Below are 115,023 nucleotides of genomic sequence, written 5' to 3' on the forward strand. Positions count from 1 at the left end.
ACTGTATAACATGGATGGCCATCATTCCTCCAAATGTTCTTCCTATAAAATGTCGTTTTCCTGAATGTCCATGTTTATCTCTAGGCAGCCAAGCCAACCGATGATTATTTCACCCCTGATACAGCTGGAATTGTCTGGATCCAGTTTATTCATCTGGTGTCTATAAGAAGCCCTTAATGTGTAAGTGGATGGTGCCACTCCTGTGCCACCCAGCGCTGCAGTTCAGTGGCTGGTGCCCACCACCACACCAATTCTTGATCTCGCCCCTTCAGCCCTGCACACACGTGTCTCTCCCAGGGACACACTGTCCACATGCACCTGAACAGGTGCATCTCTCGTCTCTTGCTGTGTCACAAGGACCTTCCTAGTCTTGTTATGTGATGTGACCGCAGATCCTCCAACAGTTTCTGCTTACGTCTGCAGTTTTGCTAAATATTATAACAAAAATCGATGAGAAAATCCAGCTCTTATAAACAACAGGAAATACTTTATTTATGATGTGGTAAAAACATTCCAATCCTCATACGCAAGAGACAATTTACGCATTTCGGACCCTCATGTTTCGGTCCTTAATCATGACATTGTCATGTCATGTCATGATTAAGGACTGAAACATGAGGGTTCGAAACGCGTAGATTGTCTCTTGCGTATGAGGATTGCAAAGTTTTTACCGCATCATAAATAATTTCCTGTTGTTTAAAAGAGCTGGATTTTCTCATTGATTTTTACAAGTTCAAAGAAACAGCCGTGTCCAGGCTGACGTCCGTGCTCACAACAAGTGCAACAGGTGAGAGCTGCAATTTTGCCCTTTTTTTTTTTTAAACAAAACTTGTATGTAGATATTCAAGGGACCTCCGTCTATTATAAGAATTGTCTGTTTAAAACAAAAATAAAATAAAAAAAATAACATTTTTACCTATGGTATAAGGAAATTCTAAGTTAAATATAGTGGCATCCCTTATTTTGGAAACAGTGGAAAGGTGCTCCGCTCCCAGACTGGATCGATATTTATAACATTAAAAAAAGCGGACGTCTGCTCTTAAAAAACTAAACCTGGCAGACCCAATTATAAATCAGTTCATTGTGTCCATATCTGGCATAGATGTCGTGGCTCATCCCCAAGCCATGACGCTACTTTAACCAGAGTGTTAAATATTTTAGGTAGGTCATCAATATCAGAGTGGGAGGGGCCCCACAGCCCCACCAATCAGCCGTTACCTTCTAGCTTCAGAACCAGAACTCCACAGCTCCGTCCACTGTGAAGTGGACAGAGCTGGTAACTGCAGCTCTGGTCCCATTGAAGCGAATGGGAGCAGCACTGCAGTTATCTGTCCACTGCACAATAGATGCAGCTGTTTAGCTCTGGAGCCGATCTGGAGCTACAGGGTAACAGGTGATCGGTGGGGGTGCATGGTTTCGGACCCCTGACGATCTGATGTTGATGGCCTCTCCTCGGGATTGGCTATCGATGTCAAAATCCTTGAAACCCCTTTAAGCTACGCTGCTGTTGTGCCTTTGGACGGAAAAAAGTGAACGTCATATAAAAGCATATTTTGTCATTGATACAAATTATATAGACGATGCCTTCAATTACCTTGACTTATCAGAGTCCAGCAAAAGCAGAAATGTATGAACCTTTATAAATCTTTCATGACCAATGAAATCCAGAAATGGAGATAAAGAGGAAGCCTTGTGTTACATGGCGGTTTTACTCTAAAACCTAGATCTGTTAAAAAATGCATAAAATAGAATAAAACCTACAAAAGCAACACAATTTTCACAAAAACCTAACAAAAAACATTGAAAAATCAACAATTGTAGCTGAACCTGTGAATGTTTTAGAAAGTATTAAAGCATTTATCCAGGATTAAAATATTGAGGACCTACAGTGGGTGTCCGACTCTCAACCCCCGCCAATCAGCTGAATGAAGAGATCATGGTGCTTGATGCAGTACCAGGACCAACCACTATGAGAAGTATAGTGCAATGCCTGGTAAATAATCAAGGGGACTCGGTTCTTGCTACAGCACTGCAGCCCCATCAATCAGCTGAATGGTGGGGGTGACAGGAGTCGGACCCCCATTACCTAAGGCTAGGCCATCAATAATCTAGTCCTGGAAAAACTGTTTAACCCACAGGAGTCCACACACGCAGATCCATCGTATGACTGTGTGCATGATGATACTATATCATGGTTTACAATATTTCATAGGGCTTAAATTTGCACAGGATTAGAAAAAAAATGGATGGTTTCTTCCAAAAACAGTGCCACACAAGTCCACAGGTTCTGTGTGGTATTGCACCTCAGCCTCATTCACTTCAATTGAGTCAAGCTGCAATACCAGACACAACCCATGGACAGGTGTGGAGCTGTTTTTGGAAAAAAACAGCCATTTTTTTCTGATCCTGGAAATCTTTAAGGAATCATTCACTTTTGCACAATGCAGATTAATTGAAGTTCCTATCAGTAGAACCACATTTTTTTTGCAATTCTGGGGTCACACTCATGGAAACTTGTTCTGCAACCCATTCACCTCCATTATGTTGTGAGGCTGCACTACTGCACAGCAATCTTTAGTCGCACAACTATTTTTGTGGCCTAACTCTGCTGCATTAATTCATACAAATGCAAATTAGTGGATCTTAAAGTATTTTACGTCATGTGCAATCTGTACTGATAGGCAGACATCTGTATGTAGCAAATAGAGATGTTTATAGCCTTAGCCTATTCCCCCAGCCCAGAGCACATAGTATGACATCAAATATGTCATAAAGCACTGACCCATGTCATGAAATACTGCACTGTCCTGCTATTGAACATACAGCTGAAGTTCCTGCTGACTCCACACAATATCTAAGACGGACTGATCTTTGACTGAGAAGCATGGCAAAACAGCAAGTAGGCGTAATCAGTACGGGAAAAAGCGCCTACTCCGGCAGAGGAAAATCAATTGGCCAATGAGGTCTAAGCTCACTCTGCTTTACTCCTGAAAATGTGGTAAATGTAGTAAGGATGTGTTTCTTTATTGCACATTGACATATTAGGCTGAGTATGTGCCATCTCTAAGGAGCCGTCTATTGTCAGAAGAGAAAGAACTGGATGGAGACCTCGCTCGCTGCCCAAAGTGCAAATGCACCTCAATTTTCTAAACTACGGTGTATCGCTTCACAACATGACTGGCTGAGATTAAAAAAATAATTCTCAGTCTGTGCTGCACCGTATCAAAAAAGTTAAAAATAAGCGTGCAAAGTGATGATACAGCACTGGGAAGAGAAGTCGTCAAAAGAGCCAGAGACGATGGGTTGCAGAAATCCTAACTTTGCTTGGCAGGAAATGAGGGCAATGGCCAATATTTGTCTCAGAAGAGAGGTCCGCTCGTCAACAGATTAGAGCAAAGATAATAGACAGTGGTGGTCTTCAATCTCAAGTACCAAAAGCTTGGGTATTAGAACCTTTGTATGCCGCAGGATGGCTTGACTCAAGAGACTTTTACATAGAGCCTATAGTCCCATTGGGTACCACAGACTTGGGTACTACTGGAAAATGTTCTTATGCCACAGGATGGCTTGTCATAACAGACTTTTACACCTGGCATATAGTCCTATTGGGTACCACAGACTTGGGTACTACTAGAGAACCTTCTTATACCATATGATGGCTTGACCCACAAGACTTTTACACAAGGCCTATAGTTCCATTGGGTCCCACAGACTTGGGTACTACTGGAGAACCTTCTTATACCATAGGATGGCTTGACTCATCATACTTTCATATGGGGCCTATTGTCCCATTGGGTATCAAAGACTTGGGTACTACTGGAGAACTTTCTTTTGCTACAAGGGCTCTCAGGGATTACTCTGCAGCTTGTGTCATAACCTACTAATTTTTCTCAGGCTCCACCCAGGTGGGACATGCATCCACGCATACAGTGTCTGCTCCTCACACTTGGCGGTACCCCTCCCGATATGGTGACTTTAGGCATCTCAGTTCTCACTACATGTTCAGCTGCATCAAACCAACCCTGGGACCACCACCAGCAGCGTTACAATAAAAATAGCAATAATGCCACAAACTGGCAACAAAAATAAAACAAATATGGTATATATCTGTGGCGAAACCAACCTCGCCACTGGGTTTTGGAGAGGCCTGTTTACCAGCCTCTTGCCCTACGACTATGGCCCCGGGACATATTACCCTTCAAGAACAGTGTAACAGAACTATGCCGCATGTCTGGACTGTTAATAGGACCGAACGCGGTCAGCGGTGTATACTAAAGATTCTGTGGAACTAAAATCGGATGCGCAAATACACGAACACCGCTGACCCTTACCTTCTTCCATACGGAACTTTCAGCTCCAGAGACTGTCCCGTTCGAAGATGGGACTTAGTCGTTTTTCTGCATGAAATTGACCGACAGCACAGCCCAAATCTATGGAACTGTTTTGGGCAGGAAATTGTGCTTGCGGTCGGTCATAAAGGACTTCCACTTAACTTTTGATCCGCTGGAGGGATTTGTGTGATTTTTGGAAGTGGTTATATTTGATGTATGCTGAGTTTAAATATGTAATTTTTATGGAGATGGAATGTATGGTTTTAAAGTTATAGAGTATGTTTAAAAACTGTATTTTTACTGTCTGTGATAGTCATGTTAATCCATAATTATATCACAGACAGAAGGGAGGATTTTGTGTGTTTGGGTGGGGATTCCTGTCCTGTTGTTCCCACATGTGTATTGGCGATTTCCCTTTGTCCTGAGAGATAATTGGATTACTCCCTGATTGTCTCCAGGACAGAGAGGAGGAAACCATGATGCATTGTGGGGATGTGTTGTGTCTGTATCCTGAATTGCTACATATCTGTCCTGTGTCGTAGTCTCCCTTCTGGTCCCCTAGGGGCGTGAACGATTGGTTGCTGTACTTACATTGTATGTGTTGTAATATATTGATTGGTTGTATTTCAAAACCCTGTGGGCAGTACTATGTTTTTGGTTTGTAAATAAAAGAGGCTGTACGTGAAGTACAGTCAGTTCCTGTTTTATACCTTCATGAAGTCTTAGCTCATGTTTGGCTCATGGGATAACTACACTCTTGGGGATTGCTATATCATAATACTCCCCTGAGTATAAGCTCTTGTAAGAGCTTGCTCCTGGTTCCTGTCTCTGGATTTAGGAGAGGTTCACCCACTGGAGCCTGGAGCCTTGTCGTAGGTCCAGGGTGGGTAGGAGACGGCGAGACCTCCACCAAGCTTCGGCGGTTCGTGGGGTCTGCAGTGCTGACGGTGTCGAGTGGAGTGCTTGGAGTCCTCTGGAAGCACTAGGAGCATCCATCGACGGAGGTACCCGGTCGGGGTGCTAGGCGTTCCGTTACAATATCATACACTGTTTAGGGAGAGGAAGCTCCTCCACATCCCTCCGAATGCTCCACTAAGGTGTTTGGCATCAGCAGCTGTTGGTTTTTCTTGGATCATGCAGCTATTTTAAATTTTATTTGCTGTCGTGAGGTTGAACTTTTTTCAGCTTTTTTTTTTTTTTTGCTTTTTTTCAGTAACTCAGAACACTGTGTAACATGTATTTTAGAGACATTGTTTGCTTAAATATACCTCAGGATACCTTCCATATATAGAAATAAACAAGTGAGCTCCTGGCCTTAAAATATAATTCTTCAATGTGGTTTACCGACCCATGAAAGCCAATAATAAGCGAGCCATTCACACGTGCGCCAAGTGAAAAAAACATTAAATTATTGTTATCTTCAAAGTATTCTGCTTTTAGTGTTGCTTTTTTTCTTCTGATGAAAGAAGCCGTACTGTATAACATAAAATAAAGGTATTGGTGCACATATGGCAAATGCAGTTTGTATTGAACAATGCTTGAAAAATACAGAAGATGCACGTGAACTTGGCAGAGGTACTACTACACTGGCCAAAAAGACATTTGTGGAGGACACAGACAAGTGCAATTGTAATATACAAAATTATGTATGTTCCACAAACGGGGACAAGTTCCAAGGATGGAAAACTGGGAAATTGTCAAGGGTCCCCCTTTTAAGAGGGGAGCCCCTAGGACTGGGCACCTTGGAGCAACCTGAGAAACAAGCATGTAAATCTTCAATGCAATTCAAAGTGCAAAGGTGGCGGTGATGTCTTTCCATAAGAGGGACACTTGGGATGTGAGGGTAAAGGGGCTTCATAAGTGTAACAGAAACGTTGCTGTAGCATTTAAATCCAGCAGAAGGCACCAGATCCGTCATCAGGAAAGGTGATTCAGCGAGGAAGTGGATCGAGAATACTGCACCAGTGTGCAGCCACAGTGCTGCTGGAGACAACAGACAAGCCACATTGTCGGGATAGACATCCCTGGAAAAAAACATGTGGCATGTGCAAAAGATAAGGACAATATTGTCCTGAAGTTGTCCTCAGCTCAGAGCAATTCTGAGACTGTTCCTGGCATTATATTATCCTGATTACAGTGGTGTGCCGTATAAAGTCTGTTCTATTCATATATACAAGTTACATCTAACCTGTCACAGTTTACATTTGTTTACACCCCTCCACCTCTTGGCAGGATGGATGTACTGTAAATATGGCTACTGAAGGAGCAACATCATCCTCCAGCCCAGCACATCTGATGGTACCTGTGGCAGCTGAACCATCTACTAAAGTACAATTTGACATCATTTGATGTTAGGGGACTGAAGAGAGTGATTGGAGGGGGCAGCCTGGTCGTATAAAATCCCACCTAAAGCCACAACATGTTGGAGACAAGAAGGACAATGCCGTTACAACTAAGACCTACAGTCTTTGAGCATCCTGGAGGACTTAATAGAGATGCATCATATGAAGGCATGCAGCAAAAGAGATTTTTTTGCCCGGCCTTAGACACTCCTGGCATTTGATACCCGGTATCAGGAGGAGACACTGCCCAGTATGTGAATGGCCTATAAGAATTAATGGCAATGCAACAATTGAATCAAGAACAAAGGTCCTTCACCAATGCCAAAGTTGTGGGACCAATCTGTGCTAGATCCCAGAAATCAGCCATTGTGGTGAGTCCTGCAGGCAAATATCAAACGGGAACCTGAATAGACTATACATTAGGTGCTGAAGGAAGCAATCACCTTAAATGAGGAACAAGTTGGGGTTGGGATTGGGACGGTCCCTGTGGCCCAGCAAGCAGAACTGGTGTCAGATACAGACTAAAGCATGGAAGCCCAAATGGTTTTTCTGGAGAGGATGATGAAACCGGTGTCCCATAAATCAAACCCAGAAAGATGTCAAGCTACTTGACAACAAGCTGTAGCAAGTAGCCAGCCAGATAGATCAAGATGCTGGGAGTCTGGTCAAGGACATCTGGCCTGGGACTGCCCATACCATCCTGTGACTGCCAGCCATAATACTTTAAAGTAGACAAGTCTGCAGTTGTGCAGCAAACTGCAGATGAAGGTGCCAAGTTTGTGAGTAGAGCTGTCCTGTCTAGTAGGCATCTGATCCAAAATAACAACCATGGCCAAGCCAGTCTTTTAAACTCACTTTCCCTTCTTGTTATATGAAGAAAGTGCCACCTCGGTACACCTCAAGGCGGCTAACAGTCCATCTCCATTGTGGGTATGATTCAAATGGACATTTTGGTCTGGGACAAGAACTGAACAAGAAATAAGTAGAGAAGGTGAAGCTTGTGATGGACTCAAGCCCTCCGATAATACTTGGGATGAATGTATTGTGAGACCAAATAGGCTTTGGCATTAGCATCATTAGAGGCTTGCAGAAGGGCAAACAGCAAGCCTTGCTAGGCAATATCCAGACGGTCTTTCCCCAGCAGCTGGTGTTGATGGATTACCTTATGGTCGAAGAATCCCTGCAAGGTAAGAAAAGCATTTACTGTGGACCACTTTACCAAGTCAGCAGCACAAGCCCTGTGGAAGAATTTTATCCTGCCGTATGGTTGCCCTGCCCTAAGAGGCCAGTTTTAAAGATGGGGGATTGAAGAGCTGTGCTGACTCTAACAAATAAAGAAATGAGTGGAAGAATCTGGAAGACTAGAAAAAGAGGTAGCGAAACTACACCCCTGAACTGGTACAATAACACAATGCATTCTCCCATGGGATACTCCGAGGGTTGAGCGGACCCGTGAATGTTCGGGTTCGCAGGGTTCGGCTCACCTTCGGGTCAAAGTTCGGGTTCGGACCCGAACTTGACCAGAAATCGAACCCGAACCCCATTGAAGTCAATGGGGACCCGAAATTTGGTGCACTAAAATGGCTGTAAAATAGTCATAGTAAGGGCTAGAGGGCTGCAAAAGAAAGCAAAATGGGGGTAAGAGCAGGACAATTGCCCTGCTAACAAATGTGGATAGGGAAATGACTTAAAATAACATAGAATATAAAAAAAAAAATCTTGAACTAGGAGGCGGAGGTCAAAGTGGAGTAGGAGGTTGAGGAGGCGGTGGAGGAGGAAGAGGTAGCCAAAACTGTTTTTGTTGTTTTTTTATTTATTTTTTTATAAATTTGGGATGACCCCAAAACATTGGGAAATAGAAAAGAGAATGCAAAGAGAAAGTGCGCAGGAGTATACCAATGGCTGGGTGCGGCCAGTATACTTGTCTATTCTGCACAAGGTACGGACAAGTCCTGAGGGATCCATGCCTGGTTCATTTTAATGAACGTGAGCTTGTCCACGTTGGCTGTGGACAGGCGGCTGCGCTTGTCTGTGATCACCCCCCCTGCCATGCTGAACACAATTTCGGACAATACCCTGGATACGTCGCATATAAGGCGGTGAGCGGGAAGGCCAAAGTTACGCTGCAGCGCAGACAGGCGAGCAGCAGCAGGGTCAGAATGCCGAAAGAGCGCACAGACGGCCCACACTTTCTGCAGCTGCTCTGACATATCAGGGTAATTTTTCAGGAATCTCTGCACCACCAAATTCAGCACATGCGCCAGGCAAGGGATGTGTGTCAAACCGGCTAGTCCCAGAGCTGCTATGAGATTCCGCCCGTTATCGCACACCACCAGGCCGGGCTTGAGGCTCAGTGGCACCAACCACTCATCGGTCTGTTGTTCAAGGCCCGTCCACAGCTCCTGCGCGGTGTGTGGTTTTTCCCCCAAACAAATGAGTTTCAAAGCAGCCTGCTGTCGTTTCCCCCTGGCTGTGCTGAAGTTGGTGGTGCAGGTGTTACACTGACCAGATGAGGAGGCGGTAGAGGAGGAGGAAGCGGAGCAGGAGGAGGAGGCAAGAGGAGGCAACGAGAAATGTCCTGCAATCCTCGGTGGAGGAAGGACATGCTCCAAACTGCTATCCGCCTCAGGCCCAGCCATCACTGCATTTACCCAGTGTGCAGTTAGGGAGATATATAACGTCCCTACCCGTGCTTACTGGTCCCCGTATCAGTGGTTATGTGGACCTTGCCACAGATGACTTTGCGCAGTGCACACCTGATTTTGTCTGCCACTTGGTTGTGCAGGGCAGGGATGGCTCACCTGGAAAAGTAGTGACGGCTGGGCACGATGTACTGTGTGACAGCCACCGCCATAAGGTTTTTAAAAGTCTCTGTCTCCACCAGACGGAATGACAGCATTTCAAAGGCCAGGAATTTTGAAATGCTGGCATTCAGGACCAGGGATCGCTGGTGGTAGGGGGGTACGTCCTCTTTTTCTCCAGTGTTTGGGAGATGGACAGCTGAATGCTTCCATGAGACAGTGTGGACATGCTGGGTGACGGTGGTGGAGGTGGTGGTGTTTGCTCCACATCCTCTGTTGCCACTGTCACTCCAGAGGGGGAGGAAGAGGCCGAGACTGCAGCAGAAGAGGGAGCAATAGGAGCCTAAGATATTTCGTGGTTTTTGAGGTGTCTACTCCACTGCAGCTCGGGCTTTGCATTTAGATGCCTGGTCATGCAGGTGGTGCTCAGTTTTAGAACATTTATGCCTCTCTTCAGGCTCCGATTGCACAGCGTGCAAACCACTCGCGTCTTGTCGTCAGCACATTGTCTGAAGAACTGCCACGCCAGGAAACTCCTTGGAGCTGGCTTTGGTGTGCTCAGTCCCTGGGTGCAGTGGGCAGTAGCAGGCATACTGGCTAGGAGACGGCTGCTCTGCTTTTGCACACTGCTCCCTCTTTTGCTGTGCGGCTGGAGCTGTGTGACCAACACCTCTTCCTCCGAACTGCACAAGTCACTCGCATGACTTTGATTCTACGTGGGGTCGAGGACCTCATCGTCCTCCACATCATCTTCCACCCAGTCTTCACCCCTGCCCTCCTTGCCGGTCTGCACACTGCAGAAAGCCACAGCAGTTGGCACCTGTGTTTCGTCATAATCATGATGTGGACATGGGTGGTCCTCCCATGTCCACATCATGAAACATAAGTGGTTGGGCATCAGTGCACTCAATCTCTTCCATTTTTGGGGCAGGGCTAGGTGGATGGCCCACGGAAACCCTGTTAGCAGAGTCATCAAAAAGCATAAGAGATTGCTGCATGACTGCTTTCCTGATTTGCAAGGGGGTGAGGTGAAAGACAGATGCCCATGGGCTGCAGGTGCCAGCTCTGCGCTTTCAGCAGGGGACCGTGTGGGAGACAATGTGAAGGAACTGGAGGCACTGCCAGCCATCCAATCTACTATCACCTCTACTTGTTCTGGCCTCCCACAAACAGTGGGTGTATGTCACCCACCGAACTAACAGACGGATTAACTATATTAATTTCCCTGTCACGTATGCAGTGCAGTTGTACCTCACATCAAAAAAGGGTATATGTCACCCACCGAACTAACAGACAGATTAACTATTATATTTTTGTGTCAGGGGTACAAAGATGGTGTATTACACCCACAAAAAAATCACTATAGGTCACCCACAGAATAAAAAGCCTGATGAGATTCCTACAACACTCTCCCTCACTTCAGCTGCTTCCTGTCCCTGCACTACTGAGAGCTGATGGGGGGTGCTACACGTGATCCAGCTTTTATAGAGGCTGGGTCACATGATGCACCGGCCAATCACAGCCATGCCATTAGTAGGCATGGCTGTGATGGCTTCTAAGTGCCCACAGCTTAAAAGCTTGTTGATTAGCTGCCCTGCAGCCTTTCAACAAGCTTTATTAAATGCCCGAACACCGAACTCGAACTTTTGCTAAAAAGTTCGGGTTCGGGTCCGGGTCCCCGAACTCACAAAGTTCGGTACGGACCCGAACTTTGCAGTTCGGGTTCGCTCAACACTAGTTACTCCCTCTCCTTGCTCAGGAGGGATGGTCAGTGTCCTCTCAAGGGCATGACACCGGACAGTAGTCAGAAGGAAGAATAGACGCAGACCCGGATGGAGGAGCATTGAAGTAAGGTGCAGGAGTTGTAAGGCTTAGTGGCCCAGCAACTAGGTCTTCATGCTCTTACATACAACAGGAAACTAAAAGAATTACCCCTACAGGTGGGAAACAAAGCCACTGAGCACAACGGAGGCTTCTGAAGGGCGTGAAAGCTGCAGTGGATGTGGGACCTATCCTATCTAAGCACCTGAGGGCTTGTATTGATAGAACATAGAAACAAGTGGAGATCTTGGACATTTGTGACTCATGTGCCACGAACCAATGTGGTTAGCATCCCTACAGCAAAGCTAACACATGTGGATGAAGACTGGTGGGCACCACCCCAAAAAGAACCAATGCCTGGACCTTGAGAGAAAAGAGGGGTAGACTAAGATCCTGAAGAAGACAACCATTCTGAGATATGGCTCCCACAATAGCCTAATTCTGGTAGGTTACCCTTCAGATTTGAAGACTATACAACGTTAGCCCAGCTTTCTGAGACAACAAGTGATAAACTGGGGGTTGCTGCTGTAATATCTAATTCTAGAAATGGATGCCAAAGACTTGTTCAGGACAGCCAGGGAAAACAATTAGGGCATACTGCTCCAGTGTGTGCACATGTGTGCAGACTGCAGAGACCAGGTGTGTCACAGTTTAAGTCTGTTTTTGGTGAAGAAAGAGTTAATCACAACACATTTTTTTGCCGCCTACCTCAATGTGAGTTTCCCACTAGTCCACTCCGGTGATTATACAGTAGGTGCAGCTCCCGCCCTTGGGACCATCAGGTATCAGGAGAACAGTGGTCTCATGACCCCTGTTCACTGATTGACTCCTGTTCTACCCATTGTTTCTGGGCCCCAATGTAAAGTCTGTATCAGACACCACCTACATACCATGAGCCATACTGCTGTGTTTTTATGTGCCAGAGGTGCCTTTGTGGCCTAACGTTACACTGTTAGTCTCACCTGTAATCAGTGTAACGTCGGTGAACCCTTGTAACAAAAAACAAAACAAAAAAAAAGTACAAACTGGACAACCCCTTTAATAAAGTGCAAATGAAATGCATAAAATATGGAACAGCTTCGGTTTGTACATAAGACGTTGGATCCAGCATTTTGCTCGACGGCTACAATTACATTTCTTAATAAACATATGTTCAGCTCACTTTAAAGAGGGAAAGCTCTGGGAGGGGTGTTAATGATTTGATGCCACGTTCATTAACCTCAGTTGTTATGGGAATAGCAATTAAATGAGATCCAGGAGCTACAAAGACAAAATGTGAAAGCCGGATTCTCAGTGCAACGCACATTTATATTATGATCTATGACATATTCATTTCACACCACGGAGCCAGAATTTCTGCCGCTCCTATTCAAGTAGCCATGTACCTCACTCTTCTCCAGACTCTACCGGGACATCAAACCAAAGAACTGCACCCTATAGTCTCAGCAGGCGTCTGTGCCCAGGTCGTAGCTCCGACAATAACATTTCACACTGTGAATCTATTCAAAATATTCCTTAATTCTATCATCAATTATTTTTGCATAAGTCAGTAATAAATATTAGTACATTCGTTTATTAGGGTAAACTGTTAATTTCCTCTCGTCCCGTTAGCTTGCATTCCCCTTTTCCTGGAGAAGGGGGGTGCAGTTGCAGTAACTTTCTACTGTGTGCTGTGAGAGGGGAGATGGAGGAGGCTCAAGTCACAGTCATAATTTCGCATTGTAATTATTAAATAAAAAGTATTACAGAATCCTTATGAAGGGACATTTTGCTGTTTTCCTCAATATGTTACCGCCTGGTAACAGAAAACCCTGCCAGTTAGCAGGGTGAGGGTGACAAGATAGATCCTAATGGAGAAAATTAAAAGGCCCTTCACTGTACATTAAAAATGTGGGAAGAATTGTTTAACCCTTCCCTGGACCTCCGCCATACATGTACTGTATTACTCCGGTCTTTAAAAATGGCGCCTGCCCAGAAGCTATAGCTGCTGGGTTTCTACTGTTTTAAACAGCAGACACCTGGGGCTAATGACAACTGACCACGGCATCTGATGCAGATTTCCCTGGGAACTGTGCACTTCTGGGGTCTGAATGGCTCCCCCGCACAGCAATCAGGGGGAGTTGTTGGTTGTCTGTGAAAGCCCGGGTCTCTTGGGAAAAAAACAGGGCCTTTAGAACTGTAGTTCCTATGGAGCCCTGCAGGTGGCAGAGCTCCATAAGAACATGGCAAATCTGCAATGACTTGCAATAGCAATTCAATGCAATGTATTATACAAGCAATCTAATGATTGCTTTTTATAGTCATCTAGGGTGATTTATAAAAGTTAAAAAAAAAGTTAAAGTTTTTAAAAATAAAAAGATCTCCCCTCTTTCCCCAGAATAAAAATAAAAATAAACAAACAATAAAAAATAAACATCATAGGCATTGCCATGTCCGAAAATGCCCAAACTAATAAGTAAAAATGGTATCTAGAAAAACTACAGATGGTCTTGAAAAAAAAGTAGCCCCCACACAGCTTCATTAACCTAAGGCCTCCTGCACACGACCGTTGTGTGCACCCGTGGCCGTTGTCCCGTTTAACGTGTTTTTCTGCGGTCCCATTGACTTTCAATGGGTCCGTTGAAAACTCGGCTACTGCACCATTTTGTCACCCGCGCCCGTGACCCGTGTTTTCTGCCCATCAAAAAAATATAACCTGTCCTATTTTTTTCACGGTCAACGGTTCGCGGACCCATTCAAGTCAATGGGTCCGTGAAAAATCACGGATGCACACAAGATAGTCATCCGCGTCCGTGTCCGTTTTTCCTATCATTTTCAATGCAAACTTGACTTAGTTTTTTTTTTCACTTTTCATGTCCGTGGATCCTCCAAAGATCAAGGAAGACCCACGGAGAAAAAACGGGCACAGATCACGGTACAACGGAACCACGTTTTGCGGGACGTTAAAAAATACTGTCGTGTTATGGAGGGTCAGAATATGGCCATGAAAAGAAAAAATCTTTTTTTTTTTCAGTATTAAAACACAAAAAAAAAAAACTATATAAGGCCTCATGCACACGACAGTGTTTTTTCACTGTCAGTGATTTGGCTTCAGTGGTCCGTGTCCGATTTTGCTTCAGTTGTGTTTCCTTGTGTCTTCCTTTTTTTTTGTCTGACGGGGAAAAAAAAGGAAGGTTAATGAAAAGTGTAATTTTATTGCACCAAGGTCTTGTAGAAAAAAACGGACGCGGACGACATACCAGTTGTGCATCCGTTTTTTTGACGGACCCATTGACTTGAATAGGTCCGTCCTCCGTTTTCCACTGACAAGAATAGGACAGGTTATATTTTTTTGACGGACTGGAATCACGGATCACGGACGCTGAGAAAAAACGGAGGACTATCAGTTTTCTTTTACAGCTCCATAGAAATGACCTCCGCTAAACTGTGAAAACGGTCGTGTGCATGAGGCCTAAATGTTGTATCATTGTAATTGTACTAACCCAGAGAATGAAGAGCACGGGTCAGTTTTACCACGTAGGGAAACCGTAAAAACAAAACCCATAAAACGATGGAGGAATTGCATTTTTTCTCATTTCCACCCCATTTGGAATTTTTTTTCCCCAGCTTCCCACTACATGATATGCAATATTAAAAGTAAGTACAACTTGTCCCACAAAAAAAAAAACAAGCCCTGATATGGCTATGTGAACAGAAAAAAAATAAAAATAAGTTAAGGCTCTGGGAAGGCATGGAGTAAAAACCAAAAATGCAAAAATAGAAAATTGCAGTTTGCTGAAGGGGTTAATATTTTTGGCAGGCCCCAGTCCTCTGTGCTTGGATCCTGAGTCATACTCTGCTCTGCGTTGGTGCCCAAGTGTGAAGAAGACTTCACGAATGAGCTATTTAGTCAGGACGCGGTGCCCGGGAGACTCGCCAGCTCTTCCAGGAGTTCGGAAGGTCGACGCTTTACACTGGGATCCTCCTGGATATTCCCAGGAGTGTTTGGACAAGTATAATCTATTCAGCAAATATAAAGTCTTGTGATGTCAGATTATACTGTATAACTCCACCCATCAGAGCCGATGTAAGTAAATGATTGCAAATGTAGTCCGATGGCAGCATCTCTACTTCTCTGAAAATGGATCCTCAGTGCGTAAAAATAGAAGTTTATTGGCATAGAGCGCTGCGCTGCATGGGCTCCGGTGCACCGAGGCGTCTGAACAGCTCAGCATGGGTTAATGCAGAGAACAATGTGTTACAGAATTTGGCTGGCAGGGTGATAATACATGCGCCATCGCTTAAATAATTATTCCTTCTTTAGAGTTAAATTGATGCATTGTGAAAGCAGGTGTGATATGGTCTCCCCGCGCGCTTTCATTTCTTCTAGAGATCTCAAGGATTATCTAGTATAGAGCTGCCTCCTTTTCTTAAAGGATGTGGAATCATTTGTACTGGTGTCTTTTATTGTTGATTTGCTTCCTAAATGCAAAATTAAAGGGGTTGTCCATCCCCCAAGGAAAAAATGAACTAAGAACTGGAATGCATTTAACCCCTTAAGGACTCAGCCCTATTTCACCTTAAGCACTTGGCCATTTTTTGAAAATCTGACCAGTGTCACTTTAAGTGCTGATAACTTTAAAACTCTTTGACTTACCCAGGCCGTTCTGAGATTGTTTTTTCGTCACATATTGTACTTCATGGGTCAAAAAAATTCATTTTTATTTATAAATACCAAATTTACCAGATATTTGTAAAAAATGGCAAATTTCCAAGTTTCAATTTCTCTACTTCTATAATATATAGTAATCCCTCCAAATATAGTTATTACTTTACATTCCCCATATGTCTACTTCATGTTTGGATCATTTTGGGAATGATATTTTATTTTTTGGGGATGTTACAAGGCTTAGAAGTTTAGAAGCAAATATTGAAATCTTTCTGAAATTTTCAAAAACCCAATTTTTAGGGACCAGTTCAGGTCTGAAGTCACTTTGCGAGGCTTACATAATAGAAAGCACCCATTCTAGAAACTACACCCCTCAAGGTATTCAAAACTGATTTTACAAACGTCGTTAACCCTTTTTTCAATATTTATGACCCTGATTCTGTAGTTTACAGAAACACCCCATATGTGGTCGTAAACAGTTGTACCGGCACACGGCAGGGCGCAGAAGGAAAGGAATGCCATACGGTTTTTGAAAGGCAGATTTTGCTGGACTGTTTTTTTTGACACTATGTCCCATTTGAAGCCCCCCTGATGCAACCCTAGAGTAGAAACTCCAAAAAAGTGGCCCCATTTTAGAAACTACGGGATAGGGTGGCAGTATTGTTGGTGCTAGTTTAGGGTACATATGATTTTTGGTTGCTCTATATTACACTTTTTGTGAGGCAAGGTAACAAGAAATAGCTTTTTTGGCACCGTTTTTATTTTTTGTTATTTACAACATTCATCTGACAGGTTAGATCATGTGATATCACGGATGCGGCGATACATAAATAAAAAAAAAGTATACATATTAGGTAAGTTTCACACAATGATTTCTTTTTTGAAGCAAAAAAAATCATGTTTTAGTGTTTCCATAGTCTGAGAGCCATAATTATTTCAGTTTTTGGGTGATTACCTTGGATAGGGTATGATTTTTGCGGGATGAGATGACGGTTTTATTTGCACTAATTTGGGGTGCGTGTGACTTTTTGATCGCTTGCTATTACACTTTTTGTGATGTAAGGTGACAAAAAATTGTATATTTAGCATAGTTTTTTTTTTTTTTTTTTTTACGGTGTTCATCTGAGGGGTTAGGTCATGTGATATTTTTATAAAGCCGGTCGATACGGACGCGGCGATACCTAATATGTATACTTTTTTTAATTTATGTAAGTTTTACACAATAATATAATTTTTGAAACAAAAAAAAAATCATGTTTTAGTGTCTCCATATTCTGAGAGCCATAGTTTTTTCAGTTTTTGGGCGATTATCTTAGGTAGGGTCTCATTTTTTGCGGGATGAGACGACGGTTTGAATGGTACTATTTTGGTGTACATACGACTTTTTTGATCACTTTTATTACCTTTTTTTGGAAGTAAGGTGAGCAAAATTTAAATTTCATCATAGTTTTTATTTTTTTATTTTTATGGCGTTCACTGTGCAGGAAATGTAACATAACCGTTTTATAGATCGAGTCGTTACGGACGCGGTGATATATAACATGTGTAGGGAATTTTATGTTATTAATTTTTAATCAGGGATAAATGTGTTTTTTTTATTTTTACATTTTTTTCACTTTTTTTTTACCCAGACCCACTTGGTTCTTGAAGATCCAGTGGGTCTGATGTCTGTATAATACAGTACAGTACACTATATAGTGTACTGCACTGTATTTCACTCACACTTTGTCTGAACAGATCTATGCCTTTAGCACAGATCTGATCAGCACCATGGACAGCAGGATGCCTGAGAAGGCGTCCTGTTGCCATGGGAACCTTCCCCGTCTGCGACAACTGAGCAGACGGGGAAGGGGAGGGAGGAGGGCTCCCTCCCTCTGTCACCCCATTCTGTCCGGGGGCTGCAAAGGCACAGCAGCCCCCCGATGGGAGAGGGAGGGAGCTCCCTCCCTCTTCACCTCTTCCATACAGCGGTCCCTACGGACCGCGGCATGGAAGGGATTAAAACGGCGGACATCTGCACAGATGTCTGCCGTTTGAATCAGAGTGTCAGCAATGAGCTGACACTCTGACTCAACCTCTCGGCCATCCTGAAAATAAACGGGGGGTGGAAGATCGCGCACCCGCCCCCCACACTGCCGCCCGCCTCCCGCACCGCCCGCAATCCTCCCCCCCCGCTGCGCCTGCAGGCACAAAATCACAGAGGGCTGCAGGGGGGGGTTAACTTTCAAAAATATGGGCACTTTGAGGTTTTTGATCCCTGCAGTCACGGACCGCAGGGATCAGAAGCTTGCATAAGCGCTAAAAACCGCAGGTCTGAATTGACCTGCGGTTTGTAGCGATCGGCAATGGGGGGGTCACAGGACCCCCCTAGGCATTGTCACAGGGTGCCTGCTGAATGATTTCAACAGGCACCCTGTTCCGATCACTGCCGGCCGTGCGGCAGTGATCAAAACTACACAGGACGTACCGGTACGCCCTGGGTCCTTAAGTGGTTAAAGGGGTTGCCTCACCTCAGACATTGGAAGTATATTGCTAGGATATGCCCCCAATGTCTGACAGGTGTCTGACAGGGTGCGGGTCCCACCTCTGGGACCTGCACCTATCTTAAGAACAGAGCACGTAAAGTGAAGCAGGGAGAACCGCGCATGCGCTGCCGCCCTTCACTCATTCCTATGGGAGTGCTGGCTCGGCTATTTCCGCCAGTCCCTTAGAAGTAAGAGGAGTGGTGGCCACGCTTGCGCGGTGTACTTCCCATTTATTTCAATGGGACTATCTTGGCAATCTTTGGTGCTCCCGTAGGAACGAATAGAAAACGGAAGCACATGCGCGGTTTTCCCTGCTTCACTTTGCCTTGTATCATCTCAGACACAGCGATATGCTCCCAATGTCTGAGATGATACAACCCCTTTAATGTATCCATTCAGAGAACGACCTTTGTAAAGTATTGCCTCATTTCCCCACCATGTAAGGAATGGCTCTGCTGTCATTATAATATAAATTAGCCTAAAGTGAATGCCCACCTATTAACACCAAGATATTTTTCAGGTCATCATTAGGCGTTTATTAATTTCTTAATATATCTTTATAGAGGTCAGAATTTTGTTTTTCCCCCAACTTGGCTAATAGACAAGAATTACCAGGTTACCTGCAGCCACCACTAGGGGGAGCTTAGGAGCTATAATGTACTGTGTTATTATGGAGGCCAATGTATATACATTATGCAGTAAACTCCTTAGCTCCCTCCAGTGGTAGCAGCAAAAATAAGTTATGTATGTATGTACACAGTGACTACACCAGAGAAATAGTGAGTGCAAGTCTGGAGTATAATACAGGATGTAACTCAGGATCAGTACAGGATAAGTAATGTAATATATGTGCACATTGACTGCACCAGCAGAACAGTGAGTGCAGCTCTGGAGTATAATACAGGATGTAACTCAGGATCAGTACAGGATAAGTAATATATGTACACAGTGACTGCACCAGCAGAATAGTGAGTGCAGCTCTGGAATATAATACAAGATGGAGCTCAGGTTTAGTACAGGATAAGGAATGTTATGAATATAAACTCATCGGCTCCCTCTAGTGGTTGCAGCATGTAGACAGAATTGTATCAAACACAAATGACCTCCGAGCACGATCAGATATAGCAATGACTCAACACTAAATGTGTCACTAAATTAGATCATAAAAACAAAATGCATCCAGTTTTAGCAGCTAATGTTCATACACATAAGATCTCCAATCAGAACTTGACAGTGATTGTGAACACATCTAATGGCAGTCGCTGTAATGATCACAGGGGAACCGCTATTTAAGCAATTCCTAAAACTGTTAGACAAAATACCTCCAACCTGCAGCGCGGCTTCAGTTATTGATAGTTCTCACCAAATTGCTGGATAATTCATAAGAAGTTTTTTTGTGAATAAATGGTAGAGAAAGTCAAGTAAACATTTCCATACTGATAAAAGGGGGAGGGAAGGTGAATCTACAGGCACAAAAGCGCGGAGGCACAATCCGAAAATACAGACAGAAACCAGTAATCATAGAATATTTCCAGCCACAGTTTACATCTCTTTGCTTCCGAGCTGGGGCTGGAATGTTCCTACAGTTGTTGACAACTTACATAACTCTTTTTAGTTAAAGGGGTCCTACCTCTAATACATTTGGGCCCCCATAGAATATCAAGAGCACGATAAAATTAGAATGATGGTTTTTCACAAGTATTAGAAAAAATGGTCTACCAGGGTAGCAGCTAAGCCACAGGGGCCTCTCCACCTTTATAGGAGGGGATGGGCATTTAGGGATTAACTGAAGATTAAGTACTAGGCAGGGGGACAGCAGGACAAACATGCCTTTTGTGGAGCTTTTGTTATCAGGAGTAGTGTGAATATGAAGTTTTATTTTTCCAGGTTCTGCTCCTGCAAATGCCCAGGAGGTGGAGCGTCACTGTGAAGTGCTCTCTGCACTCAGCTGCTTCACAGCCCCTCTCCTCTCCCCTGAGTGACAGCTGCAGCGGTCTCCTGGTTTAATGCTGCAGCCTCTCATTCAGAACAGAGGGGAGGGGCTATGATGCAGCACAGGGCAGGCAGCACTTCACAGTGAAGCTCCACCTCCTGGGAATTTTCAGGAGCAGAACAAATCTTCATATTCACACTACTCCTGATAAGAAAAACTCCACAAATGGTATGTTTGGCCTACCCAGGGCTGTCAGCAGTTTAGTACAGTCAAAACTGCTGATAGATTCCCTTTAACCATTTCATCTCCGCCAGAGGACTGGTGTTAACCCATCCATTGTGGTTTCATTTGTAATGTTATATATAATGCCTGAGTTCCTATTTTGTGTAATTTGGAGGTGGCTCCTCCTCGTGACCTCCTGTCCCGCGTGCAACACCTCTAAGGGAGGAGCTAAAAGGGAATAAAAGAAGTGTCTTGGTGCCAAATCGGGGTTGGGTGAAGCCCAGTGGCAGCCAAGAAACTCCATGTTGAAAACCAACAAGGATCCTTATTTTAATTTTTGTCCCTATCTTCACCACTCCACAAGACCATGAGGGAGACCAGAGGGGTCACTGAGCTCCAAAATAGGTGGTGTACGCTGGCATGAGGACAGAGAAGAAGATCCCATGTGGGTTATTACTCTCCACTCCATTGAGTTGGTACTCCCAAGGGCTGACCATGCTTATTTTTCTGTACATGACATTGGCCACCTTCAATCACACGTGACCCGTGGACCAAATGTCAACCCAGGTCCCTCAGCACAGAACATGACCCAAGGTAAATCTATGACTTTAGCCGCCTGCAAATTTTTTTTAATTTCCTTTCAAAGGATTTAAAAATAAGTTTGACCCAGTAAGTGCCCGCGCCAATCCACACAGGCGGCTTGTTTTCTGTCCGTCCTGTTACGCTCTACATCCTCTCAGACATTCCAATGGAATGAAAATACATTTTTAAGAAAAAAATGTCTGGGTTTGGGCCGGTTAAGTGCCTTTTTATCCTCCACTGCTGAGTTTGATCTTTTCCACTTTTTCCGGACCTGAGAGCAAACATATCCACAATGTATTACTCACAAATCCGTCTCAGTCTGGCAGAAGTGGCTGAGTCAGACATTGGACAGACACGTGTTCATACCCAGCGCTGGGATTTCATTACACCCTCCAGTGGTTATAAGTTTAGAACAACTAGAACATTGATGGGAGTTATTGTCAGCCAAGGAAGCCTGCGGGCCGGCTGTATTTACAAGCCGACCCCACAATAGAGGGCAAGATAGTAATGTATGTGTCATAGTGAGCACACAGTAAATAACCCAGCAATGGTGCAGCATCAGATTAGAAAACTTTCTGAATGACTAATATTTTTATATTGCTAAAGTGGTAGAATTAACCATACACTTGTACTGATCCTGAGTTACATTCTGCATTATACTCCAGAGCTGCACTCACTATTCTGCTGGTGCAGTCACTGTGTACATTATTACATTACTTAGCCTGTACTGATCCTCAGTCATATCCTGTATTATACTCCAGAGCTGCACTCACTATTCTTCTGGTGCAGTCAATGTGTACATTACATTACTTATCCTGTACTGATCCTGTGCTACATCCTGTATTATAATCCAGAGCTGCATTCACTATTCTGCTGGTGGAGTCACTATGTACATACATTACATTACTTATCCTGCACTGATCCTGAGTTACATCCTGTATTATATTCCAGAGCTGCACTCACTATACTGATGGTGGAGTTAGGGCTCTTTCACACTTGCGTTCTTGTCTTCCGGCATAGAGTTCCGTCGTCGGGGCTCTATGCCGGAAGAATCCTGATCAGGATTATCCTAATGCATTCTGAATGGAGAGAAATCCGTTCAGGATGCATCAGGATGTCTTCAGTTCCGGAACGGAACGTTTTTTGGACGGAGAAAATACCGCAGCATGCTGCGCTTTTTGCTCCGGCCTTAAGCTAAACATCGTTTCGGCGCATTACCGGATCCGACGTTTAGCTTTTTCTGAATGGTTACCATGGCTGCCAAGACGCTAAAGTCCTGTTTGCCATGGTAAGTGTAGTGGGGAGCGGGGGAGCAGTATACTTACCATCCGTGCGGCTCCCGGGGGGCTTCAGAGTGACGTCAGGGCGCCCCACGCGCATGGATCATGTGATCGCATGGCACGTCATCCATGCGCATGGGGCGCCCTGACGTCATTCTGGAGCGCCAAGGGAGCCGCACGGACTGTAAGTATACTGCTCCCCCGCTCCCCGCTCCTACTATGGCAACCAGGACTTTAATAGCGTCCTGGGTGCCATAGTAACACTGAAAGCATTTTGAAGACGGATCAGTCTTCAAATGCTTTCAGTTCACTTGCGGTGTTACGGATCCGGCGGGCACCTCCGGCAAATGGAGTACATGCCGGATCCGGACAACGCAAGTGTGAAAGAGGCCTAACTTTGTACATACAGTACATTACTTATCCTGTACTGATCCTGAGTTACATCCTGTATTATATTCCAGAGCTGTACTCACTATTCTGCTGGTTGACTCAATGTGTACATGCATTGCTTATTCTGTAATGATCCCAAGTTACATCCTGTATTATACTCCAGAGCTGCACTCACTATTCTGCTGGTGCAGTCACTGTGTACATACACTACATTACTTAAACTGTACTGATCCTGAGTTATATCTGTTTTATACCCCAGAGATGTACTCACTACTCTTCTGCTTTGGTCACTGTGTACATACATAGCTTATATTGTACTGATCCTGAGTTACATCTTGTATTATTCTCCAGAGCTGCACTCACTATTCTGCTGGGGAAGTCACTGTGTACATACATTACATTACCTATTCTGTACTGATCCTGAGTTACATCCTGTATTATACTCCAGAGCTGCACTCACTCTTCTGCTGGAGGAGTCCCTTTTTGTATGCGTTACATTACTTGCTCTGTGTGTTATACTCCAGAGCTGCAGCCTTCAGAGCTGAAATTCCCTAGTATTCCTTGGTTGGTTCAATGTCTGTACAGAGCTTTTTTTCTGTTGATTTGCATTTAACTTAGTACTGTACCATCTGTACACCAAATGTTGTAAGGTAATTTGATAAAGGAAAGACTGAAGGCAGATTTACACGTGCAGATGAGCAGCAGATTGTCAGGAAAGAAGCGCGGCTGCTGGTTCACTGGAGGTGAAGCACTACATTTACGTGCAGCAATCACCTCCACAGTATGAGGACGAGTAGTTGCTATTGTGATCGCTCATCCTTTTATGGCTGCATTGTTTCTGGGCAGCAGATCGCTGTATAGACAGACCAATCTGCTGCCCAGAAGCGATAATTTAGGTGCCTGCCCGAACGACAGTTTGACCCTTTTACTTCATCAGATGATCGGCTTCACCTTTAGACTGGCAGATTGTTGGGAACGAGCGTTCACAGGAATGTTTGTTCCCGACAATCTGCCCATCCAAATCCACCTTAACTGTCCTACTCCATTATAAAGAGCTGAGCTAAGCTTTTAGGGGAGTGTCTGACAACATGTTTGTTGACCGATTGCAATAACAACCAGCAGAATTGTGAATTCAGCTCTGGAGTAGTACAACACAGGCAGTGACTAAGGATTAGATAAGTAACACTACAAATGCACAAAGAATCAACTTTTTATGTAGATGGCATACAGTCTAAAATGGTGTTGAAAAGTGAACAAATCCTTTAAGCATTCAAAACAATGAGTGGCTATGGTGAGTAACTTATAGGGGAACTCCACTTGCATTTATCTTTTAACATATCCTATACATGTGTCAGCGATGACAACATTAATGGGGTTTCACAATGGAGATGGGGTTTCACAATGGAGATGGGAAAGTCATCACATGGTCCATCACAATGGTGATGGACCATGTGATGAGCTCAGTGATGTCACCACAGGTCCTTTGACAGGTCTTGAAGAAAGAACAGGAGACCGGCAGCTACGCGATCAATTGGAGGAGGTGAGTTAATAATTATTTTTTTTTAACCCTCAATTGACCTTCTACTAAGCATTCTGTATTCAGAATGCTATTATTTTCCCTTATAACCATGTTATGAGGGGAAATAATACAGTGAATAGACTTTCATCATAACAAGAATGCCTGAAAATCGCACCGCATCCGCACTTGCTTGCGATTTTCATGCAGCCCCATTCATTTCTATGGGGCCTGCGTTACGTGAAAAACGCACAATATAGAACATGCTGCGATTTTCACGCAACGCACAAGTGATGCGTGAAAATCACCGATCATGTGAACAGCCCCATAGAAATGAATGGGTCAGGATTCAGTGCGGGTGCAATGCGTTCACCTCACCCATTGCACCCGCACGGAAAACTCGCCCGTGTGAAAGGGGCCTTAGAACTCTAAGTTGAGCTGTTCCTCTGTTATCCATCCTAGAAATGTATGATTAAATTGTAAAACCTGCAGTTACCAAATGGGCGCTTGTCCTTACTCTCACACTGTCCAGTCAGTGCTGACTATATAAGGACACACCCTTTTGACACGTGGAATGGTAACACCCAGTTGCCAATGTATTCATACATTTGTAGGAGGAATAACAGAGGAGCAACACAATGCAGCAATGCAAGAAAAGATGCTCCACAATAGTCATTTTATGGAGAATGCAAGAATTTACTAAGACGCGTCAGGAGAGGCGGCAGGCCCGAATACTTATCACACCATCTCTCCCCTGCAGTTCTCTTGATTGAATGCAACCATTATTCATATAGGACAGCGAGGGCTACCTTGAACTGCTTTTCTCAGAATGTCAATTATACCGACAAATCAGCCGCCTGGTTAGAAAGCATCCATCCACTCAGCACAATTAATGACCACCGCATAGGCAAGGACGTCTCAATATGCCTGGGAGAGCCAGGTCACAGACTGCAGCCTGGATGCTGATGGCTCCCACTGTCCTGAGCTGGGACTGACACAGCCCCGAGCTTGTTTTCAAGGGTCAAACATCCGGCTTATAAAAGTGGATCTTTGGATATACATACACTGCTCAAAAAAATAAAGGGAACACAAAAATAACACATCCTAGATCTGAATTAATTAAATATCCTTCTGAAATACTTTGTTCTTTACATAGTTGAATGTGCTGACAACAAAATCACACAAAAATTAAAAAATGGAAATCAAATTTTTCAACCCATGGAGGTCTGGATTTGGAGTCACACTCAAAATTAAAGTGGAAAAACACACTACAGGCTGATCCAACTTTGATGTAATGTCCTTAAAACAAGTCAAAATGAGGCTCAGTTGTGTGTGTGGCCTCCACGTGCCTGTATGACCTCCCTACAACGCCTGTGCATGCTCCTGATGAGGTGGCGGACGGTCTCCTGAGGGATCTCCTCCCAGACCTGGACTAAAGCATCTGCCAACTCCTGGACAGTCTGTGGTGCAACGTGACGTTGGTGGATAGAGCGAGACGTGATGTCCCAGATGTGCTCAATTGGATTCAGGTCTGGGGAACGGGCGGGCCAGTCCATAGCATCAATGCCTTCGTCTTGCAGGAACTGCTGACACACTCCAGCCACATGAGGTCTAGCATTGTTTTGCATTAGGAGGAACCCAGGGCCAACTGCACCAGCATATGGTCTCACAAGGGGACTGAGGATCTCATCTCGGTACCTAATGGCAGTCAGGCTACCTCTGGCGAGCACATGGAGGGTTGTGCGGCCCTCCAAAGAAATGCCACGCCACACATTAACTGACCCAATGCCAAACCGGTCATGCTGGAGGATGTTGCAGGCAGCAGAACGTTCTCCACGGCGTCTCCAGACTGTCACGTCTGTCACATGTGCTCAGTGTGAACCTGCTTTCATCTGTGAAGAGCACAGGGCGCCAGTGGCAAATTTGCCAATCTTGGTGTTCTCTGGCAAATGCCAAATGTCCTGCACGGTGTTGGGCTGTAAGCACAACCCCCACCTGTGGACGTCGGGCCCTCATATCACCCTCATGGAGTCTGCTCAAACGGTCAGAAACAGACACATGCACATTTGTGGCCTGCTGGAGGTCATTTTGCAGGGCTCTGGCAGTGCTCCTCCTGTTCCTCCTTGCACAAAGGCGGAGGTAGCGGTCCTGCTGCTGGGTTGTTGCCCTCCTACGGCCTCCTCCACGTCTCCTGATGTACTGGCCTGTCTCCTGGTAGCGCCTCCATGCTCTGGACCCTATGCTGACAGACACAGCAAACCTTCTTGCCACAGCTCGCATTGATGTGCCATCCTGGATAAGCTGCACTACCTGAGCCACTTGTGTGGGTTGTAGACTCCGTCTCATGCTACCACTAGAGTGAAAGCACTGCCAGCATTCAAAAGTGACCAAAACATCAGCCAGGAAGCATAGGAACTGAGAAGTGGTCTGTGATCACCACCTGCAGAACCACTCCTTTATTGGGGGTGTCTTGCTAATTGCCTATAATTTCCACCTGTTGTCTATCCCATTTGCACAACAACATGTGAAATTGATTGTCACTCAGTGTTGCTTCCTAAGTGGACAGTTTGATTTCACAGAAGTGTGATTGACTTGGAGTTACATTGTGTTGTTTAAGTGTTCCCTTTATTTTTTTGAGCAGTGTAGTAATATAGGTATAAACTGTAGATATAATCTACTCCCCCTGTAATCATAGTCAGATACAATGTATCACTGCGGGTAAAATGTATCCTCCGTGCGTTCATGCCGTTCAGCTCACAGAGGATTGTCTAGGATGGATACAACTATAGCAAATCCTCAGATATTAAAAGTAGATCTGTACAAATTTGTATCTCCTAGGATGTAAACACCGCTGTTCACATTCACTGACAGCAAGCAGAGGTTTTAAAAATGGAAAGAAATTGAAACACAATGTATATTAAACCTCCATATGAAATCAGTCCCCAAACAGGTCTATACGTCTTTTTGCAGCTCTATCCAAAATGAAGCTGCAGGATGAGGTAAGGACAGGTGACAGTTAAAGGGGTTGTCCCATGTCAAATACTCTACACCTGGATCTGAATACTTTTGTAACTGAATATAATTAAACATTTTATATAGCCAATGAGTTATTCAATAAAATGTATCTGAACAGCGCCACCTGCTGTTTGTTCTATTCCTTATTTCTCTGCCCAACTTAGTAACATTACTGAGGTGGTCGCACATGCTCAGTTTCATCCTTCATCTGCTACTAGGTGAATCTACTGTTAGAAGATATGACAGGTTCAGGGAGAGAGCTGCAGCAGAAATGGCCCACCCCTGAGAAGGACACGCCTCCTGAGCTGTGATAGGGAGAGAGCAGTAGCAGAAAATGCACACTCCCCCTGAGCTGTGATAGAGAGAGTTGCAACAAAAAGGACATGCCCCGGATCTGTGCTAGGGAGAGCTGCAGCAGAAAGGACACACCTTCTGAGCTGTGATAGGGAGAGAGCTGCAGCGGAAAGGACACACCTTCTGAGATGCCTGGTTAAAATATATCTAGCAGAGCAGTTGGAGCAATGAATGGGGAGATCTCTGGATCCATGTGAGGTACAGGGCTGGTTCTGGCTTTGTTAGGGCTCATGCACACGACCGTTGTTTTGCGGTCCGTTTTTCACGGATCCTTTGTTCCGTATCGGAGGTTTTTTTCCCTCTGATTTAAGTCCTCTTCCGTTCCGTTATTTGACAAAACATATCCGTATGGTTTCCGTATGCGATCCGTTTTTTTTTCGGATCGAAAACAGTAACTTATTAATCACCAAACACATGAGCAATATGGGCTGGGCATAGCATTTCTACAGTATGGATCCGCAAAATACGGATGAACTACGGATGACATACGGATGTGTTCCGTGTGCGTTCCGTATTTTTTGCAGACCCATTGACTTGAATGGGGCTTCGGACCGTGAATTGCAGACAATAATAGGACACGCACTACTTTTTGGCGGAACGGAAATACGGAAAACGGAATGCACATGGAGTACCTTTCGTTGTTTTTGGGACCCATTGAAGTGAATGGTTCCGCATACGGTCCGCAAAAGAAACGGAACGGAAGCGGAAAGAAAATACGTTTGTGTGCATGAGCCCTAAGGCAAATTGCGGATCCGCAAAACACGGATGGCATCAGTGTGCGTTCTGAAATTTGCGGAACGGCACGGACAGCCATTGATATAACTGAATATTCTTGTCCGCAAAATGGAAAAGAATAGGACAGGTTATATTTTTTCTGCAGACCACGGAACGGAGCAACGGATGCGGACAGCACACGGAGTGCTGTCCGCATCTTTTGTGGCCCCATTGAAGTGAATGGGTCCGCATCCGAGCCGCAAAAACTGCGGCTCGGATGCGGACCAAAACAACGGCCGTGTGCATGAGGTCTAAGAAAGAGATTGCCATGTGCTATATCATGTCTGATTCTCATGTTCTACATTAATTAAGGCATAACCCTTTTAAGCAAATCCTGGATAAATTTTGGTTGTACATATTAACCCCTTCATGACCACTGCTGTACATTTCAAAGATGGCGCCTGTTCACGAGCGCAACGTGCGTCATAGCGGTTGGGTTTCTGCTGTTTCAAACATCAGAGGCCCAGGTCTAATGTCTGCGATTGGCCAGATGCTGTGGTCAAATGTGAAATAAAGTTTTTAAAAATATATATAAAAAAATTGTTCAAATCATCCCCCTTTCCCCAAAATTTAAATAAAATAAACAATAAAATAAAAAAAACATAGGCATCGCCTCTTCTGAAAAATATTATAATCTAAAAATTTATGTCTCATATGGAAGCGGAAAGGGAAAAAATTTGAAACGGCCAATTCGCCATTTTTTCGTCACTTCACCACCTCAAAAAAGTGATCAAAAAGTCTTATGCACCCCAGTATGGTATCAATGAAAAGTACAGATTGCCCCACAAAAAAATGGTTCCTCATCCAGCTCCATAGAAGTAAATATAAAAAAGTTATAGGGGTTAGAATATAGCAATGAGAAGGAAAAAATTTTTTTTTTTTTTTTAGCATTGAAACACAAAAAAAAACCTATACAAATTTGGCTTCGTTGTAATCAATCTGACCCGGAGAGTGAATGGAACAGGTCAGTTTTACCACATAGGGAACACTGTAAAAACAAACCCCATGAAACAGTGGCGGAATTTCTTTTTTTCCCAATTCCATCCTATTTGGAATTTTTTTTCCAGCTTCCCACTACATCGTATACAATATTAAATGGTGCCATTAGAAAGTACAATTTGTCCAGCAAAAAACAAGGTCTCCTACAGCTGTGAAAATAAAAATTAAACAAGTTATGGCTCTGGGATGGCAGGGAGAAAAAAAAACAAAAAAAAGCAAAAACGGAAAATCGGCGGTCCTCTTAGGGTGAATGGAATCCTCTTCGGCGGTCCTCTTAGGGTTAATGGAATCAATACCAGTGTTAAGGATTCGTCGCTATAAACTTGACCGGCAGTGAGGAGTTTATAAACCTCCGTCACATGGATAGAGCTCTTTCTCTTTTAAAAGTTTATGGAATGTTTAATGGCTGACTTGTAAAAATGATAAAGACGCGCAGAGTGTGCAGAGTGTATGCGTAGCCTGGTTTACCAGACAGCCCCGGTGCCAGACGCAACAGCCGCCGCTTCCATCTGCATGAGAGGACATAGCAGAGCCGAGAGAGGACCTGGTCTCATGTAGGTCACTTAGAGGTAAGGCGGTAGAAGAGAGGTGACGTGCACGTTATTTGTGTATATCGCTTATAGATATATATTTTTTATATTTTTATATATTATTCTGGGAGCGGCCATAAGACACATCCTTCTTGTGCTTCACATAAAAAATTAATAAATAAATGGATTTCCGGGTTATTAATATTGATGACAAATATCAGATCGGTTAAGTGTGACTTCCGATGACTTGTCCTCTCAGCTCACCAAGCACAGCGCCATTCATTGGATAGTGGTTGTGCTTGGTATTGCAGCTAAGCCCCATTCACTTGAATGGGACTGAGCTGCGCCCCTAGGCCATGTGGGCGGTGAACGTGAAGTCACATGGCCTAGGAAGAGGCCATAGTGCTCATGGAGCGATGCGGCCTCTTTAAACAGCTGATCGGCTGGGGTACCGGGAGTCGGACCCCCGTAATGAGATTTTGATGACTTATCCTGAGAATAGGCCAATAATGGACCGAAAAGTGCCCATAGAGTAATACAGTATCTAGGAAGTATAGCCTGTCCCCCCGCGACCAGACAGTGACGGTGGAGGTGCATACAGAGTCTTGTCTGTGTGTATAGTATTACTGTCCTGTACTATGTGCAGAGGTGTAACCTGAAGACCCTGGGATTCAAGGCAACATCTGTAACAGGACCCTCTATGTGAAGACACTGAGCCCCCGAAGAACCAGGGACTGAATGTGACTGCTGCCTGATAGCTACACACCTGTCATCAAAAATCTACACCCTCTAATGATAGAGATTACTCCGCTCATCCGCTCCCAGTCTACACAGTAAAGCTAAAAAGATAGCTGCAGAAGACAACTCCAGCGTGAAACAGTAATATTTCAGGATTTTTTTATATATATATAGATGGTCCCAGAATTTTTCTTATAAACCACCCAAAATATTTTAAAAAATAGTCATCAAATTCAGATACAGTATGTCAATGTCCAATTATACATTCCTTGTAAATGTATACATTTATCTATTTATCAGAGAGGTATATGGGGGGGCGGGGTTAAATAAAAAAGAACTGTCAGTATATTCTGTAGTTCTGAAATTCTATTCTTGAATCTGTAGGATGAACAATGCTATAGGTTGCGCCTAAATAGTGTAAGCGTATGCTGTAACTAAAGTGTCCATACCCAGTCAAGTTGAATGGGTCTGGATCCGTCGTGGCAGCTACATGGACAACGGCCATGTACAAGAGGCCTAACACTGGCACCACCTCATCAGGTGAGACGGGGGATCTATCAGACATTTATGGTTTATCCTGGGATAAAATGGGAATACATCTTTAAAGAGCAGCAGGATTAAACCAGCCATGCTGCTTGTTGGGGTTGATTCTGCTGATTAAACCGTTACTTGGATGGTAAACATCTATTGTGCCGCTGCAGGGAAAACAGAGTTTAATTCCATATGTTGATTAGTGCATCGAGGAGCGGCTAGGGGCAGGAAATCAGAAAAGCCAAGGTGCCCCGAGGGGCTAGAGCCTGCCCCTCGGTGCACTGAAGACCTAATTTGCATACTGAATTAAACTCTGTTTTTTCTAGAACAACGCAACGGATTTTCGACATCCAAGTGTTGTTTTAAATAGCAGTATCAACCCAACCAGGCAGTATGCAAAGGGTTGATCCTACTGACAGGTCCGTTCCGTTTTTTTTGTGGCCTGTAAGCGGAACCATTCATTTCAATGGGGCCACAAAAAAACCAAACGGAACTGACTCCGTGCAAGTATGTCCTATTCTTGTCTGTTTTGCGGACAAGGACAGGCATAGTCACAATGGATCTGCCAAAAAAACGGATGGAACACGGACGTCATCCATTTTTTTTTTGCGGCTCCGTGTTTTGCGGAACACAAAATACATACGGTCGTGTGCATGAGCCCCTAAGCAGCAATACATTTCCCTTTTGGCTCCTTCACTTCAGCTGCTCTGCCTGTGTAAGTCTCCACTTCCGTACTGGAATTCTAGTCATGAACCAGGGGGCTCAGGATGAGCAGACTGCATAGGAGCCTATAGAAGAACGTGCTTTTCTACAGTTTGCGGGGGAAATGTTCTAAGGACGTTTTTGAAGGTCTTCTTTTCAGCACTGAACGGGTTACGTTTCCATTTCCTACAGACTCCTGCACACCTCCTGTACAAGAAATGAAAGGCCGCCTGTGAGTGCGTGAGGCGCGGCCGTGTTTTCCTCCCCACTGTTCATTGTGCACTGCTTAATTGGAGCCCAGGGCTTCGAATCTCTGCGAAAAGTTGAAAGGTATCAGAACATAGTCCAGTCCTGTGAAGGGAACATGTTTGTCGTGGGCAGTGATGTAATGCAGTGTCTCTGGAATGCACAGGGCCTGAATGGGGCTCTGTACCAGCACTGCCCGCTGCCAGGCACAGGGGCTGCCAGTCCTCTGCAGCACACATTCTGCTTGTGCTTTATTTACACCATGGGCTTCCAAGGGAAATGCCATCGCTGACCTGCACACAGGACCCACGGTGAGAGGGATCATGAGCCTCCTACTTCACAACTGCCATACAAAATGCTGCAATGACTAGGGACTAGCACGGGTACAACAGCAGGGACGTCTATTGGTTTGAAGGGCATCTGTCAGCAGATTTGTCCCTATGACACTGGCTGACCTGTTACATGTGGAATTGGCAGCTGAAGGCACCTGTGTTGGTCCCATGTTCCTATGTGTCCGCATTGCTGAGAAAAATGAAGTTTTAATATATGCAAATGAGCCTCTAGGAGCAACGGGGGCGTTACCTTTACACCTAGAGGCTCTGCTCTCTCTGCAACTGCCACGCCCTCAGCACTATGATTGACAGGACCAGACAGTGCAAACATGATCACAACTGACCCTGTCAATCAAAGTGCAGAGGGCGTGGCAGTTCCAGAGAGAGAGAGAGGAGGCTCTAGGTGTAACGGTAACACCCCCATTGCTCCTAGAGGCTCATTTGCATATATTAAAACTTACTTTTTCTCAGTAATGCGGCCACATATGAGCATGGGACCAACACAGATGCCTTCAGCTGCCAAGTGCACATGTAACAGGTCAGCCAGTGTCATAGGCACAAAACTGCTGACAGATGCCCTTTAATTAAAGGGGTTGTATACTCAGGATAGGAAAGCAATATCAAATATCCAACATCCGACACCCTCACCTATCAGCCGTTTCGGACAGGAGCTGGAAGCTATACACAGGATGAAGCCAGAAGCAGAAGGCTCCATCCACTGTGTAGTGGGCGTGCAGAGATACTGCAGCTCAGCAAGAAGAGGGTTAAGACGGAAAGGACTTGAGTACAGAGTCTGACTACACAGGGCTCATTTGTAGTCTGTAACCATGAAGACGCATCAGTCTGCAGAAAAGCCGTATACACAAAACCAGTCCAGAAGATATTACTTTTTTTTTTTAATAAAGACCATTTAAAAGTTGCTTGAAATTTTTTTTTAGTCTAAATGCATTGGAGCAATAGAAATAATTGGTCGCCAATGTAGACATACCCTTTAAGCTGCAGTTTTTTTTTTTAACCACCCACAGGATCGGATAGAAAATAGAAGAATCAGTCTTTCCTTTATACTTTTCTTTCTTTTCAGATATACAGTACTTCTAGATTTGGCAAAAACGAACTGCACATGCGATTCCAGCCTCAGGGCTCATGCACACGACCGTTCTGCAAATTGCAGATACGCAAAACACGGATACTGGCCGTGTGCATTCCACATCAGAACAGTCCTAACCTTGTCCATTATGTGGACAATAATAGGACATGTTCTATTTTTTTGCGGAACAGACATGCGGACACCAGGCACACAGAGTCATTTCCGGTTTTTTTGCGGCCCCATTGAAGTGAACGGTTCCACATTCAGGCTGCAAAGAAAAAAAAAAACAGAACGGACAAAAAAATAAGTCTGTGTGCATGAGCCGTTAAACTGATCTTTTTTTGCATTCTGCCAGTTGCAAAAAGTGCAATATTTAGCATTTTGGTCAATAAATAACAATGTCGGTCCCTTCAGAATTTTGCATTTCTTCAATCCACGTAAAAGGGTATGTATTCTCCCTGCCGATGAGGTGATACTTACCTGTGTGAAATGATTCCTCCACATCCCTATTCACTCCTGAAAAGATCCTCACATTTGCAGACGGCTTTGTGTTAAAACGCGTTAACCTCGCTTTTCTTCTCACATCATCTTCACCAAACAGCATATGGGATATTAAAGGGGATTTATGAGAATAACGTTTAATTATTGCATAATCAAAAGTTCTCAAGCTTTATAATAAACTTTAAGATTCAGTTCCTTACTAGTTTCTTGCCTAAAACTAAGGCCCCTTTCACACGGGGGAGTATTCCGCGTGGATGCGATGCGCGAGTTGAACGCATTGCACCCGCACTGAATACCGACCCATTCATTTCTATGGGGCTGTGCACATGAGCTGTGATTTTCACGCATCACTTGTGCGTTGCGTGAAAATCGCAGCATGCTCTATATTCTGCGTTTTTCACACAACGCAGGCCCCATAGAAGTGAATGGGGCCGCGTGAAAATCGCAAGCATCCGCAAGCAAGTGCAGATGCAGTGCGATTTTCACGCATTGGTTGCTAGGTGACGATCGGGCTGGGGACCCGATCTGTATTATTTTCCCTTATAACATAGTTATAAGGGGAAATAATAGCATTCTGAATACAGAATGCAAAGTAAAATAGAGATGGAGGGGTTAAAAATAAAAAAAAATTAACTCACCGAGTCCACTTGATCGCGTAGTTGCGGATCTCTGCCTTCTCCTGTAATGTTGAGCTGCCGGCTAAGGACCTGTGGTGATGTCACATCACATGATCCAATCACATGGTCCCTCACCATGGTGATGAACCATGTGATTGGACCATGTGATGAGTACAGTGACGTCATCAAAGGTCCTATTCCTGTGCACAGCAAAGAAGAAGACAGAAGAGATGCCGGCTGCGCGATCAAGTGGATTAAGGTGAGTTAAATAATTTTTTAGTTTATTTTTACCCCTCCAGCGCTATTGTACTATGCATTCTGTATTCAGAATGCTATTATTTTCCCTTATAACCTTGTTATAAGGGAAAATAATACAATCTACAGAACACCTAACCCAAACCCGCATTACAATGTTTTGCACTCGCGCGGAAAAATGGTGCATGTTCCCGCAACGCACCTGCACCTTTTCCCGCAACGCCCGTGTGAAACCAGCCTAAGGCCTCTTTCACACGGGCGTCCTGGATTTGCTCCGGATGCGTCGCATGTGCATTGCGGGAAAACCGCGGCAGTAGGCACGCAATTGCAGTCAGTTTTTTTCTGCGCGAGTGCAATGCGTTTTGCACGCGCATGAGAAAAAACTGACTGTGGTATCCAGACCCGAACCGGGACTTCTACACTGAAGTTTGGGTTAGGTGTTCTATTCACGCAGACCCATTCACTTCTATGGGGCCTGCCTTGTGTGAAAAACGCAGAATATAGAGCTTGCTGCGATTTTCATGCAATGCACAAGTGATGCGTGAAAATCATCGCTCATCTGCACAGCCCCATTGAAGTGAATGGGTCCGGATTCAGTGCGGGTGCAATGCGTTCACCTCACGCATTGCACAGGGAAGAAAATCTATTCCACGGTTCCGCAAAACAAATGAAACATGTCCTATTCCCATCTGGTTATCAATGGCTTATCCACAGAATATGCCATAAATGCACAATAGGTGCAAATCCCCATTGTGGGACCTGCACCAGTCTCAAGATTGGGAACTCATCACGTGTTACTGTGAATGGAGAGCAGGATGGGCATGCACAGCTTTCTCCATTCACTGCTTTGGGACTTCTGTAAATAGCCGTGCGCACCTACTTGGCCATTTTCAAAATAGCAGTGAACGGAGAAAAATGTGCATGCATGACAGAGCCCTATACTTAAAGGCTATGTACACATTTGGGGACAAATTTTTTTAATGATTGAATTTTACACATTTGGGGCTAAAAAAACAAACAAGCATTTTTTCAATTGGTCTTTATTAAAAAATATTAAGCCGTTCTGCCACATAGGGTTAACTGTTTTTCTACTTGTGTGCATCCTACTTTTACATTGTGCTGGTAATCCAAAAAAAACCTTATCGCTAAACTACTGAGAGGTCAAACATTTATTTAGGCCACATTCTTATCAGTAAGATAAGAAATTAGCTATAATGAGTGTTTATAATGTCAGAGAGCAGACATAAGGAACCTGTCAGCTCCCCAACTGACGGAAAAGACAGAAAATCCAGATCCCTTTATTAGAGCATCTGCGCTCGGTACAGAAAACAGGACTCCATATTTTTAATAAATACCAATTGAATTTTTTTTAGCTCATGAGTATAATGTACTAATAAAACAAATTGCCCCCAAAAGGTGTACATAGCCTTTAAGATAGGAGCAGGTCCCAGAAGTGGGATCCACACCCATTGGACATTTATGACATATTATGTGGATATGCCTTAAATGTCTCGGTTGGACAACCCCTTTAATTCACAGAATGGGGCATATCTCGGACATCAGACCTCCAACGACCATAGTATAATGGCATATCCTAGCAATATTTAAGATGGAAATATCCCTTTTAAAATGGTTTTCCACATTTTTGACAATCTACGTGTGATTAGTGGAGTCCAATTCCCAGGACCCCCATTGATCAGCAGAACGAAAGAGCACATGAGCATATGCCCAGGGATACGGCTGGAGTAACCTTACGGAAACGGTTGTGTCTGGTACTGTAGCTAAACCCGATCAAGTGATAGGAGCTGGACTACAGTACCAACGGTGGAAGACATAGGGCAGGGATGGCCAACCTGCAGCTCTCCAGCTGTTGCAAAACTACAACTCCCAGCATGCCCAGACTGCCTACAGCTATCAGCCTACAGCAGGGCATGGTGAGAGTTGTAGTTTTAGAACAGCTGGAGAGCCATCCCTGGCCTAGGGGTTGTACCCTAACCCCAACAGACACTAATCTTTAGGATAGTCCATCAATTGTTATGCTAAAAACCCCTTCACATGTAAATCGATTCCTACAAACCTGTCTCCTGTCCTAATTGTTTGATAAACTTCGTGAACATTAGACAATTTTTAAGCATTAATTACAAAGTGGCCAAAAAAAAAAAAAAACATGGCTCCTATAAAACGATATTGATCTGGTGATCAGTTGATCATCAGGGAAGCTGCGGTTGGCAGCTCAATTCTCTTGCAGCGGCCTCTGGAGGAGAAATGTGGTATTACATGGCTGTTAGAACAGGAGCTGCTCTTTACAGCATAGTTATAGACGGAGGTCCCAAACTGGGAATTCACCCCCCTAACCCCATGACAGTCATAGGCTGTAATGCATTATATGGACAAGGGATGTCCTAACGGGACAACCTTTAAACACTGAAAGGGCCTGTACCATATACAAAGCAGACAACACAGCTAAAATGGACAGGTTTACCTTAGTTTACCGTTCACCCCATTCAGACATTGGAGTCTTTCTAATATAATTGATGAAAGTAATGTGTTCAACAAGCAATAGTAGCACCGAAAGGCGCCTTACCCTTTTAAATACCTGCTTAGCGCCTAACCATTGCTAATCTTCCCTCCTCCTTGGAGATCATGTCCCTGTATATTTATTCCTTATTGATTTCTGACTAAGATGATGATAATACTTGGTTGCCAAAGGAACAGTTAATTGGTTCTGTACTACTTATCATCAGATCATTGCATCATAAATAATATAGTATTGTGCCTCCTGAGGAGGGAGGGGGGGGGGGTATTAACCTTCTATTGTTCTGAATCTTCACATTACATTGCATTGCAGGAGGAGATTTCTTCATAAGCTGTTATTTCTGGTATTTTCATGTCTATTTAGAAATCTCTAGTTTCTTATCCTACAGGAAAATGTTCGCTACCTGCAGCTGCCATAAGGGGGAGCTCAATACATAAGGATTTATAATGCCCCTACTGAATTTACAAGGGGCTGTACACATGCATGGGCTGTGAGCTCCCCCTAGTGGTGCCTGTAGAAAAATTAAAATTAAAGCAGCAGTAGCAGCTCAATGCTGGGCCCTCTTTCACCACAGATCTCCTAGCAATTTTACAAACAGAGATAAGCTAAAATGCACTGCTCCTTTAAGGCAAAGTAAAAACAGTGATAAAACATCTGTAACGGACCGTTTTAACAGCCGCTGGGGAGGGCGACCGACCGTCTCCGCTCCCAATACAGTGTCCTGCTGCTGGGGAAAGGAGACTGGGCTCTCTATTCCCTGCTGGACACTCTGCCGCTGGGGGACAGGACCGACTGTCTCTGCCCCCTGTAACTCCGCCTGCCGCTGGAGAATGGAGACTGGGCTCCCAATTCCCAATAAATCACACGGCCGCTGGGGAATGGAGACTGGGCTCCCAATTCCCTGTACATCACACGGCCGCTGGGGAATGGAGACTGGGCTCCCAATTCCCAAAAAATCATGCTGCTGCTGGGGGGCAGGAACAACTACCTCTGCCCCCTGTAACTCAGCCTTCCGCTGGGGAGGGAGGACGCTGCTCTCCTCTCCCTGCATTTCACACTGCCTTCCCGGCATATCACCCTGCTGCTGGGGGGCAGGAACAACTACCTCTGCCCCCTGTAACTCAGCCTGCCGCTGGGGAGGGAGGACGCTGCTCTCCTCTCCCTGCACTTCACACTGCCGCTGGGGAATGGAGACTGGGCTCCCAATTCCCTGCAATTCACACTGCCACTGGGGAATGGAGACTGGGCTCCCAATTCCCTGCTGGACACTCTGCCGCTGGGGAGAGGAGACTGAGCTCTCTCTGTCCCGCAACTGTAACTTCCGATGGAGGTCCACCCAACGTGGCAGCTGACCGTCACCTTCTGCCCGGTATAGTAGGGTCTTGAACACTAGACTCCTCACGAACTTCACGGATTTCTCAGCTGGATTGGGTCCGAAGAAGTTCAGCCGCAACCACATCATACGGTCAAATTCCTCAACAGAGTATCTGTACTCCACTGCTGGTTCCATCCTGGTGCTTTTAGGGTCGCTGTACTGAGACATGCGTTGCCCTTAAGTTGTAAAATCCACAGAAATGGTGTCTCCTGTAGCTGTCCTTCTGGCTGTAGGAACGATCCCGCCGCTTGCCACCAATGTAACGGACCGTTTCAGCAGACAAGGGGTTAAAATCCGTTTAGGCGATATGCCCCTTTCTGAGAGACAGGCACAGCTACTGCAGAACACCAAACTCCCGAACTGGATACAAAATAGCACTCCAAACTGGAACCTCACGAATAGCTGCTAGCAGACGAACAGGAATCAGCTTACACTCCTGGCAATCAGTCTCTAACAGCATACAGTGAATCCCCCCAATAACGAGACAAGGCTCCGTGTTGAGGGTCAAGCAGTGGTCTGACTGTACTTAAAGTACAGCCTCTTTTATTAATAAACCACAAACATAGTACTGCCCACAGGGTTTTGAAATACAACCAATCAGTAATTTACAACACATACAATGTAAGTACAGCAACCAATCGTTCACGCCCCCAGAGGACCAGAAGGGAGACTGCGACACAGGACAGATACAACATATCCCCACAATGCATCATGGTTTCCTCCTCTCTGTCCCGGAGACAACCGAGGAACAATCCAATTATCTCTCAGGACAAAGGGAAATCGCCAATACACATGTGGATACAACAAGACAGACATCACCATTTAAACACACAATGGGACAATGGCACAATAGAAACACACCCAGCATATTCCTCCCAAGCTGACAAGTTACACTTATTATAAATTGTTACAACTTTGTGAGTTTACATTGTCCATACATATAACTTACCTCAATTTAAACAGTATAACTTGGGGACAAACCTATCCAAAATTCACTTGAATAGGTTCAGGGGTTTAAAAGTTAGTATGGGCCATAATCCTGAGGCAAGAGGCTTTTAAACAGGCCTCTCCAAAACCCAGTGGCGAGGTTGGTTTTCGCCACAACATCTAAGCATAATCTGTGCAAAGTGATGTCACTTCCTTGCCTTGTGAGTTATGTGCACTCCAACCCTACATAATACTGGATTTATCTTGTCGATGTGGCTTTTTGTGCAAAGAAGGGGAGCAGCGTAGCATGGCCCCTCAACTATCAGCTCTGCGGGGGTGGTGCCAATGCACTTCTCCACAAGCTCCAGTTGGGATAGGCCCCCTTAACTATCAATGTCACATAGGTGTCTTCTTCTGTGGGGCATCAAGACCTTGTGTCCAGGTGAGACCATAACCTCTGCATCTCCTATTGGTAATCCTCTAGGGAGGGGAGTTCATCTACTATTGGTTACTCTTAAGCTCTGCGGGGGTGGTGCCAATGCACTTCTCTGCAAGCTCCAGTTGGGATAGGCCCCTTTAACTCTCAATGTCACATAGGTGTCTTCTTCTGTGGGGCAGCAAGACCTTGTGTCCAGGTGTGACCATAACCTCTGCATCTGCTATTGGTAATCCTCTAGGGAGGGGAGTTCGCCTACTATTGGTTCCTCTTAAGCTCTGTGGGGGCGGGGGCGGGGCCAATGCACTTCTCTCCAAGCTCCAGTTGGGATCTGTGTGTGATATTTGGTGGTTTATTGACCTCAACCCATCCCTCACGAACCCAATAGGGTTGGCACAGTACTGTATACTATGAATGTGTAAGAAAAGAATGGGCCTTGGTTGTCTGTGCAGATCCTGCGCCGTCTCCAGACCTGAGCTGCCGGCTGCACACCGTAATGAGTGCTGGTGGGCTTAGCTTCCTTGTTTTTTGATGCGCCTCTCCCCTCTGTGTTGCATGAAATCGCTCGCACTGAATGCCTCAAGGACACAATTATTTAAAGTGCTGGCTCTTGTGGAATCATTGAGAACACCAACGGCATGGCTGTCAGTGAGAATATCAGGTGTGCGGATCCACGGGCTCTAATGACTTTATGTCAGCTATGGATCACAGCTGTTATTGACAGACCAAATCAATAGGCGCCATTTTCTCTCTAATTCCTAGTGGCAGGAAAGTGCTAAACGAGGCAAAGTGGAAGCCAAATAGCCTGGAGCCCACCGCGGGTCAGAACGCCTAGTCCTGAGAATTAGAGGCTTGTCTGATCCAGAGGATTTTACAGATAGGTCTGCAATATAATAAGAGCATAATAAAGTGAAATTCTTTTATAGTGGTTGTCCAGAATAGAGAAACATGGCTGCTTTCTTCCAAAAAATAAATAACCGCCACGCTTGTGCACAGGTCGTGTGCGGTATTGCAGCTCAGCGCCATTCATTTTAATGCATCTGAGCTGCAATACCAAACATAACCTATGGACAGGAGGGGTGATTTTTAGGGAAGCAGCCATGTTTTTCTAATCCTAAACAACCCCTTTAGGGTCCCTTCACATGTCCGTGGTGTATTGCAGATCCGCAATACACCCGGCCGACACCCCCATAGAACTGCCTATTCAAGACAAGAATAGGACATGTTCTATTTTTTTCGGGAGCCGCGGACCGGAAGATCGGGGCCACACTCCAGAAATACGGATGCGGACAGCACACTGTGTGCTGTCCGCATCTCTTCCGGCCCCATAGAGAATGAATGGGTCCGGATTCCTTCCCCAACATTGCGGAACGGATCCGGACCCATTCTACGGACGTGTGAATGGACCCTTGATCTGAGATTAATAAAACCTAATAGGTACCGGATTATTGGACATTCTGTATTACTGGATGGTCATATGACCTACATATAACTCCCTAGTAAGGGCAAAGAAGCTTCTGGAAGAAAGCCCAGTATAAAACGGTAATACAACATTTGCTGCATGGGTTGTGTTTGGTATTGAAGCTCAGCTCCACTGGAGTGACTGTGGGGGCTGTAATACCGCTTACTTCCTGTGGACAAGTGTGGCACTGTTTTCCAAGAAGCAGCCATGTTTTTCTTCTCCTGAACAACCCCTTTACTTAGGGTCTGTTCACATGCCAAACCTGATTGCAAAAAAAACTGTTGCAAATGTGAACCCAGCCCTAGCTCTGCTCTCTCTGCAACTGCCGAGCCCTCTGCACTTTGGTTGACAGGAACAGGTGTAATGATGTTTACACTGCCTGGTCCTGTCAAAGTGCAGAGGGCGCGGCAGTTGCAGAGAGAGCCGAGTTCTAGGTGTAAAGGTAACGCCCCCATTGCTCCTAGTGGCTCATTTGCATATTTTTTCTCAGCGATGCGGGCACATAGGAACATGGGACCAACACAGATGCCTTCAGCTGCCAAGCGCACATGTAACAGGTCAGCCAGTGTCATAGGGACAAAACTGCTGACAGATGCTCTTTAACTGATACATACCACTGGCCTCAGTAGTGTCCCATGCAATGTTATCATTTATGCAAAAAGCGCACTACCTCATGAGAAGCTGCAATTTGCTAATTCCAAGTATTAAAGAATTAAGCATTAGGCCTCATGCACACGACCGTTCCATTTTTTGCGGTCCACAAACCGCGGATCTGCAAAAGACAGAAGCCGCCCGTGTGCCTTCCGCAATTTGCCCATTGTAGACATGCCTATTCTTGTCTGCAAAACGGACAAGAATAGGACTTGCTATATTTTTTGGCGGGGCCTCGGAACGGAGCAACGGATGCGGACAGCACACGGAGTGCTGTCCACATCTTTTGCGGCCCCATTGAAGTGAATGGGTCCGCATCCGAGCCGCCAAAACTGCGACTCGGATGCGGACCAAAACAACGGCCGTGAGCATGAGGCCTTATAAGAATTCCTGCAGTTTTTGTTTTTTTACAGTCATTCTCCACCTTGAGTTTTCCCGTAACATAATTACAGTACAATGAATCGATGCCATTTCACTTTGCTGTACAAGAAGATTTATTTACAAGAAAAACACTATCATTCCTCCAGAAATGTCCATTACAAGAAAGAACCGGTATAAATAACATCCGCAATCGTTACACAAACAGATTAAACAAATACAATAAAAGACTCCAAAACGACGAGCGACAACGTAAAGCTCACGGGCCCGCTTCAGTCCGACCCACGCCATAGGCGAAAGTTTGGCTATAGTAGGAAATGCGGTAGTGATGCCACGCTGGAAACAAAGACGTTAGTTTTATCATCAGACTTTTTCAACCACTCTGACAAGAATTGACAAGGAGTGGATGATGCTGCCATCTAGTGGTGGTGTGGCAGAAAGACAGCTGTGGGGAAAAAAAGTTAAAAACAAAAAAAAATAAAAAAAATCTTAAAAAACTTGCCAAAAGTAATATAGCTATTTGTAACACAATGAGTTAATATATAGCAGGATGATATAATATAGGCAGAATATTGGCCTGTACTGTACAGATTCATGTATCATTCAGTTCTCTGGGGGGCTGGACATGCTTTCTGCTTTGTTCCAAAAACAGCGCCACACGGCATCCACAGGTTTTGTGTGGTATTGCAGCTGAAACCCATTCCTTTCAACAGAGCCGAGCTGGAATACCAGACACATCCCAGAGGTGGCGCTGTTCCACAGAAAGCAACAATTTTTTTTAATATATTTTTTGCAATCCTGAACAATCCCTTTAAAACGTTATAGTAGGTTGACCTGCACTCCAATGGAATGGCATATATCATGACATTGAAGGGAGCGGTGACAAACTCAGCTCTGCTACAACTGTATTTTCAGAGAAAACACCACTTGCAGCCTTTTGTGATGACTGGCACATCAATAAATTGATATTTTTATACCGCGTCCATGTTAAAGCTGCAACGTCCGGACCCCGAGAAACTGAAGTTGGATGTTTAGGGATTATGATAGGACCCCCACTGGCCGCGCACGCGTCTCTAATGACTATATAATCACATTAGACAGTAGAGTGCAATTCAAAGGGAGACATTTCAAGTGTCCCTTATTGGACGTGGCCATTCCGCATCACGGATGCGGACCCATTCATTCCAATGGGTCCGCAAATCCGGAGATGCGGAACGGAAGAACGGAACACTATGGAAGCACTACGGAGTGCTTTCTGGGGTTTCGTTCCGTGCTTCCGCACCGCAAAAAGACAGAGCAAGTTCTATCTTTTTGCGGAACGGATGGATCGCCGGCCCATTCAAGTGAATGGGTCCGCGATCCCCATGCGCCTGCCCCCACGGATGGTGCCCGTGCAGTGCGGACCGCAATTTGCGGTCCACAGCACGGGCTTCACACGTTCGTGTGAACGAGCCCTGAAGGGGACGTCAAATGCATTTTGTGCATCCATTGTCCTTAATATGAAGAACAGTACAAAGGGTTAAATCCTTAAACTGTACCCCCAGAGCTGTGCAAGCCGGAGCCACTGCCTGCAAGGATACTATACAAGGCCAGAAACCTCTTCTGCAGAGCAGCTTCCAGCAATAGTGCCACCTGCATCTCTGCTGCTATCCTGGCAGGAGACGGGCGCAGCTCTGGAGGTTACTTGACATCAGGCAGCGCGATAATAAAGTTACACACTTCCTTCTGTAATATGGGGCACAGTACGGTTTAATATAGTGCACCACGTGGCAGGTGGACATTCACCCGCGCTCAAATCCATCTACAGAATCGTTTTTTTAGATTACGATAGGGTAGGAAATGCAGGAAGTCTTTCCGCTCTGGGCGAACCCTTTGGCACAGAAATCCTTCGTTTTCTGCTAAATGAAGGGTAACAGACGGCTCACCTACAGGCATGACTCCAACCTATGACTAGTTCCTAATAAGTTAAAGGGGTATTAAAAAAAAAAAAAAAAAAAGATATCCCCTATCTACTGGATAACTGTTAGATCAGGGCGGTCTGACTGCTGAGAATGGTGGTCACATGTATGCCATTTACATGGAGCAGTAGTCTGGGCACTGCCGGAGAGGACAGGCACTGCACATGCTCGACCACCACTCCATTCATACGAGCAAACATGGGACCCCCCGTTCTCGTGATCAGTGGGGATCCTGCAATCGATGTTATCCCTTTATCCAATAACCCTTTAACAGGACACGTGATTTCCCTATTGGGTCATGCTAGGGACACAAGTCCTGGCCCGACTACAGGTGTAATCACCCAAACCAACAGTACCATACGTTGCGACTAGACTACATCTGGGGTCAGGCCGGGATTTACAAAATACAGACGCAGCCATCTGCATGTATAAATGTGGGTTACATCTGATTTTTTTCTCTTATTGGGGAAATTTTTATTTTTTTTCAGTCCTGGGGATTCATTTTTCTTTCTCTGGAGGGATAAAAAAAACAAAAAACAAAGAGAATAAAAATATAATAAAAGTACAAAATTGCTGTTTTGGAGAAACCGTGTTCTCTGCAAATCCCTAATAAAAGCCTGGTTCACACTGTCCTGGTGTGTCCAGAATTTGGTGTCCATATTACGGCTGACACTCCGACCCCCTGCAGAACTGAACTCAGACCACCAACTCGTGAGCAGAATCCCTCTAAGGGCTCATGCACACGAACGTATATTCTTTCCGTGTCCGTTCCGTTCTTTATTGCGGACCATTCATTTCAATGGGCCCGCCAAAAAAACGGAAGTTACTCCGCGTGCATTCCATTTCCGTATGTCTGTATTTCCGTTCCACAATTTTTTTTTATATGTTCTCTTATTGTCGGCATTACGGACAAGGATAGGACTGTTCTATCAGGAGCCGGCTGTTTAGTTCCGCAAAATACGGAAGGCACACGGATGTCATCTGTATTTTTTGCGGATCCGTTTTTTGCGGACTGCAAAATACATATGGTCGTGTGCATGAGCACAAAAATAGAAATAAAAAAACTAAAAATAAAAAAAGTACCCTATGGGCCTTGGCTGGAGAACTATAGTTTGCCTGTTCTAGGTCCAGGGCAATATTTTTTTCTATGTAGAATAGAATGTTAAAAACCTTATGGGACCAGAAGGAACCTTGTGATCTCCACCTATACCAACACAAGGAGGGTCATACTTTTTGGCACAGAAGGGTGCTTCCTATTTCATTCTCAGAGGTCTACTGGGGTGGTAGCGTCTCCAAAGGGGGCGTCAGTGGGACTTGCAGCCATTTCTAAGTCTAAGTGTATCTGCACATCTAATATATACAGCCGAGTGTATGTGTGTATGTCCACTAAAGGAATCCGCACCCTCGCATTTACAATCACGCCGACGGGGATGGAAAAAAAAATGAAGGTAAACATCAACTTCTGTCAGCTGCAGAGGTGGAAGGGACGGTGACTTTCTCCCTGCAGCTCACACTCAGACAGCACAGTGCTGCTGTCTGAGAGTGAGCTGTTCAAAAGGACATCCCTGTGTCCGTCCAGGCCCTACGGAGGACAGGGAGTCTGAAAGCTGGACTGTCCGGCCTAAAACCGGACCTCTGGCCACCCTAGGGGCAGATTGCTGTGGAGGTCACTGTTAAGGGGCAGATTGCTGTAGAGGACACTGTTAAGGGGACGGGGTGTTGTGGAAATCACTGTTAAAGGGGCGGGATGCTGTGGAGGTCACTGTTGAGAAGATGGGGTACTGTGGAGGTCACTGTTAAAGGGGCGGGCTGCTGTGAAGGTCACTGTTAAAGGGGCGGGATGCTGTGGAGGTCACTGTTGAGAAGATGGGGTACTGTGGAGGTCACTGTTAAAGGGGCGGGCTGCTGTGAAGGTCACTTAAAGGGGCAGGATGCTGTGGAGGTCACTGTTAAAGGGGCAGGGAACAATGGAGGTCACAGTTAAGGGGATGGTGCGCTATGGAGGTCAGTGTGAAGGGGAGGAGTGCTGTAGAAGTCACCGTTAAGGGGGTGGGGTGTTGTGGAGGTCACTTTTTAGGGAATGGAGTTCTGTGGAGGTCAGTGTTAAGGGGCGGGTTATTGTGAAAATCACTGTTAACGAGACGGGGTACTGTGAAGGTCACTAATAAAGGGACTAACACTGTGGAGGTCACTGTTAAAGGGGCGGGGTACTATAGATGTCACTGTTATAGTGGATACTGTCGATATCTTTTAACGACACACACAAACATTAAATGAAATATACCCATGCAAAGCCGGGTCCTAGTGCTAAAATACAATAAAAAGACTTATAAAGGACAATTCTGGGAAAACGTATAAAGTGGGTTATATCTAATGCAGGATCTGTGGGGGTGGAGCATTAAACAGGGATTCAAAAAACACCAATGAGGGAATCTGTGTCCCGCCCCCGCAGAACCTTCAAGAGACATGACATGTATCTCTTTAGGAGTAATACAATGTATGAGGATTCATACAACATACAGCCAAAGCAGCCGAAGCCCCGGCTACATGAGTTTACGCTGCCAATGCAATCAGGAAATAAATCCATCAGCATCTGCTATACGCCCCATGCCTGATGAGCTATGATGGGTTGGGGGTCTGTCAGTAAGGACAACTCTCTTACTTTCCTAATTTTCGTTATACTTGGGGGGAGGCATTAAAAACCATCTTGCTTTGACATCATTAAAACAGGACTTTGCTATTAAAGGGGTTTAATCATTAGACACTTCAGCTTATACAGGACAGAACCAGTTCACGTTTGCAGATTTCGGGATATGGCTCTTTCAGGGACAATGCACCGATGTAGCAGAGCTGAATTGGTCCCAGCATCATGATAACGTCAGTGCAGATGGCATTATTAATGCCGTGACTGAGGTCGCAATACAGAAGCGCTCTTTCCAACTGATCCCATTTCTAGTCTCAGAGTCAATCAGTGTTTGAAAAAATGTCTGCATAATTGGACTAAAACTTCACAGAATTTTGTGCGGACTGCATGGATGCTAAAGCAAAAATCGGACCGATTCTGAGTGTGGCGTTTTTCTCTCTGTGGTGTGTACAGGTTGGGACCTTCTCGAAGTGTCATACTTCATACAACTGAAATACCAGATACCTCTGTACACAGCCATTCATTCTATATTGTTACCTCTGTAAATTCTGCCAAACAACCAACTCATCTCTGCTACACCGGAAGCTAGACAAGTCTGTTATATCACAAATATAGAGCAGATGATTTTCTTATATGCAGGGGTTCTCAACTATCCAGAAAATAGATCACCCGGGTCAACTTCTGTAAAAGTCCTACGTCAAGAGAAATCTGTTGAAGGCTGCCATGCATTTCTTTCCACTTCACACATAGGAAGATAAAGGAAGCTGAGATCTATGGTGCTCTATGCCCAAAAAAAACAAACAATGCTTTTCAGCTGTTCTTATACCTGCAGCACTAACCATAAGCATTACTATGGTCATCAATTCCTTAAAGGGATTGTCTGGGAGTAGAATATTGATGATCTATCCTCAGGATAGGTCATCAATACCCGATCAGTGAGGGTCCGTCCAACTCCCGGCACCCCCGCCGATCAGCCGTTTGAAGAGGCGGTAGTGCTCCAGCGAGTGCTGCAGCCTCTTCTGAGACCAGTGAAGTCATGTTCATGGTCAATGAGCAGCTCTGTCCCATTCAAGTGAATGGGCTGGGGCTGTAATACCAAGAACAGCCACTATGCAATGTACGGCGCTGTGCTTGGTATATTGTAAGGAGGCTACATCGATCACTGAAGCGCCACTGCTGATCAGTGGCAATGCTGGCATCGGACCCCCACTGATCAGATATTTAGGACCTATCTTAAGGATAGGCCATCAATATCGTACTGACGGAGAACCCCTTTAAAAGGAGTTGTCAGTGAGTATTAAAAAAAATATAATTTTGCTAATCACTGGCCAGAGTCGGCTGTACTTAATGGCATCACTGTGCTGGGTTGAAGAGGTAAGTATGCTTTTTGTTTTCAGTACATTTTCCTGCCTTTATATTAAAAAAAAAAAAAATCACAGACAACCCCTTTAATGACATTTTTGCAGCGCTAAAGCCGCCCCCTCAAATGCAGGAACTCCGCTAAACAGCATCATAGAACCTCTGTTTGTATGACATGGTCGCTTCATGATTAACTACACTCCTAAAATTATTTTAAAGTGACAGTAGGGTCCACATAATTATTGCTGCCTTGAAAATACTTAAAAAATAATTTCAAAAACAGCTCTATCCGTACAATACCTAAAATGACGTAAAAGGCCAGTGCTCAGGAATACACCATACTGGGAGGGTAAGCATACTATGGAAGCGATCTCATACAGACAATGACACCTCCACATCCCTTTACGTTTCATGATCCACACCATATCACACGGGCTTTGGAAATGTTTGACCAGTGATCGCTTGGGGGCAACAGACACAACGTAAACACTTCAGTAACACAGTGCGAAGAGTCCAAGAGTTAAAAATCAAAAGAAATCCATATAAAATAAGGCACATAGAAAAGAAGGCCTTGAGAGTCACCTTCTCCGACCACACGGCAGGCAAGACTTTTTTTTTTTTTTTGGTCCTTGTTAGGCACAGTTCACATGCAGTGCGTGCCGGCCGCAAGAAAGAAGAGAAATCCAACCTTCAGAGAAAGTGATCCATGTCTGCCAGGGCAACTGACGGATGCGGTGGTCTGCATGAAGCCAAGTCTTCAGCGGTAAGGCTCCCCTTACTTTTGAGACAAAATACCATACGCTCTTCAGAAGCAATGAAATTGCATAACTGAGAATTTTTTATGGGTCAGTATAGGAAAGAAGAACAAAAAATGGTAAAAATAGCAATAAAAAAAAATAAAAAAAGCCTTAAAGGGGTATTTCAGATTCGAGATCAGTGGCGGTCAGACCACTGTGACCCAAGGAGGTCAGGCACTAAAGTCCCTCATTGTGGAATCGGTGGGACAGGTAATAAATGCGTTAGGCTGGGATACCACTTTAAAGGGGTCCTTCAGACCTGTATATAAATTGGCTCTTTCAGCTAACCTATGGAGAGAATACACTTTCAGCAGTACTTACCCTACCATGACAGAAGGGTAAGTACTGATGAAAGTATATTCTCCCTACAGGTTAGCTAAGGCAACTTTCACACTTGCGGCAGAGTGATCCGGCAAAACGTATGCCAACTGATGGCATTTGTAAGACTGATCAGGATCCTGATCAGTCAGAAAAATGCATTGAAATGCCAGATCCGTCTTTCCGGTGTCATCCGGCAAAACGGATCTGGCATTTATTATTTTCCGGTATTTTGAATGCACTAATACATTCCTATGGAAAAAAAATTCAGGCAAGTCTTCAGTTTTATTGGCTGAGATAAAACCGTAGCATGCTGCGGTTTTATCTTTTGCCTGATCAGTCAAAAAGACTGAACTGAAGACATCCTGATGCATCCTGAACAGAATGCTCTCCGTTCAGAATGCATGGGGATATAACTGATCAGTTATTTTCCGGTATAGAGCCCCTAGGACGGAACTCAGCGCCGGAAAAGAAAACTTAAGTGTGAAAGTACCCTAAAATAGCTGTTTACAGCTTCAGAGATCCCCTTTAAGGGCTCATTCACACGACCGTATGAATGGGTCCGCATCCGTTTCGCAATTTTGCAGAACGGGTGCAGACCCATTCAGGTCAACGGGGCTGCAAAAGATGCGGACAGCACGCTGTGTGCTGTCCGCATCCGTCGTTCACTTCCGCGGCCCAGCAAAAAATATAGAGCATGTCCTATTCTTATCCACAGTCGCGGACATGAATAGGCATTTCTATAATGGGCCGCCCGTTCCGTAAATTGCGGAACACACACGGGCAGCATCCATGTTTTGCGGATCCCCAATTTGCGGACCGCAAAACACAGCGCGGTCATGTGAATGCGTCCTAAAGGATAGCAATGTAAAAAAAAATTTTTTTTTGTGCACCTAGACCTATTTCGCAAAAAAAGTGCCATCATTTGAGCTCCTTTCAGGTACGTAATGTTACATCAAGTTTTGAAAATGCAACAAAAGAGAATAATCCACAGGGCCTAGCTCACCTGGAGGCGTGGCTTCCCAGAAAGGGGCGTGACTTAAGATGCAACAGGAATTTTGACGCAAAGTAGGTCAACCAATAGCTGATGTAACAATGCACCAAATGTGGCCACTGTGATCAATTTGGAGCGTCTGTAGGCTGTCTAAATATTAGACAGGATTAGTAAATCTGCCCCAATCTCTACGGCATCAGTTACACAATTTCACGCCCCCGTAAAATACTGCGTCAGGGCCGGCCTTCATGTTGTGGTCGGTAACAGGTCCCTCTGGTCTGTAACAGTTGGCACAGTGCGGGCAGATGTCCACTGCGTGGTCCAGTAGTAAAGTGCAGGCTTCAATCCACAGCTCTCGCCTTATCCGTTATCCAAAAAGGACTCGCGCAACAGCAGGAAACGGGAGATGGACGGACCACCGCCTAAGAAAGCTTCCGAGAAGCAGAGACAGGTCTCTCCAGTCCATTTCCCTTAATAAATTGCACTTGGATCACACTACTTCATGACGTCCTCCTGCATCGTCTCCTTCCTTAGCTTTTCCAAGGCTTGCGGTCCACGCCTTTGTTCTCCGGTATGTGGCGGTAGCGGCATTTGTCACCATAACTGCAGCTGTTCAGTCTCCAGTAGAAACACTCGCTGGCTTTAGAGACTGCTTTCTTCTTAGCGCTAAAAGAGGCAAAAAGTGCATTCTCCATATTACTGAAGTTATCATCATCTATCTTGGTTGCACAGATGTAGCAGAGCCGATTTCAGTATTTACATTTGTGGAACTGCACAGTTTGTGAGCCGAGATAATGCAGTGGGTTTACCTGTAATCTTAGAAAATATTATCGCGACACAGGAAGCCGTGCCAAATGTCAAACTCAACTCTGCTACATCTGTAATGGATATGAAATTACTACAATTAATGACAGTATTAAACAGGACCCCTTAAAGGGCTTCTGTCAGCCCACTAAACCGTTTTTTTTTTTTTTTGTTTAATAATAATCCCTACACTGCGATCTCTGCATAGATAAGTAAAATAATTTTCGTTCAGTAGAATTAGAGAAAACGCTATTTTTATAATATGTAAATTACCTTGCTACCAGCAAGTAGGGTGGCTACTTGCTGGTAGCAGCCGCATCCTCCGATGGTAATGACGCCCCCTCCGCTTGTTGATTGACAGGGCCAGGGAACGGAATCGTTCTCTGCTGGCCCTGCCTGTTTTCATTCAATATCTGGCGCCTGCGCCACGGCTGTACCTATCTTCAATCTGCGCAGGCGCACTGAGAGGCGGCCACTCACTCGGCCGCTCCATCCTCAATGCGCCTGCGCCGATGACGTCACATCTACACCCGGCGCAGGCGCATTGAGGATGAAGCGGCCGAGTGAGTGAGATTGAAGATAGGTACGGCCGCGGCGCAGGCGCCAGATTTTGAATGGTAACAGGCAGGGCCAGCAGAGAACGATTCCGTTCCCTGGCCCTGTCAATCAACAAGCGGAGGGGGCGTCATTACCATCGGAGGATGCGGCTGCTACCAGCAAGTAGCCGCCCTACTTGCTGGTAGCAAGGTAATTTACATATTATAAAAATAGCGTTTTCTCTAATTCTACTGAACGAAAATTATTTTACTTATGTATGGAGAGATCGCAGTGTAGGGGTTATTATTAAACAAAAAAAAAAAACGGTTTAGTGGGCTGACAGAAGCCCTTTAACTTCTCCTGACATGTTTGTTTTAGTACATACATTCCCCATGAGATAAGAATTCTGGACTATCTTGCCTTACAATTTTGCATTGCACTGTCCCTCTGTTATTCCTCCTGGAAACGTAGGAAGAAACTGACAACTGGGTGTTACAACTCCCATAGTCAAAGGGGTGTGCCCCTGCAAAGTCTGGCACTCTCAGCTCTGATTGGACAGTGTCAGGTTGTACAGGGACACGCCCCAAGTTGACAATTGAATTACATATTTTTAGTAGGGATAATGGATGAACTGCACTAAGGCAAAGATCTAATAAAATATGATTTAGAAATGCTATATTATAGGCACAACAAATATTGAACAGGAGAGGTGTCAGGTTCTCTTTAAGGCATAATATATGTTTGCCCCTTGGGACACCCCTGTATTAGTTTTAAGGGATACCCACATTCAGCACAGCATCAAACACTAGAGACATAAATGCCCATGTCAGCATCCAGCAGCAGCTCGAAGAGCTCCCCCCTACACCTGTCCCACAGAGAAGAGACAGTCACAGAGCAGACTCACTTAAAGGGGTTTTGCACTTTGTTTAAACTGATGATCTATCCTCTGGATAGACCATCAGCATCTGATCGGCGGGGGTCTGACACCCGGGGCCCCCGCCGATCAGCTGTTTGAGAAGGCAGCGGCGCTCCAGCAGCGCCCTCACTGTTTACTGCCGGCCCAGTGACGTCACGACTAGTATCAACTTGCCTGGGCGCGGCTAAGCTCTGTTCCCTTGAATGGAGCTTAGCTCCACCCAGGCAAGTTGATACTAGTCGTGACGTCACTGGGCCGGCGGTAAACAGTGTGAAGGCCGCGGCGCTGCTGGAGCGCCGCTGCCTTCTCAAACAGCTGATCGGCGGGGGTCCCGGGTGTCGGACCCCCGCCGATCAGATGCTGATGATCTATCCAGAGGATAGATCATCAGTTTAAACAAAGTGCAGAACCCCTTTAAGGTAACCTGCTGCTCTGCTGAATGGAGTGTGTCTGAAGCTCTGCAGCAGCCGGCCTCATGTGAATCAGAGGGCCCACCAGAGGGGTACTGCGTAAGTGAAATGACAGCAATGAGTGCTTCCACCTGTCCCAAATGCAGGAGGAAGCAGATTAGAGGGAGCACCTCCAATATAATGTGCAGGCAGAGCCAAGGAAGTCATTGAAGTGCAGCTTCAGCCAATAGCAGCAGAGCAGGAAGTGATGTCAGACTGAAGGGGGCGTCACTTTAGCAACTTCTGCTGTACAGCCCAGTGACATGCAGCAGTAGTTATCTGTGGTATTAGGACCAATAGGCGACAGAGGAGAAGAGACCGGAGTGAAGAAAATCACGTCCCTGGGATGTTATACTATATGACCCTAGTAGCTCCATTTTACAAAGGCTACATGCACACGACCATATGTGTTTTGCGGTCCACAAATTGCGGATCCGAAAAAAAAAAAAAAAAAAAGGGGGGGATGATGTCCTTATGGCATTTTTTTTTTTTTGGCGGATCCATTGTAACAATTCCTATCCTTGTCTGCAAAATGAACATGAATATGACATGTTCTATCTTTTTTGCGGGGCCACGGAATGGACATACAGATGCGGAAGACAAATGTCCGCATTTTTTGCGGAGCCATTGAAATGAACGGACAAGATTAGGCATTTTCGATTATAGTTGCCGGCGATGTGCGGTCCGCAAAACACATATGGATGTGTGAATGGACCCTTAGTGTGAGAATTTGCTAGATGATACTTTAAAAGGGGTTCTCCGGGCAATTTGTCTAATTAGTATTTGTAACTAACCCGTGGAGGGAGGGAGGATGTGGCCGCTTCTTTTGCACCATCTATAATGCAGCAGAACGGGAAGACCCGGGCGGAAGAGCCTGCAGAGGAGGGGGCAGCGAGGGACGGTAAGTCGCATGTAAACGGGCAGCACGGTGGCTCAGTGGTTAGCACTGGTGCCTTGCAGCCCTGGGGTCCTAGGTTCGAATCCAACCAAGGACGACATCTGCATGGAGTTTGTATGTTCTCCGGGGACAGCTTGATGTCTGTAAAGCGCTGCGGAATATAGTAGCGCTATATAAGTGAGTAAAAATGATCTTCCCTCCAACTAGTAGAGAAAATGCCCAAAGAACCACTTTAAAGTATCTCCTAGCGAACTCTCATACTTAGTGAAATGAGCTACTAGGGTCATAAAATTAAATATTGATACGTGGCGCGTGCCCCCTGGCACATTCTAGTCCCCGGTTCACCAGCCGACTGCTGAATTAAGCAGAGAGTAAATCGGCCGGAGCGGCGAGGAGGAAGAACAAATGATAGATGTCAACAAGGGCTGCAATTATTACGCTGCAGCATATTAATGGGAGGCAGGAGGCGCGCTGACTACAGGGAGACGGGCACGGTTTAAGGCTCAGTACAGTCTGTTCACGGACAGGAGGCCGCACCTTAAACAAATATTATAAAGGAGGAAGATGTGGCACCTCCGGAGTGATCATTAACAGCAGCAGGAAATAAGACGATTACAAATCAATCAGAGGGCAGACTGGCGCGGCCGGCTTCCAAATGTCATATCTCAAGGTCTAATGACTAAGTTTTGCACTGTCACTAGTGGAACCTGCAGCCCTCCAGCTGTGGCAAAACTACATCTCCCAGCATGCTTAGACAGCCAACAGCAGGGCATGTATTATAAAGGAGTTGAAGTTTTACAACAGCTGGAGGGCTGCAGGTCAAGAGTCCCTGAGTTAGATTACGGCTGCGTTCACACGGGCGAGATTTCCACGCGGGTGCAATGCGGTAGGTGAACGTATTGCACCCGCACTGAATCCCGACCCATTCATTTCTATGGGGCTGTTCAGATGAGCGGCGATTTTCACGCATCACTTGTGCGTTGCGTGAAAATCCCAGCATGCTCTATATTCTGCGTTTTTCACGCAACGCAGGCCCCATAGAAGTGAATGGGGTTGCGTGAAAATCGCAAGCATCCGCAAGCAAGTGCGGATGCGGTGCGATTTTCACGCACGGTTGCTAGGAGACGATTGGAATGGAGACCCGATCATTATTATTTTCCCTTATAACATGGTTATAAGGGAAAATAATAGCATTCTGAATACAGAATGCATAGTAAACTAGCGCTGGAGGGGTTAAAAAAAATAATAATAATAATTTAACTCACCTTAATCCACTTGATCGCGTAGCCCGGCATCTCCTTCTGTCTCCTTTGCTGAACAGGACCTGTGGTGAGCATTAATTACAGGTAAAGGACCTTTGGTGACGTCACTCCGGTCATCACATGATCCATCACATGATCTTTTACCATGGTGATGGATCATGTGATGACCGGAGTGACGTCACCAAAGGTCCTTTACCTGTAATGAATGCTCACCACAGGTCCTGTTCAGCAAAGGAGACAGAAGGAGATGCCGGGCTACGCGATCAAGTGGATTAAGGCGAGTTAATTTTATTTTTAAAAAAATTTAACCCCTCCAGCCCTATTGTACTATGCATTCTGTATTCAGAATGCTATTATTTTCCCTTATAACTATGTTATAAGGGAAAATAATACAATCTACAGAACACAGATCCCAAGCCTGAACTTCTGTGAAGAAGTTCGGGTACCAAACATGCGCGATTTTTCTCACGCGAGTGCAAAACGCATTACAATGTTTTGCACTCGCGCGGAAAAATCGCGGGTGTTCCCGCAACGCACCCGCACATTTTCCCGCAACGCCCGTGTGAACCCAGCCTAACACCTCCTGACACTGGAGAAAACGGGGTAGACTGCACGATGGGGGGGGGGGGGAAGGGGGAGCACACCACTCCTCGCCTTCAGCTGCTCTGCATATCCAGCTTTCATTTCCATGTTGTTTTTAAGGCGTTTCATTTCTTACTATATTTATAGCTTAATATCCCCTGAAAATACGTAAAAAGTTAAAAGAGAACACGTTGGATGCTTGCAGCCACCACTAGAGGGAGCTCTAAGGGGTTGTCCAGGATTTATTCATACTTAAATGCCCTAGCCAGCAGAACCTGTGAAGAGAAACATATTTACCTGATCAATGCCCCTCAGGTCCAGCTCTCTGCACCGCACCCCAGCCCCTATCTGTCAATATCTGCACGGACGAGGTCATGTGAGCTGCTGCAGCCAATGACCGGCCTCAGCAGTGACATCTCCCCAGGCGGCACGTCACTGCTGGGTTACATGTCGCTTACAGACAAGTCACCAGTGAAGCGTCACACGTGACCATGCAGACGTTGACAGACGGGGACCAGAAGTGCCGAGCAGACAGCACCATAAGGCTCGTCACCCAGCTTTCTTACAGAGTTGCAGTATCCATTGCCATTCAGAGAGTCTGGGAAAGATGGGTGACAACCCTGTAGGGACCTGTCATCAGCAGGTATTAGAGGTCACTCAGCTTTCTGAAAAATAGAAAAGGAGGTAGTGCATAGAAAAGATACCAATGCAGGAGCTAAAAAGGTCTCAGGGCAGGAGACTCTCCCAATGCTCAATATTACTCATCTACAAAGATAAAAATAGAGCAGCGCTGTGCGGCCGACCGCGAATGCAAGATGTTCTATTCAGATCGTGGGGGGCTCTGAGGCTTCACAAAACTTACTTTGCTGCAGCCGCTTGTCTTGGCTTGTCTGGGTATCGAATCAATAACCGCGTGTTCTCTACTTCTTTACCCTGTGGACGGATGAAAACTAATCTTGTGGCTGCACCTTCCCAATTATAACACTGCTTTACCAGCAAAACCAACAGCGTATAATAAAACATACAAACAGCGTATAATTTATATATATATATATATATATATATATATATATATATATATATATACACACACACACATATACATATACACACACACAAGCAACAAAATATGGCAGCACACTTCTACATACAAATAATAGAACTGGGGATTATTCTGGATTACTGCGGTACTATACCTACTGTACATGAAAAACGAAAGCGTGTGTCGGGCCACCTACCAACGTCAAGGTGGCTTCTGAAGATGGATACCCATCACTAACAGAACTGCCTCTCCTGGGCCTAACCTAAGCCTACAATGTTCAGGGCAGTGTAGAAACCAGTTATGTTTATACTCTGCTCAGAACCCCTGGGCACATGGACGGGGAGTGCTCAATCTAAAGGAGGGTGCTATCCTCCAAACACACTGCAAGAAAATGTAGACTGTATAGTAGGTACCGGTGTAATCCAGAATAATCTCTGATCACTAGTTCTATTGTTGGCACATGTAACAGTGTGCTGCCATATTTTGCTTGCGGTTTGCTTTATTTATGTGCACCTGTGACATTGGATGCGCTAGGCTAAATTTTCTTTATAATTATACATACAGTAAGGACTAGAAGTATTTGAACACCCTGCGTTTTTGCAAGTTCTCCCACTTAGAAATCATGGAGGGGTCTCTGAAATTCACATTGTAGGTGCATTCCCACTCAGAGACATCACATTGTACAGTCCTAATCAAAAGTTTAAGACCACTTGAAAAATGGCAAAAAAAAATCATATTTAGCATGGCTGGATCTTAACAAGGTTCCAAGTAGAGCTTCAACATGCAACAAGAAGAAATGGGAGTGAGACAAAACATTTTTTGAGCATTCAATTTAATGAAAACAACGAATAAACTGAAACGGGCTGTTTTTCAGCTGATCAAAAGTTTTGGACCACATGCCTTTAAAAGGCCAAATCTGTGCAAAGATGTGGATTCATTGTCATTTTCTGTCAGGTAGTCACACGTTGTGATGGCAAAGGCAAAAAAACTCTCCCTTTTTGAACGTGGTCGGGTTGTTGAACTGCATAAGCAGGGTCTCTCACAGCGCGCCATCGCTGCTGAGGTGGGATGCAATAAGACAGTCATTTGGAATTTCTTAAATTCTTAAATGATCCTGAGGGTTATGGAACAAAAAAGTCAAGTGGAAGACCCAAAAAAATGTCCTCAGCACTGAGCCGGAGGATCCAATTGGCTGTCCGTCAAGACACTGGACGATCCTCGACCCAAATTAAGGCCCTTACTGGTGCTGACTGCAGCCCCATAACCATCAGACGGCATCTGAGACTGAAGGGCTTCAAAAACAAAAAAGTCTTCAAAGACCTTGTCTCCTTGAACGCCACAGAACTGCTCGTTTGGACTTTGCAAGAGCACCAAAAATGGGACATTCAAAGGTGGAAGAAAGTTTTATTCTCTGATGAGAAAAAATTTAACCTTGATGGTCCTGATGGTTTCCAACGTTACTGGCATGACAAGCAGATCCCACCTGAGATGTTTTCTACGCGCCACAGTGGAGGGGGCGCCATAATGGTCCGGGGTGCTTTTTCCTTCAGTGGAACAATGGAGCTTCAGGAAGTGCAGGGGCTTCAAACGGCCGCTGGCTATGTCCAGATGTTGCAGAGAGCATTCCTCATGACTGAGGGCCCTCGTCTGTGTGGTAACGACTGGGTTTTTCAACAGGACAAGGCTACAGTACACAATGCCCGCAGGACAAGGGACTTCTTCCAGGAGAATAACATCACTCTTTTGGCCCATCCTGCGTGTTCCCCTGATCTAAATCCAATTGAGAACCTTTGGGAATGGATGGCAAGGGAAGTTTACAAAAATGGACAACAGTTCCAGACAGTAGATGGCCTTCGTGCGGCCATCTTCACCACTTGGAGAAATGCTCCCACTCTGACCACATGACTTTCTCCCATGACTCCTCTGGATCACCCAGATGGTCATTGGCAAACTTCAGACGGGCCTAGACATGTGATGACTTGAGCAGGGGAACCTTCCGCGCAATGCATGATTTGAAACCATGACGGCGTAGTGTTCTACCGACAGTGACCTTTGAAACAGTGGCCCCAGCTCTCTTCATGTCATTGACCAGCTCCTCCCTTGTAGTTCTGGGCTGATTCCTCAACTTTCTTATCATCAGTGATACCCCACGAGGTGAGATCCTGCATGGAGCCCCAGTCAGAGGGAGACTGACAGTCGCCTTTAGCCTCTTCCATTTTCTACCAATTGCTCCAACAGTTGATCTATTTTCACCAAGCTGCTTGGCAATTGCCCCGTAGCCCTTTCCAGCCTTGTGGAGGTCCACAATTTTGTCTCTAGTGTCTTTTGACAGCTCTTTGGTCTTGCCCATGGTAGTAGTTGGCATCTGACTGACTGTGAGGTGGACAGGGGTCTTTAAAGAGCTCAGACAGGTGCTACTAAGTTATATTAATGAGTGGAGTAGCGGTGGAATTTTTAAAGGAACAGTAACAGGTCTTTGAGAGACAGAATTCTTGCTGTTTCTCAGGTGTTCAAAAACTTATGTTCAGTAGTGCAAGACAAATAAATTCTTTAAAAATCAGACAATGTGATTTCCTGATTTTTATTTTATTATGTCTCTTAGAGTGGGAATGCACCTACAATGTGAATTTCAGACCCCTCTATGATTTCTAAGTGGAAGAACTTGCAAAATCGCAGGGTGTTCAAATACTTCTTTCAAATACTTCTGTTGTCTTTTGTTTGCTTATATACAGTATCTGTTTGTGTGTATGTATATGTGTGTGTGTGTGTGTGTGTGTGTGTAAGGGAACACTTAAACAACACAATGTAACTCCAAGTCAATCACACTTCTGTCAAATCAAACGGTCCACTTAGGAAGCAACACTGAGTGACAATCAATTTCACATGCTGTTGTGCAAATGGGATAGACAACAGGTGGAAATTATAGGCAATTAGCAAGACACCCCCAATAAAGGAGTGGTTCTGCAGGTGGTGACAACAGACCACTTCTCAGTTCCTATGCTTCCTGGCTGATGTTTTGGTCACTTTTGAATGCTGGCGGTGCTTTCACTCTAGTGGTAGCATGAGACGGAGTCTACAACCCACACAAGTGGCTCAGGTAGTGCAGCTTATCCAGGATGGCACATCAATGCGAGCTGTGGCAAGGAGGTTTGCTGTGTCTGTCAGCGTAGTGTCCAGAGCATGGAGGCGCTACCAGGAGACAGGCCAGTACATCAGGAGACGTGGAGGAGGCCGTAGGAGGGCAACAACCCAGCGGCAGGACCGCTACCTCCGCCTTTGTGCAAGGAGGAACAGGAGGAGCACTGCCAGAGCCCTGCAAAATGACCACCAGCAGGCCACAATTGTGCATGTGTCTGCTCAAACAGTCAGAAACAGACTCCATGAGGGTGATAGGAGGGCCCGACGTCCACAGGTGGGGGTTGTGCTTACAGCCCAACACCGTGCAGGACGTTTGGCATTTGCCAGAGAACACCAAGATTGGCAAATTCGCCACTGGCGCCCTGTGCTCTTCACAGATGAAAGCAGGTTCACACTGAGCACATGTGACAGACGTGACAGAGAATGGAGAATGTTCTGCTGCCTGCAACATCCTCCAGCATGACCGGTTTGGCATTGGGTCAGTAATGGTGTGGAGTGGCATTTCTTTGGAGGGCCGCACAGCCCTCCATGTGCTCGCCAGAGGTAGCCTGACTGCCATTAGGTACTGAGATGAGATCCTCAGACCCCTTGTGAGACCATATGCTGGTGCGGTTGGCCCTGGGTTCCTCCTAATGCAAGACAATGCTAGACCTCATGTCGCTGGAGTGTGTCTGCAGTTCCTGCAAGACGAAGGCATTGATGCTATGGACTGGCCCGCCCGTTCCCCAGACCTGAATCCAATTGAGCACATCTGGGACATCATGTCTCGCTCTATCCACCAACGTCACGTTGCACTACAGACTGTCCAGGAGTTGGCAGATGCTTTAGTCCAGGTCTGGGAGGAGATCCCTCAGGAGACCGTCCACCACCTCATCAGGAGCATGCACAGGCGTTGTAGGGAGGTCATACAGGCACGTGGAGGCCACACACACTACTGAGACTCATTTTGACTTGTTTTAAGGACATTACATCAAAGTTGGATCAGCCTGTAGTGTGTTTTTCCACTTTAATTTTGAGTGTGACTCCAAATCCAGACCTCCATGGGTTGAAAAATTTGATTTCCATATTTTTTTTTTTGTGTGATTTTGTTGTCAGCACATTCAACTATGTAAAGAACAAAGTATTTCAGAAGAATATTTAAATTAATTGAGATCTAGGATGTGTTATTTATGTGTTCCCTTTATTTTTTTGAGCAGTGTATATATACATATACACACACACACACACACACACACACACACACACACATACATATATACAGATACTGTATATAAGCGAACAAAAGACAACCGCATCGCAGGCTCCAAATGTAGTTCCAAACAGTTTATTCGGACAGAGAGAACACTGAAAAGGAAAAGTGCACTCTGCGAACACCAGATGGTTAAATATCAGCTTTAGGGTCCATTCACACATCCGTGTGGGTCCGCAATTCCGTTCCGCAAAATGCGGAACAGAATTGCGGATGTGTGAATGGACCCTTATTGTACATCACAAGTAAAAAAAAAAAATCACACATTTGGTAAAAACAAAAAACACCATATAAAAAGACACCAACCTGGGTAAAAAATAACACAACTGGACCAATGCAGACACATCATACAATGCAGGTAGCATATGAAACAAGGCCACAATGGAGGGATACAGATATACAGACCCAGTAGGCGCTGCACCCAGGGGGACAGTCTTGTACTACTGAAACATCACATTTTTGTATGGTGGACAAGGCTGTCGGTCTTGGAGCTACATTTGGAGCCTGCGATGCCGTGGTCTTTTGTTCGCTTGTACATTCCAGATGTTCACCTGGTGATCACGGGCACAGTGGGCAAGTGACTCTGGTGCAGATTTCTTGTGGATTATATAATGTACGGTCTACACTACTACACTCCATTAGCAAAAACTGGGTTGATCTGGATCAGTACCTGTATTAGATTTATGCTGAAAACTGCACTGTAATATACCTTGTGGCCACCTAACTATGGACGGGTGCACCACGAAACTACAAAATGCAATGCAGTCTGCAGACAGCATGTTACAAGGAAGAAGGAGCCATCCATCTACAACATGCAGACGGCTGCACTGCATTTTGTCGTGAAAAGTACTCTTTAAAAGGGAAATCTATTACCACATACCATGATATGAATTACGGTATTAGATGTGCGCTGGTCTCTGGAGTAAAACGCTCTTGATCCCATCCCGATTCTTGGCTGCATTCCGGAGAATTGATTATTTTTCTCATATGCAAGTTTACAGCTTGGTGCAATGAGGGTGTCACCGTTGCACCTTACTCCTGGCTGCCCGGCCCCTACAGCTTTGAATGACAGAGCCAGGTAGTGATGTTATCTTGCACTTCGTTAATTGGCATACATGCAGTCCAGTCCGGCTGTTTGCCAGGGCTGAAGTCATCTGTACTGCGCATGCACCGACTGCCAAAGCGATGGCGCACACATGCGCAGTACAGATGACTTCAGCCCAGGCAAGCAGCAGGGCTGTAACTTTGCTTGCACCAATTACCGAAGTGAAGGCTAATTGCCCAGTAGACTACATCACTGCCTGGCCCCGTCACTCAAAGCTGGGAAAGCCAGGAGCATGGTTTTTCAGTGCAACGTGGTGCAATGGTGACACCCTCGTTGCACCAAGCTATAAATCTGCATATGAGAAAAAGAAGAATTTCACCAGAACGCGGCCAAGAATCCAGATGGGAGATGGAGCGTTTTACTTAAGGGACTAGCGCACACCTAGCAATTCATTTGGATTCATATCCAGGTACGTGGTGACAGATTCCCTTTAAACGTACTGCCTCCCTGCGATCTGCCTGGTAAAGCAATCGTACTACTATGTGCATGCAGAGAATGTCCTGTCGCTGGATATTGGAGATGCACACATGCAATTTATATGAACTCTTACCTGCAATGCCTCCAGTGCTCTGGCTGTCGCAAGGGGGCACGTAAAGTTAACAAACGCACAAAATCTTTCAACAAGGACTCGAATGCTAATGATTTCACCATAACTACAAAAAAAAAAAAGGGTCAGAGTAAGTTGCCAAAAAAGAATTCTAAGAGACAACTAAATCATAAGGAAATCTGTTGAAGCTGAACAGACAATAAATGTTTGGTCCGCAGGATCAGCCGAGTGCCGGCCCACCCATGCTCATCCGATTTTCTGTCCAGGATTAGAAGAACATGGCTGCTTTTTGCCAGAATTAGCCCCACGCCAGTCCACAGGTTGTATGCGGTATTGCAGCTCAGCCTTAGGGTCCATTCACACGTCCGCAATTCTGTTCTGCATTTTGCAGAACGGAATTGCGGACCCATTCATTTCTATGGGGCCGCACGTCCGGGTCCGCAATTCTGTTCCCGAAAAACATAGAACATGTCCTATTCTTGTCCGCATATTGCGGACAAGTTTGGGCATATTCTATTATAGTGCCGGTGATGTGCGGTCCACAAAATGTGGGACGCACATTGCCGGTGTCCGTGTTTTGTGGATCCGCAAAACACATACGGATGTGTGAATGGACCCTTATTCAAAGGAGCTGAGTTGCAATACCAAACACAAACTATGGACAGGTGTGGCGCTCTTCCTGGAAGGGAATGTTTTTCTAATGCTATACAAACCCGCTAACATAACTGGCAGATGGATTTTTACACTCTGATTCTGGTGTTCGCTTGTACATGAAAAGCCAAAAGAATGCAATTCTGACCTGTCCGTGTGTGAATCCACCACCGCTGACTGGGACACTTTGTTTCTGCAGAAGAATTTGATACCTGCTGCCTAATGCTTCCGCAGATAATATCTGGTTGCAGGGGGTCTCGGAGGAAGGACACCCTGTAATCAGCTCGTTATTGAGGGTCCAGCCCGCCAGCTATGGCTGCACTATTAGTCAAAGTAATTCACTTTCCTGCAGCCAGATGATGAAGATTTTCTTAAAATATCATGACATCAATGTTTTCATCTGGAGCGCCGCGCTAAGTTCCTGCCGCCCTCGCAATTAATCCAGGGCTGCAGAGAGCAGCATGTGCTGCGCTGATACAGCATCCCGAATCACAGCGGGAGCCGCCACTGGCTGTAGCCGGGATCCCGCCATAACGGACAGGGTTCAGAGACAGCTCACCGCAGGTCTCCGAGCAAGATGGCTCCATCCAGGACGCATGTGGCTGCTTACCAGGGCATGGGTATATCTACTGTACTTACAGGAAGGACTGGAGGAGGGTATATAATGTATATAGAGGGAGGACGGGAGGAGGGTATATAATGTATATAGAGGGAGGACTGGAGGAGGGTATATAATGTATATAGAGGGAGGACTGGAGGAGAGCATATAATGTATATAGAGGGAGGACTGGAGGAGGGTATATAGTGTATATAGAGGGAGGACGGGAGGAGGGCATATAGTGTATATAGAGGGAGGACAGGAGGAGGGTATATAGTGTATATAGAGGGAGGACAGGAGGAGGGTATATAGTGTATATAGAGGGAGGACAGGAGGAGGGTATATAGAGGGAGGACGGGAGGAGGGTATATAATGTATATAGAGGGAGGACTGGAGGAGGGTATATAATGTATATAGAGGGAGGACGGGAGGAGGGTATATAGTGTATATAGAGGGAGGAGGGTATATAGTGTATATAGAGGGAGGACGGGAGGAGGGTATATAATGTATATAGAGGGAGGACTGGAGGAGGGTATATAATGTATATAGAGAGAGGACTGGAGGAGGGTATATAATGTATATAGAGGAAGGACTGGAGGAGGGTATATAGTGTATATAGAGGGAGGACAGGAGGAGGGTATATAGTGTATATAGAGGGAGGACGGGAGGAGGGCATATAATGTATATAGAGGGAGGACTGGAGGAGGGCATATAATGTATATAGAGGGAGGACTGGAGGAGGGTATATAGTGTATATAGAGGGAGGACTGGAGGAGGGTATATAGTGTATATAGAGGGAGGACTGGAGGAGGGTATATAATGTATATAGAGGGAGGACAGGAGGAGGGTATATAGTGTATATAGAGGGAGGACGGGAGGAGGGCATATAATGTATATAGAGGGAGGACTGGAGGAGGGTATATAGTGTATATAGAGGGAGGACAGGAGGAGGGTATATAGAGGGAGGACGGGAGGACTGGAGGAGGGCATATAATGTATATAGAGGGAGGACTGGAGGGGGGTATATAGTGTATATAGAGGGAGGACTGGAGGAGAGCATATAATGTATATAGAGGGAGGACTGGAGGAGGGTATATAATGTATATAGAGGGAGGAGGGTATATAGTGTATATAGAGGGAGGACTGGAGGAGAGCATATAATGTATATAGAGGGAGGACTGGAGGAGGGCATATAATGTATATAAAGGGAGGACGGGAGGAGAGCATATAATGTATATAGAGGGAGGACTGGAGGAGGGTATATAGTGTATATAGAGGGAGGACTGGAGGGGGTATATAGTGTATATAGAGGGAGGACTGGAGGAGGGTATATAGTGTATATAGAGGGAGGACTGGAGGAGGATATATAATGTATATAGAGGGAGGACAGGAGGAGGGGATATAGTGTATATAGAGGGAGGACAGGAGGAGGGTATATAGAGGGAGGACGGGAGGACTGGAGGAGGGCATATAATGTATATAGAGGGAGGACTGGAGGAGGGCATATAATGTATATAGAGGGAGGACTGGAGGAGGGCATATAATGTATATAGAGGGAGGACTGGAGGAGGGCATATAATGTATATAGAGGGAGGACAGGAGGAGGGTATATAGTGTATATAGAGGGAGGACAGGAGGAGGGTATATAGTGTATATAGAGAGAGGACTGGAGGAGGGTATATAATGTATATAGAGGGAGGACTGGAGGAGGGCATATAATGTATATAGAGGGAGGACTGGAGGAGGGTATATAGTGTATATAGAGGGAGGAGGGTATATAGTGTATATAGAGGGAGGACGGGAGGAGGGCATATAATGTATATAGAGGGAGGACGGGAGGAGGGCATATAATGTATATAGAGGGAGGACTGGAGGAGGGTATATAATGTATATAGAGGGAGGACAGGAGGAGGGTATATAGTGTATATAGAGGGAGGACAGGAGGAGGGTATATAGTGTATATAGAGAGAGGACTGGAGGAGGGTATATAATGTATATAGAGGGAGGACTGGAGGAGGGCATATAATGTATATAGAGGGAGGACTGGAGGAGGGTATATAGTGTATATAGAGGGAGGACAGGAGGAGGGTATATAATGTATATAGAGGGAGGACTGGAGGAGGGTATATAGTGTATATAGAGGGAGGACGGGAGGAGGGCATATAATGTATATAGAGGGAGGACAGGAGGAGGGTATATAGTGTATATAGAGGGAGGACTGGAGGAGGGTATATAGTGTATATAGAGGGAGGACAGGAGGAGGGCATATAGTGTATATAGAGGGAGGACAGGAGGAGGGTATATAATGTATATAGAGGGAGGACAGGAGGAGGGCATATAGTGTATATAGAGGGAGGACGGGAGGAGGGTATATAATGTATATAGAGGGAGGACTGGAGGAGGGTATATAATGTATATAGAGGGAGGACTGGAGGAGGGTATATAGTGTATATAGAGGGAGGACTGGAGGAGGGTATATAGTGTATATAGAGGGAGGACAGGAGGAGGGTATATAGTGTATATAGAGGGAGGACAGGAGGAGGGTATATAGAGGGAGGACGGGAGGAGGGTATATAATGTATATAGAGGGAGGACTGGAGGAGGGTATATAATGTATATAGAGGGAGGACTGGAGGAGGGTATATAATGTATATAGAGGGAGGACTGGAGGAGGGTATATAATGTATATAGAGGGAGGACTGGAGGAGGGTATATAATGTATATAGAGGGAGGACTGGAGGAGGGTATATAGTGTATATAGAGGGAGGACTGGAGGAGGGTATATAGTGTATATAGAGGGAGGACTGGAGGAGGATATATAATGTATATAGAGGGAGGACTGGAGGAGGGTATATAGTGTATATAGAGAGTGGACGAGAGGAGGGTATATAGTGTATATAGAGGGAGGACTGGAGGAGGGCATATAATGTATATAGAGGGAGGACTGGAGGAGGGTATATAATGTATATAGAGGGAGGACTGGAGGAGGGTATATAATGTATATAGAGGGAGGACTGGAGGAGGGTATATAGTGTATATAGAGGGAGGAGGGTATATAGTGTATATAGAGGGAGGACAGGAGGAGGGTATATAGAGGGAGGACGGGAGGAGGGTATATAATGTATATAGAGGGAGGACTGGAGGAGGGTATATAATGTATATAGAGGGAGGACTGGAGGAGGGTATAGTGTATATAGAGGGAGGACGGGAGGAGGGTATATAATGTATATAGAGGGAGGACTGGAGGAGGGTATATAATGTATATAGAGGGAGGACTGGAGGAGGGCATATAATGTATATAGAGGGAGGACTGGAGGAGGATATATAATGTATATAGAGGGAGGACTGGAGGAGGGTATATAGTGTATATAGAGGGAGGACTGGAGGAGGGTATATAGAGAGTGGACGAGAGGAGGGTATATAATGTATATAGAGGGAGGACTGGAGGAGGGTATATAATGTATATAGAGGGAGGACTGGAGGAGGGTATATAATGTATATAGAGGGAGGACTGGAGGAAGGCATATAATGTATATAGAGGGAGGACTGGAGGAGGGTATATAATGTATATAGAGGGAGGACTGGAGGAGGGTATATAATGTATATAGAGGGAGGACTGGAGGAGGGTATATAGTGTATATAGAGGGAGGAGGGTATATAGTGTATATAGAGGGAGGACTGGAGGAGGGTATATAGAGGGAGGACGGGAGGAGGGTATATAATGTATATAGAGGGAGGACTGGAGGAGGGTATATAATGTATATAGAGGGAGGACTGGAGGAGGGTATAGTGTATATAGAGGGAGGACGGGAGGAGGGCATATAATGTATATAGAGGGAGGACTGGAGGAGGGTATATAATGTATATAGAGGGAGGACTGGAGGAGGGCATATAATGTATATAGAGGGAGGACTGGAGGAGGATATATAATGTATATAGAGGGAGGACTGGAGGAGGGTATATAGTGTATATAGAGAGTGGACGAGAGGAGGGTATATAATGTATATAGAGGGAGGACTGGAGGAGGGTATATAATGTATATAGAGGGAGGACGGGAGGAGGGCATATAGTGTATATAGAGGGAGGACAGGAGGAGGGTATATAATGTATATAGAGGGAGGACAGGAGGAGGGCATATAGTGTATATAGAGGGAGGACTGGAGGAGGGTATATAATGTATATAGAGGGAGGACTGGAGGAGGGTATATAATGTATATAGAGGGAGGAGGGTATATAATGTATATAGAGGGAGGACTGGAGGAAGGCATATAATGTATATAGAGGGAGGACTGGAGGAGGGTATATAATGTATATAGAGGGAGGACTGGAGGAGGGTATATAGTGTATATAGAGGGAGGAGGGTATATAGTGTATATAGAGGGAGGACTGGAGGAGGGTATATAGAGGGAGGGGTGCAGGGTATACAGTGTATATAGAGGGAGGAGGGTACGTAATTTATATAGAGAGAGGAGGGTATATAATGCAGTGTTTCCCAACCAGTGTGCCTCCAGCTGTTGCAAAACTACACCTCCCAGCATGCGCCGACAGCCAAAGGCTGTCCGGGCATGCTGGGAGTTGTAGTTTTGCAACAGCTGGAGGCACACTGGTTGGGAAACACTGATATAATGTATATAGAGGGAGGAGGGTATGTAATGTATATAGAGGGAGGAGGGTATATAATGTATATATATAACCCCTGCATTGCCGGTCTATATAGCCTTGGTATTTTTTTTCAGTTTAATTAACAAAAATAAGAAAATAAAGGTTCAAATCGAAAATTATCCACAGGGTTGAAAAAAAACTAAAAACTGTGCAGTCTAAAAGACTAAATATTATGAAAGCGCCATAAAAACAAGAACATGTTGACTATGGCAGGGGGGGGGGGGCGGGGGGCAGTAGTCCCACACATGACCAGCGTTGCAGAGAGATGCTCCTGAGTAACACATAACGGCACTGCTCATCTCCAAGCTAATTATCAGAAGCAAACAGAATTAATGAAACGAGGCCAAGACTCCGGAGAGGTCACAGGTACCGTCCTCGCTAACCGTAAAATTAAACAAAAAACTGGTGAAATGGCGGCTAGTGTCACACTTTCTCCAAATCACTAATAGCACAGTAAGAACGGTGCTGAAAAGCAGAAAATGTGCTGTGCTCTAAGGTCAGTCGGCACGTTGCATTTAGATCCACGGCAGAAATCTGAGGTTTACACGAGGAGTTTTGCAGCTGATGTGTTGTGGGTTTTCAATCTGCTAGAGGAGCCCATGGGAAAACGCATATAGAAAAAAAATACCGGGCTTCGAGCAGGCTGCATTGTCAAAAAAAAAATTGCCAGAAGACAAAAAAAAAAAACTAAACAAAATTTTTTTTTACAAAAAACCTGCGCAGTCTGTAGTCCATTTTGTATTTCCCCATTGCCCCATGCACACGACCGTATGTGTTTTGTGGTTCCCGGCCGTGGGCATGCTGCTATTTTTTTCCCTTCTGTAGAAATGTCCTATCATTGTCCGCCAAACGGACAAGCGTAGGACATGTTTGACCTTTTTGGAGGGCAGGCCGGACGGACATACAAATGCGGACAGCACATTTTTTGCAGCCCCATTGAAATGAAGGGGTCACAGTGCCCTACAGTGAACATATGGTCATAGCATTTCTAAAAAAACGCTGTGTGTGAAAACACTATAATACAAAAAAAGATAAATTTAAGGGGGAAAAAAAATGCAAAAACAGCTCAGACAATCAAGTGGTTTAATGTATCCTCATTAAAGAGACTGGGTCAGGCTCACGCCGTTTCTGCATCTGTAAACCATTTCGAGGACAGCTGAGGAGACCTCTCAGTGCAGACTGGACAGAGGGGTAACGGGGAGATTATACTATATACTATGTATGCAGGATAGTGTAGTATATACTATAGCGTAGTAGACTATACTATTGTGTCCTCCGTATGCACATATAATGAGCAGCAAGCCGAGCCCAAAGTATACTCTTTTGGATTTAGGGGGTATCTGTCAGCAGGATGAACCCTATTAAATCAGCCATAAGGCCTGACCCTGCTGACTAAAAAAACATACCTTTCCTCTCCCAATCAACTGCTGTATTTAGGAATGCGAAAATATGTAAATTACGGCTTAACGGGGTATTCTGGTTCTGTAACGTTATCCCCTATCCACAGGGGCATAAGTATCAGATCGGTGGGGGTCCTACCACTGGGACATGAGAACAAGGGCCCCTTACCTCGTGGAGCCTGACAAAATGAACGGAGTGGCCGGTTGAGCATGTGCGCTGCCGAACCATTTATCGTTACGGGATTTCTGGAGACATCCGAGTACATCACTTGGCCATCTCCAAAACTTCTAAAGGAATGAATGGAGTGGCAACGCGCATGCCCAACAAGCAGCTCCATTCATTTCGGAGGCCTCCATGGGGTAGGGTCCTACTGAGGAGACCCCCACCGATCTAATAGTAATCCCCCGTGGATTGGTGATAACTTGACATAAGTCAGAATATCCCTTTAAGTGCACCGAGGGCAGGCCCTAGTAACTCTGTGCACCTTAGCTCCTCCAATCTGCTTCCCTTGACACTTACCCTCCACCGGGAAGCCTGGCCCTGCCGACCAAGTTGTGGGGAAGTGTCCAGGGAATCACAGCAAAGGGGCACAGAGTGGCTAGAGCCTGCCCCTGGTGCACTTAAGCCCGAATTTGCATATTTTTTTTAAGACATTAATTTCTCCTAAATGCAGCAACACATCGGGGGAAGAAAGGCATGGTTTTAATCAGCAGGCTCAGCCCTACCAGGCAGTATGAAGCGCTTGCTTACCATTTAAACAGGTCCCGCAGCTGCTTTTCTGTTATCTGGTCCGTTATGTTCCCCACCCACAGCGAACAACTCTGGGTCCTGAAAAAAAGGGAAGACTGAGTCAAGAACAGACCAGGAAGCAAGCAGCACCCTGGGGGCGCTAAGAGTTTTGCAAACACTGAATATTTGTATCATTTCAAATTGCATTAGAGACCTGAATGAGGTCGCTTTGTCGGGATGGTGCGCTTACACAATTTGATAAAAATTTTCACCAAGTACAGGATATTTGTCAGCAGTGCAAGTTAATACGATCCAGTGTTTGCACAGATCTTAGCGCCCGCAGATACTGCTACTCTTAAATCACATCAATTAAGAGGGAGGTCAGGAGAAAGAAGCATTGGTCATGCTGGATTTCAACATGCCCGATCTTTTTGGTCTCAACAGAGATAAACCACCGGCAGAGGTGTCTGGCAGCAGCTTACAGCGCTCTCTCCGTGTGGGGGGTTTTAGAGGAACAGCTGTCGACAAGCATTCAGCTGACAGCTATGTAATGTATGTGGTCTGATTAACTTTAAGCTTTGAAGTGGCATTGAGTTTACTGCTAAATTCAAGCTGTGCTAAAGGCAACGCAGCAGTGCTGAATTCTAACCATCCTGGACCCTCCTGCCTGGGGAGACACCTAGGGGGCAGCACGCTGCCTGGGGAGACACCTAGGGGGCAGCACGCTGCCTGGGGAGGCACCTAGGGGGCAGCACGCTGCCTGGGGAGGCACCTAGGGGGCAGCACGCTGCCTGGGGAGGCACCTAGGGGGCAGCACGCTGCCTGGGGAGGCACCAAGGGGGCAGCACGCTGCCTGGGGAGGCACCAAGGGGGCAGCACGCTGCCTGGGGAGGCACCTAACCTAGGGGGCAGCACGCTGCCTGGGGAGGCACCTAGGGGGCAGCACGCTGCCTGGGGAGGCACCTAGGGGGCAGCACGCTGCCTGGGGAGGCACCTAGGGGGCAGCACGCTGCCTGGGGAGGCACCTAGGGGGCAGCACGCTGCCTGGGGAGGCACCTAGGGGGCAGCACGCTGCCTGGGGAGGCACCTAGGGGGCAGCACGCTGCCTGGGGAGGCACCAAGGGGGCAGCACGCTGCCTGGGGAGGCACCAAGGGGGCAGCACGCTGCCTGGGGAGGCACCAAGGGGGCAGCACGCTGCCTGGGGAGGCACCAAGGGGGCAGCACGCTGCCTGGGGAGGCACCAAGGGGAATCATACTATTTTAGGAGCACTAAAGAGGCATCAGTGTTGTGATGGGGGCACTTAGGGGACATTTTTAGCGTGTTGGTGTACTAAGGAGGTATCTTTGCTGTGTGGGAGCATTAAGGGGACATCATAATGTGTGTGGGGGGCAAAAAGGGGCACTACTGCTGTGTGGGGGAAACTGGGTGGGATTGGGAGTGTATTGTGGATTTGGTGTGGTTACAGACGTGGTGTCGCTCTTCACATTTCTTCCAAAGTTGGGAGGTTGGCATTTGGCACAATACGAATGTTATCTCAATGATTCGGCACCAAGCTCAGCTCTGCTACATCTATAGTAACTAGCAGATGAAGAATAAAATTCACCGCAGCCGATGTGACAGGAACCGGTGGAAGCTGTAATAAGAGGCGGCAGTTGTCGAGAGACATTCCCCATAAAATAGTTTACAATAATATCCCAGAGAAGACGCTCGGGGAGGAACTGATCCGTGAAATGCATGCCTGAGTTCAAGATTAAAAAGGCAAGGCAATCTGCATAAGTGAAATACTTGTGGAGAGCATTCATACGCTGGCGTCAGCCGATACAGATTTATAGGTTTCCTCAGGCAGCAGATGGGTGGCCGCACTCACTCTGACAATTCATTTAGGAAGAGCAGCTCCTCTTCTACCGTCTCATCCAGCTTCATGTTCTCCTGCAAGACTGCCGGGAAGAAGGAGAATTACCGCGAGCTCGGCCCCTGCCCCCCTCACTCATATGTGTAACTGTCCAGAAAATCACCTTTAGCAGAAATTGGCGCTTCCATTACAGCAGGAACAGATCCGTATTCTTCAAGCAAATGAAAGCTTTGTCCCTGGGTGAAACCGTGATCCTTCAGAGAGAGTCAAATACATTTTAGAACAGGCCCTTCTAATGTGACTTCAACAGGTTTTCTGATTGTATATAACTATACAATAATAATCTTATACAAGGAACTGACAGCAGGATCAAATCTTTTAAACCATGCATACGGCCTGGTAGAGTTGATCCTGCCGATTAAAATGACACCTGAATTATGAAAATCGGTTGCAGCGTTCCCTGGATTCAGTGCACCCAGGGAGTAGGCGCTGCCCTTTGGTGCACTGAAGCCTTCATTTGCATAAAAGATTGAAAGTCTTTTTTGCTTTAGTTTTCCATGGACGGAGTTGTATGAAGGCTTGTTTTATTTCATTTTTGCCTATGATGTCCACTCTACGAGATAATAATGTGTTAATTTTATAGTACAGGTTCTTATGGATGTGGTGACAGCAATTACCGGTATGTATAGATTTTTTTTATGAAAATAAAAGGGATTTGAAAGGGAGAAAAAGATTTTTGGCTTTTTTGTGTGTTTTTTTAAAATATATATTTCAAATTTTTTATATATATATTTTTTTTACTTTTTTCAAGTCCCAGTAGGGGACTTGAACCTGCGATCCTCTGATCACCCATTCTGTATTACAGTTTCTTCTATTAATTAAATTAAACAATGCCCATTAGAATGCCGGCCAAAGGCAGGGCCTAACAGGCATCCATAAATGGCAGCTCTGGAGGTAATTGTTAGGCCCCTGGCTGCCACGGCAATTCCTTGGCACACTACAATTGCATCATGGGGGTCAGTGGAGTGAGAGAGGAAACTACTTAGATGCTGCACTCAGCATTGTATACCGCAGCTGGCACCCACTTATTAAAGGCTATGTACACCTTCAGGGGCATTTTTTGTATGATTGTATTTTACTAATTTTGGGCTACAATCTTTTCTTCAATTGGTTTTTATTAAAAATATTTAGCTGTTCTGTCAAAGGGTTAACTGTTTGTCTAGCTGTGTAAATCATACTTTCACTTTGTGCCTCATGTAATAAACCTTATCTCTAAACTACTAGAAGGTCATAAACACTTAAGCCACATTCTTATGAGTAAGAAAAGAACTGAGCTATAGGGAGTGTTTTTAAGGTCAGAGATAAGGAGCCATCAGCTGAGCTGCCTGACAGAACACAGTAATAACACAGAGCCTGCTACTAGAGAATCTCAAGGCTGTACAGAGAAAGGGGCTCAACAATTGAAAAAAAATTATTTTTAGCTCAAAAGGAGTACAATGCAATAATAAAAAAATTCCCCCAAAAGGTGTATATAGCCATTAATGATTTTTGCCTGGGCCATCAGGGTCATTGGCAATAGGTGATGCGTCTTGTGCTTTCAAGTTGCACTTTGCTAAGGCTGGCTCGGATACACCTAGCGAGCCGCACACCTGTCTCAGTTGGACAGGGTTAGGACAGTTCTTCGACATCTAAATGTATAGAATGAACCAATTCCTTGACGGCAAGCAGGTTATCAAATTACCATGAGCTGCAATACTTGACACGTATGAATCTCTATCAAAGCGTCCTCGCATGCTTCATCCAATTTTAACACCATTGTGAAGGCATCTTCTGCTTCTGCATACCTCTGTGCAAAGGAAAGCAAAAGATTAGTCCAGCAAAGCCAGAAGGTGTGTATTGTGACTGCGCTATCAATGTCCAGACTAGCATGCCCGACCGCTGTACTACTGTGCCTAGTAACCACAGGTATACGTACAGTTTTTCAGAATACACACAGGATATTTTCCACATAAACACGCCCATCGGGCACCTACCAGGAATGGTGGCACCAGAGAAGAAGTCCTATGTATGTGGCATCCTCTTGTATAGGCAAAAATCCATGGTAGTGTCGATGTCAGTTGCTATTTTGGATAATGCTTGAAGCGCGCTTCCGGCTGGGGGGGGGGGGGGCAGTACTGTAGATTTTTACATATACAAGAGGACGCCACATACATAGGACTTCTTCCTTCTTCTCCGGTGCCACCATTCCTGGTAGGTGCCCGACTGGCTTGTTTATGTGGTAAATATCCTGTGCGTTTTGCAAAGTACTGTACATATACCTGTGATTACTACGCACAGTAGTACAGGGAGCAGCGGTCGGGCATGCTAGTTGGATTCTGGACATTGATAGCGCAGTATCAATACAAACCTTACCCAGGTCAGTTATCATTGAGCCGGCGGGCGGTTCTTTCGTAATCGCACCGGTGATCTCATTAGTGAACAAATCATTTGCACCCAACTTTTTTGATACCTTGCCCCATGCCGCCTCTAACTTGTTACCCAGAAGAGAATAATCCATCTTGACTGCAGAAATCACGTCTGCAAGCAGCAGCCTTATGTCCCATGGTGTCTTACCCAGGTATATAGATGGAGCGACGTATATATAAGTAAGTGTCAGGCACAGGAGAGGGTGCAGGCTGCGCCCTGTGCAGCAGCATGCATGTCACAAGCAGTGTGCAAATTAGAGCCCACTGCAGGGAGGGCCTGTGATGAATGGTAGACAACAGCCATGAAGGGGTTTTTCCGGACGCAGATAATGATGAACTACACTCATTAACATCAGATCGGTGTGGATCCAACACCTGGCACAACTATATAAACTATACACTGTACAGATGGGAAGCAGAAGGCTCCAAACTCTCTGTAGGTTGCGAGGCAGGTGTACTACAGCTCAGCTCCCATTGAGCTAGAGCGGAGCTGCAGTACCCCGGCACGGCCACTACACGGTGTACTGAGCCTTCTGGCCTCCACTGTATGGTTTCCAGAGGTTGCTCGAAACAGCTGATCGGTGGGGGTGCCAGGTGTTGGCCCCCTATCAATTTGATTTTGATTATCAATCCTGGGGATAGGTCATCAGTATCCAAGCCCTTTAGATTAGCCACAGGAAACTGGAAGTAGACTGGAGGAGATTCAGTGACAACCGCAAAATACACAAGACTAAAAAGATTTCTGGGTTGTCAACGAGTGAATTACTCCATTGCTGCTATTGAACTGTCATGGCACTTTTTGATAACTGTATCATTCAGCCGCTTACAAGAGACAGCAGTGACATCAGACCGCACGTATACAGATGAGACATCACACCAGAGGGCTTGTCTTCTCTAGAGTTTCCCCTTTGAATTTAAAGGGGGTTCTACATTATAAAAAAAAATGGTGGCAAGGGGCTGCAAATCAGACAGACGTGAGATTATTGAAAGTAAGGAAGGCTATAACAGCAAGGTGTAAAAGTAACATTCATAATAATACTGTAGCATTTATCTTACACCAACATAGTATATGGGTAATGCATATGAAAAAAAAAAACTGGGAAACCAGCCAAAATACCCATGGTCAACTGAAAAGACCTCCGTACATTGCATCCTTTCAGGGCACGCCCTTTCCTGAAATAGGCCTTAGGATAATCAGCCGAGAGCTGTATGGAAACGTCTGCATCCACCAGGGCCTTGGGGTAAAGCTCCAGCTGCTCGTAGCAATAGGAACGGTTTCCAAAATACCTGCAAAGAACACAAAGCATCAGAGGTTACCGTGAAAGTCTCTTAATCTGGTATATCCAAGAGCTCAGAACTGCCTGGTAATCTGGAATCTCACAAGACTGAAAGCAAAACAACGTATGGAGATAGGAGCTTACTGCACATGGAGAAGACAGAATACATTCTTCTCAGGTCAATCCTTTGAATCAACTTCTGACGCGTTTTGGACTTCATATGTATCAAAGATTTATTTATTTTTCTCACTTAAGACATGGATATATCATGAGGGTATACAGCGGCATCTAGGTCCAACTGGTGGTGGTTCTAGGAAGGAGAGGCACCAGGGCCATCATACCGTACAATGACTGGCTTCAGATTGTGTATTTATGGAGGACACAAAGATCACACCTTCATGTTAAAGGGGGTAATCTCCTTTTAGAAAATAACCGTTTGGATGGATGTTCTTCTGAGAATACATGAAATTGCTCACCTACTGCTATTCCTAAAATCCAGCTTAAAAGGGAATCTGTTACCCGGTTTGGGAACCCTAACCAATCAGCACATCGTTATGCAGCTGGGGTCTATGGTCCCCAAATAAATCCTGCAAAAGAAGGTGAAAGAAATTGAAACCTATCAGGGGAAGAGTGCAGGACTGTTTTGCTATTGGCATCAGACTCATGCACACTGCACCGATGGAGCCAAGGACAGCAGACCTCGCATTACTGAGCATGTGCACATCGGGAACATGCACAGTGCAGCGAGCTGTGCCTTTGTAGACACATATGACCGATGCCACTGGAGAAGAGTCCCGGACTCTTTCCTCAACAAGTTTGGATTCCATTTACAGGGAAGGATGGGTTTACTATGAGCAGGATTGGGACTCTCAACCCCAGCTGCATAATGGTATAGTGACCCCAAACCAGGTAACATGTTGCCTTTAAAGGCTATGTACGCCTTTGGGGGCATTTTTTTGAGCTAAAATAATTTTTTAAATTGGTGTTTTTAAAAAATATGGCGTTCTTTTTTGTGTACAGAGCTGACATGCTCTAGTAGCACCCTTTGGATTTTCTGTCTTTCCCGTCAGACCAGGAGCTGAAGGACTCCTTATCTCTGCTCTCTGACATTTTAAACACTCATTATAGCTCAGTTCTCATCTTACCGATAAGAATGTGGCTTGAAGTGTTTATGACCTCTCAGTAGTTTAGAGGTAAGGTTTATTAGATGACCAGCACAAAGTCAAAGTACCAGTCACACCGCTAGAAAAACAGTTAACCTTTTGTGACAGAACAGCTCAATATTTTGTTTAATAAAAGGCCAAAATGATTTGTAGCCAAGAATAAGCAGCATGCAATCATTTAAAAAATTGCCTCCAAAAGGAGTACTGAAGTGGGTGATGGATATAAAAATTTTTTTTTTTAATAAAAAGTCAAAAACGAATCAGTGTAAGATGCAAATACTTCAAAGCACATTAGAAGACTCAGAGCATTACAAGTAAAGCACAAAGCAGTGTAAACAATGTGAAGGGAGGTGGGGCTGAGAATTGGAAATCCCCCCCCCCGCCCCCCAACCTAATATTGATGGCCTGTCCTAGGATAAGCCATCAAACATAGCAACCTGGATAACCCCCTTAAGTATGCCATACACATTACAATAATGTCAGCCATTCCCACTCATTTTGCTGGGATTGGAGGGGAGGGGGTGCAGATGTCAGGGGAGATAAGGACTGTACTGTTTGATTTCAACATGCCTGATCCTTTTGTTCTCAGCGAACATAAGTTGCTGCCAAGGATGTTCGGTAGCAGCTTACTCCCCACTACCCATTCAGAAGACATGAAGGCCTGGCTGAGCCTGCATGTGTACGTGAAGGCTCTGTTAAACTGAGCGCCGGTCAAATTATTTTATCGTCAATCATTATGGTCCCAGCATTATGCCATGTAATCCTCCCCCCTGATTCCTATCCTGCTGCCACTGATCTATCTAGAAATGTATATTTATCCGTACATGCACATCTCTCTATCCACACGTTTTCTTCCGTGTGTGTCGGCATGGCCCGATAAGCCAACATCCCATTCCTACCAGGACACAGGGAGGCCTGGATGATGTCAGGGTATTCTCCATACAGGAGCCGTTACACACAGAGACACACAGAGATAAATAACATCATTATCGCTGCAAACAAATCTCCCCGAAATTCAAGGAATCTGAACACAAATCCAATTTACAGCGCAGTGTAGATGATGGAAAAGATAAAAATCCTCGGGCTGAAGCCATCCGACAATCCCTGACTGCACCCAGCGGATGGCGGCAGAACATTTACCTGTAATCTTTAGGATCTAATCTGATTGCTTCGCTAAACAGTTCAATGGCTTTGGTGTAGTTTCCATCTTTCACTGAATGAATGCCTTGTTCTGGAAGAATAGAGAATGTAAAATGAAGATAAAAGGAATGCAGGAAATCATGTGTACATAACGGCAGGAATGCAGAAGGTGAATCACAGAGAATGGTTAATGATGTTAAATTAGAAAAAAATAAAATTATTTAAAAGGGGTTGTGCACAAAAGATTCAACATTTTTCAAACCAGCACCTGAATCTGAATTCTGTATTTGCATGGAATTAGAAATTTAGTATAGCCACCGAGTTATGTATAGCGCCACCTGCTGTTTGTTCTTTTCCTTCTTTCTTGTCCACCTCACTGAGGTGGTCGCACATGCTCAGTTTAAATCCTTAATTGCCACAAGCCATATGTTCTGTTACTGGGAAACAGCTACAGCAGAGCAGCTACTGTGAAAAGGAGAGAGCTGCAGAAGAAAGTTCACAACCCCCTGAGCTGTGATAGGGACAGAGCTATGTTTTTTCCCCGGCGCCTCCACAACGGCACTTACAGGAGGGTGTCCCCACCCCCAGGGCAGGAAACAACACAGAAGCACAAGATTTGAAAGGTCTCCTCCCCTGATCTATTCAGTCGTTGTTTCCTGTCCTTGGGTATGGGTGGAAGCCGCTCCTGGAGTGCCAGGAACATCTCTTTATAGCCCAGCCTTAGTCTCAGCAGCAGAACGCCCCACAATTTGAGAGGGATGGAGCAGGGAATGAGTACCCCGGGGACGTATGGCCTCCCTTACGCGTTCCTAGGAGTAAGCCCTGCTTGCACGCGCAGATTCCCAGGTAAGGGGAACTCGCGCGGGATCTGGAGCGATGTCGTCACCAGGCGAGATTCTCCATGGGCAAGAGGAATCTTGCAATATTGCGGCGCTTCCGGTGGCGCGGCTTTTAAGTTAAAAGTGGTGTGAGGAGTTTTTCCACTACCCTGGCTCTCTACTTGCAGCCATGCTTGCACCGGTAGACTCGGACGCCGCTAAGAAGCCTGTGAATCCCTCCGTCTTAGCCCTCACCCCGGTAAGCCTCCCCCCTTGAGAGGGTACTTGTGTGTAGCTTTCACCTGGTGTAGGTGTCAGTCTCTCTATCCCTGCCTGGCCCTATAAAAGTTTTACCTTGATCTTTTTAGGGCAGAGAGACCATGATGCCTAAACCAGCAAGTGGAGACCCATGTCGCAAGTCGTTCTCCTCAAAGTCCAAAAAACCTGTGTGTCCTAAATGCACTGAAAAGGTGGTTACAGAGGAGTCGCCCTCCTTCCTTGAAACCATGAGAGCCATGATAAAGGAAGAAGTCAATGCAGCGGTGGACTCAAAGAGTATGCCACAATCCCCTGGCCCATCCACCTCTCATAGATCTCCTGCTTCTAATACAGCATTTGACCTAGATGAAGGGGAATTACTATCCGATCCAGACACCGTCTCCTCTGATGATGGTGCTGGGAAACCTTTGTTTCTTCCGGAAGAAACAGAAGGACTTCTAAAAACTATAAGAGCCACCATGAATAAAGAAGAGGTCAAGGAAACCCATTCCATCCAGGACCAAATGTTTCAGGGGCTGGGTGAAAGAAAGAAGAGATCCTTTCCCATCCATAACCATATTAAAGCCCTAATAACCAGGGAATGGAGAGACCCAGAAAAAGATCGGCCGTAACTAATTCCTTCGAAAGAAAATACCCCTTTTTAGAGTCTGACTGAGTCTGAATGTAGATGCCCCAGTGACACGTATTTCTAAAAAAAACTTCCCTCCCGTTTGAAGACACGGGTCTCCTCAGAGATCCCATGGATAAGAAATGCAAAAATTTGCAAAAGATATCATGTGAGACAAATACCGCCATGTTACGTCCCAGCATAGCATCTACTTGTACAGCCAGATCATTATCTGTCTGGCTAGACCAATTAGAAGATCACCTGGCAGCAGGTACCCCTAGAGAGGAGATCTTAGCCTCCTTACCTACATTAAAGAAAGCATCTAACTTCCTGGCGGACGCATCGGCTGTTTTAGTCAGATTCTCTGCTAGGTCTCCTGCTTTATCTAATGCAACCAGAAGAGCGATCTGGCTTCGTACATGGACTGGGGATGCAAGTTCTAAAAACCGCCTTTGTTCAATACCATGTGAGGGAGACAGATTATTTGGCTCGACCCTGGATGATATACTTGATAGAGCCTCTGATAAGAAAAAAGGTTTTCCAATGGAAAGCAGTTACTTCCATCAGAGACGGTCCTTTCAAAACCAGAAAAGATTAAAGTTGGACCAGAAGAAAAAAAAAAAGAGGGGTCAAGAAGGTGGCAACCATCCAGGGGCAGAGGAAGAGGATTCCTTTTTAACCCTAAAAATTCCTCCAGCTCCAAGCAAAGACGCCATACACCAGGTGGGGGGCAGACTACAACATTTCGCTCCCATCTGGGAAAGTATCGGAGCCTCCCCATGGGTGGTAAATACTTTGAAGCAAGGCCTAAGACTGGAATTTCTGTCCTATCCCCCAGACCGTTATTTTTTATAAACAAAAAATTGCCTCAGAAGGAAAAGCAAACTTGTCTGGAGTCAGAGATATTATCTCTAGTACACAAGAAAGTAATTCAGCCGGTTTAAGAAAATCAACAAGGCAAAGGTTATTATTCTCCAGTATTCCTTATACAAAAACAAAAATGGATCCTTCCTTTTAATAATAAATTTAAAGTCCTTAAACAGATCCATATCACTACCTCACATCACTACCATCAGTACATGTCAGAACACAGGACAATACAATAGCTGATTTCCTCAGTCGCCAAGCATTAAGGAGAATGGTCTCTGAATCATCAGATTTTTCAAAAGATCTGCAAAAAATGGGGAGTTCCAGACTTAGACCTTTTTGCCACCAAAAGCAACAGACAGACCATGAAGTTTTGCTCCCTGTCCAGATGGGATCAGCCATTATGGGTGGATGCACTTTCCCAACCATGGCCCAAATCCCTTCTTTATGTCTTTCCTCCCTTCAGTTTGATCCCAAAAGCACTGATGAAGTTAGAGGAGGAAGGGGCCAGGGTAATATTCATTGCTCCCTCCTGGCCAAGAAGATTGTGGTTTTCCCTCCTACTCAGACTGTCTGCAGGAATATTCTGGACTCTTCCGTCAACACCAGACCTTCTCCACCAGGGGCCGGTACATCATCCCAAAATAAGCCAGCTAAATTTGACGGCCTGGAGACTGAACGCCTTACCTTGAAAAAGAAAGGCTCATCAGATGCCGTAATCTACACATTAATGTTAAGTCAAAAGCCCATAACATCAAAGATCCACCTAAGGACCTGGAACGCTTTCCCATCCTTCTCTGGTAATGTGGTTTCCCCAGAAATTCCAAAGATTCTACTTTGTTTACAAGAAGGGCTGGATAAAGGCCTACGTCCTGCAACACTTAAAGTACAAGTATCAGCCTTAAGTGCATTTCTGGACATTAAGCTAGTAGATTCTCCGTTAATTAAATGTTTTTTGAAAGGTTCTCCCGTTCCATTCTGAGATCTCAACCTGGTTATTTCACTCCTGATGGAACCTCCGTTTGAACCTATTGAAGAAATTTCTCCTAAACTTCTCACCTTAAAAACGTTTTTTCTAGTCGCAACAACAACTGCTAGAAGAGTGGGGGAGATACAAGCTTTCTCCTGCAAACCTCCATATCTGGTAGTTCTAGACGATCGCATAGTCCTCAGGCACTGCCCTTCCTTTCTTCCAAAAGTAATTTCCAGATTCTATTGCGAACAAGAGGTCTCATTACCTTCCTTCTGCCCATCTCCATCCTCGGAAAAGGAAGAGAAGTACCATAATCTGGACGTGAGAAGAAGCGTTTTTATCCTACCTGTTGTGCATTTTCATACGTATACAATATTATCTAATGACATTATAATCAAAATGAATGCTCATCTCATTGCCTTTAAGAATAAGATCAGCCTGAACCAAAAGGTTTGTTATGTGGCTGAAAAAGCCAAGATGAGTTCATGGCAAGTTCAGTTTATATTTTAAAAAAATTATTGTGAACATAAACGGACATTGTATTTAAAAGTTAGTGCTAAAGATATGAGACCATCTGTTAAGGAGTAAGCCAACTCCCTAAAACATGTCTGTCTGGAGGGAACAAGGTTACTTGATAAGGACTCATGTCTGTATCACACACCTGCTGTATGAGGTTCAATTTATATATTCATAATTATATTATATATATCTTTGCATGGTATATTTAGTTTACAAGATATGTTAATCAATAATTCATATAATATGTTATCTATGTGTAACAATGTATCGATTTGTAGATGTCATACCATGTATTTACCATTTAGAAGGTATTGTAGAAGATACAGAAACCAGTAAGTTTATGTTAATTGGGTTTCTGGGAGAAGTAAATGCCATTTCAAAACAATAGTTATTCATGGGAGTAGATAAGTGAAATGTACAAGTTCCGATGCCAAGCATCAAAGCCGCTCAACCTATATTTCAAAAAGATAGGAGAAGACAGTCAACTCCAACAAGTCCAGGATATAGGTTATTAAAAGTGTCAGGAAAAGACCTTCCTCAATGATTTATTTAGAAAGGTCAACAAGTCCATGTGAACATATTATTAGATATTTAATTTTAATGCTTAACCCCTTAAGGACCGGGCTCATTTTCACCTTAAGGACCAGGCCATTTTTTGCAAATCTGACCAGTGTCACTTTAAGTGCTCATAACTTTAAAACGCTTTGACTTATCCAGGCCATTCTGAGATTGTTTTTTCGTCACATATTGTACTTCATGACACTGGTAAAATGAAGTAAAAAAAATTATTTTTTTTGCACAAAAAAATACCTAATTTACCAAAAATTTGAAAAAAATTAGCAAATTTCAAAGTTTCAGTTTCTCTACTTCTGTAATACATAGTAATACCCCAAAAAATTGTGATGACTTTACATTCCCCATATGTCTACTTCATGTTTGAATTGTTTTGGGAATGATATTTTATTTTTTGGGGATGTTATAAGGCTTAGAAGTTTAGAAGCAAATCTTGAAATTTTTCATAATTTTACAAAAACTCAATTTTTAGCGACCAGTTCAGGTCTGAAGTCACTTTGCGAGGCTTACATAATAGAAACCAACCAAAAATGACCCCATCTAAGAAACTACACCCCTCAAGGTATTCAAAACTGATTTTGCATACATTGTTAACCCTTTAGGTGTTGCACAAGAGTTATTGGCAAATGGGGAGGAAATTTGAGAATTTCATATTTTTGTCAAATTTTTCATTTTAACCCATTTTTTCCACTAACAAACCAAGGGTTAACAGCCAAACAAGATTGTATCTTTATTGCCCTGACTCTGCCGTTTACAGAAACACCCAATATGTGGCCATAAACTACTGTACGGCCACACAGCGGGGCGTAGAGTGAAAGGTGCGCCGTTTGGTTTTTGGAAGGCTGATTTTTATGGACTGGTTTTTTGACACCATGTCCCATTTGAAGCCCCCTGATGCACCCCTAGGGGAGAAACTCCCTAAAAGTGACCCCATCTAAGAAACTACACCCCTCAAGGTATTCAAAACTGATTTTACATACGTCGTTAACCCTTTAGGTGTTGCACAAGAGTTATTGGCAAATGGGGATGAAATTTGAGAATTTCATTTTTTTGCCTAATTTTCAATTTTAACCCATTTTTTCCACTAACAAAGCAAGGGTTAACAGCCAAACAAGATTGTATCTTTATTGCCCTGACTCTGCCGTTTACAGAAACACCCCATATGTGGCCGTAAACTACTGTACGGGCACACAGTAGGGCGTAGAGTGAAAGGTGCGCGGTTTGGTTTTTGGAAGCCAGATTTTGCTGGACTGGTTTTTTGACACCATGTCCCATTTGAAGCCCCCCTGATGCACCCCTAGATTAGAAATTCCATAAAAGTGACCCCATCTAAGAAACTACACCCCTCAAGCTATTCAAAACTGATTTTACAAACTTTGTTAACCCTTTAGGTGTTGCACAAGATTTAATGGAAAATAGAGACACAATTTCAAAATTTCACATTTTTGGCAGATTTTCCATTTTAATATTTTTTTTCCAGTTACAAAGCAAGGGTTAACAGCCAAACAAGATTGTATCTTTATTGCCCTGACTCTGCCGTTTACAGAAACACCCCATATGTGGCTGTAAACTACTGTACGGCCACACAGCGGGGCGTAGAGTGAAAGGTGCGCGGTTTGGTTTTTGGAAGCCAGATTTTGCTGGACTGGTTTTTTGACACCATGTCCCATTTGAAGCCCCCCTGATGCACCCCTAGAGTAGAAACTCCATAAAAGTGACGCCATCTAAGAAACTACACCCCTCAAGCTATTCAAAACTGATTTTACAAACTTTGTTAACCCTTTAGGTGTTGCACAAGATTTAATGGAAAATAGAGACACAATTTCAAAATTTCTCATTTTTGGCAGATTTTCCATTTTAATATTTTTTTTCCAGTTACAAAGCAAGAGTTAACAGCCAAACAAAACTCAATATTTATGGCCCTTATTCTGTAGTTTACAGAAACACCCCATATGTGGTCGTAAACCGCTGTACGGGCACACGGCAGGGCGCAGAAGGAAAGGAACACCATATGGTTTTTGGAAGGCAGGTTTTGCTGGACTGTTTTTTTTGACACCATGTCCCATTTGAAGCCCCCCTGATGCACCCCTAGAGTAGAAACTCCAAAAAAGTGACTCCATTTTAGAAACTACGGGATAGGGTGGCAGTTTTGTTGGTACTAGTTTAGGGTACATATGATTTTTGGTTGCTCTATATTACACTTTTTGTGCAGCAAGGTAACAAGAAATAGCTTTTTTGGCACGTTTTTTTTTTTTGTTATTTACAACATTCATCTGACAGGTTAGATCATGGGGTAATTTTATAGAGCAGGTTGTCACGGACGCGGCGATACCTAATATGTATACATTTTTTTTTATTTATGTAAGTTTTATACAATAACTTCATTTTTAAAACCAAAAAAATGTTTTAGTGTCTCCATAGTCTAAGAGCCATAGTTTTTTCAGTTTTTGGGCGATTATCTTGAGTAGGGTCTCATTTTTTGCGGGATGAGATGACGGTTTGATTAGCACTATTTTGGGGTGCATATGACTTTTTGATCGCTTGCTATTACACTTTTTGTGACGTAAGATGGCAAAAAATGGCTTTTTTTACACTGTTTTTATTTTTATTTTTTTACGGTGGTCATCTGAGGGGTTAGGTCATGTGATATTTTTATAGAGCCGGTCGATACGGACGCGGCGATACCTAATATGTATACTTTTTTTTTATTTATGTAAGTTTTACAGAATGATTTCATTTAAAAAAAAAAAAAAATCATGTTTTAGTGTCTCCATAGTCTAAGAGCCATAGTTTTTTCAGCTTTTGGGCGATTATCTTGAGTAGGGTCTCATTTTTTGCGGGATGAGATGACGGTTTGATTGGTACTATTTTGGCGTACATGCGACTTTTTTGATCACTTTTATTACCTTTTTTGGGAAGTAAGGTGGGCAAAATTTCAATTTTCTCATAGTTTTTATTTTTTTATTTTTATGGCGTTCACCGTGCTGGGAAAGTAACATGACCATTTTATAGATCAGGTCGTTACGGACGCGGCGATACCTAATATGTGTAGTTTATTTTATTTTTTTAATTTTTATTCAGTGATAAATGGTTTTTTTTTTATCTTAACTTTTTTCACTTTTTTTTACATTTTTGTGACCCAGACCCACTTGGTTCTTGAAGATCCAGTGGGTCTGGTGTCTGTATAATACAGTACAGAACAATATATATTGTTCTGTACTGTATTTTACTTACACTGAACAGATCTATGCTTTCAGCACAGATCTGTTCAGCACCATGGACAGCAGGACGCCTGAGCAGGCGTCCTGTTGCCATGGGAACCCTCCCCGTCTGCTCAGAACTTCGCAGACGGGGAAGGGTAAGCACGGGGCTGAGGGGGGCTCTCTGGGGGCTCCCTCCCTCTCCATCGGGGGGCTGCAAAGGCACAGCAGCCCCCCGATGGAGAGGGAGGGAGCTCCCTGACCGATGACAGATAACTTTTTCCATACAGCGGTCCGTACGGACCGCGGTATGGAAAGGGTTAAACGGCTGACATCTTCACAGATGTCAGCCGTTTATACCAGGGTGCCAGCAATGTGCTGGCACCCTGGTACAACCACTAGAAGCCAACGATCGTTCATGGGGAGGCGGGCGGGGGATCGCGATCCCGCCTGCCGCACCGCCCGCCTCCCGCACCGCCCCCACCGCATGCGACACCCCCCCCGCACCACCCTCCGGCATAAAATCGTGCAGGGGTGCAGGGGGGGGTGAAAAATATTTATTTTAGCCACGCTAAAGTTTCTGATCGCCGCGGTCAGGGACCGCGGCGATCAGAAACTGCAAAAAGCGCAGCAAACCGCAGGTCTGAATTGACCTGCGGTTTGCTGCGATCGCCGATACGGGGGGGTCAAATGACCCCCCCTGGCGTTGTCACAGGATGCCGGCTGAAGGATTTCAGCCGAAATCCCGTTCCAATTAACCCCTGGGGCGCCGGAATACAGATTTTAAGTCAGGACGTACCGGTACGTCCTGGGTCCTTAAGGACTCGGGAAATAGGGCGTACCGGTACGTCCTAGGTCCTTAAGGGGTTAAAAGTCGGGATGTTCACCTACGGTACCGCAGTGCCATCTGGAGGCAGATGGGCAACATTATATTATTTCATTATTTGTCCTATACCATATTAGGAGTTGAGATAACGTCATGAGGTTATTAGCATGCGAATACACCCACCCTACCTGATTGGGAATCCCTAACCTAAAGGGGATGATTCTTAGATAAGGGGGGGAATAATTACTCGTGTGCGGAGTAGCAGAATAAGAAGGCTAGCTAGTAGAGGAAAGAAGGCGAGAGCTGGAGATTAAAAAAGGAAAAGAGAGAAGTGAAGCTCTCTAGAGGGGTTTATCAAGATGAAAGCCATAATGAGATGCGCTATGATGGACCACCCAGCTTTCCTAGGAGCAGAAGTGAGATTCCTACTAGGACTTGGTAAGAGACACAGAAAATTATATTTCATTTTATTAAGACTAATTTGATAGTGTGGGTGAAATTATACCATCTAGATGTCACGGATGGTGTACAGGAAACAAGATAATACAATACAAACAATGACTCACAGGACCCACAACTAAGGAACAAAAGGGAGACCCCTGCAATCGACCTGCCGCTCTTCCTTATTGCTCAGCCTATGCGACCACCCCAAAGGTGGATGGGCGCATATCCACGTACCTCGGCTATCTTAGACCTGAAGGCCCTACAATAGTGAGGGGACACGACCACCGGCTCCCTACACAGACACGGAGGGAGTCAGGGTCACCTGGATCCAGAAAACAGAAAATCATAAATACATAAACAGAACTTATCTTGCAGACGACTGTGGACAGGGAACTGGGAACTGGGACAGCATGCACACACACTCCAGGAAGTTGTATCAGCCGCACACTACTGCCTTATGGGTAGGAATTTAAAGGGAAGTAATCAGTCCGACTGCATGACAGCTGAGATAGACTAACGAGGTGAGGAACAGAAACCAAAACAAAGAAACTCAAGGAGGAGGATCTGGACAGCTCCTGTCAGAGCTTCTCAGCTGTCTGGTTGTGACAGTACCCCTCCCTCTAGGAGTGGACTCCGGACACTCAGGGCCCACCTTCTCAGGATGGGACCTATGGAAAGCCCTGATGAGACGAGAGGCCTTAATGTCCGTCACTGGGACCCACATCCTCTCCTCAGGACCATAACCCTCCCAATGAACGAGGTACTGGAGGGAACCACGGACAAGACGAGAATCCACAATCCTAGAGACCTGAAATTCAAGATTTCCATCAACAATAATCGGAGGAGGAGGCAAAGGCGAGGGTACAATAGGTTGAACATAAGGTTTCAATAAGGACTTATGGAAAACATTATGGATCTTCCAAGTCTGAGGAAGATCAAGACGGTAGGCAACAGGATTGATGACAGACAGGATCTTGTAAGGCCCAATAAACCTAGGACCCAACTTCCAGGAGGGAACCTTCAATTTGATATTCTTGGTAGACAGCCACACCAAATCACCAACATTCAGGTCCGGACCAGGCACACGTCTCCTATCCGCCACACGCTTATATCTCTCACTCATGTTCTTTAGATTATCCTGAATCTTTTGCCAAATAGATGACAAAGACGAGGAGAATCTGTCCTCATCAGGCAAACCAGAAGAGCCCTCTCCAGAGAAAGTCCCAAACTGCGGATGAAACCCATATGCACCAAAAAATGGTGACTTATCAGAGGACTCCTGACGACGGTTATTTAAAGCAAACTCAGCAAGGGACAAAAAAGAACACCAATCCTCCTGATTCTCCGCCACAAAACAGCGCAGATATGTCTCCAGATTCTGATTGACACGCTCTGTCTGGCCATTCGACTGCGGATGGAAAGCAGAAGAGAATGACAAGCGAACCCCCAAGCGAGAACAGAAGGCCTTCCAGAATCTGGAAACAAACTGCGTGCCCCTATCAGAGACTATGTCTGAAGGAATCCCATGCAATTTGACAATGTGGTCAACAAATGCCTGCGCCAGCGTCTTAGCATTGGGTAAACCAGGAAAAGGGATAAAATGCACCATTTTGCTAAAACGGTCCACCACCACCAGAATCACAGACTTCCCCGAGGAACGAGGCAAGTCCGTTATGAAGTCCATGGACAGATGTGTCCAAGGACGGGAAGGAATGGGCAAAGGAAGGAGAGGACCTGATGGCCGTGAATGAGGGACCTTGGCACGAGCGCAAGTCTCGCAAGCTGCCACAAAACCCTCAACCGACTTACGAAGCGCAGGCCACCAGAATCTCCGGGCAATGAGATCCAGTGTGGCTCTTGTCCCCGGGTGCCCAGCAAGGACCGTATCGTGGTGTTCTTTAAAAATCTTGTGTCTCAAAGCGAGAGGCACAAACAACCTCCCAGGAGGACAAAGATCAGGAGCTTCTGACTGAGCTGCCTGCACCTCTGCCTCCAATTCAGGAAAAAGAGCAGAGACCACCACACCTTCAGCCAAAATGGGACCCGGGTCTTCAAAATTCCCACCTCCCGGGAAACAACGTGATAGGGCATCTGCCTTCACATTCTTAACCCCAGGGCGGAACGTAACAACAAAATTAAACCTTGAAAAGAACAAAGACCATCTGGCCTGTCTCGGGTTCAGACGCTTGGCTGACTCCAAGTAGGCCAGATTTTTATGGTCAGTAAACACGGTAATAGGGTGTCTGGCTCCCTCTAGCCAATGGCGCCATTCCTCAAAAGCCAACTTGATGGCCAACAATTCCCTATCTCCCACATCATAATTTCTCTCTGCGGAGGAGAGCTTCTTTGAGAAAAAGGCACACGGTTGCCATTTGGCAGGAGAGGAACCCTGAGACAAGACCGCACCCACCCCTACCTCAGAAGCATCAACCTCAACTATGAAGGGTAACGAAACATCAGGTTGTACTAGGATGGGAGCGGAAGCAAAACTCTCCTTGATATTAGAAAAGGCCTTACGCGCCTCTACCGACCAGGAAGAAAAATCTACCCCCTTTCTGGTCATATCAGTGAGTGGTTTAACAACAGAGGAATAATTCAAAATAAATTTCCTGTAATAATTAGCAAAGCCCAAAAAACGCATCAGCGCCTTCTGATTCTCAGGAAGCTCCCACTCAAGCACAGCGCGAACCTTCTCGGGGTCCATGCGAAAACCAGAAGCGGAGACAAGAAACCCCAGAAATTGGACCTCTGGAACCGCAAACACACATTTTTCCAGTTTTGCGTATAATTTATTCTCCCGCAGGATGAGTAAGACCTGACATAAGTGTTCCTTATGAGTCTTGAAATCAGGAGAAAAAATCAAAATGTCATCCAAATACACTAATACAAATTTTCCCATTGAATGATAAAAAATGCTGTTGACGAAATGCTGAAAAACGGCTGGGGCATTCATCAAACCAAAAGGCATAACCAAATTCTCAAAATGGCCCTCAGGGGTATTGAAAGCCGTCTTCCATTCGTCTCCTTCTCTGACCCCAACCAGGTTGTATGCCCCTCTTAGGTCTAATTTGGAAAAGACTTTCGCCCCAACAACCTGGTTAAACAAGTCCGGGATCAGAGGAAGCGGATAAGGATCACGAATAGTCTTAAAGAACCATCTTTTTTCTTAACAAAGAAAAAACCAGCGGCAACAGGTGACTTCGAGGGTCGTATGTGTCCTTTTCTCAGACTCTCAGAGATATAAGCCCGCATAGCGACCCTCTCACGTTGGGAGAGATTGTATAAACGAGATTTAGGCAGCTTGGCGCCTGGGATGAGATCAATAGGGCAATCATACTCCCTGTGCGGAGGTAAACCCTGAACTCCACTCTCAGAGAAGACATCCAAAAATTCAGAGAGGAAAGGTGGAACAGTTTTAGTAGAAACCTCAGAAATAGATGTTATGAGGCAATTCTCTCTGCAGAAGTTACTCCAACCATTAATTTGCCTGGCTTGCCAATCAATGGTGGGGTTATGTTTAGTGAGCCAGGGTAGCCCCAACACTAGAGGAGTAGGCAAACCGCTAAGGACGAAACATGACACATCCTCAACATGAGCATCATTCACAATTAAACGGATATTGTGAACTATGCCCTTTAATGATTTCTGAGAAAGTGGAGCTGAATCAATAGCAAAAACAGGAATATCTCTTCCCAAAGTGCATACCTGGAAACCATGAGTTATTGCAAATTGATTATCAATGAGGTTGACAGCTGCTCCACTATCCACAAAAATCTCACAAAAAATGCTCTTGCTCTCTAGCGCCACCCTAGCAGGCAGGACAAAACGGGAACTACAAGCAAAAGGAAAACCTTCAATTTCCGCCTCAACCCTGCCAATAGTAACAGACGGAACATTCTTAAAAGATTTCTTCCTTTTTGTCTCTTTATTACTCCCAGAAAACTGCCTGAATCTCCTAGAGGGACAAACATTTGCCAGATGATTTATACCTCCACAACAAAAGCAAACCCTCCCCTGCGGGCTGAATCTTCTATTGTCAGAGGCAATCAACCCCAGCTGCATGGGCTCCTGCTCAGAAGGGGCTGACAGCGACTGAGACCCCTGTGCACAGAATGAGACCGCTGCACTGTCCCGGGACTGAGTATGACAGGAAGGAGAGATCTCTCCTCTCTCTCTAAGACGCCTGTCAATACGAACAGCCTGAGACATAGCAGAATTCAAGGAGGTAGGTCTTTCATGAAAGGCAAATGCATCTCTCAATCCCTCTGAAAGACCATAGCAAAATTGACTTCGGAGTGCAGCATCATTCCAACCCGTATCTGCTGCCCATCTCCGAAATTCTGAGCAGTAAATCTCTGCGGATTGTTTACCCTGGCATAACAGACGTAGTTTAGACTCAGCCAGAGCAATACGATCCGGATCATCATATATCTGACCCAGGGCTAAAAAGAATTCATCCACTGAACGGAGGGGCCGTGCCCCCTCCGGCAGCGAAAAGGCCCAGGACTGAGCGTTACCCCTGAGCAGCGATATAATGATACCCACTCTTCGTTCTTCATCACCAGAAGAATGGGGAAGAAGGCGAAAATGGAGTTTGCAAGCCTCTCTAAAACGTACAAAATTCTCACTACCCCCGGAAAACGTATCCGGGAGCAAAATCTTAGGCTCAGCACAAACTCCATGAACGCAAGCTGAACCGGTCACTTGAAACTGAGAAAAAGTCTTACGGAGATCAGCTACCTCCAAAGCAAGACCCTGAAAGCGTTCAGCCAAAAGTGTAACCGGATCCATGCTTGAGACGGTTTTGGCGGCTGATAATGTCACGGATGGTGTACAGGAAACAAGATAATACAATACAAACAATGACTCACAGGACCCACAACTAAGGAACAAAAGGGAGACCCCTGCAATCGACCTGCCGCTCTTCCTTATTGCTCAGCCTATGCGACCACCCCAAAGGTGGATGGGCGCATATCCACGTACCTCGGCTATCTTAGACCTGAAGGCCCTACAATAGTGAGGGGACACGACCACCGGCTCCCTACACAGACATGGAGGGAGTCAGGGTCACCTGGATCCAGAAAACAGAAAATCATAAATACATAAACAGAACTTATCTTGCAGACGACTGTGGACAGGGAACTGGGAATTGGGACAGCATGCACACACACTCCAGGAAGTTGTATCAGCCGCACACTACTGCCTTATGGGTAGGAATTTAAAGGGAAGTAATCAGTCCGACTGCATGACAGCTGAGATAGACTAACGAGGTGAGGAACAGAAACCAAAACAAAGAAACTCAAGGAGGAGGATCTGGACAGCTCCTGTCAGAGCTTCTCAGCTGTCTGGTTGTGACACTAGATTGGCGAATAAATAAATGATTAAATTAATTGATCATCTCCATATTGAGATGTAGTATTAGGATATTGTGAGGCTTCATTCTACCTGCAGAAGAATCTAGACTCATAATCTAGCAAAGCATTAAATAATTGCTTTTTTATTTATATATATATATATATATATATATATATATATATATAAATATAACATTCTTCGCCAAGCTAAATGATGGATTCCCACAGGAGATATGGTCTAGCAAGATCCTAGATCCCTGTTATTTGTCTTAATAGTCTTACTAATGTTATATATGTGAAAATAGTCCAGGATGGGGCGGAAGGATACAGTTATCTCTTCTAAGTTATATCCTTGGATGGATTTGCCCATCTTGAAGCCATGTGATGTGTAGTTGGTTAGGGGGGCAGAATGTATTTAGCATTCTATATTGATGTCTAGGATTAGACATGCCCATCTTGATATCATGAGGTTTTCTCTGAACAGAAGTAATGTATATAACTTATGTTCCTATTTTGATATCCTAACCTAATAATGGCTTGGTTATAATGTCACAAGTTATTTCCACTCACATGTATTGTTAAGCTTGTAATGCTTTATATTAACGCTATATATATATTCATTTGCATGTATCTTTGTGTTTATTTACTTATATATGTTTAAAACCTTGTAAGGGCTCTTTCACACTTGCGTTGTCCGGATCCGGCATGTACTCCACTTGCCGGAATTACACTCCGGATCCGGAAAAACGCAAGTGTACTGAAAGCATTTGAAGACGGAACCGTCTTCCAAATGCTTTCAGTGTTACTATGGCACCCAGGACGCTATTAAAGTCCTGGTTGCCATAGTAGGAGCGGGGAGCGGTATACTTACAGTCCGTGCGGCTCCCGGGGCGCTCCAGAATGACGTCAGAGCGCCCCATGCGCATGGATGACGTGTCCATGTGATCACATGATCCATGCGCTTGGGGCGCCCTGACGTCACTCTGGAGCGCCCGGGGAGCCGCACGGACGGTAAGTACACTGCTCCCCCGCTCCCCGCTACACTTACCATGGCTGTCAGGACTTTAGCGTCCCGGCAGCCATGGTAACCACTCTGAAAAAGCTAAATGTTGGCTCCGGCAATGCGCCGAAACGACGTTTAGCTTAAGGCCGGATCCGGATCAATGCCTTCCAATGGGCATTAATTCCGGATCCGGCCTTGCGGCAAGTGTTCCGGATTTTTGGCCGGAGCAAAAAGCGCAGCATGCTGCGGTATTTTCTCCGGCCAACAAACGTTCCGTACCGGAACTGAAGACATCCTGATGCATCCTGAACGGATTTCTCTCCATTCAGAATGCATTAGGATAATCCTGATCAGGATTCTTCCGGCATAGAGCCCCGACGACGGAACTCTATGCCGGAAGACAAGAACGCAAGTGTGAAAGAGCCCTAACCAATAAACCATATTTTTATAATACCTGTGTATTATTGTATAATGCAGAACTATATTTTATCATTAACGTCATCTCACGTCAAAAAGAACTTATTTATCTGAGGAAATAGTCGGACTCAGATGTGAATTGTATCAATTAGGTTGTCTACAATTCACCAGGTCATGATTTTAAGATTTTATGACAAATTTTATAAATTACATTTTTTTTATGGTTAATTATTTTTATGACCATAATTAATAATTCTTAATTGAATTATTACCCCCCGACATACCTTAATACTACCAGTACCTTCAGGCGATCTGATCAACTCTTCCTCCGGTACCAGGGTCCTAACAAAGGACAAGCAGCTAGCAAATGCTCCATATCAAGATGGATAAGAAATTTAATTAGCTCAGCCTATATTCAAAAGGATATTGTTCCTCCAGCTGGTATAAGAGCTCACTCGACTAGAGCGAGGTCATCTTCCTGGGTGGAGTCTGCATCCGTCTCATTGGACCAAATTTGCAGGGCAGCTACATGGGCTAACCCTATGACTTTCTTCAATCATTACAAATTAGACATCCATAAAAACCAGAAATTGTCTTTTGGTCGCAGAGTTCTTTCAGCTGCGGCCTTCCCCCCTAGAATGACTACTTTGTCAATCCTCCTGTAAGTGCCGTTGTGGAGGCGCCGGGGAAAATAGAAATTTACTCTTACCGGTAATTGGGTTTTCCAATAGCCTCCACAACGGCACTAGGATTTCCCACCCTTTTTATTTTCTTGTTGTTATATAATGATGTAATTGATTTTGGTTAATACATATTTTTTCTTGCATCACTTCTGTGTCCTCTCTTATGGACTGAATAGGTATGGGGAGGAGACCTTTTAAATCTTGTGCTTCTGCGTTGTTTCCTGTCCTGGGGGCGTGGACACCCTCCTGTAAGTGCCATTGTGGAGGCTATTGGAAAACCCAATTACCGGTAATAGTCATTTTCTATTTTTCATGTGTAGCTTAGAAGGGCCCGAAAATAGTGTAAATAAAAAACTTTAAAAAATAAATAAAAAAAATTAAACTTTAAAAAAAAAAAAAAAAATCACTCCTGACTAATTTAATAAATTCAAAATTGTTCCACCAGGAGAAAGGAAACAGCTCACTTTGCAAAATTAATAAAAAATGTATACAAAAATAAATAAAATATAGGGGAAAAAAAAAAGAAAAGAAAAAAAGAACGGCTGAGCGTGCTGTGTTGTAACTCACTTGCACGTATTGCAATTTTCACTGTAATAGCTTTCTCTGCACATCATTTACACAGAATGTGATGCAAGGTGCTGCAGGGAAAAGACTGAAGATTACATGTTGTGTAACGTATTACAGGATGACACATGGAGTTGTTTTGTTTTTATGTTTTATCGTCTGTTTTCTATATTTTTTAACCTATACCACAAGGGACTACAAGGGCTCCCCAGGATCAACATATTGATGACCCATCCATAGGAAAGATCATGAATATGAGATTGCGGTGGTCCGACACTTGGTACTCCCACCGACCAGCTGTAAGCAGCAGCAGCCACAGGTTCCCGGAAATAAACTGTGTACGGAGCCAATACCACAGCGCCATACACCGGCCATTCCTAGGTATTGCATTTGAGCAAGAACTACCACTATGTACAAAGTCACGGTATTCTGCTTCGTACTACCGACGACCTATCCTACAGGCAAGTCATAAATATGTCCCAGAAAACCCCTTAAAACACAGTCATTGTGCATGTATGCCAATGGCTCAGGAATGGAGCCGCAGCCAACTGCAGCATGAGCTAGCAGTGATAGAAATGCTGAATGTACAGCTGAGCTCCTGCTGGATTGGAGATCAATGATGAAGTCAATGCTGACCGCAGCATCCAAGATGGGAAGAAAGTTCCTTATTTCACCCCACAACATGATTGTGGAGTGCCAATGGGTTGCTATAGCCCACAAGTCTGCCATGTTAGTGAACCTATTAGAGGAGGTTGTTCACCTGGCCTGAGGCGAGGCCCCAGGCCAGGTGCGATAATCACTTGGGGATAAAGCAATCCTCAGCGTGTGAGGGTTAGGTCCCAGGGGTCTGACCGAAGCAGAATACCACAGTGTGAACACTGACCTAGAGGCGAGTTTTATTGTTTTGTGTTGATGTAACACATTGTGAGGTGAAGCTGCGACTTCATTGTGCCGAATGACGCCAAACTTGGAAGTGTGATGTGCCGTGTGATACAATAAAGCACTGTTTGAGCGTGAAAACCCCCCTGTTTGATGAGAGGTCTGTCATTGCTGACCCCTCGAGAGAGAGCGATCCCTTACAAGACCTATAATGTGCCCCCATATGCCTGGGCCCCTCACACATATTGTACTTACCATGCTCTCCAGCACCCGCGTCGCTTCTGACGCCCGCTGCTGCATCTCCCTGTTGGGCGGATAAAAACATCCGGTAACGGGGGGAGCAGCCAATAGCAAGCCGTGACAGGAACGAGCCTCCTTAGTATCACGGGTGACGCTAGGGAGGCTCATCCGTGTCAGTCTAAACTTATGCAGTCTATAATTTTAGTTAATCTGCCCCATTGTGTGACGCTGTAACAGGTTGCACAACATTTTGGAATTTTTTGTTGTTCTTTCTATGTAGAGCAATACTTTCAATGTGATGATAGTCATGAATGATGTGAAGAGCATGTTATTTTTCTAAAATGAAATGCACATAAAAAAACAATATAAATAAAAAAACTGGGGAAGACCGACTGTTCAGCGTTTCTATAACAGGTTTAGATGGCAGAACAGATTTGCGCTCACAAGTACTCAGGGCACGAGAGGACTGCTGTCAGGTTAAGCCACGAGTCGCAGGATGAGGGGTCAGAATGTAATGTATACAGCTGGGGATTGAGCCGAAAACCTAAAACGCACGCAGCTCTGAAGTAATTTACTGTAAAAAGCCGCACTATCCCGGTGTATACATCCATGCTATAACACGGCAGGGAAAGTGTGAGCACAATGCAGATGAGAGATCTCACATCCGCAAATTAAATCTGACTGTGCGGAAATTTGTGAAGATGTCAGAGTGACAAAAATCAATTAAGGATATAAGAATATAATGAGTCGTCTTTCCCCCCCCCCTACAAATCATGGCCCAGACGGACACCGTTACCTTATCTTGCTAACACTGAACAGCTTCCGAAGCTTACTGGCTGTAAAACTCCTTTTACAACATTATGGTAGACAATTGCTTGTATTGCAATTCCTTAATATAGAAATACTTTATTATAATTAAAGGGGTTATCAGAGTTAAAAAACAAAACAAATCACCACAAAACATATACCACAAATCACTGTTGCAGCCAATTACGACCCTCAACGCTATACAAGAGACTGCTGAGGCCAGGGACTGAAAACAAAGCCTGGTCGGGGGCATCGGGGCGGCAGCGTTGAAACAGAGGTTATTGTGTTATTACTTACTTTAAAGGAGTTGGTCCATCTAGGGCAGGGATGCTCAACCTGCGGCCCTCCAGCTGTTGCAAAACTACAACTAGTTTTACAACAGCTGGAGGGCCGCAGGTTGAGCATCCCTGATCTAGGACATGGATGGCGTATCGCTAGGATATGCCACGAATGTCAGATTCTATCCAGAGAACGGGGGCGCCCGTAGTGGAGAAGAGGAAACCACGCATGCGCAGGGTGTTCTGCATTCATCAGTATGGGAGTCCCAAAAGCCAAGAGCACAGCTATTTTTGGAAGTCCCATGACTAGTAACCAGTAAACGGAGATCGCACCGCACATGCAAGGCCACCACCTCTCCATTCTGCTGGGAAAAGCTGAGCCAGTGCTTGGCTATGTTCGAAACTCCTATAGCGATAAAAAGGTAGAGTGCAGCAGCTCTCAGTTCACGTCAGAAGCACGTTCTGGAGATAGGAGGTGGGACCCGCGCCTATATGACATTGATGGCATATGCTAGCGATATGCCATCATTGTCCCAGATGGGAATACCCCTTTAAATGAACACTCCAGGCAGCACAGATACATTAGGACGCTAAATGCACCGGTATTCAGGCTCAATCTGAGGCAAAAACTGGTGCACGTACATACCTTGTGCCAGATTTACGGCTCATGCGCACGGTCGTGGTTTTTCTGTGCAGATCCATTCAAAAGATGCGGACAGCACACAGTGTGCAGCCCGCATTCGCACGTTCGTTCTGCTGCCCCGCAAATAATATAAAACATGTCCTATTCTTGTCCGTTTTGCAGACAAGGACAGGACATTTCTACAGAAGTTAAAAAAATAAATGGTGGCATGCACTCAGCCAGGATCAATGTTCTGCGGATGCGCAATTTGCGGACAGGGGGCATGGCGTAACAGAAAGAGCATGGCTTAAGATGCACCACACCGCGCCAACATTTTGGTGCAAAAAAAATAATAAAAGTGGTCTAAAATAAGCCAGCCAAGAGGCGACATAGTTAGATAAAAGTGACTAAAGATGCTACAATTTTATCGCCCACCGTGAGGCACTGGGATAAATCGAGCACGCCTAGTCTGCTTCTAAGATAGCATTCATAAAATGATAAATCTGCCCCATTGTGCTATGCCTGGTGCAGGGTCTGCGGGGGCGGTGCATGACACCAAAGACAGAAGTCCTTCTGCACCCCTTCAGGCAGCAGATATAACGTGTATCACTACTGTCTGGAATGTCCCTTTAATTTCTCTCTACTCCTTAAGTGTTCTTCGATGTATCGCTTGGTGCCTTCATTAATTCAGGCCATTAACGGCCCTGGGATTTAAGGCAATTTGCAAGGTACTGAAGTTAATATGCGGAGCCGGCCCTCCTGCTACAGCACAAATCTGCTGACAAATCACTGATCAAAGCAGAGGGCCTGTCATCTTTTTCTGGTTCACGTAGGACGCCTTATGCTTCATATTCGCAGTGTAATGTATAATAATCTTGCTGCATCTTACATTGCAGGGTTTTGCAACATGTGGCTCTTTGTGAAACTTTGGCTCCCACAAGTTTTTTCCACTGGCAAGTACAAAAGAGAAACTGTCAGTAGTTTCATGTTGCCTGAACCGCAGGCTGCATTAAATACCGCCAGGCTCCCGCGATTACAAAGCACTCCGAAAATAAGCCGAGGTTTATAAAGAGAGCCAGGAACGGGGAGAAGTGTCCGCTGGGCAGCTCTCTTCTGCCTCCTCCCTGCCTGGTACTGCTTGAGTGACTGGAAAAGGCCTGCCTTCTCTAACCATTTCCAAACACTGGGCGACCTTACACGTCTGAACGTCCTTGCAGCAGTTGCAGATGCACAGAGACTGTGCAGTTGCAGGAGCGTGTTGTCAGTGACTGCCATGCTCCCCTTAGAGAAGGTACCGACAGTTCATTACTGTCCATGCCTTCCCCATCTTGTATAAGCGGGGCTGAATGAGCGACGTATATACATACTGGTATCTGTCGTGTGAACGGCAGGTACCTGCAGGAGCTGCAGCGAGGCTGTACCCACCGTAACTGGAGCCAATATGTCAGCCCTAGTTACAGAGGAGATCAGCAATAAGAAAGAAAGAAAATATGCAGTACTAGTCAAAAGTCTGGACACCTTTTCATTCCATGTTTTTTCTTTTCTATATTATAGATTCATATTGAAGACGATATAAGGGACATGTATGGAATTAAGTAGTAAACACTAAATTGTTAAACCAGTCGTCCCCTTTTTGCTTTGGAATTATATCGGAGTCAAAATTGAGTGAGAATTTTTGGATCCAACTGCCATGTGTTTGTGAGACACAGAAAAGGAGAAAGGACTGTTTCTACTTGTGGTCCCTGCTCTGCAGCTGGCACTGTTGAGGAGTTATTCAAAATTCAAGGCACACTTAAAAGGGAGAGTTCACTACTCAGTTTCATTTTCCGTTCTTCTGATCGGTCAGGAAAAAAAACTAGACGGAAATGTCTCAAACGGATGCCAAATGTGCTACAGGATCTGTTTTTTGTTTTACAGGATCCTGTACAAAAATGGATTCTGTGCATCAGAACAACAGAAAATTAAACAGAGATGTGGACTCTCCCTAACCAGCATATCTACCGCAGCACTCCGCAGTCACATCCATCCCATCTGGTTTGTGTTTGAATCATTTCTTTTTCAATATGACAGTGACCCCAAACCCCCCACCCCCGGGGCTATGTAAGGGCTCTCTGACTAAGAAGGCCTGATGAAGTGCTGTGTCAAACTACCCAATTTTACCCCGATTGAGATGATATGGGACAAGTTGGATCACAGAGTGAAGTAAAAGCAGCCAACAAGTGCTCAGCACCTTTGGGAACTTCAAGACTGATGGAAAACCATTCCAGGTGACGACCTCATGAAGCCGATTGAGAATATGCCAAGAGCGTGAAAGCACTCAAAGCAAAAGGGGGCAAGAGGGAAGAAAGTAAAATATACAACATTCTGGTTTGAGAAAAACTTTTGTTTACTACTAAATTCCATATGTTTTTTCGTCGTTTTCAGGTCTTCAATATAAAGCTACAACATAGAAAAAATAAAAATAAGAAAAACCATGGAATGAAAAAAGGTCTCCAAACTGTATAATATGCAAAAATGCCCTCCCAAAGGTTGTGCGTAATCAGCAGTAAATAGATTTAAAAAAAAAAATAAAATAAATAAAATAATGCAGATTCTCGCTCTGACTCATATGACCGTAAACCACATACTTTCTATAATCACAATGACAGTAACTCAATAGGAGTCAAAATAAAAATGACATAAAATAAAGTTCCGGGTATTGCTTGAAGCTTAGTTATTTTAATAACCAAAAAAAAATAAAAAAAAGTCACAGCTTTTAAAGCCACACGTACTAAAAAAATAAATACATAAAGTGTAAGAATGGCTTCCCCTTTTTGTCTCAATCATTTTGATATGTATTACATATTATTATTATATTGAGAACATCTATTCTTATGACTATGTTGTGCCATTCCTTTATTATTCCTGATAGACGTTATGAATGAATTGTCAGCAGCTTGCAGTAAAAGGTACGGATGGGTGTTACCAGTAAAAGGTACGGATGGGTGTTACCAGTAAAAGGTACGGATGGGTGTTACCAGTAAAAGGTACGGATGGATGGGTGTTACCAGTAAAAAGGTACGGATGGGTGTTACCAGTAAAAGGTACGGATGGGTGTTACCAGTAAAAGGTACGGATGGGTGTTACCAGCTGGGAGTGTGTCCCTGCACAGTCAGACACCAGCAACACTGATAGGACAGAGTCAGACACATCCGCCACTGCCATCACCCAGCAGTACCTTTACTGCAGACTGCTGGACATTTATTTTTAAACTTCTAGCAGGAATAATAAAAGGAATGGCACAACATAGAGTCATAAGAATAGATGCTTGGGAATTGTTACTACATGGGGAATACATGTAGTTACTAAAACTGAAATGTCAGGAGAGGAGACATGTCCTCTTTAAGACATACGGACAGGGGCTGACTAGATGGACACTGGTAGATATATCAGGAGAAAACTTTTTAAAAAGAGAAAAAATAAAAATAAATAAACATGAAGGTCGCTCAGTTCGATTCTACCTTCTCTGGCTATACCTCATTTGCAAATATATACATTACACATTTTTTGGAATAACATGAAGGAAAACAGTTGCTCCAGGTGTTATAAGATACAGTAAAAGGCTTCTGTGTACATGAGCAAAAAAAATCATAAAATGAAACAGAATAAGACGTGTGGCTCTCCTCCAAAGAACCTATGGTACTTACCAGCAAGGTGCCTGGCCCTCTGGATCAAGAGGTCGGTGCCGTCATCCTGCCACAGAAAAACAAAACAAAAAACATGACTACGTTACTGAGGTAGATTACAGCACGGTGGCTCAGTGGTTAGCACTGGTGCCTTGCAGGGCTGGGTTACTAGGTTTGAATCCGAGTAAGGACAACATCTGCATGGAGTTTGTATGTTCTCCCCGTGCTTGCGTGGGTTTCCTCCAGGTGCTGTTTTGTTCCACAAAATACAGAATGCACAGGGATGTCATCCGTATTTATTGCGGATCAGTTTTTTGCAGACCGCAAAATACATACGGTCGTGTGCATGAGCTCTAACGAAATTGCCAGAATTTCACAATTTTGTTATCTTCACTCACTGAAGTTAATAAGGATCGTACAAACGAACCAGCAAGAGCAAGAGCTAGCTATGGCACTTATTTTTGGTAAAGCTTAAAAGAGTTGCCCCATTAAGACAACTTATCCCCTATCCAAATGATGGGGGATGTGTCTGACCGACGGGGGTCGATCATGAGAATAGGGGTCTGTGCTAACCTGTAATGCAGCGACGGTCAGGCATGCTGCACTTGTGACCCATACATTAAAATGATCACAGTATTTCTCCAACATGTCACCAGTGTCATGTCACCAGTGAGACTAGTAAATGGCACTTCAGAAAACAGCAACCAAATGACTAGCTCGCCTGAATCCCATAGGTGTGCATGCGCAGTGTGTGCTTTACGTTCACTTCGGGGTTCCGGTCTTACAACAGAAGAAGACCTCAGAGGTGGAACCCGCACCTTTCAGACACTTACGGAATATCTTAGTGACATGTCATAAATGTCTCACGTATGAATACCCTCAAATAGGTGCAGGCTCCCCCCCCCCCCCCCCCCCCTCTGTGACCGACAACTATGTCAAAAAATGAGGCCCCACCATTGCAAATGGGGAGGATCCACGCACGAGTGGCTTTCTCCATTCACTGCTATTGGACTTCTAAAAATAGGCTCGTAAGCGGGCGCTGCTATTTTAGGAAGTCCCATTCATTTGGCTCAGTGGGGATTAATTTTAATGTATGGGTCAATACAGACATGGCAGTAGCAATTTTTTTTTCTTTATTTTTGAAAGGTCTTTTTAGGAAATTTCTGAGCTTTTTTATTTTTCAAAACACTTTTTTTTGTCCCAGTAGGGGACTTAAAGGGAACCTGTCATGTGGATATTTGATTATAATCTAACTAATTATATACAATCATTAACTACTAAAAAGTGCCTTAGATGTATTCACTTACTGGTGTGACAGATGGTTATCTCATAATATACACACAAAGATGCCGCATGCTGATGAGCTGATTTGAGTCCAGCGTGATGTCAGTGAGTCCAGCGTATATTTAATTCAGAGCTATAGCCACTCCTCCGCCCACCTGCTGCTGAGTCATATGGAAACAAACTGTCATTCAGCAGCAGGTGGGCGGGGAGAGTCAGGAGCTCATGAATATTTATGACTCATCATTATCAGCTGGAGCTTTTCAATACAAGATGTTGGCAGATTGACTGGGTCAATTAAAGAAAGTGACCCCGCATTGTGCTAAGACAGTGGTCGGCAAGCCGCGGCTCGCGAGCCACATGCGGCTCTTTACACACTTTAATGCGGCTCTTCTGCAGGGCTCCAGATGCCATTAGCGACTAGACCCGCCGCCGCAGCTCTGCTCAATACAGCGGCGGGCACAGGAGATGATCGTTCTCAGCAGCGCAGGAGGAGTCTCTCCCTCCCCCCTGTGCTGCTGCTGTCCCCGCCGCTGCCAATAAGAAGAGGCAGGAGGAGGAGGGGAGGGGCTGTGGCCACTGCGCCACCAATGAAGAAAACTGACCTGTTAATACAAATACAGGAGGCGGGTGCCGGAATCAAATAGCCGGCACCCGACCTCTGTGACAGGGAGCTGCGATCCGCTGCAGTTGAGTTAACCCTTCAGGTGCGGTACCTGAGGGGTTAACTGCCGCTGATCGCAGCTCCCTGTCACAAAGGTCGGGTGCCGGCTATTTGATTCCGGCACCCGCCTCCTGTATTTGTATAAGAAACGTTGGTGGCACAGTGCCCCCCCCCCCCCAGTATAATAAACGTTGGTGGCACAGTGCCCCCCCCCCCCCGTATAATAAACGTTGGTGGCACAGTGCGCCACCCCCCCCCCCCCCAGTATAATAAACGTTGGTGGCACAGTGCGCCCCCCCCCCCCCCCGTATAATAAACGTTGGTGGCACAGTGCGCCCCCCCTCCCCCAGTATAATAAACGTTGGTGGCACAGTGGGAAGTGCCAATGAGGGTTAAAAATAATAAAAGAAAATTAACTCACCTCCTCCAGTTGATCAGGTAGCTGCCGGTCTCCTGTTCTTACTTCTTTCTAGTTTCTTCAGGACCTGTGGTGACGTCACTGAGCTCATCACATGGCCCATTACCATGGTGATGGATCATGTGATGAGCACAGTGATGTCACCACAGGTCCTGCGTCCTGAAGAAACTAGAAAGAAGTAAGAACAGGAGACGATCAATTGGAGGAGGTGAGTTAATTATTTTTTTATTTTTTAACCCTCATTGGCACTGCCCACTGCGCCACCAATGTTTATTATATTGAGGGGGGGCGCACTGCGCCACCAATGTTTATTATATTGGGGTGATGGGGGGGGCGCACTGCGCCACCAATGTTTATTATACTGGGGTGTTGGGGGGGCGCACTGCGCCACCAATGTTTATTATATTGGGGTGATGGGGGGGGCGCACTGCGCCACCAATGTTTATTATACTGGGGTGATGGGGGGGGCGCACTGCGCCACCAATGTTTATTATATTGAGGGGGGGCGCACTGCGCCACCAATGTTTATTATATTGGGGTGATGGGGGGGCGCACTGCGCCACCAATGTTTATTATATTGAGGGGGGGCGCACTGCGCCACCAATGTTTATTATATTGGGGTGATGGGGGGGGGCGCACTGCGCCACCAATGTTTATTATATTGAGGGGGGCGCACTGCACCACCAATGTTTATTATATTGGGGTGATGGGGGGGCGCACTGCGCCACCAATGTTTATTATATTGACCTTGTACTAAGCATTCTGTATTCAGAATGCTATTATTTTCCCTTATAACCATGTTATAAGGGAAAATAATACAGTGAATAGACTTTCATCCTAGGAACCATGCGTGAAAATCGCACTTGCTTGCGATTTTCACACAGCCCCATTAACTTCTATGGGGCCTGCGTTGCGCGAAAAACGCACAACAGAGCATGCTGCGATTTTCACGCAACGCACAAGTGATGTGTGAAAATCACCGCTCATGTGCACAGCCCCATAGAAGTGAATGGGTCCGGATTTAGTGCGGGTGCATTCCGGTATTTTGAATGCCGGATCCAGCACTAATACATTCCTATGGGGAAAAATGCCGGAGCCGGCATTCAGGCAAATCTTCATTTTTTTTCGCCGGAGATAAAACCGTAGCATGCTACGGTTTTATCTTTTGCCTGATCAGTCAAAATGACTGAACTGAAGACATCCTGATGCATCCTGAACGGATTACTCTCCATTCAGAATGCATGGGGATAAAACTGATCAGTTATTTTCCGGTATAGAGCCCCTGTGACGGAACTCAGTGCCGGAAATGAAAAACGCTAATGTGAAAGTACTTTAAAATATTAAGTTTAAATCCCCCCTTTCCCAATTTTACATATAAAATATATAAACAATAAATAAATAAACATATTACATAGCCTTTTTAGTCACCTTGTCACCCCAAAAAATAGCATAGGACTGTTCTATTATGGGCCGAATGTTTCATAAAATGCGAAATGCACACAGCTTTTTTTGTTGTTTTTTTTTTTTTGCACGGTATTGAGTATCACAATACTTTTTTATGGTGACGAAAGCGAATCAAAATTTTGGTTTCAAAACAACCCTACGCCGATCTGATCGGCGTAGCGTTGTCACGATACCAAAATTTTGATTCAGTTTCGATTTGGCAACTAAAAATTTGATTTGGCTCCTAAATTTTTCAGTTCAGGAGCCAATGGCTACTTGGAATTTTTTTTTAGTCTGGAGCACTGTTCTGTGTGCCCGGCGCCCGCTCCCCTCCCTCCTCTCGGGGGCGGCAGCCTGCGGCTGTCCTGCCTACATGTGTGCCGTGCGGCGCTCAGGCCAAAGGAGGCGTCACTGACTGTCAGTGGGGCCGCGGCGGAGGGAGGCGAGGAGGCGGAGCTGCTCTGTCTGCTATGACCTGTAAAAGCTGCCCCTCCAGGCTGGCAGCAGAAGAACACAGTCACAGAGTAACACTGAGGCACGACTTGTTGGAACTTGGCCGACCCTGCTGGACTCTAGTCTGGACTCTGGAGAAGACACCTTAAGGCAGAGCCAGCTGAGATTGGAGCCAGGACCAGACCGACCCCACTCCAGCCAGACCCCAGTGATATATCAGGTACCGACTTCAACATTGTCCCTCATCATGTCACCCCCCCGATGGTGCAGACTCCAACATTGTCCCCCATTAGGGAGCATAATGGATGGGGGCTGACGGCTGTCATGGGGGGCATGATGGCTGACATGGGAGTAATGATGGATGGGTGCTGACGGCTGACATGGGCATGATGGATGGGGTGCTGACGGCTGACATGGGCATGATGGATGGGGTGCTGACATGGGGGGCTGACGGCTGACATAAGGTCATGATGGCTGACATGGGGGGCATGATGGATGGGGGCTGACGGCTGACATGGACATGATGGATGGAGTGCTGACATGGGGGGCTGATGGCTGACGGCTGACATGGGGTGCTGACGGCTGACATAGGGGCATGACGGCTGACATGGGGGGCATGATGGATGGGGGCTGACAGCTGACATGGGCATGATGGATGGGGTGCTGACGGCTGACATGGGGGGCATGATGGCTGACATGGGGGGCTGATGGCTGACATGGGGGGTAATGATGGATGGGGGCTGACATGGGCATGATGGGGTGCTGATGGCTGACATGGGCATGATAGATGGGGTGCTGACGGCTGACATGGGCATGATGGATGGGGTGCTGACATGGGGTGCTGACGGCTGACATAAGGTCATGATGGCTGACATGGGGGGCATGATGGATGGGGGCTGACGGCTGACATGGACATGATGGATGGAGTGCTGACATGGGGGGCTGATGGCTGACGGCTGACATGGGGTGCTGACGGCTGACATAGGGGCATGACGGCTGACATGGGGGGCATGATGGATGGGGGCTGACAGCTGACATGGGCATGATGGATGGGGTGCTGACGGCTGACATGGGGGGCATGATGGCTGACATGGGGGGCTGATGGCTGACATGGGGGGTAATGATGGATGGGGGCTGACATGGGCATGATGGGGTGCTGACGGCTGACATGGGCATGATGGATGGGGTGCTGACGGCTGACATGGGCATGATGGATGGGGTGCTGACGGCTGACATGGGCATGATGGATGGGGTGCTGACGGCTGACATGGGCATGATAGATGGGGTGCTGACATGGGGGGCTGACGGCTGACATAGGGGCATGACGGCTGACATGGGGGCATGATGGATGGGGGCTGACATGGGCATGATGGATGGGGTGCTGACTGCTGATATAGGGGGCTGATCTGAGGTATGATTAACATTGGGGGTCTGATTGGTGGTCTGACCTGAGGTATAATGGAAAATATTGTTTCTGATTATACTCCTCTAAAACCTATGTGCATCTTATAGGGCGAAAAGTACAGTCCTCAAACCAGATCGAAGATATCAGGACCACACAGAGGAGAAGCCAGCTGCTGCAGACAGAACCAGGACCAGGTGAGCTGCGGGCGGGGCGGTGGGAGAAGGGGGTCACCGAGATGTAGCTTCGCTTGTGTTGCCAAAAAATCCTTGCACAGGCTCTGGTCACGTCCACGTGACAGGGCCGGTGCAAAGAGTCCCACAGTACCCGACCTATGTGGATACTTGCATGCACAATATTCTCAATAAAAACTTATTGAAACTAAAAACAGTGTACCATCCTATGTATTTTCGGTTTTAAAAATGTGGCTCTCAAAATAAATTTCAATCGTGGTTTTGGCGAGATTTGGCTCAGTTGAAAAAAAAGGTTGCCCACCACTGTGCTAAGAGAATCAGTCACTTATTTATGTTGCCCTTAGTTAGGACACCATAAAACTGGTGACAGGTTCCCTTTAAACAGGCGATCCTCTGATCACCCATAGTACACAGTTATATTTCTGTACCACAGTGTTTTATGTCTGTCAGTGTCCAACAGACTATCAGGCCCAGGGCTGCAAAAGCAAACCATTAGTAGGGTGACGAGGTTAACGAGGGACCCCGCCACTTAGAGGCAGCTGACCATAGCTTCTAAGGGGTTTAATTGCCAAGGTCAGCGTCAGAGCGGGGTGCCAGCTGTATAATAAAGTGGTCACCCGCCAATGATGGATGGGCACAGCTCTTGAACCTGTGTCATCACTGCACGGCAATAGTACGGCAGCTTACACTAACCAGCTGCTTGCTGTGATCTACTATTACACCTCAGGGCAGAAAGCTCCTAAGCTCCCTCTAGTGGTGTCTACAGGCTGTCAAAATGTTAGCATTCAGAGGGGATTTGGAGATCCGATATGATAGATATACACATTGGGACCAAAATATTCTAAAGAGTGCTATAAGGAACAGCATCAAGAGGAAAGCTCTCATGTATCTTTATTTTTTTTCACATCATACTACATAGTTTTCCATGGTGCTGAATGTCCCGGCCTCATCGCTCAGGACTTTAGGCTTACCTCTTGTACCTTCTCCTCATTCTCTTTGTTAGCACTGTGCTTCTTGTCAAGTTTATTCCTGCTCTTTGGTCTTATGTGACTGGCAGCGTTGGCAACAAACGCGCTGTTCACATCCCACTCTGGCTCCTGCCCAAGAAAATTTTTTAAATTAAATACATTTTTGTCCCACTATTCCCTTGTCTGACATTGTGTAAGAGGGAACCCGTCAAACCAGCTCCCAGGTGTACAACGCCTTGCTGAAGAGCAGGGCCTTGGATGTGGCAATACAGCGACTGAACAGCGCGGTGCATGCGTAATTCTGTAAACAGGCTGGAGTGCAGAATGGCAGAGCTGTGCGGAGTCACTCACCAACAAAGGGGTCATTATAATCACTGACACTGGGCTATTCAGTACCAAAAACGTGGAGAGCGTGTCCCAGGAGAAGAAAAACATGCAGACAAGAGGCTCTGAGGGAGCATTTGATGGCAATTAAGCTTCGTTAAAAGTGAATTAAAAGGTAAGGTCGACCTTTTCGATCAATTTGTTCCAATGCAGCAAAATTGAAAAATAACTTTTCAATAATGTTGATTAGAAAAAAATCTCAACCATTTTGTATTTACTAGAACTATGCATCTCCATGGTAACAGACTACAAACACACTGTGTAGTCTGATCCTGCAGTCATGCTTCCATCTGTCCCCTTCTTTCTATAGGTTTGTAAGAATTGGTGGAAAGGAGTATAATTCTCGGGTTCGTTACCGTAGAAAAATGCGGGTCTGCAAAGAAGCTGCAGTCACACATCGATAGGAGATTTTTGATTAAAGCCGCTCTCCAGTCCAAACCTTAACGGAGGGCACCCAGGGATGCCTCTCTTCCTTTCAAGATGCTGTAGGAAAGTCTAAGACACATGCCGTCCCCTCCACTTCCAGGCGCTGGTCCTCCTGGAGGTAGGGGAGGGGGAAGAGGGGTGTCTTAGACTTTCCTACAGCGCTCTGCCTGGGGAAGTCTGAGACAGTGGCCTCCATCTTAAAAGGAATCCGACGGGGGACTGCAACAGAGGCCCCATAGGCAGAACCAAGTACACAAGCCATGTCATGTATAGTCAAATTTTAGTTTTGGACTGGAGGGTCAATCAACACTACTGGCAAGGTTGCTTCACCTGCAACAGTACAAACATTGTTGCAAAAGTGGAAAATTCCTGCAAGTAATATATTAGGGAATTGCTCTACAAGCAATTTCTAAATCTATGTCTATACAAATCACTCCTAAAGAGCAGCGTTTTATGGAAACCGCTTATCTGAGAGGTATCGGCAGAATACAGATGCCTTTTACAGCCTGTCTTCTGTGAACAGAGGCTGTTATTTATTTATTACTATTCGTACAGGGGGAACACACCAGTAAGTAGTTCATAATGCGACTCCTTTGTCTGTTATACGGCGCACAGCTTATCCTTACTTGCAAAAGCAATTCCAACTAGTTCCCGCAAGATCCGACACGGATTTGTAATACTGCAGCAATTGTAACAGATGACAAATAAAAGCCGCCTCTGGGTATTGTCCATGAAGCATTTTACAGAACAGTCATAATTATACCAATTAGCAAAAACTACACCGGGTCTTTGAAGAGATACTGTATATACGGAGTCATAACATCTAAGGAACAACACGGCAGAACCAGGAAATCCTATCTGTGCAGGGTGAAGGCTACTCGCATATACGGGATTATGGGTGGGATTTCGTAATTGCACACATTTATGGTATAATAGCAGGATATTTATATATAGAATTAAATAAGACTGGTCACCTTTACTGACAATTCTGAAGCATCTATTATTATGAATCTATGTTGTACCATTCCTCTGTTATTCCTACTAGAAATTCAGGTTACATCCTGTATTATACTCCAGAGCTGCACTCACTATTCTGCTGGTGGAGTCACTGTGTACATACATTACTTATCTTGTACTGATCCCGAATTACATCTTGTATTATACTCCAGAGCTGCGCTCACTATTCTGCTAGTGGATTACTGTGTACATACATTACTTATCCTGAGTTACATCTTGTATTCTACTCCAGAGCTGCACTCACTATTCTGCTGGTGCAGTCACTGTGTACATACAATACTTTACTTATCCTGAGCTGATCCTGAGTTACATCCTGTATTATACTCCAGAGCTGCACTCACTATTCTGCTGGTGCAGTCACTGTGTACATACAATACTTTACTTATCCTGTACATATCAGAATGCAAATCTCTGTGAAAACATTGAACAAATAAGGCATGCTGGAAGATTTTAGCTCTGAAGGCTGCAGAATCGTGAATGCTGCTCTGTACTGTAATACAGGCTAGAACGCAAACAAGATGGTTTTTGCAGTCTTTTGTCTATACAAGGTTTTTACATAGAACCAACACAACCGGCAGTCAAAATACCTGCTCATTTTCTTCTAGATGTTTTTTCTTCTCAAGCTTTTTCCGTTCCCGCTGCCTCTGTGGAGAGAGTGAAATTTAAAGGGATTCTTTACACCTAAAATAAACTGATTCAGAGTTTCTTTCAGTCTCTGGAGAACGTAACTTGCAGAATTAGGTGGCTATACCATATGTATGACCCCTTGTAGGAGCAATGGAAGATTTCCCATGGTTAAGGGGGTTATCCCTCTTCAGCAAGTGGCATTTATCATGTAGAGAAAGCTAATACAAGGCACTTACTAATGTATTGCGATTGGTCATATTGGCTCCTTTGCTAGCTGGATTTATTTTTCCATCGCATTATACACTGCTCGCTTCTAGGGGTTACGGCAAACACTTCCTTCCCAAACAAACACCGCTACCTCATGCACTCTCTTATTCTCACCTACTAACACTTTCTCTGCTTATCCTTATCGCTGGTGATCTCTCCAAAACCAGGTCCCCCTCAGCAAATCCCCACTATCACCTCTACCTCCCAATACCGATCTCCTACTACAAATTTCTGCAACCCCTTAAACCTGAAAACCATTCCCCTGACCCCTGCTTCCTCTTGCAGGAGCACTATGGAATGCTCACTCTGTCTGTAACAAACTCTCCTACATTCATGACCTTTTCAGCTCTCGAAAATTTTTCTTTCTGGGTCTCACAGAAACATGGCTGACACCCTCTGACATCTCCTCCCCTGCTGCACTCTCATATAGCAGATTTTATTTCACTCACACCCCCCGCCTCGGCTGCAAACATGGTCTTCTCCTATCAGACACCTGCTCCTACAGCCGAAATCTCCACTGCCACCCTCCATTACGCTCACTTCATTTGAAGTACACTCTGTTCGCATCTACTCCCCTCCAACCTCCAAGTAGCTGTCATTTACCGCCCCCAGGCCCAGCCACCATCTTTCTTGACCACTTCAACACCTGGCTCCTACACCTTCTCTCTGCCGACATCCCCACTATCATCATGGGTGACTTCAACATCTCTATTGACACCTGCCACTCAGCCTCCTCTAAACTCCTATCACTCTCTTCCTCCTTCGGCCTATCACAGTGGTCTTCAGCTCCCACCCACAGAGATGGTCACACTCTAGATCTGATCTTCACCTGACTCTGCTCCCTATCTAACCTTTCCAATTTGCCTCTCCCCCATCTGACCACAACCTACCCACCTTCCCTTTACTGATCTCTTCTGCTGCTCCCCCGGTCCACACACTAACACAACCCCGCAGGAACCTTAAACATCTTGAATTTCGCTTGCTTTCTGGCTCTCTTCTGACACGCTCTACCATTTTCTCCCTCCAGGACGCAGATGTCACCACCCTTTATAACACCACAATAAGTACAGTTCTGGACTCTGCTGCCCCCCTCACATACAACAAAACCTGAAAAATCAACATTGGATGTCACTGTATCGGAGATAACCGGATACTGCCGTTCACCATCAGACCCTATCGATTATAATGGTATCTGGTGGGGAACCGGCCAGTTTCTGGCAGTCATACAGGGTTTTGGCCAGCTGCTGCATGCACCAGTTTTTGTCTGGCCAAAACCCAGCTTTCATTCTGGAAAATGCCCAAATCCCATTATAGTCAATGGGGTCCGGCGTTGAATGGCAGTATACAGCTATGCCGGATGCGGTGAAATCCGGTAGTCTATTCCTTTGACGGAACAGACTACTGAATCAGGTAGCGCAGATGTGACTGTACCCTTAGGGAATACTGAGTTATTCAGGATTCCTCAGCTCTTGGCCGGAGAACAGTTACAAAGAGCGTCTCCCCCTCTGGAGGACCTGCCCTGTCCTGTAATACAAAGACAATCCATTGATATGAATGGACATTGTGTAATGCTTCATTTCCCCTGCGGTGGCGCTGCATGGAAACTGAACACTTACTACCAGGTTTCCCCACGGATTAGTGTTGATCGATGGGGATCCCTGCAAAAGAACTCTTCTTTTAAGAGTTAATAGGATAAATCTGACCGGTGAGGTTTGCTTATTGGTTATTGATAAGGATTTTATGATTATTGCTGTTGATTTAACTAAAAAGCATCGATTCCAACAAAGAAAACCTGCTCCATCGCTCACAATACATATCCTTCATACTTCACATTTTTTCATTGGACATAGTCCAGTGGAAACGCTGGATATTTTCCAAGGTTTTTCCACATTCCTTCCTTTGTTAAAATGTCTGTATAATAGACACATAATCCAGTAAGCACTGAAAGTAGGTCTAGCATTCCTGCCCCTCCCCCGGCCTCAATCACCCCCTTCTTACTGAAGCTCATGTGGGGATATTGCTTAATTATGTTCTCATAGCTGCTTTAGTTGTGTCTATTTTTAATAATTCAGCCCTTGCTGTAATTAGTAGAAGTAGAGCGGCAGTGTAAAGCATGGGGGATAGAGCAGCAGCCTGTAATGATACTGGACTAAATCTGACTTCTATTAAATACCGTGAAGCTACAATTGCTGATCACAGATGTCCCCTAATATAGCAGAGCGGGACTATCTAATGCATGCAATTTTAAACACCCCTGCCGATCAGCTGTTTGAGGAAGCCCCGAAACTCCTGTGAGTGCCACGGCCTCCCTGCAGCTCACCAAGCACAGCGCCGTCCATTGCATAGTGGCTGTGCTTGGTGTTGCAGCTCACCGCCATTCACTTGAATGGGATCGATTTGCATCTAGGCCACGTGACCGATGTACGGTGATGTCCCTGGCCTAAGAAGAAGCTTAAGTGCTCACAAAGCGCGGCGGCCTCTCCAA

General features: G+C 45.2%; 1 protein-coding gene across 1 annotated transcript; it reads right to left on the bottom strand.

The window, feature by feature from the left end:
• Positions 1-50,641: 50,641 nt before the first annotated feature.
• Positions 50,642-112,437, bottom strand: LOC121005483 (stress-induced-phosphoprotein 1-like). The gene is made up of 13 exons (XM_040438252.1): positions 112,396-112,437; positions 112,232-112,288; positions 109,821-109,946; positions 103,016-103,061; positions 79,377-79,467; positions 76,942-77,083; positions 75,073-75,177; positions 73,495-73,585; positions 73,347-73,416; positions 71,499-71,576; positions 63,440-63,542; positions 57,218-57,288; positions 50,642-51,573 (listed from the first exon to the last, which is right to left on the bottom strand). The coding sequence occupies exons 1-13, from the start codon at positions 112,435-112,437 to the stop codon at positions 51,438-51,440; spliced, it is 1,158 nt and encodes a 385-aa protein (XP_040294186.1). The 3' UTR covers positions 50,642-51,437.
• Positions 112,438-115,023: the final 2,586 nt, after the last annotated feature.

The sequence above is a fragment of the Bufo bufo genome, chromosome 6 (genome assembly GCF_905171765.1).
Source record: "Bufo bufo chromosome 6, aBufBuf1.1, whole genome shotgun sequence".
Taxonomy (NCBI): Eukaryota; Metazoa; Chordata; class Amphibia; order Anura; family Bufonidae; genus Bufo; species Bufo bufo.

Excerpts from the sequence above, each read along its gene's own strand:
- LOC121005483 (XM_040438252.1), bottom strand. The coding sequence starts at position 112,437 with ATGGGAAATCTTCCATTGCTCCTACAAGGGGTCATACATATG. Across the intron at positions 112,289-112,395 it reads TACAAGGGGTCATACATATG|AGGCAGCGGGAACGGAAAAA; the intron begins GTATAGCCACCT and ends CTCTCTCCACAG. Across the intron at positions 73,586-75,072 it reads GTCAAGTATTGCAGCTCATG|GATCACGGTTTCACCCAGGG; the intron begins GTAATTTGATAA and ends CTCTCTCTGAAG.